Source organism: Amphiura filiformis, chromosome 3 (assembly GCF_039555335.1).
Source record: "Amphiura filiformis chromosome 3, Afil_fr2py, whole genome shotgun sequence".
NCBI lineage: Eukaryota > Metazoa > Echinodermata > Ophiuroidea > Amphilepidida > Amphiuridae > Amphiura > Amphiura filiformis.
The window spans coordinates 24022075-24166253 of NC_092630.1; the positions used below are offsets into that span (position 1 = coordinate 24022075).

Here is a 144179-nt window from a genome sequence, read left to right on the forward strand (position 1 = left end):
AACCAAACTTGAAGTGTGAAGAAAGCATTTTCATGTTACGGCTCCTCCATTTTTGGGTGACCTATTTGTGACATGCGACCTAAGCAAATAGAAAAAGCATTTGTTTTGTGACCTTAGCAAACTGTCAACAAGGTCAACCGTCCCTGGGAGAGGGTGCTGTTTTGAGATTTTTTGCTCTGGACCCAACTTTTTAAGGGGGTACTACACCCCTGCCCAATTTTGTGCCCATTTTTGCATTTTTCTCAAAAAATATAGCACATTGGGGACAAGTAAGATATATATGTATATTATAGGGGCAAGGACTATTTTACTGGAAATTTTGTTTCAGCACAGACAACAGTTGTGGAGTTACAGCCAAAAATGAGGGAAAACCAATATTTGATCAATAAATCAATAACTACTTGCTTTGAGTTGCTGAATTTTCAGTACAGTAATTGTAGTCCTTGCCCGTATAATATACCTTACTTGTCACCAATTCTAACATTCCAAGTAAGCAGGATAAAATGCCTCTATGAATTAAGATGGTTGGGCTGAAATATTTTTAGCTTCTAGAAAACGTTGTCCAATCAGAAACATGCAAGTGAGATTGATACTAAAAGACTGTCCCAACCAATCACAAGATTCCAAGTAAGTTCAGATATTAACTTCTGATCAATCAAGGATTCATATATCACCAAGTAAGTGGGCGGTGTCCTTAATTTAAGGGTTTGAGAGCCAGAAAGCCTTAACTCAAGAAATGCCATTCAGAAAAAAAAAATTAATATTTTTGCGAACTAAACCTATTTACAACTCACAATGTAAGTGTCTGATTTAACTCATATTTGGTCCTATAACTAAACTGGAAGTTGTATCCTATTCATATATAAGTTATAACAAATGTCAATTAAAGAATAGTGGAATTTTTGTACCCACAAACATGGTCCTCAAGAGTCTGCTGGTGGTATTCTGTGTGCTGAGTGCCAAATTGGTCACTTACCGCTCACTGTTCAAAATGTGACATCTACACCAATTACAGTCCCCGAAATGGACTACTTTTTAGCTGACCTCATTTCCGAAACATTTAGTGATAGTTAAAAATGCGATCCCCAACCCGTTGGTTACCTTTGGACGAATTTGTAGAAATCTCCGCGGAGTCTCTGTGTCTGAAATTCCCAGGTGCAAACACGAGGGGTTGATTCCAACCAATCCGATCCACCGATTGTGACCATGTGGTCGGTTCCATGAATATTTAATAAGCAGCTTGATACTGATGTCATATCTAAAGTGACCAGGAGGCAGCAGCTACCATTTTGGTCAACTGAACTCGACTCGACTGCATTCATTCTTTTGGTTGACATAAATCGAACAAAATTTTCAATAACGGGTAATAGTAGAATTTCAATTTTTTATTAGTGAAGTTACTTGTAGTTTTGAGGAATGACAAAGTTGTTTTTGGAAACTTAGATGTTCGTTTCAACTGATGATGTAGGATCGCAAGGTGAGTGAATTCGTGAAGAGATTTCCTTGTTTGAGTGATAGTAGGATACGGGACGTAGGCTAATGACCTGCTCTGAAGTCTCCATGCACGCGGGATTATTCGTACCTGCTTACCAGACAGCAATACGCAAGCGTATTGCTGTATGGAACCAGACATATGCTGGTGGGTACACACTGCTTGGATTGATGGACTTGGCATCACTCTGAATGAGCTTTGCTGCTGTCTTGATGATTCTTATCTTTTTGTCTTCTGAGTTATTAAGTTGCTTCTCTTTGTGGAAGTTGGTAATTAAATGGACATTGCCATGTGCCTTAATGTGATCACGCATACCTGTGCATGTAGGTTGGTAATTTTTTCGCCAAAATGTTGATGCAATTTTGTTTTCATGTAGCGACTAGTGTATGGCGCATGCTCCATGTTTTTCAGGTACCGTACTCTGCCTTTTTCTCAACGAGGTCATAAACTGTTACAGTGACTGTCTTTTACAGGAGAGCATTAAATAGCTCTTCTGGAGCCTTAAGGAGAGCTGTTTAGAGCATTTACAATAGAATGTAAAGAGAGAATGGTCAACAAAGGAGAGCTAAAAATCACTCTCCTAGATCAGATTTAAGGAGAGCAGTAGAGAGTGATTGCTCTCGCTCTCCTCAAAGGCAGTCCCTGCTGTTAAAAGTTCATCATTGTTTTCTTCTAGAAATTTCACTACTTTGAGAAATGCTTCTGTTTTATTACTGGACTCTGGTCTGCCACGTTTGGCCTGCTTGGGAGTAGGCTCACTTGCAAAATTGTGTAGATTTCAGTGGAATATTCTTCTCTGTCCTGAAATTACTACTGCACTATTGATGATACACTGCATCTGCTGCATGTAGATCATTGATAGATGCAAGTCTCTGTAGAACTGTTTCAGACCTTGACTGACATGTCTGAGGTATTCTTGCTTGAAAATCTCTTGTTCTAACGGGGAAAACATCAAATTCTCTTCTTTTTCCCTGTTTATATGAAGAGCTTGTCTCCAAACCATGTTTAAAAGTCCACAACCACATGTTTCTCAATTACTTGTGTGATACAATCACCATTACTTTGACACAACCCATTGCAATATCGCACAGGTAAATCAGAAACATCTGTTTGTGGACTTAACATGGTTTGGAACCAAGCTTTTCATATGTAGCCAGTTCCCAGCAGAGGAAGCAGTGGTGATGAAAGTCAAAGGATGGTTGTGAACGGATGCCCAGTCCTGTTTCAACTTGAGGCTGAGATGCGGCTAGGACACATGCAATATTTAATGGTCTACAATATTCACACTGACAATCTACATGAACTCGATCTCCAGCAACTGTCATTAAGTCACTACCACGTTCTGAGCTTGCTCGGTTCACCCCGTCACTGCCTTTTGCTGTCAAAACAACAGATTGTCTTTCATCCACAAAGGCTTCACTACAAAAACAGCATTTATACATTGTCACAATGTCCTCCTACACGCTTACAACTTCAATAAAACCCTTCAATTGCAGGTCACCATCTGAAAGAGTAGAGAATATGGATAAGGGTCTACAGCCTAAGGATTCTACATTTTACAGGTTCAGACAAATAAATATCATGTATACATCCTTGAAAATCAAATCATCAAAATAGTCATTAGTAAAGATATTTAAAAGTTCATATTTTTGTATTGATTTTGGCAGGTGGCCATCTTGGATTTATGCAAATTAGGCACCTTTTGCCATGCTTGAATATTGTGGAGCTGTTCATGATCCATTTGTAATCATTTTCTAAGACCTGAATCATTGTCATTTAGAAGTGAAGATAAAGGTGACATATTCTGAATTTTGACTGGCAGCCATCTTGGATTTATGCAAATTAGGCAATTTTCCATACTTGGATACTTTATGACTTTCAGTATGGTGTCTAAGAGACCTCAGATTAATATGTTCTTACCATGGCCCACCAATCTGCCTATTATACAGCATCTGGATTCTGGAGGTACAGAGCATGGGCATACCTTGCAAAAACAGTATGCCTTGTGGTGGAGGCATAATGATTAAATATTTAATGTCAAGATGAGTGATTGATAAATTGGGGAAATTTCTCTCAAATAGTTAAACTGTTAAACCTCTATAGTGAAGCATTGAATACGGTACTACATTTAGAAACATCAGCCATTACTAACATAGACATAGACTACATGATGTTTAAAATATATATGTTTTTTAATTATACTGTTTTGCATTGATTTTTGTTTGTTTCAGATTACCTGCAAGACATGCAGATTCTTTGTTCTACCAATCAGTAAACTTACCAATGGAAACTGAGACACCACTTCAAATTGAGGGGCCTATAGGGGACACCCCTACAGCTCCAGCCCAGTTGGTAGAAGTTGTCACAGATCCGAGCTCAAATAGCGCCAGTCCTATCCCCAAGCACGACAATAACAATGTCGCCGATGTTATATCTGCTGCACCAGCATATGAAACTGTGGTAGCAACAGCACAGCAGCCTATTGCGATCTCATCGTTAGTGACGCAAGGGGGCGTTCATTACATCCCGACAGAACAGGTGGCGCAAGCCGTGGATTTGGTGACCAGACACAGAAATATCCCAGTTCACCCCCAGTCGCATGCTATTCCCATCAGTGTGGCCCCGACGGAACATGTACAGGTTTCTGGAACTGAACAGGTGGTGGGTGAGGAAGTGCCAGCGGAACAAGTCCACGCCCAAGTGGTGCCAGCAACTCTTCAGCAGAACCCTGCAGGTGTAGTAACAATGGAGCATGGTGTCCATCCATCTGCTGTTGCTGCTGCGCAAGTGACATTACCTGGACATGCTGCGCAAGTGACATTACCTGGACAAGCGACTGTCCCCGGGCAAGTAACTGTTGCCGGACAAGTCGCAATGCCGGGACAGGTTAGGCGTAGCCATACCACCTGCAGCACATCAACAGATGCATGTGCATCCTCTGCAGCTTCATACTCCTACAATCATCCATGTACCGTCGTCTGAAATCAAACCCAGTGCAACTCCCACGGCAGCTATGGCTCATATCCCCACCAGCTATCCATCGGTGATCACACAACACATAACTCAACCAAGTGCCGTTGCTTCTGTGCCAAGTGTTGTCACCTCCATTCAAAACGTCATGGCAACACCTCAAGATCAACTAGCAGCTAACGCTGCGCTACTAACTCAGCAACTTGCGGCAGCGGGAATGCTATCTATCAAAGCCGAGAGATTCGATCCGACCAAAATGTACGTTAGCGAATATGGAAAAGTAACCGGCGTGTTGAATCCGGCATTGTATGCTAGCCCGGCATTGTACACACAAGTTGTTCCCAGCAGCGGACAATATCCGGTCAAAAGTGAGGTCACTGTTGAAAATACAGCCCCTGCCAAACTATACACAAGTGGGCAACTGGAGAACACAGCGACATCTCAAGCAGCAGCAATGGCGACATCCCAAGCAGCCATGTTTGCCCAACAGGTTGCCAATACGGCTGCCACTGGTGTTGCGACTAAAGTGACCACAACAGAACCTCAAATTCAGACTACAAATGTTGGACTAAGCGCAGCATTGCTCATGCAGCAATTAGCCGCGGGTGTACTTGGCTATCAACTACGAGGTGATTTCAATCAGCAACAGCTAGCACTAGCCGGGTTTACCGGCAGACCAGAACCGGTAGCAACGGCAGCATCTCACCCATCTCCGCTCGGTTTGTATTCCAATCAAGTAAGCACTATTACAGCAAATCCTACCATGCTACCCCAACAAATCGTATCCGAAACAAGCTCAAAGACTGTAGCCACGCCCACAGGTGGCATCTTACCATCTCTTTTTGCAAGACCACCTGGGACCTTTGGGTTGTTATCAGTTGCAAGCACTCCAAGTCAGCCATTACAGAGCACCAGTTTGGTGGCTAATCCGGCTCAAATGCTGTATAATTTTGCTAACAGTGCCACGGTACCTCAATTTAAAACTGTCGACACGGCCATCAGCAGCCAAAGTCAAGCCATACACCCGGCAACGACACAAGCTGTCCTTGCTCAGCCCGCAGATAATTTGGGTCTTTACCGGTGAAAATACAACCTCTTAATCCCATCAATGGAGACGAAGTTGAGGTCCAAACTGAAACAAATCAACACAGTTTACCCAGCGGGAGTTTGCCCACGGTAAGTTTACCCAACGTAAACACGCTAAGTACAGAGGGAGCAAATGTGTCCGAAGAAGACGTCAAATCAAAAGTTGCTTTTTACCAAGCCCTCGATACGACTACCTGTATCGTAGTGCGGCAAATCGCTCAAATCGCGGAACAATCTGAAGGTGCATTTATGTAGTCATTCGGGGAGAAACCGTACAGTTGCAGTTCTTGCGGAGGAGTTTTACACAGAGCAGTTCCCTCAATCGTCACGCAAAAGATCCACAAAAGAAATACAGGTGTAAGTATTGCGATACAAGTTTCACCAAGAAGCGTTATTTGAAGGAACACAAAAGAACTCATAAACTACAGAGAAGGGCGAAACAACATCAAGAACTACAAGAGGTCATTCATGAAGAGCAGATTGAGACGGTTGATCATGAGGAGGAACTTGAAGAACCTCATGAAATAAAGCCAGATCCGTACGTTTCGGCGGAAACAAGGACGCTTGAGAAACCCTTTAAGTGCCCTCAGTGCCACATAACTTTTGCGTTGAGTGTCGATTTGCGCCAACATGTGGGCACTCATATCGGACAAAAACCAGTGCCAGTAGCTTGCCGATATTGTTCCAAAGAATTCCAGCACAGCTGGGACCTTAAGTGTCATGAGAGAACGCACCATAGCGTGGTCGAAGAAGTCGAAGACGAGTCAAAACCAAAAACGGAAGCATGCAGATGGTGCGGACAAGAATTCCAACACAGCTGGGACCTCAAATGTCACGAGGCTTCGCATCATTTAGCGGCCGCAGAAGAGCCAGTGATACGAATTCCGAAAGATCCAGCAGCGCACATGTGTCGGTTTTGCCATAAAACGTTCACGCGTCGCGGGGTTCTAAAGCGGCACGAGAGAATCCACACAGGTGAACGTCCATACGTTTGTCCGCATTGTAAGAAGGGGTTCGCAGTTGGAAATAACCTAAAACAGCACATCAGGACGCACACTGGTGAGAAACCATACACGTGCGACACATGTGGGAGGGCGTTTGCGCAGGGAAGCTCGCTGAAAAGGCATCAGGCTATACATGAAAAGGACGGGTTGGTGGTACCAAAGTCACTGGCCAAGTTTTGATTGTTAGTACAAAAATATTCTAAGATTAATGTTTTGTGATTTTGAGACTCCTGAAATTCTTCAACACTTGTGTACCCTTTGTTTACTTTGTTTGGCTATAATTGGTGAATTATTCAGTTATCGTTACGGCACGAGTCAAAAGTGCTGCGTACATGTAGGTGATGTTTCTAACTGTCTCTGCGCAACCCTATCAATACATGATGTTATGAGTCTTACTTTTTTCACCAATTATAAGCCAAACAGAGTATATAGCTGTGTTTTGTATACAATTGTCAGGATTCACAATACAAATTTTATAATGTGCACTCCAATGGTTGCTTGGTTGAGGCCAAAATGCGCAGTGCATCATGGGAAAAAGTTAACGTACAAAGCTCGCGAAATACAAAACTTGATGTTAAAAAGCAAGTTACAATTATACCAAATCACACATGTTTTCTGTTTATCGATAACACTTTTGTGTCTTTTGTTGATATAATTTTCATATATCTTACCACTTGCGGGTAAATCCAATGGGGACAGGTATGGCCATGTCAACCCTAGAGTCAAAAATGAACTCTCAAGAGCAGCCACTAGTGTGAATCGTATTGCGAATCCTGACAATTCTCAAGTATTTTTGCAACAATTGTTTTGTGGTAAGTGTCTGTATCTTGATTGCAACTTCCTCATGCATCTACAACTGTTAATGTAGAAGGTATCAACATGGTGGTGCTATTTTAAGGTGGATTTATTGATTATTTTGTGGTTTTATGATTGGTTGATCTGTTGGTGAATGATCAATTGATTGAGTGATTGAAGTTGATTGATTGATTGATTGATTGATTGATCAGTTGATCTACATGTGTTATTAGTACCACAATCTCATAACCATTTTGTATTGTGAATTTGTCATAATGGGCTAGTCCATTTATAATCCACACTCCCCCTGTGGAAGATTTTGGAAATATCTCCTACAGAGGGAGTATGAATTTCAAATGGAATGAACACAATAACAGCTCCATTTGAAACTCGCTTTCCGTGTTGAAATAAAGTCTAATATAAGATGTTGCCTACTGTCATTGATAACCATTGTAGAAGGATGAAGGAAGTATGGTAATATAATCAGAACGGTAAACTGCATATCCGTCTTTATACGCTTTTCAATGGGAAATGAACTTTGCTGCTTGGATGATTTTACAAGAGGTTAGCATTTATTCCGTATTGAAAAGCGTGTAAAGACGGATATGCAGTCGACCGACCTCAATATAATGAGATACATTCATTTACATTTAAAAAAAAGTGTCAACATAGTTAAATACAGGTACTGTATCTCAAGTGTCCAAGCAATCACAGAATATCATTTAGTATTTACTATATTACCAAGTGTACGTATTGGTTGCTATATTTTTGAAATATCAATGTGAAGATGCTTTAACCAATACCACCACCATCTGCTGTTGTTACCCCCCTAAGGTTAGTTGTTCTTGTTCATGGGGGACCAGACTTGGGAAGTGGTATAATTATTAACTTCATTATATAACATGTAAGTGGGAAGAATTTTGAAAAGAAGATTTGCAAACTTTTATGGAAGTTGGTTATACATGTGTTAGCTAGAGTATAAAAAATTTAAAATTTGAAGGAAAATTGAACAGTTTTATCATTGTTGGTGGACAATAGGATAGTTACAGTATCAAAAGTAAGGATGGTGGGTGATGTGACATGTTTGTAATAATTTGCAGTTGGCTCATTGTTTATGTTGAGATAATATGTGACACAATCTGGTCCATGGGGGCCATAGGCAGCAAATTTGAAATTGATATAAAGGCAGAAATATGGAGGTACAAAACAATAAAATACATAAGAAAAAAGACATCACAAAACATTTGTAACTTTAGAACGAAGTTTGCTAACTAGACCTTTGGTGTTTTCAGTATATGAATGTTTGTAGAAGGTAATGATTATAGTAATTAAATTTTCAAAAATGACTCCTTTGGCCCCCATGGACCAGATCATGTCACATATATGTAACATGAAATTAAAGTAATGCTTTATTGATAAAGTCTGTAGATACATATATGATGACATATATACTTTGTTATGATTATTCAAAAGTACTTTTTTTAGAGTGTATGGTATACATGTATGTGTTAGTTCCAAGCATTTAAGATGTGAATATCTAGCTAGAATCACTGCCAGCCGTTGTGCCGTAATCGTATGCGATCACCGGGAGAGTTTGGGATCTAGTCAGTCTTTCCAGTGATCATCAAAAGTTGTATAGCTTCAATATTAGTTTTGCTGCATTGTAACCGATTTATCTTTTGACAATACTTGTAATGTGAATTCAATTTGGAAATGTAGGATTTTTTGGAAGAAGTACATTATGGGCGAGGGAAAAAAAAAGATTGTTTGCTTGTCCTTCGTCTCAAGATCATGAAGTTCATGTTCGCCAAGTCCCCTGCATGATTGCAGGTCGTATCTTTTCAATTTGCAATAGACCTCATGTATTTGAGAAAGGAGTAACAGTTTGTACATACAAAAGTGTTATTGACAAGAATTAAAGCGTCAGGTCGTGCCTTTGGTCCTTAGCGAGTAGTAGGTCTGAGTGAGAATGCTTGAATGTTGGTATTCTGGTCACTTTTGAGTAACAAGCAAACAATTTTTTTTTGTTGGCCTAATTGAATTTGTCATCATTGGAATCTTCTGATACATCTGCCATCCTAAAATAAAAGGTTTTGATATATATGGTTTGTGAAATATGAATCACAGGTACATATACTGCATTTAGAACTACAGTTCAACCTCCCTTATCCGAACCTCTTTTATATGGATCTATCAATCGGATATGTGATCATCAAAGGGAAACATGTTTTTAATGCTTTGAGAGCTTGATTTCATGCACTGAAGCATTTAGAAGGCCATAGCTATGTTGCATCTTTCAGTGTTATTACCCCACTTTGAGTAACCTTTTGCCGTCTCAATGTTAGCACTTCAGATATTCAATACAGAATTGTGTATAATTCACTTACCCGGATTTTTCACTTATCCGGATAATGGCCGGATAAGAGAGGTTGGACTGTACTTGGGAAGGCTGCACACTATCAGTATCATTGCATTGGGTTATGCCAGTTGAAATCAATACAAATGTACACCCCCTGTGGAAGACAATCTTAATCTCCCATACAGAGGGTGTAGATTGGGGTTGCCAATAAGGTAACCCCATTTGGAATTCACACTCCCTGTTTAAGGTCATGTCTGCCATAGGGGGAATATATGGATTTCAGCTGGAATAGCCCATTTGTGTACTACCTTTTAACTTGGGAGGCAAGTGCTCTTGAAACAGCCTGTTGCCAAGGTAAACAAATGCAGTGCCTGCATATAAATAACATACATGTACATGTAGCAGATGCTCCGTTTGGATCTGACAGATAGATACATATAGACTGCTCAGTGGCAGAAGTGGGTAACTACAATAGGGCCATTCTTCAGAAAATGAAACTAATTTGAAAAAAATCAAATTGTAGGTATCATTTATTTTGAAACTTTTTTGTGACAAGTACAGTTCAAAGTTTTAAGAACTGTAATTTTCATGAAAAATTAATTGCCGAACACCCTAATTTGCATAAATTAACATAATTGTTAGTTTTGGGTCTAAAAGTAAGGTTTTTGGGCCATTTTAACACTTACTGCAGTTTTAACTTTTTATAATTGTGTTTTTTTAATTTCCTGAAAAATATGCTGTTATGACGCCACTAAAACAAATCAGAACTGTTGAAATTTTTTTCAAACCACAACAATCGTGTAATTAACGAAACAAATTAATTGGTTTTGTATGTCACACACGTGACCAAAAACATGCAATTGTTTTTACCATCAGAAAAGATTTTATTAACTGAACTTCATATTTTATGTCAAAAGGTAGACTGATTATACCCTCCATTCCAGCTTCCTAAATGGAAATTATTATTCTTAGTTTTTATGTAATTCATGGTAATTAACAAGTCACACACGTGACCGGGGTCACGTGTGTGACAAGTTTGGTAACGTGTGTGACGTACAAACTCCGCAATGGAATTCCATTAAGAGCACCCTATGATGTTGAATTTTGGTATCTCTGTATAGCTATGGTCTCCTCTATCCACTGACACCAAAATAAGTACTAACATTCTTGATACCTTGCTGCTATGGTATCATTTTGTGGTTGTGTCGTCACAAATGTGATAAAACCTTGATTGTACGCATAAATGGGCTAAAAATGGACTTTATGGAAGAAAAAAATCCCAACATGTAATTTTTACCTGATTTGTAGTTGCCATAAAAGTAAATCACAAAATGAACCTAAACTCAAAGTTTTAGCTCAATATCACCTGAAATATTCTTAAAAGAGCAAAAACTGACCCATGTTTTACCCCTACCCCTAAGAATATGGATTTCTGTGTCACCATCCGGTTATTTCAGTTTTAATGGAAGGTTTGTATGAAGTGATTGTTGACATGACACCACTGTTTTTCCCTAAACAATACATTTAGTTGGTTATAGGGCATATAATAAATAAATTTGGAAACAAATTTGCTTTTATAAAATACTTTATTTGTTCACCTAAAAGTTTGGTAACGTGTGTGACATTCAGACGAACAAAACCAAATGTCACACACGCTTACCAAACGCTTAGTATCAAACCGTCAATTAACACAGCTAGGCATGAATGTTTCTTGTCAATGTTGGTGTCATTGTAATTGCAAGATATCAATGCTTTACTACATTTAGTATGAATATGTAGGTCCTGTAATATTCACAGAAATTTTAAAATGAATTTTAAAATCCAAAAACTTGCATCCGTCTGATGTCACACACGTGACCGACCCTTTGTTGACCCCTGACACGAAAATAACACAACGTAGGAAAAAAATTAAAATATTTTTGAAAAGTACAGACATTAGTGTAACTATCATGCAAAAGATATGGTGTTATCTGTTTTATTTACAAAGCAGGTACAGGAGCATTAGTGTGAAATACCCCTAGTTATGTCACACACGTGACCGAAGAATGGCCCAATAGCTGAACATTTGGTAGCTATTGCACTTACACACGTCTGGCACTGAGCAGTTGGCATTTGGTATTTTTTTAAATGTTTTTGTATCATTTTGCTCCCAAAGTAAAAATGCAATATCTGCTTGCAGTTCATAATGCAGTTACTGTGTTTTGACTTAGGACAGACAGAGATGTATCCGAGGATTGTGATGGAGAAGTAGGTTTGATGTTGGGCAACCCAAAACACTGACATGTTAGCCCTGCGGGTAACTAGATCCAAAATTACGGAAACTAATTACTAAACTAGTAGGGCACACCTCTAAAAGAAATACCCCACACAGTATTCTAAGCCTTGTCTGGTGAATACTGCAGCTATGCACTTTCTTTTGCAAGGAGCAAGAGCGATTGTTCCTCTACAGCTCCTCTTAAGTTGCATGCAAGAGCTATTTGTAGCTCATCTGAGCTATTATCTGAGCTATTTATAGCTCACCTGAGCAGAGCAGCTATTTATAGCTCATCTGAGCTATTTATAGCTCCTTTTGCTTGATGACACAATGACTCTTGGCCATTGGTCCAAGCAACTCTTCTAAAGCTCTACTTTCAAAGACCATTTTTAGGCTAAAATTTAGCATTTTACAGCTCTTAACCTCCTTTCAAAAGACAGTGACTGTATTGTAACAGTAAGGTTTAAGGTAAATAATTGTGTGGAAAGATCAGTGCAAGTGGATCTAAGTGGACTTACCCGATGGACAAGTGGAATTGTTAATATTCTGAAAGGACTGGCTTGTTGTAGTTAAATTGTAGAGAGCCAACCTGGAAACTATCTTTGTATTGTACAATCTTACAATGTAGAACTGAATTTTGATTAGCAAGACATATTTAGCATCAGTTTGATAGCAATATAATGCACCACTCACTAACTCTGTACAAATGTTAGATGTGGTTCTGGTTTCATTATTGGAGCTCAAGTTTGGAAGAATACGGGAAGCAAATAATCCCTTCTGATATACGTCAACTTGGTACATCTATTTCAGTTTACCATGTGCATTCTCACAGTGTTTGGCTTTAACAAAAGCAATGAGAAAATGTAAGCATTGTTTATGCTAATTATGTATTTTCAAATAGAAAACACAGGTTAAAACATGCAACTGTAACTCACTGGATAAATTTTCATGGATTTTCACAGATACAATGTATATTACATCCAGTCTATACTATAGCAATATCAAAATTGTAATAATAAGTTTTAAAATATACCGGTACTCATAAGTTAATGGATGTCACAAAAAATACCAACAAAGGGTTGAGCAGAATTTGTGAAAAGTGTGCATGGTTCTTGAGTTTGAATGGTTTAGTCCTTACATTCTTGTCACTAAAACTCATCAGAATCACATAAAAAGTATATTATAGGGCTGGTCAGTCCTAACAATTTTGACAGTTATAAATATCTGGATTTTAATTTTATATTTAACATTTAAGGAATTTCTACTTTGAAAGAACATGAGATCCAATGAAATGCAATGAGTAATTGTGACACGATCCATGGAGGCCAAAGGCGGCAAATTTGAAACTGAGAAAATGGCAAAAATATGGAGTAAAATAAGCAATAATAAGAAAATAAACATTGCAAAACTTCATAACTTTAGAACTAAATATGCTAGACATTTGGTGTTTTCAGTATAAATGTTTGTATAAGATAATAAATATGTTCAAAAATGTTGCCTTTGGCCTTAATGGATCATATTGTGTCACAATTTCAAAATTTAGTTCAAATTTAAATCAATGAATTATTACTTTGCCTCCTTTACACTGAAGTGTAATTATTCAGTTACAATCTTATTTCATCACATATGCACTTGATATGAGTGTGTAAGTGAGTAATACACTGGTGTTTATGTATTGGTAGACTTCTGTGAACACATTAATGTTCATCAATCAATTGGGCTATTCCATTTAAAATCCACACTACCCCTGTGGAAGATTTGGAAATATCTTCCACAGGGGGAATATGAATTTCAAATGGAATGAGCACATTAGCAGGTCCATTTGAGATTCATGTTGCATCTTTTTCAGAGGGTGTATGAAATTCAAATGGAGCTGCCTATGTGCTCATTCCATTTGAAATTCATACTCCCCTATGATGGATATTTCCAAAATCTTCCACAGGGGTAGTGTGGATTTTAAATGGAAAAGCCCATTGATACCACGAAAGAATGTACAGAAATGGAGCACATTCAGGATATTTTATAGTTAAAAGTTGCCAGTTCTACACATACAATTGCCTCCGAGCTGTTCCCATTACAGGTGACATTCCCCGTACAATATCTCCATTTTCAGCTCTAATGATTAGATGTGTTAGGGCCTTGTCATTTTCACAATGTGGTCACTACGACAAATTTATTTATGGAAAAATGTTGCATCAAAATTTCCGAGCCCTGTGTTTGTCACAATGCATGCAAAAACCTTAAACTCTACACCTTTTCACAACTAGTCATTTCTTTCTGACTTTCATCAGTTCTTTCATCAGTTTGTTCATGCAGGAAGAATAAAAAACGCTGTTCACTATGGTTGATAAATTCCAGGGTAGGACCTGAAACACATGCTTAGTGCTTGGTTGAGCTAAATCTTATTTTACAGGACATATTACTATTTTTTTTGTGTAAATTTTCTTGAACCATAATTAACTTTTTAAAATTTGATAAAACTTCATCCGGAATTGGATGGTGTTGATTCCAATAATCTATTTTCTACATTAAAATAAAATCCTTTCAATTATATTAATTATTCTGATGTGTCTGCTGTGAAAACCCGTAAATATTTTCGAGCCAGTGATGTACATACATAAAACATGAACTGAAATCAGCTGTTGTACATAGTAAATAATATTAATCAAATATGTATTTCCGGGTGAAATATATTAACCAATATACAGTATTCTACCTCATCTGCATTTATGCCAAGAAAAAAAAATTGTTTGCTTGCCCTCAATTGAATTTTAACAATTGGGTCGGTCGGTCAGATTTTTTTTTTTTAAATTACTAACCAACTCTACTGTTTGTAATTAATTAAGGCACAAAAAATGAAAAATCAGACAATTTTGGTGTCAAAATGAATCAACTAACATTACAAAACAACTAAAATGTTGAACAAAAACTCTAAAATACATTTTTTTTACATCTTAAGAATTAAAAATTTGAAAAGAAAAAAAAAACTTTTTCAGGAATTTCCAAAATTAGGGTCGGTATTCTTTTGTACAGTAAATAGAAAAAAACTACTTTTTTCTGATTTCCAAAATTAGGGTCGGTCGGTTGAGGGCAAGCAAACAACTTTTTTTTTTTTTTTTTGGCCGTATGATAATGCATAATCCATGGCAGTTGAGTCAGGCAATCTTCTTAAGGGATCTGATAGCAACATTTGCACAGTATTTTTTGTGGGATATGAAAGCACATCAAATTGCATTCTGAATACGAGGAATGTCCTGATGATATACAAATTTTATGGCAAATTATGACAAAGCTGAAATTTTTAGAATGCTCTTATTTTGACTTTATTATGTGGTACAGTGATGATTTAATGGGGTACTACACCCCTCGATAAATTTGTGTCTATTTTTGCATTTTTCTCAAAAACTAATAACACAGTGGTAACAAAAGTTATGTATATTATAGGGGCAAGGAATCCCATTACTACACTGTAATTTCAGTGACCCAAGACAAGCAGTTCGCTATTTATGATAATTAAGAAATAAGGTACCGATAGGATGTACCTAATTTCCTATCATATGTGACCGTGAATGAGCCGTAAATGTCCTCAATTGTATTCTGAGTTACAGTGTAAAATGGGCATGAAGGTCATATTCATAGGTATTTCAATTTGGTGCTACGTGTATCTCATTAAATGAGGTACACGTAGCACCAAATTGAGGTACCTATGAATACGACCTTCATGCCCATTTTACACTGTAACTCAGAATACAATTGAGGACATTTACGGCTCATTCGTATGTACGGTCACATATATACTGAACCGCTTGTCTTGAATCGCTGAAATTTCAGTGTAGTAATTGGATTCCTTGCCCCAATAATATACATAACTTTTGTTACCAGTGTATTATTATTTGTTGAGAAAAAAGCAAAAATAGTCAAAATTTACCACAGGAGTGTAGTACCCCCTTAACATGAAATAACAAATGAAGTCCCAAAATGAAAGCCCCAACAAAACATTTATTTTAACACATTTTAAAAGTAAGTTTTCTGAAAATTGTTGGATGTGATAATTGTTTTTACTACCAGCTCTTACTCATTGGTCAAACCTGTAGGTATGTTGTTCTGCGATAGGCTTTTTGATATTCTGTGTGAAACTGTATCGTTGGAAGCTCGTACTGATGTTAGATGAAATAGCAGTCAAAATAATATACTGTAATAAGGCCAAACAAAATTTGTCTCAAAGCTTGCGCGCGCATTTGTAAAATCGCGAGATTTGAAAAAAAAAGAAATGCAGATTTTTTTTTATTAAAAAATTTGTTTTTTAGTTTTTTTCCGGAAAAATTCGGTAAATGACTTTTTTTCTCAAAATACCATAAAAATACCAAGTCGGGAATAATAATAATAATAATAATAATAATAAAAAAATTGCATTTCGCATTTGTTTTCAAACCACTTGTGAGCTTTGAGACAAACCTTTTTTTTTTTTAAGCTACAACCACAATAATACAAGAATTCCGGAAATTGACCCATAAAAATAACTCATTTAACATTTCCAGAATTGGATGAAGATATTTTATGTCATAAAAAGAGCAACATTTTTAAGGGGGAGGGGTGATACCCCATAGCCTATTACCCAGAAAAGCTCCCATAAATGTTCAATGCTGCACTCTGCCGTCTGGCCAAGGGCCAGTTCAATTCAGAGGAAATTTACCAAAACCTCTGTTGCATTTGTCCTTAGCATGTCTGAGCATGGATTTGACATAATGGTTGAAATCTGACCATATGTTGACCAGTGTCTATGTTAGAAATTGAGGTCTGCCCATCATTTCAATCAAAATGCCAATCCAAAAATTTACCTAGTAAACCTTAAGCAGAATTCAACAACCTACTTTGGTAGGCTGTTTTATGTTGCTATGACCCTCGGTTTAGGTATTTCATCTGTTTTGAGTTCAATAAAACTTTTCAACAGCTATACTTAAAATTTTGCCCGTTTTATGAGCAGGTATAAATGCAAAAGAATATGTGAAAAGGTATAATTATTAAGTGTGATGCAGACAGCACCACTGTTATGTCCTGGTGTTGTTGGTTCATTTTATTATTTCTGATTAACAAAGTTCCTTGGAATAGTATAATGTGGTAAAAATAGATACACAAGTATTCACTTAAATGATCCCAATGAAATTGGTTTTTCCTTTAAAAATATTAATTATTTTCTATGTGCATGGTAAGCTCATCAAGTATTGAAAACCAGAAGTACAAATTTGAAAGACTCTGACTAGAGCAAAAGTTGCAAGTGTTTGTTGATAGTTCTTGTAACATTAAAATTGTGTTTTACCATAGACCAATGCAAGGATGTCTTGTTTAAGCTTAAAATGGTTGCCACAGAATACTCTTAACCATAAACACCCTTGTAATCAGGCCTATAACCAGGGGAAGTGGTGTGGGTGCAACAGCCCCCTCCAAATGCTAACCCTAAAAGGGTTTTCTATAACAATGTTGAATCCAGTGGCGTAGCGTGGGTCATCACATTGAGGAGGGGGGCACCAACCATGATGGGGGGCACCGGGTCTGATTGGGGGGCACAAGCTGTTTTTCGGCAATTTTCCTATGGGATTTTTTAGAATTTCGATCGATTGGGGGGACACATGCCCCGTGCCCCTATGATGCTACGCCACTGGTTGAATCTGCCCTTTTGGAAGGAAATATTCACAAAATGTCCAGTTTTTATCCCCCTGCATTCCCCCCCCAAATAAATACTGGCTGCGGGCATACATGTAACCTCTGTAGGCGTATAATCAGAAGCACTTGCAGGTACTAAATCTTTCATTATCCATGTTTATGTTATTATGTCTTTACATATTGAATGTATTTTTTAGTAAAATAATGAATAGGTACATGTAGTTGTTCCAAGTACTTCATACATTAACATTTAATTTCTATTATAAATACTATGTTATTAACCTATTTGCTGTAGGTATATACTTTGTCTTTTTTTTATATCGTGAAAGGGAACACATATTTCTTGTAAAGATAGTTTACTGATTTTTATAATTAGTGTATTAATGGCTTGTAACACAAATATATATGGTCTATAATATAATGTAAATACAGTGTATAAATGTTGACATTGTTTCTTATGGTAAAAAAAACTGGGATAAATATGAATTTATGAAAGCTGCATATTATATAACAATAATGGTAGTAGCCCTGTATTATTATGTACATAAATAAGACATTTGAGTGTTATAAGAATTTTTTTTGTTTTTAGCTGCTCGACCTACCTCTTGTAATATAGTTGACCTTGCTTTACACCAAATTTATTTTGTCATTTTGGTTTTGTAGTTCTTAATTTTTATTCAGATGGTAAAAAGCCTTGTATTAAGGCTATGTTTTAGTTTGTTTAGAGACAATCAGATGGTGGAGTTGTGGTTTGTGGAGGATTCTAATACCTCAAATGATATTTTGTTACATTAAGGGGGTACTACACCCCTGCCCAATTGTTTGCCTATTTTCGCATTTTTCTCAAAATTTATAGCGCATTGGTGACAAATAAGATATGTATGTTATAGGGGCAATGACTACAACTACTGCACTGGAAATTTTATTTCAGCACAGACAACAATTGTGGAGTTACAGTCAAAAATGAGGGAAAACCAATATTTGATCAATAAATCAATAACTACTTGCCTTGAGTTGCTGAATTTTCAATACAGTAGTTGTACTCCCTGCCCCTATAACATACATATCTTACCTGTCACCAATAAGCTATAATTTTTGAGAAAAATGCAAAAATAGGCACAAAATTGGGCAGGGGGTGTAGTACCCTTAAAGAATGGTAAATAGTGTGGTACACCAGAGAAGATACATTGTCCTTCCCAGAATCCTTTGCAACATGATGCATCACCTCAAATGTCACTCTTATTTGTGACCATCCACCACAAAGTGGTAGTAAAGTCAGCTCTAGGTCATTTTCTGTTTATTGCAGATTCTGAAAGAATGCACTTTCAGCTTTAAAATGACACCTCAACCAGCTTCATCGGACATCTGAAAGTGAAGTTATGGTTCATCAAAGATCAAATTCCTAATATGTTTTAATAGAAATCCATATACTGTTTTTGATTTATCTCAAAATGGAAAATGCCGACTTTACGACCAGTTTGTGGTGGATGGGCACATTTGTACAGGTTCCTTTGTTTTAGACTGTCTAAACAAGGGTCGATAGTTAAGATATAAACACATTTTGCAAGATCTGGATGAGCTCTACATGTATTCATTGAGATACTTTTTGTCACTATGGTGCACTTGATAGCAAATCAGTACAGAAAATTGAAATAGGAGAATTGCATTATGGGGAGCGTAAGATCTCTTCTTTGGTGGGACACCATCCAAACACACCTTATTTGTAATGGTGACTGTACGAGGGGTGACTGTCTGAGGAGTGGCTCTCAGATTATGTATTAGAGAAACTAGTATAAGATATATTAGGCTATTCCATTGAAAATCCACACTACCCCTGTTGAAAATTTTGGAAATATCTTCCACAGGGGAGTATGAATATCAAATGGAATTAGCACATTAACCAACTCGTATTTGAAACTCATCCTCCCTCTGTGGAAGATTCAGGTTGAATCTTTCTCAGAGGGTGCATGACATTCAAATGGAGGTGCCTAATGTGTTCATTCTATTTGAAATTCATACTCCCCCTGTGAAAGATATTTCCAAAATCTTCCACAGGGAGAGTGTGGTTTTTAAATGGAATAGCCCAAATTCATCTTGCTGTCTCAAAAGGATTAGTGCCCAACCAAAGGACAGTTTCAATATAATTGAAGACCTGAGCGCAAGAAGACCTTAAGTCCACTTGGCCCCTCAACATGTATACACTAAAGTTACGTATAGTTTCTTAGGGTTTTATAATGTTTTATACATGTATGTTCCAGGGTGAAAACATCATGAAAGGTTGTGAAAGATTTGTTTTGGCCCCTGACCATGTATAAAACATTACCAAACTATACACAACTTTAGTGTATCCATGTTGAGGGGGCCAAGTGGACTTACGGTCTTCTTGCGCTCAGGTCTTCAATTGTATGTTACAGGTGTATGCAAGGGAAGTTGTGACTTGTATGATCGCAAATTATTCCTTCTCTTGTATCTAAGGAAGCAAAATTGGTGAAGGATGAACATTTTTCTTCCATGCCCAACTTGGTGGAACTCCAGTGTTTATATTTAAATGCTATCACTTTAAAAAGTTATAAAATGTACTAGTACTACACATCTTGAGACAGGCGTGTAATAATTCCTGCTCAAGAGACACAATAAATATATGTTTAATGGTCTTTTGAATGCTGGACATATCAAAGTGCTTAGTGATTCAAAGGAAATAAGTAAAGGCCCTATTGGATTTACATGGGATGGTAACCAATGCAGTAGATGACAAACTGTGCTTTGTTTGTTTGTGTTGCAATGCTCACAGCCAGACCAAAACACTGTATTTCCAGATTTTTTTCACCATGCGCCTGGTAGACTTCATGCATGTAATAGGGTGTGCGCTAAGGGTGCTACATGCACAAACCCTTTTGCCAATAAATGCTGGAGGTATAGGCCTACTAGTTTGGTCCCCATGCATTAGAATCCAATATGGCAGATTTACCATAGTGCTACACTTTGGCCACAGTGTATATTCAGTTTGCAGACTTTTTAAGACGAATCTCTGCAACTCATCCTCTGCTGTATGTTAGCCCCCATTTCTTTCAGGGACTGTCTTTTGGAATTTGCAGGAGAACATTAAATAGCTCTTCTGGAGCCTTCAAGGAGAGCTGTTAATGGTCAACTAAAGAGATGAAAATCACTCTCTTATATCAAAACTCAGTCCCTGTACTTTCTGTTTATAATATGTTATTGCAGGGCAGTAATGAGACGCTCAAAATCTTGCTTTAAGTAACATGAAAATGCACAGGTATTTTTTATACATGTTTTGAATCATTCAAGGAAAAAAAAAAGATTTTATGATGGTGTTAGGAAAGGATAGTGGTTGAATTTATTATTGTTGCAAGTTTGTGTACAGATATAATGCTAAATGATTTTACTCCGTGTCATGAATGGTTGTGATTGGTTGTTCTAGTAGAATGTCATTTAATCCCCCACTGGACCAATTTAAAAAAATTATTTGTAAGAGCAATGTGATTTTATGTCCTATTAGATTTTTTATTGGTAAAAAATGTGACATGCATAGGGTTGAAACCACTGGGCTGGGAAAATTTAGGCAATTTCAGCATTTGGAGGATTTTTATTTTTTACAATAGAGAAATACACTAGTACTTAGGGGAATTGCAACATCCTTGTGGGAATTAAGTTTAAATTCTTGGAAAATGAATCGTTTTCTTCCAGGCCTGAAATTAACATATTTCACCTCATCCTTTTCATCCTCCTGAAGTATTCATATGTGACTGAGAATTGTGACCTAACAGCAGCACATGAGGCTGATGTTGGTTATTGCAGTTCTCATTAATGAGACCAAATGTAGCAAGAAGGTCCTATCTGCAATAGCTGCCCTATAGACATATCTTCATTCTATATTGTACATGTAACATCGGGCAGCTATTGCATGTGGGCTCCTCTTACACTAACCCTTGGTTTTAAGGTGCTTGTGCTGAAGTAAGATCTTAAACTACAATACACAGAAATGTGTATTTGTGACCCATCACATTGAAACCACTTAGCAGCTAGCTTCATTGGCAGATAACAATGAAAGAAGATGGAAAAATATAAAGAAAATAAAAAGAATTCTGAGTTTGTTTTGCCTCATAAAACATTTTTACTGTATCTGATTTCAACAAGTAAAGTGTCATTTTCAAGCTAAAAAGCATCAGTTTATCCTAGTGTTTAAATCTCCATTTTCATTTCTGCCTCGAGGTGGTCTGTTTGGGTGTGATGGGTCACATTTTGTTAATTAGGATTACACTGAAGAAAGAGTGAAAATAGTTGCCTTCGGAGGGTTGATCTTAGTGGCTGAGAATAGCTGCTATTTGTTTAAATTTGATTAATGGTGTTCCTGATGTTGTATGTTTTGATTTTAATACAGTGCACAGCAGATCATTTGGTTTCCGTTAAAAATCTACTTGTAAAAGACCCTCATTCTTTATACTTGGGTGAGGAGTTATTAATGAATACACTTTTCAATTCTTATCAATAGATATGCATATGTGCAGCTATATGATCTTGTACAAGCCAAAAAATGGGTGCTGTTGAAGTAGATAAGGTTTCAATACGGGTAGAACGTAAATGCTTAAACTCCAATTTTGAAATGATGCTTAACTTTCCAATATAGACAGCAGTAATATGTGTGTGTTGTGTTTAGCTGTCATTGTGTTACCTTTGAAATGAATTTCACAAAGACTTTGATGCATCAAATCCAATCACTGTTTTTAGAAAAAGTCCAGGAGCGATAACTGAATAGGGTGCAACTCTGCTAGTCTCATTACAAGACTGCTTTACCCTGACCATAAACCAGTTCAGTAATTGTACCAAAGTCCATGGGAAAGCCTTGTTGAAATTGGTCCAGAATACACATAATGTAGAAAATACCATTTGCGTATCAGGCATGGTAGCTACTTCAGCGAGTTACGTCAACCAATACAGGTACTATTTAGCTTATTCATTGAATATGTCCAACTTGTTCCCTTGAGGGAGAGAGACATTTGCGGTATTCAACACACTTGATGAGCTGATACCAAAACATGTATCATATCATTGAAGTAGGGAAGCAAGTGAGCATATCATATGAAATGTCTGTATACATACATGTTAGATACTGTAATACCATGTTTTATTTCTTTGCAACTTTCTCTAGCCCTGTTTTGGATCTAATTTGATTGTGAGCCATTTTAGCAATAACATTTTCAGTGAAGCATGCATTATGGGAGCATGTTTGCAGAATGAATTTGCAACTTTGTCCCATCAGAAATGTTGCCTGGTATGCTACTGTTGAAAGATACAAATTGTATGTATTGTATGTACATGATGTGTGGACCAAACAAGAGAATCCTAAACATCCTCATAAGCAAAGGGCATAGTAAATGTGTACAGTCTTTGAATGGCCTTTTTGAGGATTGAAAAATTGCATTAGTTTATGGAGGTTGGTGAACTTTGCTACATGATTGGCTTGAGCAGTGGAGGATATAATATGGAAGAAGTTTGTTTATTAAATCATTTGAAAATGCATTACCTCTAGGTTTGAGCCAAACTGTTTCCAATAATTTGGTAGTTTAAAAATGTTACGATACATTGTAGTGCCATGATGTCGTACAGATGTTTATAAATAAATAAGGTTGATGGTCATGATGTCATGTGTATATATATCAAGCTTTATACAATAATACCTATGTTGTGTCAAAACTTATTTATGATTTACAGACCTGAAATTTCACAATCAAATATATACAGTGTATAAAGAATAAACTTGTAAAAAAAGCTTGTATATATCTTGTACATTTTCCCAGAACACAGGTAAGGTAAGGGTCTTGACAATAGTTGCAGGCTAGCATTTTAATAAAAAAAAAAAAAGAGAAGAAAAGTTACAGAAGTACTGAGTCTTATTATTCTTGGTGTTAATAATAGTGTATACATCTATTGGTAGTCAACCTTGTATTGTAAAACAAATGTTATATCTCCATTATCAATTCTGATCATCGTATAATAATAAATAAGGAAATCTCTGCATGTGAGGTTTCATAGAAAATGTAACTTTGTTGTGAATGAAAGTATTTTATCCAGTGTAACTTTAAGGATGCATGTTTAGATGAATTTGAATCCAATTACCAAAGGAAAACAGAGCCTTATCTTCATTTTGCCAATTCTGAAATATTGCGTTAAAGAGGAAGCCCCACCAGAGCAGTTCTTCTGGGGTGAACCAAACCTGCCTGGTTATCAAATTAATCAGTGACAAGGTTATTGTTGCACTAAGCCCTCGATTTTGCTGAATGAGACAATTTTCAATTTGTGTTAGAGGTCATCAGACCGTGACTGGAGGTAAAAAATAATGATGTTGCCTGTGGCTGTGTTATATGAGACGATAGATGCTCGACAGTGGCTAACATCCAGGTATTGTGTTTAGCTGCTGTCGTGCATCTGTCGTCTCGTATAATAGTAGACTTGTTAAGAGGTTGAACGCTGCATTTTTTAGTACAAAGGTCCCACTTGGCATGGATGTTCCTTGAGGCAAGAGAAAAAGATTCATCCAAAGAGACACTCTGTCTCTATGCATAAAACCCCCTAATTAGCATAAATTATGCTAATTAGCACCCAAAATATGGTATTTTCTAATTTTTAGCCTATTTCACTTAAAAGCAGGTGAAAACAGTTGAATTTGGATTAATTTAGGATAAGGAATTAATTTTGGGGGTTGTTTTGGGAATATGTGTCCATTCTGACCCCCAAATCCAAGATGGCCGCTGGCCGCCATCTTTAAAATACACGTTTTACAACTTTTGAATCATACTGGCTACCAACTTGTGTGATATATCAATTTATACTAATTTGGGGCTGTAGAGCTCATTTCCGGCATTAATTTGATTAAAGGAGTTAATTTAAAGGTGTATTTATTTGCTATACAGAGTGAGTCAGACAAAAACTGCTCTCAATCATTCCTGATTTTGTACCTTCAAAACATGCGTGGTAAATGACACACTGGTTTATGGTATTACATTAAACAAATTGAACTAGTACCATATCAGTATGACTTTGGGGTCATGGTAGGAGCGTCCGAACCAATAGTTCACGCGCCCCTGGATAACCAACCAATCCTGCCACCATTAATCGCAACTTATCATCTAGAAGCTTTCCATCATGCCCAGAATCGCCAAAGGAAGTCCAAGCAGTCCTTTTCTAATGCCTGCTTTGACAGTTACATCACTGAATGTCGAAGGATTCTCTACCGCCAAGCAAAATATCATCAGCGGATTGTGCAACAATCTCCACTGTGATGTCCTGTGCCTACAGGAAACTCATAAAGGAGCGACGAACTACCGCCCCCGCTACCGCCCAACCATACCAGGTATATGGTCCTTGCCGTTGAGAGACCACGTCGTCAATACGGGAGTGCGATATTTGTGAATGAAGTTATTGTGATTGAAGCCACTATGATGTCTGATGACAACAACATTGAAGTTCTCACTGTTGAGCTCAGTAATGTAACAATAACATCAGTCTATAAGCCACCAGCAGAAGACTTCAAGCTCCCTCTCTTCACTTCTAACACTGACACCAAGCCATGTATCTTCATCGGCGATTTCAACAGCCACAGCACTCAATGTGGTTACAAAGAAACCAACAACGATGGAGCTGCAGTTGAGGAATGGATAGACAAACACCAGCTGAGCCTTATTCATGATTCCAAACTTCCTCCTTCGTTCCATAGTGCCCGTTGGAAGAGAGGATACAACCCTGATGTAGCTATTGTCACTAACAATATCTCTGACATGTGTAAGAAGATTGTATTGGATCCAGTTCCCCAAACACAACACCGGCCAATTGGTATCCACGTTAACACCGTAATCTCACCAAACATAGTGCCTTTTCAGCGACGCTTCAATTACAAGAAAGCAGACTGGAACGGATTCACAAAAGAGCTTGACCAGAAGGTGAAGAGAATTACTCCAACTCCAGACAACTATGACACCTTTGCCCAACTAGTTTCCAAGACTGCTCGTAGACATATACCAAGAGGCTGCAGGGTGGAATACATACCAGGCCTTTCCAAGGAATGTGCAGAAGAATACCAAGAGTATGTAACCATGTTTAAAGCTGACCCTTTCGCCGAGGAAACAACAGGTGCGACAGTTATGGAATCCATCTCCAAAGAGCGTAATAAGATCTGGCATACCCTCATATAGAGTCAGCAGACATGACCCGCAACAGCAAGAAGGCATGGTCCACCATCCGCAAACTTCAAGGTGACCCTACAACAGCCCCACTGCAGCCCAAAGTCACACCCAACCAGGTTGCCCACCAACTGCTCCTGAATGGAAGAAGTGGCAAGAAACATAAGACCAGATTAGACCGCAAGAAATACAGCGGAGTCCCCGGCTTCACCAAGCCCTTTACTATGCAGGAGCTGGAAGCAGGAATCGCCAAACTCCAACCAGGGAAAGCAATTGACCTTGACAACATCGCAACTGAGCAGCTGAAGAACTTTGGCAAAGAAATGGCTCTTACAGCTCTACAACACCGTCGCAGCCACAGACTCCCTAAGATCTGGAAGAAGTCTCACATCATCGGTCTGCTGAAGCCAGGAAATATCCATCCATCCCAAAGAGTTATCGACCAATATCGCTTCTCAGCCATACCTACAAGCTATTCGAACGCCTCCTGCTCAACAGACTGGCACCTGTGGTAGACGAGCAACTCATCCCAGAACAAGCAGGTTTCCGTCCTGGCAAATCAACAACAAGCCAAGTTCTCAACCTTACCTAGCACATTGAGGATAGATTTGAGGATGGATTGGTAACCGGAGTTGTTTTCGTCGACCTCTCAGCAGCTTACGATACCGTCAATCATAGATGTCTCCTCAGCAAAATCCTGGAGCTAACCAAATATATCCACCACCTGACGGAGCTCATCAAATGCATGCTTGACAACAGGATGTTCTTTGTTCAGCTTGGAGACAAGATGAGCCGGTGGCGAAGACCCAGGAACGGACTACCCCAAGGCAGTGTTCTCGCACCTCTCCTGTTCTATATATACACCAATGATCAACCGAGAAGTGAAGACACCCAACGCTTCATATATGCAGACGATCTTGGCATCAGTGCACAACACACCGACTTCACTGTTGTAGAACGGAGACTCTCCAAAGCCCTGGATGAGCTCACGCCATACTATGAGGAAAACTACCTCCGTGCCAACCCATCCAAGACACAGGTGTGTGCTTTCCACCTCCGCAACCGTGAAGCTAAACGTCAACTGAAAGTGACCTGGTCTGGAACCACACTAGAGCACTGTGAAACACCCGTATATCTGGGAGTCACTCTCAACCGTACACTCTCATACAAGAGCCACATTGAGAAGACAAGGAGCAAAGTTTGTTCACGAAACAACATTTTGAACAAGCTCACTGGATCCAGATGGGGAGCCCGACCAGACTCTCAGATCAGCAGCCTTGGCTTTATGCTACTCTAGTGCTGAATATAATATGCCTGCCCAGTGTGGGGAAGATCAACTCATGCCAAGAAGGTGGACCCAGCACTCAACTCATGCTGTCGACTTATCACTGGATGCCTCCAATCAACACACCAACGGAGAGTCTCTACACCTTAGCTGCTATAGCCCCTCCAGATGTACGCTGACAAGTGACCAGCATGCAAGAGCGTGAGCGTCAGACCACTGATATGAACACCCCATGTCCAACCAGACTGCTGCACCCAAACGCCTTAGATCCAGAGGAAGCTTCCTAAGCAAAGTTCATCCTCTTGGGACAGTCTCCAAGGAAGCGGAAAGACTCACCCTGTGGAAAGAGAGATCTCCCAATTCACCAGCTATGGGACTACAACCCAGTGAGCAGCTACCACCTGGAGCTGATTTCACATGGCCTGAGTGGCGGTGTCTCAACAGACTAAGATCAGGGGTCGGAAGGTGCAAGGTCGCTTTACAGAAATGGGGATACCTACCAGAAGGACAAAACACTACCTGTGAGTGTGGAACGGTTCAACAGACTATGGAACACCTGCTGGTCTGTCCAAAGATGGGGCAACATTGCACACATGAGGACCTAGCTGAATTCAACGATTCTGCTCGTCACTGCGTCAGCTATTGGCTCGGGCGCATTTGACCCTGCGCTTGGACACGCTAAGAAGAAGTATGACTGCATAGTCCAATAAAAAGTAACTATTTCAAGTTCAAAGGTCCACTTTTAGGAACTGAACATGACTGCGTGTGTGCAGATTAACCGGCCATTTTGGATTGTCAAAATGGCCGCCATATTGGTATTTAAAAAATGGTAAACATTGGTTTTCATTACAAGTGAATCCTAGACTTCAAAAAAAGCAAAATATAGAAAATCCCCACAATTGCCAACGACCAAAATTTTGCTGACGCACTGAACCAAACTATATATTCAAACATAAGTTTGATGTTCATCCATCTACAATATGTGACCGTCCACGGCGAATGAGCCGTAAATTCCTCCCCCGGTCAATTTTGTTTTATCTCGTGTTTAAAAAATAAACATCATAAACTTAAAAATGGTATATCATTTGACTTCAAACGATGTCCAGAAGCGGGGTTATGGCTTGTTAAACTTTGCTTCTTCAACAAAATTATAGCTTTTTACGTTTTTACATGTGTCTCTTTTTCCACATTGCTGGCAATATATCAAACAGTCATAATTGGCGGTCATTTCAAATCATCCCCAAGTCAACGAGGTTTAAGAAAGTTGTCTCATTGTTAATTGTTGGTTATGCATACCTGTACAAAATACAATGCCTGGTAACCCACCACTTGAAAAGGATTTAGCAAAAGCAAACAAAGACCAGAGCTATTAAAAGTTCTATAGCCGGCCATCTAAGGCAGAAGCTTATAATATAGGATTATTGATTAGTTTTTGACTATCAAAATAAGACGGATGTCGGGCCAACTTAAGTTATCGATGAATACGACCTTCGTACACATTTTACACCGTAACACAGAATACAATTTAGGGAATTTACGGCTCGTTTGTGCTGCCGGGTCACATATTGTCAAAGACTGGTACATTGGAATTTACATTTAAAAACCACTGTGCCCTTTTCAAATGACTTCCTATCTTATAAACAGTGCCAGAAATGAGTTTCCCACCCCATGTTAGTATTAATTGATATGCCACACAAGTCTGTAGCTCGATTGGTTCAAAAGTTGTAAAAACGCATATTTTAAAGATGGCGGCCAGCGGCCATCTTGGATTTAGGGGTCAGAATGGCCACATATTCCCAAAATTATCCCTAAAATTAATTCCTTATCCTAAATCAATCCAAATTCAACTGTTTACACATGTTTTTAAGTGAAATGGGCTAAAAGTTAGAAAATACCATATTTTGGGTGCTAATTAGCATAATTTATGCAAATTAGGGGGTTTTATGCATAGATACAGAGTGTCTCTTTGGATGAATCTTTTCCTTTTGCCCCAAGGAACATTCATGCCAAGTGGGACCTTTGTACTAAAAAATGCAGCGTTTGCCCCATTTTCACCCCTTAACAAGTCTACTATAACACTGGCGACGTCATTATTTTTGGAGTAAAATAACTCGGCTTCACCTCTTTACTACAACAATATCTTTAGTCTCTAAATTCTCTACTGGAGGGTCATACATACATACATACATACATACATACTAGGGCTGCATTCTGAGAAAAATGATTTTTGATATTTTAATGGGCCACCCGCACATAATTTTTGTGCATTTTAGTGACAAAATACTCAATGCAAAATTTTATCACTTTTGAATTCGAAGCAGAATTTATTTTTGCGCATTATGACACATTTGTTATAATGGCCTAATATTGATGTCACTGTACATTTAGATAATAGTAATCCTGGATTTGAAGGTTGTCCTTTTTGATCAACTTCCTCAAGATCTCCGAAATCAACTTCTTTTCAGTTTGAATGGGTTTTTAACAAATTCCAAAGAGTACTTCGAAAGTCTCAGCAGGAATTGCTATTTTATAGACTTTTTTTTTTACAATATAATATGCTTTTCTTTTTTATTTATTTACCCGACTCCAGTTCATGGAGTGAACTACCGTCTCCTTCGTAGTGATCTATGTTTCTGTGTTGTTTGTGCAGAGCTTTTAGTTTTAGCCACTTTGAAAGTGACTTTTGTTACTTTTGTATGGTCGGTATCTCGAAGCATGGCCAGGCAGGCTTCTCAGTGTTTACAATTTCACATCATACATCACCTAAAAAGTTGAAATAAATACAATGGATCCACATTGGTAGGGCTAGCCTACTGGCTTAGGAAGCCAAGCTTTAAGAAATCGGTATATGTCTTGTTTCTGGAGGGAGTCTTTTGGATTCTTCATCATCATGATCATGGACTGCTTTTAGTTAGTCTCATGCTTAATCAGTCTATAATATCAAATTGATTAATTCGAATTAAACAATTCATTGATGTTAGCACTGGGTAGTAGCCATTAGACAGGAAGTCTAGAAAGTTGACCTCGCCGCTGTGGGTGGTCTTCCTGTGCTTTTGACAGCAGTAACCTTGGCCAATTTTTGGACCAAAATTTTGGATTTTTCAGATTTTTTTGTAAGTTTGTGAGAGCATAACAAGACTATCCGTTGATGGATTTTTATTTCCGTCAGTAAATATTTTTTAAATTAAGGGGTTGTTTGGAATGACAGGTGAGTCAGGGGTCAAAAACAAAATTTTTACCTTTTTGACCTCAGCACATGTGTATGTATGATCTGCCATACAAAAATTAAAAAAACAATACCTCAAAGTATCATTTTTAATGTTTTTGTCATAATCACGCTTTTCTACAAATTTCATCTGTTTGTACCGGGGCGTGTCTGTTGCCAGGTAGGCCTACATGACAGCATAGACACACGTTACAACCTTGAATAATAATACAGAATGACGTTATATTCTTCTTAACCTATCTTAGAACTGCCTATTATTTCAATTGTTATACTGTTCTGGTTGGTTTATTGCATATACTGTATAGAAATTATGCAATATGACGTCGAGCATGACAGAGTCATCTTCATTCAAATAAAATTCAGGTACCCGTAAGGTACCACGGAGCAATTCGCACGATAATACAATAAAACAGATGAAAGGTATGAATGGTTGTGGAATCGAATTGCAGACCTGTCCCTCTGTCACCTTAGAACTGCATCTCGTAGGCAATGGTAGGTAATAAACCAACCGGAACGATATAACAATTGAAATAACAGCATGTCTTGGTCTCAATTCAAGATGTGCAATTTGGACACACCTACTCGTTGGCTGATTTATACTTCAACAGTTCCTCAAAGTGATATCAGAAAAGCCACTATCTCATTGTTCATTGGCCCGCAGTATGCTCGCCCCAGGGCACTCAACTTTAGAATTGATGGGTATATGTGCCTACATTTTGTACAAGCGTCGCGAAGTAGGCGAATATCAGTACAAAACGTTGGGGTTTTTTTAATTAAAAAAAGGGTCAATTTTGTACAATCAAAATGAAAAAGGGGTCATTGGGTATAATATTTTGAAAACTGAAGGTGCCTGGTCATCGGGTATAGTCGGCTTCAAAAGAGGGGCATATATTGACAGGCACATACCGTCACCTCTAAAGTTGATGCCCCCGGTGCTCGCATTATATTTTGTTCATGGCTCGGCTTTTAAAACTCCCACACATCACAATAAGGCTATTGAAAAGTGTATAGAATAGCTAATGATAGACTGGTCCCTGCGATTAGTCGCGGACCCGAGCGACAATATAGTAAACACATCGAGTTTATAACACAAGTGACAGTAGTCGTGAATTATGGAGGGTTTCATTGAACTTCTACCAGCAAAATATGGAATAATACGAACACAAGACACCAATCGAGATGATGATACCAGCCATAATGGAAGGCTTGTATTTGACCTTCTTATGAATCCAATTTCGTGGCGAGAAGTTAAAAAGGTAATGTATATTTCAAGAAATTTGGGTTCAAAATTCCGTATCAGCTCGTATCATCAATTCCGTAAATATGGCGTATAGAGGCACAACTTGACAATAAACTGAACTATTTAAACGTAAAGGACGCACTGGATACACATAAATTTGTGTTTCCTTGCTGGCGGAATAGTTGTAAAACTCTTTTTGTCAAAAAGTTGGACAATTTATGAATTATGATTGGCAAAATAGCGAAAGGAAATAGACTTTTCCAACCATGTAAAACTACACTGGGTTGTTGACATGGTCGACATACATTAAGACATACGCATGTTCCTAAAGTAGGAGGTAAGTACTATAATTAATTGTTTAAAGTGCTCAACATACCAGCAAAAAGTCATAGGGTCATCAGAGTACAGGGACTTTGTGAAATACTGGGTACAAAAATAAAGTGCGTGAGCCGATATGCAACATCAAATATAAAAGCCGATTTACATAATTTCCCATGACCTTACAGAAGTGATCGTGCTCAAATATAAAACTATAGAGTTTGGTCCTTGATATGCACCATCAATTGTGTACTTGTGATCAATATTGCTAGGCAAACAATCACAGCAAACATGCCAAAATCCTCCCATTTCTCCTCCATTTACACACATATAAACCCATCCCTTAATTAAGTTGTTCATAACATATTAAAAAGGCAGAGACCCTTGCTGTATAATAAATTAGCTAGGTAAGTTTTGAGTAACAAAATTATCCAAAAAATGCCTATTCTTTTATGTGTGTACGGTCCATCACCTATCACTTGGTAGTCTTGTAACATGTCTAATGGCGCTGCCCATGACCACTCGATGAATTGTTTAATTCGAATTAATCAATTCGATATTATAGACTGTTAATTGCTATTCAATTCTTCTCCTTGAAAAATTTAAATGCGCTTAATTAATCTATTGTGCAATCATTGTATGTACTTTTGTTGCAAGTTTTTATCTGGCAAATAAAATGAAACGAAATGAAATGAAAACAAAACTGGGCAATATTGTCAATATCTTCCAGGGATCTGAAAGCAAGTGTTCCATGATATTACGCGCATCTGATCGGATACGTTCCGTGCACATCATACCAGCGAAAGCCTTCTTCAACGCATCATCTACAGAGACAAAAAAAAAGTAAATTGGTGACGGGAATCCGTGGAGGGGGACTTAACACAAATGACCATATGGATATGTTCCTCCGGAAAGACCCCCTTTTGGATTTCGCAGTTCCGAAAGACCCCTCCCTTAAATTTGATCAAAATAGAGCTCCGAAAGACCCTTGATATTCATAATTTCAGCTCTAAAAGCCCTCTAAATTGCTCATTTCTCACATTCCTGTTTTCCAGACGATTTTCAACCAGAAAGCCAAGAAAGTTTGACTGTTCGCAGCTCCAAAAGACCCATTTTTACTTGTTCGCAGTTCCAAAAGACCCCTTACTGGTACGACGTCAGCTCCCAAAGACCAACCACCTCAAAATTCCGGGGGAGCACACCCACCATCGCCCCGGCGACTGGAATATCATTTTCACAATTTTGTAATTGTCACAAAAAATTACAATGTTGGTAAATTGTTTGCCATAATTTCGTAAACTTCGAAAGTTAGTCCAAATTTCGTGCTTTGTGGCAATTTATTAATTGGCGAAAAGTTACAACATTTTGATACTGAGAAAACAATTTACTTTGTACTATTTTTTGTTTGTAAGAAATTGAGGAAATGTCAACAATTTGGTAATATCAAAACATTACGTAATTCAGGTAGCACAATCTAAATGTCAAAATTTCGTAAAAATACACATTACAGAAATTCGACACAAGCTTTCGAATCGACGAAGCGAAGAAAAAAATAGGGTAACTATAAATAATTATTCTGCAATTAGTTCATTATTAAATTTCTTTATTAATTTTTAAAAACTAGATATAAATATCTAGGACCAGTTTTTTTATTTGTTTGAATTTTGATCAACTTCACCCAAATATTTGAAATTTGGGCAAAAATCAAGGCTTTTTTTATCACGGTTTTTTTTTTGGTTGCAAAATTGTTTTTGGTGAAAATTTCTCAAAGTTGGTCAAAATTCAAATTTTACTCAAGAATGTTTTTGTTACGTTGTCCAAAATAATTTCGGTAAAAAAACGGATTTGGGGTATTTTCTCCAAAACTGAGCATATTTTGCCCAAACTGGGGGGACTTAACACAAATGACCATATGGGTATGTTCCTCCGGAAAGACCCCTTTTGGATTTCGCAGTTCCGAAAGACCCCTCCCTTAAATTTGACCAAAATAGAGCTCAGAAAGACCCTGGATATTGATAATTTCAGCTCTAAAAGCCCTCTAAATAGCTCATTTCTCACATTTCTGTTTTTCAGACGATTTTCAACCAAAGAGCCAAGAAAGTTTGACTGTTCGTAACTCAAAAATGTTTTTGTTACGTTGTCCAAAATAACTTTCGGTAAAAAAAAAACAACTTTGCTCGACATGTAGACTTAAACTTGTATTCAATTTGTTTTGTTTATTGTACAGGGTTTTATGCCGCATGTATAAAATAAAGAACACAAACAGATGTTAACGTAGAATACTGTGTGCTGTTTTCATCCGTTACAGAAAGAAAGAAAGAAAGAGAGAGAGAGAGAGAGAGAGAGAGAGAAAGAGAGAAAGAAAGAAAGAAAGAAAGAAAGAAAGAAAGAAAGAAAGAGAGAGAGAGAGAGAGAGAAAGAAAGAAAGAAAGAAAGAAAGAAAGAAAGAAAGAAAGAAAGAAAGAAAGAAAGAAAGAAAGAAAGAAAGAAAGAAAGAAAGAAAGAAAGAAAGAAAGAAAGAAAGAAAAGAAAGAAAGAAAGAAAGAAAAGAAAGAAAGAAAGAAAGAAAGAAAGAAAGAAAGAAAGAAAGAAAGAAAGAAAGAAAGAAAAAGAAAGAAAGAAAGGCCAAAACAAGAAAGGAAAAAGAAAAGAAAATAGGGGGAAAAAGGAAGAAAATAAAAAAAAGGGACTCGAACCCACAAAAATGACTCATAATACTGGCGATTCATAGTCCAGCGAACTATTCGGCTACGCAATTTCCTGATTTCAATGCGGCTATAATTATAATTATAAGTTGATGCAAAAGGTGATTACAATCGCATCCGCATATTAAAGGAGGATTTCGTGATCCTAGCATCCTCTTTTTATGATATTTTTCAGTAGATATCCACGAAAAAAGCTTGTTTCCAAAATTTCAGTTGATTCCGATTTTGCGTTTGCGAGTTATGCATGATTATGTGTATTACACTGCTCCATAGACAATGTGTTGTAATTTCGTTCTGGTGCACCAGAACGAAATTCAAATTTGGCGATATTTTTGCTAAATGAATTAACCTGCAAGAAATATTTGGTACATAAACATTATGTAGCCAGAGGTATCCAGTGGTGTAAAAATCTCAACTTTTTTGGGGAAAAGTGGGGGGATGAGGCTGTGGATCACGAAATGCCCCTTTAAATGGCTCTTAAAATAAATAAGGTTAATTGTCGGCTCTGGAATTTTGGACGCACCTATGGCGAAAAACCCTCGATTTTTGTACGCTCAAAAGTCCATAAAGGCGTTTTCGTCATATGACACTAAAATTGAGTATCATCAGTATGCGTTGTTGCCATTTTACCAAATATAAGATATTTAGGAACTGTACCTTAATCCTAATAATATTGTCTGAATCCTAATAATGAGAAGAATACATTGATATGGGTTTTGCCAAGAATCGACCAATTTTGTAATTGGAGTCCTCAGTCCTGCATAAGCAGCCAAATTTATGCAAATTAGCATTGCCCCCTATTCCTTTTTTGTCCTTTTTGGATGTTGTTGGGGATGTTTAGAGATACTTACAACTAAAAACCAAAAAAGATTTTACGAGGTATTGTTGGTCGAAGCAGCCATTTTCATTATCTGAATCAATATATTATTGAAAAATAACACTTTGGTGTTTTGCAAAAGTTCATTCTACAAATCATATACTTTGAAAACTTGCTTAATTTATAGTTGTGAACACATGCTTAATTTTTAGTTGTAAATGAGTTATGTACGTTTTACAAACGTGTTGTTGTTTCAGCTCTCTTTACAACATAAATCAAGAACCACAGGACGTACAAACGTATATCTGTGATATTTTGAATTCTTCTACACGCTCGCTATGATTTGAACAATGCAATTATTGCTAAAGCTCACTACCATTCGCAAGATGCTGTGAACTACATTTATTTTGCTGCTTCGACCAACAATACATCGTATACTCTTAATGTTCCAACTTTTTCTAGCTCATACGTAAATTGTCTAGTCAACTTGCCAGACAGTTCAAGGATAGATTGCAGTGAAATGTTTTTCCGCCATGGCGGTCTAACCCTGAATTTACACTTAATTTAGGTGTACTTTGTTTCTTGGTCCAATCTCTACGAAACCACGAGTAGTTTGCAAAACATGTCTGAACCTAAATCTGAAATTTGGAGGTTTATAATTATTATACAAAGGTATTTTTGACCCTTGTTTTCGCAACGGTTATTGTGCCGAATTCCGGGTTGGTACAATTTGTGACCCTTCTCATACCCGACTTTTCATACCCCACTTGACCCGACTTTTTTTCGTTACAATAAATCTGTTTGAATATTTCAATGAATACTAAATAAAGTGTAAATGAAGTCTACCGAATTTACATGGCTAAATCAGTGTGATTAGTGAAAAATCATATTTTCAAAGATATTGTTTATACCGCTCTTCCTCGTTCGCTGCCATAATCTCCAAACCAGTCGTCTGTAAGCTGTCGCATTAAGGTGGTATTTGAGGCATTTTGGAAGTGCTCTATGCATGTTAAAAATAATAGACTAAATGAGTAGGGCAAAGAACACTGATCAATACGCATTACGTTTTAAGCTAATCAGACATATGGTTTTTATAATACACACAATTATATCTTTGCATTGTATTATTTTTTATCAATAATCAATGAACCAATATGACTCGAAAGTGCTCATTAATATTCAATAACATTTTTATTTAATAGAATACTGGTTTCAAACTTGGTCAAAGTGTTCCTAATGACTTCCATTTAATTAATTAGTTAGCTGCTCTACTTTGCATAATTAATTTTTCTATTCAAAAGCTGACAGGGTAGTAGGCCTATTTGCACTTATTGAGAACATTTTGATAAGATTGTTGGTTAAAAGTGATAATATACCTAATTAAAATGAACATATCTAATCAAAATGAAATAGTTACGGGATCAAAAATAGGGATTCTATTCTATTCAGAAAATGAATAGTGTGAAATTAGAGTGAACGCTTCTTTAGTTTCTGTTGACTATTTAGAAGCTGACGGGGCAACTATTAAAGTTTAAGCTACTTAGAATATTTGCACTTGAATGAAAACATCCATTAGTTCATTCTGTTGAATGCCAATAATGAGTCTCCCCCATGTTTCTACCCCGGGTTTCTACTTTTCATGTTACTCTGGTTATTCGTTAACGAAAGTATGTAGGCCTACACCTAAATGATAAAATTCTGTTATTTTGAATGCCAATAATGTACCTCCCCATGCATTGTGCTTCGACCTTTTATGTCGCTCTGGTTATTAAAAGTATTTTAGTTTCCGTCTTAGATGGAATATGTGGCGACCACACTATTAACTCAAAATCAAAATGAAAATAAAATCTTCCGAAAGTAATAAAATATCTATATTATAAATATACTATTAATTAAAAAGTTAGGCCTAAAACGAATTAGACCTAGTCAAACAAATCAAACTCGAATAATTTATTTTTAAATTACATACCTAAAATTCTTCTGAAAGTCACAAACGGTTTTGTCTCAGCCATTTATTAATTTCTAGAATATGCCTCAAATACCACCTTAAGATCTACGCATGACGACATCATAAACTTATTTTAGGCCTATTTAACTATTTTACTGCTAGCAACATTTGGCATTTATTTAACATTAACTTCAACATAAATAAATTAATAAATAAATAACTCTTATCAACTCGCACTTAAATTGCTCAACGTTTTGCAAATGCTGTCTTTTCTCATTTCTCTTGTTTCTGTCGTTTCTGCGTTCTGTCTTTTCCCGGGGCACATCAAAAATTTTGGTGGGTATGCTCCCCCAGAATTTTGAGGTGATGGGTCTTTGGGAGCTGACGGCGTACCGGTAAAAGGGGGTCTTTCGGAGCTGCGAACCGGGCTGTGAACAAGTAAAATGGGGTCTTTTGGAGCTGCGAAAAGTCAAAATCAAGGGTCTTTCTTGGCTTTTTGGTTGAAAATCGCCTGAAAAAACCAGAAATATGAGGAATGAGCAATTTTTGGGCCTTTTAGAGCTGAAATTATCAAAATCAAGGGTCTTTCGGAGCTTTATTTTGGTCAAATATAGGGGGTCTTTCGGAGCTGCGAAAACCCAAAAGGGGGGTCTTTCCGGGGAGCATACCCGTATGGTCATTTGTGTTGAGTGCCCCCGGGGTCTTTTACATCTGCCCCCAAAACGTGTTGTTTACTGCACTGATTAACGTCAGTGCAGTCACCGGAGCAGATTAGTTACGTAATACATTTAAATTGTGCATAACAACAGGGGATTAAGGCCTTCGCAACCGGCAGACTATACTGGGCACCCTAGATGCAGGATTGGATGGGTGGACGGGGGCAGGGTGGACGAAATCCATGGGCCCCGAGGGTTCAGGGGCCCGAGCACAAAAGCGAAAATTAAATAAGGGCTGATAATGGAGAGTAGGGCCGGATTTACCATTGGTCCAGATTGGCCCGGATTCAGGGCCCCCATAATTTGGGGGCCCCAAAATTGCCCAATGCATCTTTTAACCAGCATGTTTTTGGGCAAAAATTGTAACATTTTCCGCGCTTCGCATTCAAATAGCAAAACTCATGTTGATCTGGGGCTAAAATAGTCTGAAATGTTTTCGCGTGCTTTGCGTGCAAATGTCCAAGTAACATCGGAACAAAATATGTTAGTCCCCCTCTATATTATACGTAAACCAAAACTTAGCCACTGACTCGCACGTGAGTTCGGGGCCTCCAAGTTTTGGCCTGGCCCAGGGCCCCCATAAGGTAAATCCCGCCCTGGTTAAAAGGGCCCGTACTGCTCCTTGTCCATGGGCCCCTGATGCTCTTGCTACACCCCTGCCCGGGCCCATCTGGCCCAATGGTAAATCCGGCCCTGCTCTCCATTATCAGCCCGTATTTAATTTTCGCTTTTGTGCTCGGGGCCCATGGACTTCGTCCACCCTGTCCCCCCGCTTGCTACGCCCCTGCTGGCATGTGTTTAGAGTATTGAAGTAATCCTGTATGTAATTTTGGTTCATTTTGATGGACAGGATTTTAAGATATGACCTTGTGAAAAATTATAAGTTTCTTTTTGGGTTATTGTATAGGCCTGTTAGTTTGAAAAGCGAAAACAGTGAACACCAAAAAAAGCCTGTTAAAATAAAAAAATCGTCATGCTTAATTTGAACACCAGGATTTTTTACTGAAAAAATAATACAATTAGGGAGTGTGCAGAAATACTTTGGTGGGGGGGGCTGGTAAAAAGGAGGGGGCCAAAAAGTTTTGGACCTTAAAAGAGGGGGGGACCAAAAAGTTTTAGGTGGTAGGAAAGGGGGGCCAAAAAGTTTTCCACTTTAAAACCCAAAATTTTCGCTTTTAACATATTTAAGTTTTGGTTTTCAGTGCTTTTGTTTGAAAAAATGATGGCACTTAGTGTATTAACATATCTATTAATTAATATAACATTAAAGATGATCAGCAACATCGGGGTTGGTCTAAGAAATAATGGCACTTTTATCATAGAATTTTATCTCTACAAAGTAGGCTACAAACATGATTATGTACCAATCTGATCAAAATACAACTAAATCAAGAAAATATTGCAAATAAATTGGATTTCTTTGCACGCAAACTGCACACTTCAGTTTACTATTTCATATTGCTAAATTATTTTGTACACATAGGCCCATGGGTAGATACCATATGGCAGAGTGTGCACAGGCCCAGTGCCACAGTCTTCAGGGCCAAAACTGACTCCCTGTGTACATTTGCGTGACCAAATTAATCTCATATTTGACCATTTTACTATTTTTAGCTTTTTGCATTAAATTTGTTCCAATTTTAACAATATTTGACCATTCAAGCTTCAATATGGCCAATTTTATTGTGCGGTTCGCGCGCATTTGTACTATCATAATAGCCACGGATCCAAATTATGCTGCTGTGCCTATGAACCTCCAAAGAAATCCTCTATTTCACTTCATACTGCAGTTACTGTCAGTTTTCCTATAATTATACAATACACAGTGCTCTTTCCCATTGACGCGTGACCTCTACAAATAGCCTACGTTAAAAGTATGGGGATATGCCTAGTTAACGTCGCTGTGTGAAAAATAACCGGCCAATATTAAAAGTACTCTTCTAAAGTTCTAGAAAATATAGTTTTGTAACATGTCCTAAATTTTTAGCTAATTTAGATGTTTGGAAATATGCGTACTTTGGTGTTTTAGGAAGGATATGTAAACGACAGATAACACTGAAAAATATGAAGAAATTATTTCCAAACCGTGTTAGTCTGCAAACCACCATGTTTCTCATTTTCAAGAACGCTGGTTAACATAAGCACGTATTGTCTCATTTCGTAAACAAAGACCACACACAATTGTTCTCTAGCGCTCGCTTTATAATCGTTCACCCAACTGAAAGTATAAATCCCAGCTCATTGCTCCATTGTACGTGTAAAGCAGACACATATGTTGTGTGTATTTAACCAGAGAAGATATGATTTAATCAGTTGAGCTGTTTTCAATGAGTGTTATCTTGGTTTAATAGCTTTTAATGGGGTTTAAGTCCTGCAAAGGTCGAGTTGAATTCTACTGTAGACATGACTGCATCATGTACCGTATCCCTGTAAAATCAGTAAAACACCCTGGTTTGGGACAAATCTAAATTAAGTATAAACGGAAATTTTCCTTGTGCTTGTATATTTCATGCAAAATTGTGACATGTGACCCAGATACCACACCACTGGAAATAACACTTATTAATAAGCTTTAAAATAGTATATCATTTGACTCCAAACGATATCCAGAAGCGGGGTTATGGTTTGTTGAACTCTGCTCCTTCAACAAAATGGTACCCTTTTCGGTTCTATATGTGTCTCTTTTTCCACTTTACTGTTAATAAAGTCATAATTGGCGGTCATTTCAAATCATCCCAGAGTCAACGAGGTACAGGAATTTCCTCTCAATTGTTAATTGTTGGTTATACATACCTAGACAAAATACAATGCAATTATGCAAATTATCAATTGCAATTATTGTAACTCACCACTTGAACAGGATTTAGCCAAAGCAAACAAAGACTAGAGCTATTTAATGATTTTATTATGTAGAAGATTATTATCCTCTTCAGCAATAAGATTATTGATTGGTTTAAACGCTATCAAATGAGAAACATGTCGCGCCTAATTGAGACACCTGCACCTATGAATACGACTTGCGGCACATTTTGCACTGTATCTCAGAATACAATTTGCCGAGTTTACGGCTCATTCGTAGTGTCCACTCACATTATTGTTACGAATTGGGTTTGGCATTTTGTACAAGTTTCTCACCCTCTGGTTCAGCACCAATTATTTTCAGGAATACTGCCCTCATGTTAAGTTGGAGGGAGATTTAAATTGGGTTGTCAAGAGAGGGCGACAAAATTTAGTTGGGATTTGACAATCAATTTTTGGAATCAATATTTTGCACCTGTTTTTTTTCCCTTTGTGTGCTTGATGGGAGTTCTTAGACAATTTGATTTTTCTCATCAGTCTGAGTTTTGCCAGCCATGCATGCAGATCTAAAGGTAAAGAGTGGTGCATTATTACTTGAGTGATTTTTGGGTATATGGAGAAATGAATTATTTTTGATATGGGTAAAGCTTTGGCTGTTTAATGTTTGACACAGGTTGTGTTAACAAGACTTGTGGCCTGAATTTTGTTTTTCTTGATGGACAAGATTTTTGGGCACTCCGAGGATAGTTTTGTTGATGAGTTTGTAATTTTTCTTGAGCTGTCGTTGTTCTGGAGATTGGTGATGACGCCACAGCAGTTTCGAGCAATGGTTGTTCTTTGTTGCTGAGAGTAAGGAAATTGTATTCTCAGTTTAAATTTTTTTTTTGAGCCGTCGTTGTTCTTGAGATAGCTGATAATTGGCAGCAGTTTCAAACAAGGGTTGTTCTTTGTAGCTGAGAATGAGAAAATTGTATTCTCGGTTTTAAATTTTGTTTTTCTTGAGCTGTTGTTGTTCGAAGATTGCTGATGTCACTGGCAGCAGTTTCGAACAATAGCTGTTCGTTGTATCTGAGAATGAGAAAATTGTATTCTCAGTTTTCAAATTAGTTTTCATTCATTTCTCTAGAGACTAAAATTACTCAGGGTGTTGAGTTGGCAAATTTGTGGGGGAAATTTAGACTTAAAAACAAATTTTTTGCCTGGAAAAAATAACTGGGCGTGGCAGGTCTAAGCTTACAAAATTTATTTGTCTAGTAAAATCTGGGCGTGTCAAGTCTAATTAAATTTCATGTTTTTGATTTCCATCGGTTAAATCATAGATTATCAAAAATAATCTATGGTTAAATCTTCCCTATGCATTTCAAAATTTGTTTGCGTTTTTTTGGTTTTTATTCATGCACGCTTAACACATTGAAGGTTACAGCCGGGGCGGTTGCCGTGTCCTTTGTGAATGATGCGTTTACGCAGTCTCACAATTTTTTTTTAGGTTAAAGCGCAACTTGCATTTTTTTTAGTTCCCTGTGTATGCAAATTCCTCAAATCTGGCGAGCGGAAATTTCTTTCCGAGGCCGTGGTTTTGCACTATACACGGAACATCATACTAATTTACATTCCCAATGGACTACCACAACATGCCACCTTCAATGTACAGCTGTAATTTTCTCCCAAATATGTTTCACTTACCATTTCTTGTTTTGTCCAAACTTGACCACCACATGGTGAAAAATTGATAGAACCCATTTTCAACATTTATGTTCCTTCAAAAATGATAATTCCATGGCAATATTCCCACCAGCAGCTTCCTAAATCTCCAACTTTCATGAATTGATCAGAGATGTTATCATAGCATGCTCTGACCTCTATGACAATGTGCTTGACCAAGCCTCCCAATTGCCATGTCAACTCCCAACCACACTCATTGGGAGATGCCTTCTTCCCAAATGCAGGATAGGATGTTTTTCCATCTCATTCCTTGCACTGGCTGACCTATTCTTCAATACCATCTAGTGCAGAGAATAAGAACTATGCCTCAATAATGATGATAATATGCACACATGTTCCAGATAATGATGCAATATTGCACACATCATTGCACATGCATGGCATGCTATGTCTTGAAATACCCTCCACTCAAGCATGCAAGCATTAACCAATGAGGAGTTAACATGTTGGCAATTTAGAAAGGGTTGCCATTTCATGCCTTTCTGCACACATTTGGTGCTATGGATTACTGTGCTCTTTTATTGCTTGCACTGCCTTGGGCTGTATTGAGGTGTAATAATTGGAAATCATGATTTGGGGTTATGTTTTGGAGCATATACATTGAACATATACAGCTGAAATTTGATTGTGGATATTTAAACTTTCTTGAACAAAGTGAGTACAAGTTGGGGATCATATTTTTCAGATATGGAATAAGGGTTTTAGTGCATTTTGAAGGTGGTAGGTGTGTGGGAATTCTCATAACTGGTGCAGATATCGTGTTTTGGAATGTAAACAACTTTGACAGCTTGTCCACCTTATATCTTACTTTGGTGTTATGCTGGGTAAGTCATACTGAAGTATGACTTGCCCACACTGGGTATAGTTTTGCACCTAATCTGACTAAGACTTGGGTTGTCAAACCGGGCTGGCTGGTTGGGATTTGGGTCCTGGGAGCGGACTTAAAACCTTCAGTGTTTATTGTTGAGAGCATGTAAATGAAAACTAGAAATGCAATCGGTTTTGAAATTAGGTCGCAATTTATTATTTTGTTTTTATTGTCGCGTTTCGTCAAAAATATATTTAAAAGGACAAGTATTGATTGAAATCTCATGTTTAGGCCTTAGTTAAATTTTTGGGGATGTTAAAATTTAGGTTATATCAAAATTTCAGCCTGGGAGCTGAGTATGGCTTTCATTTATGTCTACCCTACTTGAGATGTTTTCTAAATTTTTGTCTTGCTGGTTTTCGTGGAAATTTTTGTATGCACAGGTCCAGTAAAATTCGTCCTTAGTGGATTTTTTTTGGGACTCTATAAAGGAGTCTATGCTTTTTATGGACCTGTTCATATTTTATGTTTTCCTTGAGAGCTGGCAATTTTCTGGACAGAATAACGAAAAGTACTCAATATTGGGAGTCATGAATGAAAGTCTTGGGTTTTTAGGGTGGTTTAGGTTCCGTGCAAGTTTGGGTCTGCAGTACGTACTTGATCTGGCGATAACCGAGTCGTTTTTTTGTCCGATGTTGCACTTCATTTTATTCTGGGTCCCATTTTGTTTTAATATTGTTAACTTCTCTGCTCGGAGTTAGACCACAGATTAGTTACACAATATGGGTGGTGGCAGCGCTCGGGAGCTGTGGCAGGACTCCAACCGGTATTTAGTTATAGGCGTTAGTGTTTGTGATTTCATTTGGCTGTACGTTTAGTGAATTACGTTTTTTGGGGTAGCGTTTAAGCCCCAGTTTTTAATGATTTCAAATTCTCTTGGGGCTGGAAAACTTTTCGAGGCCTGTAGCGGCAGTAACGCTACGCGATGTTTATTTTATTATTTAATGTTAGGGAAAGACGCCATTTTGGATTTTAGTTGGGGCCCAGGATGAGATTGAGGTGCACTTCATCGGATTTGGAGCGATTTACTTGGCCAGATTTGGTACTGATCTGCAGACACAATTTTGCATGGGACTTAGATATAAACTTTAAATGGGGGTTTTATAAGTTCATTATTTTCTTACTTATACATGAGATTTCAACTAAATATCTTGATCTAAAAATAGTGCAAAAATTTCGCTGTATAAAAAAAAATGTCTTCAGTGCAGTATACAGACATTAATAAATTATCTGTTTTCCATTAAAATAAAATGTGCAATATTTTAAAATGAGATTTTGATGCTTGTAAAATGAAAGGAAAGCGCAGGAATATAAATTAAAAATGATTTTTGCCATTATTTCTTGTTTCATATTGATTTTTATTTGTTGTTGATTAGGCCACAAAATTCCCTCCCCTCTTCAACTTTCGAGGGACTTGTCCATTTTATTTCGTTCATCCCCTTTTTGTCGGCCACGCTACCCACGGCCAGGGAATTGTCGGACTTCGTCGCAAGTCCGACTTTTAATCAATTTTCCCAAACCCCTGGTCTGTGACAATATATACTTTAGTAGGCCCTGTGGTTGTTGAGTTATGTTGTTAAGAGGGCTTGAAATTTACTTGGGTAATTTGAGTATTGGAGAAGTGAGTTGTTTTTGATGTTAAGCTTTTATCTTTTGTTTGATGGTTTTGTTACAGTCATAGACTTTAAGCATCATATTTCGAGGCGCGGAAAGACACCAAATTGGTGTCGTATGACCTTTGACATTCTTTTGTGGCGAGTGACATGGTCTTTCAATACACGCCGAGTGTCCTTGACAGGCGTGACTATGCTTCAGTGGTCATGAAAGAATTCAAAAGATAACCTCTGCCCCAATAATCCCAAGCTATTGTCTGAAACTGCACCTCGGAAAATGTAGGCCTATGGTAAGAACTCAGTCCTCAAATGATAGTCATATAACGACCAAAAGATAAGTGACTGACTATCATTGAGGACTGAGTTCCGCAGTCTAGTTTTGTTGATGAACTTGTCATTTTTGTTACTTGAGACCTCTAGCTTCGAATTTGCACACGATGGTTACGCATTCGATGCTATACGTTGCTATTGATTTTCGGTCGGAAGACTGTCGGACAGCGGTAACATTTTTTTGCACCGGATGTTATTCATTGTGTTTATGTTGAATTTTGGATGAAAGTTATTTCGATGAGTCAACTGTATCTTTTGATTTAAATTGTGACATGATCTGATCCATGGGGGCCAAAGGAGGCATTTTTAAAAATTGAGTTACTGTAATTATTACGTTATACATACAATAGGCTATCATTTACTGAAAACACCAAAGGTCTAGCTTACTTGGTTCTAAAGTTATGAAGTTTTTTGATGTGTATTTTCTTATGTATTTTATTGTTTTTTGCTCCATATTTTGACCTTTATCTCAGTTTCAAATTTGCCGCCTTTGGCCCCCATGGACCAGATCGTGTCACAATTTACCTATTTTGAACAGTCTAAAATGTTTGTTCAAGTGCAATTTTAGCAACATTTTTGATGCGATCGCCCGTCGTGATCGACTGTGTTTACTTCTGAACTTCCATTGCTTTACACAGTGTCATGCTTCAGCGAATCCGACCAGATTTTGAATGCAATGGTCTCTAGCAACGAATGGGAAGCTATCGGTGAGCAAATTCGTGGCTAGTAGACTCGCTCACCAGTCCTATATACGCCGTATCTATGTATTAAGGACTGGCTCACGCCATTTTGTTTGTCTATGGGAAATACACACCTAACGATTTGAGCAGGTCAGATATTTAAAAATTCTTCACAATTTGGTCAACGGTATATAAAAAAGGTACCCACCTTATTGTGCCTGCTAATTTAAGACTCGGTTGAAACAAAACTAAGGATCGATTGCATTTTAGTGTCCAAAAAGGCAAAATTATCAAAGTTCAGGGTTCAGAATTCGAATCGGGAATAAAAATATCCGATCTTTGCGATCAAAAACACAAAAGTACAGCTTTAAACGTACTACTGGCAAAATACATTATCACCATACAATATAGAATGTAACATTTGATGTTAACTTGTCAAAAAAAATATTGACGAAATGTGCTCCCCGAACAGCTGGAAAGTAGGCAAAATAATTCCCATTCAAACGTATGGGAAACTGAAAGTGCATAATTTCGGCTAGGTTAGACTTCTCGAACAACTTTTTGTTGAGCTGTTGTTATGAGATTGCTGACGAAGCCACAGCAGTTTGGAACAATATCTGCCCTTTGTAGCTGAGAATGAGAAAATCATATTTTCAGTTTAATTTGTTTTATATCCATTTCTCCAGTGACGTGAATTACTCTGGTGTTGAGTTGGCAAATTTATCGGGGGATTACAGATTCAGACTTGAAAAAACCCAAATATTTGCCTGGCAAAATTAACTGGGCGTGGCAGGTTTTAATCTTGCAAAATATTTGCCTGGTAAAATCTAGACGTGACAAGTCTAATTAAATTTCATTAAATTATTTTCTATCAGTTAGTTCTTCCCTTGTATTTAAAAATTTGTTTTCACTCATAAATGTCTTTGCGCTTATTATTCATTCCAGGTTTATTCTTTGTTTTTCTGAATTAAACATTTGCGTGACGTCACAGTGACCATAGTCATCCTGATAGGTAAGTCGATCAATAATATAAGGGGGTGTGTGTGTTGGGGTGGGGGTGGGGTGTGTATGGGGGGGGTGGTTGTGCTTGTAAAAGCAGTGGCGTAAATTTTTGTGTGATGGGGGGAGGGGGTGGATACGTTACACATGTTGAACTTGAAACGGAGCGAAGTAGTGTGTTAAAGCCATATGATATCATTTCCATAAGAAATAGAATTTTTTTGGTATAAAATGTTAGTTTTAACTGTCAGATATGTTCTGTCTTAATTTGGGCCCAAACAGACTTGGCAATACAAAGAAAATCGCTATTTAATACCAGCGCATGTGTCGCTAATGCGAGCCACTCATTCGAACGTGAATCATATCGGTTCTTTTGATATGTCACACGATTACCCGCACGCCATGTACGTACGGTGTTATGCACATCGTGTACGCCTTCGACTAATATTTCCATCGTAATAATAAAACGACCGTTCCTGCGTTTTATTCAAAATCTCGGATTTTGACAAAACTACAGCACCGTCAAGTCTTGATTTTTGCATGGTATGTTAGTACATAGCAATCGTGTAAAATATTTGAGGGCGTCCTCCTCAGCAAATGTTATAATATGGCTTTAAGCTGTCATAATTACGTTTCTTGAACGAATTTCGTGATCTGGCACTTTGAAGTTAAATTAAAAAACCAAATATGAACATTTAAGGGGTGGGGTATGAACGTTTGGACAGTATTTATTGTGGGACATTAGAGCACATCAGACATATCGAATTGCATTCTGAATACGAAGAATGTCCTTCTGATATCAAATAATTTTGATTTTTGAAATTCGCAATGTAATACACATTTTATGGTAAATGATTAAAAATTGATATTTTTGATATTTAACAGTACTCTAAGTAAAATTTATAAATCTGATGATTTATACTTAACGTGTATGTAGGTGGGATGAAAAGCCGACGATCAATTGAAAATTTTGATCTTGATTGAAGATATGGATTTTTTTCCCAAAACACCAAAAAAAAAATTTCAATTGATCATCGGCTTTTCCTCCCAGCTACATACACTTTAAGAATATATCATTAGGTTTATAAAATTTACTTCGAAGACTGTTATATATCAAAAATGTGAAAAATATCAAATTTTAATAATTTGTCATAAAATTTGTATTATATCGTGAATTTAAAAAAATGAAAATTATTTGATATCAGAAAGACATTCTTCGTATTCAGAATTCAATTCGACATGTCTGATGTGCTCTCATGTCCCACAAAAAATACTGTCCAAACGCTCATTCCAGATCCCTTAAGGAGACTTTTGGACATTTGCTTGTTTTACTTTTTGACAAATTTGGTATGCAATTCATAGTGTGTATACGAGGTTTCAGAACTCTCTCTCTCTCTCTCTTTATAAGGAAGGTACGGGCTCCCAAAGATGAAATTTATTTCAAGGGCAGTTTTTAGGTCCAAATTTAGACACCTCTACTCCAACTTCAAATGGTTGCCACAGAAAATCAGCAGAGGATGATTTAAGGAAGCCCCATCATGCACTCTAAAAGTGTTATCACTAGAGTTTCAACTGCCACTTTACTTTTCAAATCCCATTGAACTCTGTGCAAAAGATGTTGTTTTAGAATTGCCCGTGTGTCATTATTACTTGGTCGATTTCAGATCTAAAGTGATGTATACATGAAGGATAATTCACACCTTCTGTAGATAACATAAAATGTGAAATCGACCAACTTTATGAAGGTGTTTTTATTGTAAATATATCTGTCCAAATTCAAATTTAACCATGCACGTGTGTATGCAGTGGGCGGGCAGTGGTGTCATGTTCACTCACACAGCTGTGCTAACCGCAAGACTTGCTGGGAAGTGCTTAAATCATCCTCTGGAAAATCAGTAAGAGCTACAGACCTCAAACTTACAGGTTTTTAATATTTCTACCGATACAACATTTATGAGTAAAATATAAAGTAAATCTGAGGGGGTCGGGTGGACAGTGCCGCCGACAAGGGTGGGTGGGGGGGGGGGTGTAAGGGGTGCGTTACCGTACCACTAATGTAGCAAGAGAAACTCCCAAACCAATAGCGCCCTGTACTGCGTCTTTTATAGCGCACTCTGGTTCATGGAAATTATTCAATAAATATGTTAATAAGGGGATCGTCCAATCTCGAAAAGGACTAATAACCCTGTAACTAAACTACCTGGTTTTGTTTTGTTTTATATTAACAGTTAGCTACAGATCATCATGGACAAGAGCTGTTTTATTGTTATCATTCTGGTGATATCACCGTTGCTAACCATGGCCCGGCCTACACGTATAACAGAGGGAGAAGAGGTTACTTTGTTTTTGCGTGAACTCCTCCGCCGAGCTGACGTGGGATACGGTCTCAAAGAACGAGCAGATCTCAAAGATTTATCTCAAGATCGTGATCAACTAGTCGATAAAAAGGGTTGCGCCACGATATTCGATGATTGGGATTGTTTATTTGGGTGATGCGGATATGCATATATGCAGTGTTTAAAAGCCGTTTTAAACATGTAAGCCTAAAGCACAGAAAAAATGTTCAAATTTCAAGTCATGTCATTTTATTTAAAGTTCGAAAAATATATGTATTTTTCATTTTTCACCCCTTGTACCAATGTCGGTTGCCCTGCCCATACGTTTTAGGATTCTGGCTATATTATTTATGCCGCGACCCCGCATTCGGAGCCCAAATCGCTCATTTTCTGATGCATTTTTATATCTATAATTATATTCTTCATATTGGTGCCCTGTCTGTGGGCAACATAACTGAAAATGCAACCTATTGCATAATTAGCCGCATCACCTGAAAGTTACCCAATTGTCTATTTTGAAATCCATGCTCCCGCCGTAGAAGACTTGAACTTGTTGTAAACAACTCGGCTTCGCTTCGTTTGTTTTACTAAAGATAATGTCGCCCGTGCTAAGATGCATAGATATGCACGACAGCGGCTAAAACAATACCTTTATTCCCAGAGCTTTATTCTCTAACTACTGCATAAGCCTTGTATTAAATTTGCAAGTTGATTCAGTAATTACATGCATAAGATCATTAAGATGATATTTAAAGGCTTATTCAGTGATCCCAGCAAAAGTGTGTACATAAATTAAAACCTGTTTATAAATTGCCTGAAAGTGAAGTATAAGTCATTAAAATTGTCATTATGTATTTTGGAATTGCGTAATTGGTAAAAGCACGATGAAAACAGACAAAATTGAAGCCCCATTCAAATACATGAAGCTAATTTCTCCACTCAAGCAAGAGTAAATTAGCTTAAATTTCAGATTCATGTCAAAAATCTTTAATAGACAGCTTTTGGCTTAACCACTAGGCTATTATTAACACAGCTACACTGCAAATAACTATTACTCAACAGTTGAGTAAAAAGGAACAGGGCAACAAATATGAGTGAATTGAACTCAATGTTGATTACACTGTAGGCCCTACACTGCAAAAACAAGTGTTTATATTTGTGTTTATTAGAGCAACACTTAATAAACACGTAATTCATGTTAATGGTCTAACACTAATGTTTGTAATATAACACCAAGTGTTAATTTATGAACATTAGTGTTAGACCATTAACATGAATTATGTGTTTATTAAGTGTTGCTCTAATAAACACAATATGGTGTTTAAATATAAACACTTGTTTTTGCAGTGTACTCGTATGTGTAATCAATATTAAAAGGGCATTTCGTGATCCACAGCCTCATCCCCCCACTTTTCTCAAAAAAAAGTTGAGATTTTTATATCACTACAGCTCAAATTACCGTACTTTTCCTGACCAGACAGTCCATGCCAAAATTGTTACTACACCTTTACATTTCATCGAATCTCTTTTTGATGTCTGTCATTTTGAACATCACACTTGAAAGATGTATGCTATGTAGAAACTTTATTTTGCAATTTCATAATTTGCATATTATTAGCATATTTGCAAGAAAAATATGAAAATCAATAAATACCTATATTTTTCACAATTTCAATATTTTATTAAAAATTAAGCATGTAGGCCGTTTGTTATGACTTGATGAATGAAGCTGTTAAACAGATTTTGATATTTTTTCCTTTTTTGCCCCAAAATGTGTAAAAATCAAAATTTTTTGGATGGATGACCTATATTTTCTTTGAATATTTATAAAATTTCTTAATTTAGGTATAATACAGTGCAGAAAAGATGTCAAAAAATCTGTTAAACAGATTTCCAATAAATTGTTCCATTTTCCATTTTGGGTTAAATACTCAATTTCCATGCGCGGGATATTTGAAACATAAAATGAAAACATGTCCATTGCACTTTTTCCTCGAGATGTACTATAATATCAAGGTTACGGATATATTATAATCCATTCTTATCTTCACTGATCCATCAGATACCTATTTTTATGAATGATCAATGAAAAGGTTTAGAACTGGGCTACTAATGGTCTGTCAACCAGTGGCGTAACTAGGGTTGGTAGCGCCGCCCGGGGCAAGAAACAAAATGGGCGCCCCAAACCCCCCCCCCCCCCGAGAATTTTTCATTCTTGAAAGAATTGCGCGCGGAGCGTGCGAAATTTTGGACAAATAAGGCCTACCACTAATTAATTTTGGTTACTAGAAGTTGAATATTGGTCTTAAAATGTTTTTTCAATTGATTGTGTGTTGAAATGCGCGCGAAGCGCGCGAAAATTTTGACTTTCATCACTTGGAGGGGCGCAGAATCGATGCTGGCCCTGGCTGAATTGGTCAATTTGGCGCCCCCCTAACGGTAGCGCCCGGGGCATGTTGCCCCCCCCTCCACAAGTCATGCATAACTCGCAAACGCAAATCGGAATCAACTGAAATTTTGGGAATAAGCTTTTTTCGTGGATATCTACTGGAAAATGTCATAAAAAGAGGATGCTAGGATCACGATATCCTCTTTTTAAGTTCCATTTGACTCATTTTGCTGCCCCGTTCCATGTTTAATAAACAGCGAGTATTTTTTTCAATTTTTGTTTATTTAGAGTGTAAGATACTAACAAAGGTACCAAAACATGATTTTTGTGCTATCCTCCAGAAAGCAAAGATCTGAATAGGCCTTTTAAACAAGATTTGTATCCGTATTATTACTAGGATATCTGAAACATTTTCTTTTGTTATTGAACTTTTCGGTAAATCCCATACGCCTTTGCACTCGTCACGTCAATGCGCATATCGTTACTGCCCACTTTATAGTCTTGAAATACGCAGTAACGATGTTCGCTTTCGATGTACATCGCCTTGACATCAAGATGATGACAACTCAGGTCTACCTACGGGATTTCAGGATTTACCGAAAAGGTCAATTGCGTCACTTCTTGGGTACCGTACTAGTTAGTTAAGGGCGAGGTCATTATTTACGCCAGGGGTGGAGGAATTTACGGGGAACGCTTTTTTCGAATGAGGAATGCGAATTTTTTTCCTACAAATAAGAGAAAAATAAATATTTTATTTTTGCAAGTCCTGAAAGGGTTGGGGCGATTTTTTTAATATTTAAAATTTCCCCATTCCCCCTGGCGTAAATAAAGACCGCTCAAGAAATATCTTGACATAAGATTCTGAAAAGACAGTTTTCGAAGTAATAAAATTATGTGTTGTGGGCAATCTGTCGGCATAACATTTTGTAGTGTCCTGATTTTGTGAGTTTAGTGTGTGTCTGGGAAGGGGACATTCGATGATGCATATGGATGTGTGGACACTAGTTCGAAGCTTAAGACCTTTTGTCGAGATTTTACACTAAAAACGGGTTCATTGCGTGAGAATCGTGTCGTGAGACTGGGAACATTCGCCATAAAAGTGTGGGGGTATTGGGTCCAAAAAATGGATCTTTCGGTGAGACTGGGACATATTTTGGGAACATTGGCAAAATATAACGGTTTAATTCTTAATTCTTATACGGAATTTTCAAAAAGTTATACAAAACTGAATCATTCGATTTGGCGCAGAAATAAATAAAACATGCTCTACAGACGGACGGACTTTTCAAGTAGGGTCGGTCGGGCTATTTTTATGACCCCAAAGAATTGCATCTGTAAATATTCTACAATTTGGGGGAAAATACAAAAAAAAAATTGTTCCCGAAATTTGTTAGGCCTTTGTCATGAAATGTGTTTTATATCGCCAATTTCAAAAAATCAAAATTACTTGATATCAGAAGGACATTCCTCGTATTTAGAATGCAATTCGATATGTCTGATGTGCACAAATACTCTGCGAACGTTGCTCTCCGATCCCGTAAAAAACAAAAGATAAAAATCTCTCATTGAATACTTATAATAAGTCTAGCAAATACACCGATTTTGCAATTTAGGCTAATCTGCAGACAAATAAAAACTGAAAAAAAACCAAGTCCAGCTAATTAATATGCAAAACTTGATTTACAATAGAAAACCGTACATGGTATCCAGGTGTGGTGTTTTACACACCTATGTATACAAAGTTATTTCACTTGATAACAAAATTTACGAAAAGTATTAAGTAATTTTAATTAAGTAATTTTAAGCTAATTGCAGCTAATTATGTATTCATGCTAGGCATGTGTAATTTTTGCAGTTCAATATTTTATGAATGTTCTATTCATACATGATGCATCATTTAATTAGTCAAATATGAACATGTTATGATGTTGAATAAAGGAACTGCAGTTAATTAAATACAAACAAAATACAATTTTTGACATTTTGATGGTGTCTGGAATAGAATTTTCAATTTCTTCTGTAATCATGGTATATGGTTCAAAGCCAAATCCGAAAAGTAAAAAAAAATCATTTGCACCGACTTTAAATTACCATTTAGAAATCTGGATTAACATGGATATGGGAGGACAAATGGTGAACGGAACAGCCGTATACAACAATAGTGTGACCATTGACAAGCACAATGACATCAAAGCTATCGTGGTTATGAATACTACTCCCTTCCAAATTTCTGTAATTTTGTTTTGTTAATTATTTAAACAATACTTCTAACTGGTCAAATTGCGCTCGTCGCTCAACAAGGAAGTATAAATGCAGCTTATTATGTAAGTGGAGCTAACAGTTGCTAATGTTGAAATTACAGAGCCCTACGTACTTCGCTGCAAGATATATTTCAATTGCTTAGTTTCAGTCTGTACTAAATATCTATTTACCTGGGGATGACGATGTGGGGCGTATGAGACCCCTGAATGTAGTCATTTCAACTACGTTAGGGGTAATTTTCTAATCATGACCCCCGGATATAGTCATTTTTTGACACTAATAGGGTTATTTTTCAACTGACTCTGTTAGGGGTAAAATCATTTTTTGACCCTAAATGTAGTCATTTTTAACTACAATTGGGTCAAATCATTTGACTTCATGTACCGGGTCAAAAATGACTTCAATGGGTTTGGTGCATAGTTGACCCTGCATATGGGGTCAAAAATAACTACTTTAGGGTCATTTTTGACTACCTATTTTTAAGTGTGTAAGTACATTTGAAAATCGCAAGCTCTACTGTGTCACCAAAATCGGCAGCTACCAAAAGTGTATACTTAGAGAATAAAGGTATTGTTTTTAGCCGCTGGAGTGCATCTATCGTCTCATATAACACAGGCGACATCATTATTTTACGCCAAAAATAATGATGTCGCCCGTGTTATATGAGACGATAGATGCACGACAGCGGCTAAAAACAATACCTTTATTCTCATTCTTAAACACTTCAATTAAAATAAAATTATCATAAGTATTAGACATTTTAATCAAATTAAATCCTACATTTTGCAAGGAATTACCTAGGGCTTAAAATCGATCAGTCCCGTTGCTATGCGCCTCCGATTAGTTCAAATAGCGAGTACACGTATCGCGTCGATGCACACGCGCTGACCCGTGTGATATCGTGTCATATCACACGGGTGAGAAGTACTAAGAACCAATGAGATTGCAGGAACGTTCTCAAGTGTTTAAGAATGTTCAACAAAAAGTGACGAATATGATTATGAGAAGTTTGATATCTCGTTTGCTACATTGCAAGGATTTCTGAGTCTCGAAGAACTTTGTCACAAAGTCCAAAATATCTCGGCGTAGAAAGCAACAATTAGTACCATTAGCATCGAAATGAAGACAATCACCGTGAACAAAAACCTGGCCAGACTTGTTCAGTTTAATGCTGCTGATGGCTAGATTTCTTCGTTGTCCACTTAAGGGATGGGGTATGAACGTTTGGACAGTATTTATTGTGGGACATTAGAGCACATCAGACATATCGAATTGCATTCTGAATACGAAGAATGTTCGTCTGATATCAAATAATTTGGATTTTTTGAAATTCGCAATGTAATACACATTTTTATGGCAAATGATTAAAAATTGATATTTTTGATATTTAACAGTACTCGAAGTAAACTTTATAAATCTGATGATTTATACTTAGTGTATGTAGGTGGGATAAAAAGCCGACTATCAATTGAAAATTTTGACCTTTCGTATTGAAGATATGGATTTTTTTTCCAAAACACCAAACAAAATCAGGTCTTTTTGGGAAAAAATCCATATCTTCAATATGAAAGGTCAAAATTTTCAATTGATCGTCGGCTTTTCCTCCCAGCTACATACACTTTAAGAACATATCATTAGATTTATCAAATTTACTTCGAGGACTGTTATATATCAAAAATGTGAAAAATATCAAATTTTAACAATTTGTCATAAAATTTGTATTATATCGTGAATTTCAAAAAATGCAAATTATTTGATATCAGAAAGACATTCTTCGTATTCAGAATGCAATTCGATATGTCTGATGTGCTCTCATATGTCCCACAAAAAATACTGTCGAAACGCTCAAAACGCTCATTCCAGATCCCTTAACCATTGTGCATATTCTGGCTATTCCAACTCTTGATTTGTATATATTTGTGTACAATATTAGATTTTCACATCTGATATTTTCAGTCGCCATATTCCCTCTGTTTGTTAGCTTCCCAAGATATTTTTACTCGGGCTTTTGCGATCAATAAACTCGTAGATCCTAAAATCAGAATTGTTCAGTAAATTGTTCCAAAATATGTTGCATTTAATGACATACTTATACTTTATTTTACTGTCACTAATTATATAAACTTTTTTATGACTTTTTTTTTTATTAGTAGAGGGCGCTATCGGATGAATTGAGTTAGGATCTGGTTTTGCTACATTAATGGAACCAATGTTTTTTGGCATCCTTACACCTCAAATGATACAACTAGAATTGGTTCCATTTTTTCTATGCCCCTGTGCTTCCCACGAGGGGTCGAAGGTCATAATAGGGCCAAAATTCAAATTGTAATATACTTCAAATTGTTCCTCTCATTGTTAGGAATAAAAAAAAGTCGAATTGTCATTCTGCACTAGAATGGTTAGTTCAGGAGTTATAAACAGGGGCGTAGCCAGCTTTTTTGGTCAGTTGCATCATACAATACATAGAGACAAAAGGCTTCATTGGGATTTAATTGGTATTTTACACTATTTTCGCCCATTATCAGGATGGAAAGGGCTTAATCTTTGCAATATGCGCGTGTAGCGCGGAAAAATTTTGTATTTTCGGGCTGAATTTCGGTAGAAAAGGGCTCCTTGCCCCTTTTCTTTTCCTTTGCCCTCCTGATTTTCCCTTTTATTTTTTGTCAAAGGGGCACTTTTTTCTTTCATTTTTTTGTCAGGGGGGCACTCTGTCCCCCCCCCCTGGCTACGCTACTGGTTATAAAGTAAACTAGGTCAAATGTCAAGTACATGTTCGAGATTTCCTATATTAAGGGGAGTAATTTGAGACCAGTTTCAATAAAATCGGACCATTTTAAAATTTTGACCTCTGTGTATGAAATTTTTGACATTTGATTTGACCTATTCGACCTTATAACTCCTGAACTAAGCACCGTAGAAATATATGACAATTGACTTTATTATTCCCTGTGATAGGAGGAACAATTTGGGATACCTTACAATATGATAGGACTATTTTTAAGTGTTGGCCCCCACTGTGACCTTCGACCCCTCATGGGAACCACAGGAGGCATAGAAAAAATGAAAACAATCAAATTTTTATCATTTCAGGTTTAAGGATGTCAATGGTTCCACTATAATGCAGGAAAATAACAGAAAGGCCATTTTAATGAACACAGCGTGACAACTGTCTGCGTACACTGTGTGATGAACGCCCGCGCGTGTGTAACGCGAACATAAATCCAACCATCCCAACTCACTCATGATTGGTTAGTATTTTCATTATTGTATCCAAGGTCGTGCGTTCGCGTTGCATTTTGAAATACGCGACATACGATCATGGTAGCTTCGCGTACAAATGTTGGTAGCTGTGGTCATTCAAATGAAATTGATATTATAGTTAAGGGGGTACTACACCCCTGGCCATTTTGTTTGGACAGTTTTGCATTTTTCTCAAAAATTATAGCACATTGGTGACAAGTAAGATATGTATATTATAGGGCAAGGACTACAACGTCTGCACTGAAAATTCAGTAACTCAAGGCAAGTAGTTATTGATTTATTGATCAAATATTGGTTTTCCCTCATTTTTGACTGTAACTCCACAATTAAAAATAAAGATGATTGATGTCCACATAGCATCCACATAGCAATTGTTGTATGTGCTGAAATAAAATGTCCAGTGCAGTAGTTGTAGTCCTTGCCCCTATAATATACATACATGTATCTTACTTGTCACCAAAGCGCTATAATTTTTGAGAAAAATGCAAAAATAGGCACAAAATTGGGCAGGGGTGTAGTACCCCCTCTAACTGCATCATAAATAATTGGCTAATTTTTTTCACACTCTGTATAGACATACAACTCTTTCAATTTACGTTCTGTATATAGACCAGAGAGACATAAAGTTCAAGTTGTTTTTGCTGACACCATGGACCATATCATGACTACAACAAAAGGTGACATGGTTAGTTATGAAATGTGCACAATTCATTATTGTTTGAACGTTATGGGTCAATTAACATGGGCTTTATCACTAACTGTTCATATCCAACATGCTTCCACTTTACTGAACTTACTGTACATGTTGTTGTAAGTTGTATCTTGTGATCATACTAAGTACTTGGTTGAAATTGATTTTCAAAAGAAAGTAATACGCCCGAAGTACAATGGGGACAACACCAGTCGTTGAAAAGATACATGATGACATGGATGAGGACGGAACTTTCCAATATCCTTGGACGCTTATAAAGACTACAATTACCGAACAAAATAAAGCAAAAGTTCAACATAATGTATATGAAGTGGGCGCAAATAGAAATTGAGCTCAAAAAAAGCGAGCGGTTGTTCCGTCGGTGGAGTAAGTTGGATGATTGTGTAAGAGGCTGTTACCGAATTTTCGTAGCTTTATGTTTGGTAGCTTCTGCGGTTATAGGCATAGTCGCTGGAGCAACAGCAATGCCGACGCTTTCCTATGTTGCAGCTGGCTTTGCCGCATTTGGTGCATTGCAAGAAACCCTGATGGATATGCTCATTACGGATTTCACCACCAGGAAGCGGAAGAAGTATCATGATCAATGTCGAATAAGACGAAAATTTCTGGATCAGATGTTCGTAACATACCTAGAGGCTACGGATAGACAGTCAGATGAAGGTAAGCGGATAAGTACGGATGAACTTAAGCAATACCTTAACCTGTCATATATGATGGATGAAGAGCTGATGAAATCTTCAATAGAATATAAGGGTATCCTCTCACAATTTCAAGTTCAGACACCATCCAACCCATTCGATACCAAAGGTAATACCGAAACTAAAGGTGTGAATACTGAGACCAAAGGTGCGAAATGGAAACATACCTCCGGCAATGATAATGGCTCCCACGACTCCGAGGGTAAGGACAAACAACCAGGAGAGGACAAACCACTTTTAACCGAAGTTGAAATACATACCTAAACTTCAGACTATTTAGTTCACACCTGTATTACCTTCTCACAACCGGGCTCAATTAAATTATAGCATCCTGTCTTCCAAAGTACGAGTTAAATTAACTATACAAAGTTACGTTTGCAAAAACGCAGCTATTCGACACGTGACATTGACTAACAAGAACATTATGTTCGTGAACACCATGACTCTCTGTGATACGGGTCATTAGTTACAAGCTTATGCTTCCAGAATTCGAATCTCTCATGGACTAGGCACTGAAGTACATCTCTGCTCTGAACTATCAAGGAAGCCATCTCGCTCTTATGTTGAGACCGCGGATGTCAGTTAACAAAAGTTAGATACGGCCAAATATCTATCTCATGATGCAACTCGAACAATGTAACTTTTAACCTGTTTCCATCACACAAACTTTGGGTGGGTCAAGTCGAAAGTTATCTAAAGCATATTTTGCGATTAACTGAATAATTAACATTACATGTTTTCTTTGAGTCTGTATTTTTATTGTTGCGTAAGATAATGCAATTATATTGCATCGGGTACTTGTGTTTGCGGCAGATTTGGAATGCGCTCCATGATTATTGTAAGTGAAAGCTCTCAATTGAGGATGTTCAACAATCTCTTTAAAGGGTACTACACCCCTCGATAAATTTGTGTCTATTTTGCATTTTTCTCAAAACTAATAACACAGTGGTAACAAAAGTTATGTATATTATTGGGGCAAGGAATCCAATTACTACACTGGAATTTCTGTGACCCAGAACAAGCGGTTTGTTATTTATGATCAGAAATAAGGTACCGCTAGGATGTACCTCGTTTCATATCATATATATTGAACCGCTTGTCTTGAGTCACATTTCAAATTTCAGTGTAGTAATTGGATTCCTTGCTCCAATAATATACATAACTTTTGTTACCAGTGTGCAATTATTTTTTGAGAAAATGCAAAACTAGTCACAAATTTACCATTTGGGTGTAGTACCCCCTTAAAGGTTTCTTCAAAACTAATTAAATTTCAATGTTTTCATTAGTAAATGAAACATGTTTAAAATATTTGGGTGCATTACACTATATCGTACAATTAAAATTAGTCATTTTTAAGCTTTTCAATACATTTCTGTACATGTTGCTGATTTTGTTTGCATCAAAATCCGTCAATCAAAACAAGAGATCTAGGCTTTCAACTTACAAAAACGAAAAATGGCTACCACTTTGGATTGCAAAGTGGTTGCCATGCGCAGAAGAAGATTCCTGTAGATCGAGTAGACTCAATTACGCATTGACTGAATTGCGCATGGGCTGAATAACGGCAACTGCGCTCTGCTCACTAGTCTACAAACCGAATCCACATATCAACTAAACCATGTAAATGTCTAAGACACTAAGGCAGGAGTGGGCAATCTGTTTTCACTTCAGCAAGACGAAAGTATTCTTTATAGTCCGGCAGCAGAACCACATTTGACGATCTTACCAGTTAGAGTACATTGATGATTATTGCAATTTCGGTGTTTGTCCAATTATGACTAATGTAAATACTGGGCTGCATTTTACTGGAACGCCCCATGGTGTAACTAATGACTTTTATGGTGGTTTATTTTTCATAGTTCTTTCATCTTGTAACTAATATGACCAATGTAATTGTACTAAATAAGATGGAAATTCCAAAATATAAATACGTGTATACTAGTTCCAGTAAAAAATCGCGAATTTGACGCTTAATTATTCATGATGTGCCTAAACTACCAGAAAAATACAGCACTAGTTGTTTTGAATTTAAAAAAAATATTATTCTGTTTTGCCAAATGAAACGTAGCTAAATATTATTCATTTAGTTAGTTTTAACTGACGGTGAAAGTCAAATTTTAATAGTTGGTTAAATTTGGGAAATAAGGGTACAATTGCTGAATAAGGTGCAACTACAACCTTGCCTTCTGAACTGATATTGACACTGACGTATTCAGTCCATTTGAAGTACATCGTGCGCTAGTCATTATATAAATTTAGGACCGCTAGTCATAATAACAAAAAAGGACCGACAGTCATGATAAAATAAAGAACCGCTAGTCATAATAAAAAAAAGGACCGCTAACCATAATACAGCTGTGGGTACAGTCATTATTTAGTCAAATTTTTGAAATGTCATTTCGGGTCATCTTGGGTCACCCAGGGGTCATCTGAGGTAAAATAACTAAAAACTGTTGTATGATCACAAAACTTGTTGGGTATAGTTAACATGTAGAGTCAAATTCTTTGAAGGTTATTTTGGAGTTATCCGGGGTCACCCTTGGGTCATCTGATGTCAAATTACTAAAAACTGTCGTATGGGCATTTAGAGCCAAATGTTTGGATGGTCATTTCGGGGTTATCCGGGGTCACCCAGGGTTTATCTGATGTCAAAGTAATGAAACTTGGTGGGTACAGTCAACATTTAGAGTGAAATTTTTGGAAGGTAATTTTGTTTTTTAATGAAATCGGCCAAAAAATTCTCTGCACAAGGTCGTTACTATACAGGTGAATGGACATGAAACGAGTGTATTGCACGAGTATAAGGTATCATAAATATTCCTTTTTATTTTAAACCAATCCTCTTACATCCCATGCAAACGATTTTACACCTCTCCCACTGGAATAAATATGCTTTACATTTCCAAATCTTTCTTTGCTTTCTATGCTAATATTACATTATTTTTTTAAAGAAAAAAGTATCCAAACTTTTAAATTGCAGCATATAAACTTTTACATTGCAGCACATTACATCAAAGCTCCATTGGGCGCCCCATTCCTTTCTTTTTAAAGGAATTTTTATTTCTATTATGACTAGCGGTCCATTTTTAATATTATAATTATTGACCCTTATGACTAGCGGTCCTTTTTCTATATTATGATTAGTGAACCTAATGACTGACGACCCTTATGACTAGCGACCCTTATGACTCATGAACCTTATGTTTATGCGGGTGTTCACCACACACCCTCCCCCACACACACAAATAAGAATGTATTTTAGTTTAGCCAAGAATAAAGCAATAAAATGCAATGTGTCAGGACTTAATATACTACTAAGTCAGGTTATTAACATGAAGGTAACAGGAGGTCGCAGATGAGGCCACCTTTTTCAAAATGGCCACCAAACCAGTGAAAAGCATATTGTATGCCTAAACGAATTAATCTGCAATAAATTTTTTTGTACATAAACATTATGTATCCAAAGGTTTCCAGTTGTATTGAAATCTTTTGAAAAAAGTAAGGGAATGAGGCTGTGGATCACGAAATGGCCTTTTAAGAGACTAATTTAACAATATGCTTTTCATTGATTTTGGCGGCCATTTTGAAAAAAAAAGTGCCCTCACCTGTGACCTGTTACCTTCATATTAATAACCTGACATAGTAGTACATTATTGCTATTAATAAAATTCCAAAATCTGGTTACATATGCCCCTAAAGTGACTAATTTAACCACACATATATATATATATTTCATTGATTTTGGCGGCCATTTTGAAAAAAATGCCCTCAGCTGTGACCTCCTGTTACCATCATATTAATAACCTGACATACTTGTACATTATTGCTATCAATAAAAATCCAAAATCTGGTTAAATATGACCCTAAAGTGACTAATTTAACTATATATATATATGTTTTTCATTGATTTTGGCGACCATTTTGAAAAATGTGCCCTCAGCTGTGACCTCCTGTTACCTTCATATTAATAACCTGACTTCGCGGAAAAGTTCTTAGATTACGGGCCTTTAGTGTCAAAACCACTTTATGTACAAAGTCAATGGCGTTTCTTGATGTTAAAAAATGGCAAAAATTAAAAATATTAGGAGTCACAAGAAGAGACAGAATCCGAAACACTAGCATACGGGAGCGGCTGCATTACCACAAAGAACTGACTGCAACGATCATGACCAAAAAACTCAAATATTTTGGTCATGTAAAAAGAATGAACAACTGCCGTTACCCAAAAATCCTGCTCGAAGGTCACATAGAAGGCAACAGACCCAGAGGAAGACCTGAGAAAAAGTGGCTCGAGGACATCAAGCACTTCTGTACAGAGACAGGAATACCATCAATAGCAGCGGCAGGACACCTGGCCACCAACAGACAGCTGTGGAGACTCAAACTAGTTGGGAAGCCATGCTTGATGTCCTCGAGCCACTTTTTCTCAGGTCTTCCTCTGGGTCTGTTGCCCGGGGTCTGTTGCCTTCTATGTGACCTTCGAGCAGGATTTTTGGGTAACGGCAGTTGTTCATTCTTTTTACATGACCAAAATATTTGAGTTAAGTCAAGTAAGTCAAAAAACTACACATCCTGTATCATTTTAAACCAAATCTGTGCATGACACCGTAGCCGATAAATGTACGTTTCAAAAGACCCAAACCCGGGTCCACAAAATTATATTATAATGATTAATATCTTTCATGCGTCACCTTTAATGCTTAATGTATGTATTCATGTACTTCATGTATGTACATCTCATTAGACTATACTCCTTAGTAGTCAACGTATGCCGGATACGAGCATATAAGTATGTAGGACCCACTATTGGGTGCTCTGATTCACGTACAGACATATTCAAATTCAACCACAAATCTTATGATCAGTAATATTTAGTATATTTTTCATTTGGAAATTAATGTGAGCTTAAGGTAAGTGAAATTGAGCTTGAAATTTCTTATACTATATACTGTGTGCAGACACAAACATATTCTAAAGGTGGTTCTGTGGCGCAGATGATATCGTGATGTACCCGGGTCATGTAAATGCTACATTACCATGCGCTATTACTGTTCCATAGTGAGCTAGTCCATTATTTTGCTTAAAGGTGCGTTATCAGATAATTTGATACCCTCTTTTCTATTTTGTACCAGTAAACGAAATTGTTACCAAATAACTGATATTTTATTCCATCGGCTTGGTTATCGGAAGCAAAAAAGTGTACATATTAATTTAGGAGCTTTTAGGGTAGGGACGAAAAACACGTTTTTCCCGGGAGATTTTGACCAGGGTAGCTACTATTGGGCTGAAATAATAAATTAGAGCATGTTTCACCCAGGCAACTGATTGTCACAAAATCCATATTTGTAATTTGTTTGTTTACACTCAGCGGCGTAGGCCAGGCCGCTCCTACCCGGGGGGGGTCTTCATTCAGTTTTATCCATCGATTTAGTCATGTATGTGATGCGATTAAGCAAAATCAGTCGGAACTCGGAGATATTGATTTTGAGATATAGCCAAACAAAGGAAATAAGTTTGTTTCCTCCTGGTTAGGAAACTCTTTCATTGCTCAGATTTTTGGAACTGGTTGTTCAATTTCAATGGGGTTTTCTGCAAAATCCAGCTTTGTAAATGCTTTTTACTATCCTGAAAGAAACTGAAATTTTATTATTGCCGAGTTCCGACTGAGTTTGCTTGATCGCATCACATATATATCTGAAGCAGATAGGCCTACTCCTATTCTACCTAGTAGCCAGGTATTGTTTCATTCATTACGCTAAAAAACTGTATTTACATTGGGCATACGGTATATACGATGGTCATTCAAAAAGTTTTTAGATTTTGGTACCTTTGTCATTGTCAAAGATGTGCTAACTTAGCCTGCTAGTGGTTCAGTCGAAAACCGTGTATTTACGACACAATACGGTATTTACATGAAACTGTAATTTATATACTGACAGTATAAATTAGCTACATGTATTTGAATGGGGCTTCAACTTCATACTGCTGTTTTCTTCATTTTTTGCCAAATTTTTCATTAAAAAAAATACCAAATGACAATAATGAATGACTTATCATTCACTTTTGAGCAATTTATAAACAATATTAATTTTTCGCTGGGATCACTGAATGGGACTTAAAATGTAATTGCTTAATGTTTAATCACTTTAATTTTAGCGATAAAAAACCAAAAAAATAGGTTTCTGACGATACGGTTCTTTCAAGGACACCGTGTATGTGATATTTTGTGATACTAATTTGTTATTCTTGCAGAAAAATGATATATAGAATGAATAATAACTGTCAGGAAGGCCAAAAGCATCATCATTACATGTGTATTTGTTTGATGGGAATTCATTACTATCAAATCTATTTTTGGTGGGACATACGAGTATACCTTGTTACAGTTTCGTGCTGATACGCAGCATTTATACTGGAAACCGTGCTTCTTCTTCTTCGTTCCTGAAGTTACTGCCATGGGTTCACCGGGTCCAACGGTTAGTCCCATTCCAGCGAACTTGTACATGTAATGGGCTTGAACAACAAGCAATACAAACGATGTTTTAGTTGACATTACAGGGAACATCAAGTTTACCAATGAGACAGAAGAAGGAGGTCAAATTCCTTTCTTAGACACTCTCATTACTCACAAAGAAGATGGCGCGATCACGTTACTTGTGTACCGGAAAAAACTCATACGGAGCAGTACTTACACTTCACATCTCACCATCCATTAGAACATAAAAATCAGTGTTGTGAATACGTTCATGGACAGGAAAGAATAAATAGTCACAGAGCCAGCGGACAAGACAATCGAAGAAGGTTAAATAAAACATGCGCTGAAGTAATACGGATACTCTGATTGGGCTTTCAACAAGAAACGCAAAGATAAGACCGATCAGCAGAAAAAAAAGCGATACCAACGTGGTTCCATTTGTTGAAGGGGATGACACTAAAATCCCGGGACTAAAATTCACGGTTTTTGTATTAGCAACGCAAACCTATGACGACTTTTATTGGCTTGCTCTTAACAATTAACAAGTGACATACTGTAGTTACTGTCCGTTTTCCTATACACAATAATACACAGTGCTCTTTCCCATTGACGCGTGACCTTTACAAATAGCCCTACGTTAACAGTATGGGGATATGACTAGTTAACGTCGCTGTGTGAAAAATAACCGGCCAATATTAAAAGTACTCTTCTAAAGTTCTAGAAAATATAGTTTTTAACATGTCCTAAATTTTAGCTAATTTAGATGTTTGGAAATATTCGTACTTTGGTGTTTTAGTTAATGTTATAGGTAATAGTACATTGCCTAGTTAACGTCGCTGTGTGAAAAATAACCGGCCAATATTAAAAGTACTCTTCTAAAATTCTAGACAATATAGTTTTGTAACATGTCCTAAATTTTAGCAAATTTAGATGTTTGGAAATACTCGTACTTTGGTGTTTTAGGAAGGATATGTAAACGACAGATAACACCAAAAATATGAAGAAATTATTTCTAAACCGTGTTAAGTCAAAAATCATTATGTTGCTCATTTTCAAGAATGCTGGTTTACAAAAAGCACGACATTGTCTGATTTCGTGAACAAAGCCACACATAACATTGTTTCCTTTCGTTTCCTTTATAATCGGTTACCCAACTGAAGCTATGAATACCAGCTTTATTGTGATATCGCACATGAAAACAGTCACTTGTGCACAACCAGAGAAGATCCGATTTAATCAGTTGAGCTGTTTCAATGAGTGTTATCTTGGTTTAATAGCTTTTAATGGGGTTAAGTCCTGCAAAGGTCGAGATGAATTCTACTGTAGACATGACTGCATCATGAGGAAATTAGGTGTCGATCGGTTATGAATAATTCACGTCAACTCTTACTCGGCCCATATGATTGAGGTCACCACATAAAGATATCGTAAGTTTAGTGAATCGAACCTGCTGAAGAGAGTAAGAACGCCCTCTAGTACGGACAGACCGACCGGAAGTGGATCAACTACTATGATCCCATCAGGCTGCAGTGATTTGTTTTTCCAAGAAAGTCTTCTAATTTGATAAGGGAATGTCTTTTTGCTACAGTAATGTCGAAATTAGGACTTACTGTCAAACATACGAAGGAAATGCATGACAGGTACATAAGATATGAATACAAGTGAGTATTTGAAGTCACAAAAACATGTGATACCTCACATGACCTTGCATTATGGCGCCGTATTTGTCTGTGTGTTTGTATTCATATCCTCCTCATTGTCCTGTGAAAGAATATCAATCTTCGCTAATCAGATATAATGGTATTGGGCTATTCCAGATGTATTCCGCACCCCCCTATGGAAGACACTTCCGGAATTCGGGGCTAAATTGACAGCCGGAACTCACATGTCAGGAAAAACCCACGGAAGACACTGCCGGAATTGTGGTAATATGTCTAATATGGCCAGCCGGAATTCACGTAAATGTAAATGTCTTCCATAGGGTTCCAGCTGGAATTAGAACATTTTTTGTTTCCAGCCAGAATTCAAGTAAATGTCGTTCATAGGTTAATCGAGATGGTGATCGTAAGTGAAGATTCTGCTGGAATTGGAGCATTTTTGACCATTTTCCAGCCGGAATATTAAGAAATGTGAATGTCTTCCATAGGCACATCGTGGCCTTTCACAATCCCCACTCTTGTTTTTTCGTTTATTTTAGCAGCCGGAATTTCACCTAATCTCAATGTCTCCATACCCTCCAGCCGGAATCTTTGCTAAAAATGACTGCTGGAATTCTAGACACATCTCAATTCCAGCTGGAATTGTATTTTTTTTAAATGTCTTCCATAGGGGGGGTGCGGAATACATCTGGAATTTTTGCCTCCCGGGATATTAAACTATTGATTTTAAAGTAAGTAAAGAAAATCACATAATAGTGACTACGGCGCGGTGTTAGAGCACTGAAGCACAAATTAACCAAAAAAGTCTGACAGAGGTCACACTGAGGTTGCAGTGACGTGTCTGGGATTGAAAAGCACGTGGACCAGCCTGCAATATTTTAAGATTGGTTAATTGTTATTGTATACTCGATTGTTTGTCTTGGTCTTGGTCTTTCAAATGCTGATAAATCGTGGTTTACTCAACAGCTATACGTTAGAATTCAATACTAATCTATCATCCAGTGATGCAGTAGAATTTTACACTGCTTGATTTAGCTAGATTTCATCATAGCTTTGCACTATAAACCACTTGACATCAATGTTTATCAACAAAGGCGAGGGATTGGTCTTTCGATATGCTCGAACTTGTACTATATGAAATGTGGTGGGAGATTTAAAATACACATGCCCTGAACAAACTACGCGTACGATGCGCACGCACACTGCAGGGCAAAGAACAATGGAAAGTGCCATAATGCGTGCGCATACTGCCGGACAATGACGTCACATGTCAAGTGGTCTATAGATGCTAAAAGTTCAAGTAATAACTTGAAGTTTACACTTGAATAAATTAAACGCGGGTTGCATTTATTTGATAACGAAATGGTATACCATCTATAGAGTTCGAGTCAATCTCTGTCTGCGGATATTATTAGCGCCCACTAGCAAGGTCAGGACATCATTTTAGTAACAATACGCTATTTAAATAAAAATTGGACACATGCTAATGAGCAATTGTCACATCCTGATTTCTTTGATACATGACACAAAGTTAGGAGGATTTTTAACAAGCACGATATTTTAGTTCACTCCGAGTTCACCCCAACATGCTCAAGGATAAACGGGACATATCAAAAACCTCAGACTGTGTCTATGAAATCCCATGCAAGAAATGTAACAAGACCTATGAAATCCCATGCAAGAAATGTAACAAGACCTACATTGGCGAAACTTCACACTTGTTTAGCACAAGTCTCAAAGAGCATCAGGGAGCTGGCAAAGTGGAGAAGGCAGCACGTGGGGTTCATAGCCGGTCAGAGAGAAAACAATAGCTTACAGAAAAAATAAATCTGTTCAAAACAACCATGTCATATGTCGGGAGAACGCTAATATTATATCAAGGGAGACCAATAGGAACAAAAGACAGATTAGAGAGGCAATTTGGATCAGCCGACGATAGCAAAATACTAGTACCATGAACACAGATGAAGATAACTTTTCCTTAATCATGTTAATGAACATTTTCGACCAGCTTCTGGCGCCGCCAACGGCAACAACTTCAGGAAAGAAGAAGCAAGGTTGCCAGTCTGATGAAGTGTTGCGTAGCAGCATGAAACTGTAACAAGGTATGTCACCAAAAATTGATTTGATAGTATGAATTCCCATCAAACAGTTATTATATTGACAATCCAGATGAATATTGGAAAAGATCAATATGTGTTCCGAATTTAAATTTAAAATGTCAGATTGTAGTTAAAAGAAAAGGGTTGTGCATTATCATTATAACAATAAGTTACAATAATATGAATGTACAATTTTAAGGTGCAGAGGACCAGAGAGAAAACAATGGCTAATTCTGTAACAGCTACTGATTCAAATCAAGCGCCATTGCTGAGTTCAGCACCACCAGTAATGATGGTACCAATGCAGGCTAACAAACCACGCAACGTTCGGCCCGTACCGGGAATTAAAGGCCTTTCTATTGCTACCATAGTTTTGGCTTCACTAACATTTCTTCTCGGTGTTACTGCTGCGGCAGTTAAAGCACGGATGGCTTTTCTTGGCAACCCCATATGGTCGTCACTTTTGGTAAGTATTTGCTTAAATAAAACATTATACGTAAAATTAGATCGTAAACTTTGTCAAGTGGGTGTGGTATGATCATATGTATTGTTTTGTGCGGTTTGGTATGTACAGGCAGGAGGCCGCCGGCCGGGATACTCGTTATCGGAATTAAAAGGGCATTTCGTGATCTACAGCCTCCTCCACTTTTTTTTTTTTTAAAGTTGAGATTTTTACACCACTGGAAACCTCTGGCTACATGATGTTTATGTAAAAAAAAATTCTTGCAGATTAATGCGTTTAGCAAAAATATCGTCAAATTTGAATTACGGTCTGGTGTACCAAAACGTATTACAGTCTAGTACAGTACTACTGAAAAAATGCCATAAAAACAGGATGCTAGGATCACGAAATACTCTTGTAAACAGCTGACGTTCAACGATGACACGAACGTACAGTTTTCAAGAATGTGCAGTTTAAACGATTTAGTGTTGGGAACCAGAGAAGATAAGAACTTCTCTGGCGGAACAAATGCAACGACTTTGTTTACATAATACGTTATGGCTAGCGTTAGGATTCTCGCGTTTGATGCACAATTAACCTTTTCAAGTATGGGAACACAAAAGGAGGGCAGTATGTGATCTGCATAAAACCCGGCAAATTCAAGGCGACTTTTCACAACTCGTGTAGCACCATCCTAATGTGTCTACCATTATCACCATACCTAGGTTCACTCCTAAAGTCACTCTTAAAAATCGTGATCATTTTTGCATCGGCTAAAAAACGTATAGTTTTAAGAGTGTTGTAGTGCAACGTGCTCAGGACTGTATTAAAAGCCCCTCAGCTTATCTGGGAACGTGTATAGGGTATAAATTAGTTTCCGCTCTCTCTAGCTACGGTACATAATTATATATAGAATTGAGTAAATCAAACACTCTCGGGAAACAGGCGTTACCATTGTTGCCAAATGTTTAGAACAAAAAGAACCACTTTCACGACAAGGTAGATGTATTGGTGTTTAACTGTCCGTGCATTCATTTGTTTTATAGTTTATGCTACCCTGTGGTATTTTAGGAGTTCTCGTGCACAAGAGAAGGAATAGCTTTTGCATGGTGAGTTAATTTTATACATGAATTTTATATACGAAAAAGAAAACGAGGGTAAAGTCTTATTCAGATTTCATTTGACAGCTTAACCATCGCGACGTCAAGCGTGTGCATTGGACCTTGTGCAAATAATACGCGCTGGACGGCTAGCAGTACGCTTAATTTGTAAAAGGGAATCTGAATAAGACTTTATCGGAAGGTGCGACCTGCAGGCCGGAAGATACGTCAATGGCTACTGGGGAAGAGAGAGATGCTGGTCAGAGTACACCTGTTGGTGATGACAGATCAGGATTAAAGCCTGCTACAGGAAGGAAAGGAACAGCACCCCTTTAAGGAAGCCAATAAATATTGCTACATGGAATGTACGCAGTATGTCAGGAGGAAAGATTGAAGTTGTGGAGAAGGAGATGGTTGCAAACAATATTAAGATCCTAGGAGTAACAGAGTTGTGGTGGCTTGGACAAGGGAGGTTCACTACAGATAATGGAAGTATGTTCATCTATTCTGGAAATGATACTGGAAGGAATCGAGGAGGTGTGGGTTTCATAATAGAAAGAACCACAGCCAAGTGTGTTTTGGGATATAATCCAATAAATGAGAGAGTGATGACTGTAAGACTGCAAGGACATCCTTTAAATATTTCCATCTTACAAGTTTATGCACCAACATCAGATGCATCAGAGAGCGAGATGACAGACTTCTATGAGATGGTACAAGGAGTTATGGATACCATACCTAGAAGAGACTTACTCATCGTACTGGGGGATTGGCAAAATAAAGGAGAAAACTTGGTGTATAGGCCAATATAGACTTGGGATCAGGAATGAACGTGGAGACAGACTGGAGGAATTTTGTGAAGCTAATCACCTAGTCATTGGGAACACGTTATTTTCAGCATCATCCACGGAGACTGTGGACTTGGATGAGCCCAGGAGATAGAACAAGAAACCAGATCGATTACATCATGGTCAGGAAGAGGTGGAGAACATCACTCCAAATGTCAGGACACGACCAGGCGCTGACTGTGGTAGTGACCATCAGCTACTTGTAGCCAAAGTGAAACTAAAACTGAAAGCTAAGAGAGACAATGCACCACCTACCAGGTATGATGTTGACAACATTCCCACTCAATATTCAGTAGATGTGAAGAACAAGTTTGACGAGTTACTGAAAGTTAATGAAGAGGAGCAGACCCCAAATGAATTGTGGGAAGACATGAAAGAAGCAGTATAGAACACAGCAAAGAAGTACATCCCCAGAAAGAAGAAACGGAAACAGCCGTGGATCTCTCAGCAGACCTTAAACCTAGCTGATGACAGGAAGAGAGCAAAGGCAGATGGAGGAAAGGAAGAATGGGCACACTTAAAGGCCCATTCAGTGATTTGCTCATCCGGACGATCGTAAAAATCATCAAAATTCAGATTTTGGTACCTTTGTAATTGGCATAGATGTGCTAACATAGCCTGCTAGTGGTTCGGTCGAAAGCCGTGTATTTTAGAAAAATAAAGCATTTGCATGATTCTGGACTTTTGATACTGACAGTACAAAAAGTCCGACTCGAGATCGAAAGAAGCTCACTCTCCACGTACCAACACGCGTTGCGTATTGTTTCTACTACTTATTACATCAGTAGCTACTATTTTAAACAAAATACACAATTTTAACTGTTTTTCATATTTGAATTGACCGTTAGTTTGCCTCGGTGACCTTTAATTGCTTATTTTGTTTTCTACTACAAAAATTAAGCGTCTGTTTTAAATCAATTTAGACTCTACTTCCCCCGTGTTAGAAACACTGGACTAGGAAGTTTTTCCAGTCGATTGGTGGCGCACTGTACGAAAATCTCGATTTTCTCGAGTCGATCTGAGTTGAAGTAGAAAACCTTTCTAAAACTTCTGTTTTATGACTAATTTGTCGATGTATTCAGGGGAAAAGTGGTTTAATGAAATTCTGTAGACTTATTCTTTATTTCTAAGCAACTCTGACAAATTTCCATTTTTTTTTATGTTCCTGTGAAATCACTGAAAGGGCCTTTAAACAAAGAGGTCTCCAAAAGTGTTAAGGAGGTCAAAAGAAAGGAAAGGAAGTGTGTGGAAATGGAAAGATTTAAGGGTGACTCAAAAATAGCTTACGGTATTGCCAAAGAACTTACTAAGAAGTGGACCCCCAGGATGGATGTTATAAATGATGAGAAAGGTAAAACTCTTACCGAAAGTGAAGACATCAAAAGGCGATGGGTTCAGTATAGTTCCCAGCTGTTTGAGGCACAAGATGACAAGGTGTATGTACACTGTACATTGTACAGTGTGAAACGAGTGAGGAAGAACTGAGATCCGAAGTTGAGCTTGCCATGGAACAAATGAAAAATGGCAAGTCATCTGGCATTGATAATGTAGCTTCTGAGTTGTGGAAGGCAACTGGGAAAGAAGGGATAGACCTAATGTGGCGTCTATGTGGTATCATCTGGAAAAAGAAGAAATGGCCGAGAGACTAGTGCAGGGCAGTATTTATTCCACTGCCACAGAAGGGAAATTTGAAAAGAGTGCGCCAATCACCGGACCATCAGCCTGATTTGTCATGCAAGTAAAGTGCTTCTGAAGATCATCAAGAGAATGAAGAACAAAATGGAGCAAGAAATACCTGATGAGCAGGCAGGATTTCGTGAAGGAAGGGGACTAGGGACCAAATTGTCAATATCAGGAATGCAGAGAGCATAGACTTCCTCTTTACCTGTGCTTCATAGATTACAGTAAAGCTTTTGACTGTGTTAGCCACCCTCAGATGTGGGAAACTATGAAAAAGATGGGTTTTCACAAGTCATCAGCTGCTTATATGAAGACCAAGAATCGGCAGTAAGAACAAGTAGTGGGGACACAGACTGGTTCAAGATTGGAAGAGGCTTACGACAGGGCTGTGTGCTACCACCAAACCTATTTAACATCTACTCTGAAGACATAATGAGAACAGCTTTGGAGGGGTTTGAAGGTGGAGTGAAGTTTGGCGGTACAAGAATTACTAACCTGAGGTACGCCGACGATACCACTCTTATTTGTAGTAGCAGGGTAGAGCTGATTGATCTATTTTAAGGCGCATCAAAGAGGCCAGCGAAGAAAAACACCTTCTCCTGAACACAAAGAAGACAAAAATAATGGTTGTAGACAGAGAACGGAAAAGTGATGAGTTTGTGATAGATGGACAGCAGATTGAGGAGGTGAAGCAATTTGAATATCTAGGTTCAATGATTAACAACAGTGGTGACAGCCCAACTGAAATTAAGAGAAGACTGGCTATTGCAAGGATAACTGTGCAGGGCATGTCAAGCATATGGAAAAGCAGACGCCTATCCATTGACCTCAAGGTACGCCTACTTCGTGCAACTGTGTTTTCCATTGCCACTTACGGATGCGAGTCTTGGGCTATGACCAAGAATGATAGGAAAAGAGTAGATGCTTTTGAGATGTGGTGTTACAGGAGGCTTCTACAAGTGACATGGAAAGACAGGAGAACAAATTCCTAGATCCTCGACAAGATTGGTATACTTCTAACCATCAGAAGCGCCATAATGGAGAGAAAGCTGAAGTACTTTGGCCATATTGTCAGGACACATGGAGGTGTAGAAAAACAGATTTTGCAAGGGGCTATGGAAGGCAGACGAGGAAGAGGAATTCTACCAACATCTTGGACTAATGACATGAAGCTGGTTTCTAACCAAGGAATGCAAGGTGCAACGCACTTGGCATCAGATCGAGTGAGATGGCGTACTCTTGTGAAGACCACAGCAGCGCTACACAGCGCCACTTGACACAGAGAGAGAGAGAGAGAGAGGAGTTTGTTTTGTGTTTTCAGTTTCACCATGTTCAATCAAACTTATTGATGTGGATGTAAGGTGCCAAAAGTACCCACAAGAAAGGGATTTATATCGTCTTCTTGGACATGCTGAGCTCTGGGAGTCTACAGTTTGACAAGTGGAAAAGATTGGATACCATCTTTGAGAAACTTGCACCAAAAATGGTCAAAAGCTGCTTCATTTTCAAAAAAATCATGAAAAAGCCTGATTTTCGCCCAAATTTCAAATATTTTTGGTAAAGTTTGTAGATCTTTTTATCTAGTGTTGAAGAATTAATAATTGTTTTTTTAAATGTTGGGCCAAATATGAGAATTTTGGGCCAAATTTGACCTCACAGATGAATTCATCAAGTCTTTGCTATCCAGGGTGGTCTTGCGGAGGGTTTGGGGTTATCCCCCAAAAAAAATCATAAAAAGACAATAACATTTAGTTGGTAACTCAACGCCCAAAAAGAAAATGTCAACCCCGTACCCACCCCAGCTACTCGAGCCCCTCGAGCCCACAATGGCGAGTAGTTGTACATGTAGTATGCTTTCTTCCCTGTGGCGCCATAATGTATTATTAATTATATTAAAAGGGTATTTCGTGATCAACAGCATCATCCTCCCTCACTTACTTTTCTCCAACAAATTTGAGATTTTTATACCACTGGAAACCTCTGGCTACATAATGATTATGTACAACAAATTTCCTGCAGATTAATTCGTTTAGCAAAAATATTGTGAAATTTGAATTTCGTTCTGGTACACCAGAACGAAATTACAACACATTGTCTATGGAGCAGTGTAATACACATAATTATGCATAACTCGCAAACGCAAAAACGGAATCAACTGAAATTTTTGGAATAAGAGTTATTCGTGGATATCTACTGAAAAATGACATAAAAAGAGGGTGCTGGGATCACGAAATACTCCTTTAATGTTTTCTTACCGGTGTCTTTCCAGAATATTTCATTTTTGGTAATGGTGATCCTGTCAGCAGTCTCCTCCTTTCAACTGTTTGTCCTCATCATATGCGCAGCCTTTGAAGATCCACATTATCATTGTCAGCCTTTACCTGATTACGAGTGGTCGTACTATTATCATGATGGCTACTGTACTCCGCAGGTAAGCGTAACAATAATGGCACATGGAAAGGTTTCTATACAAAAACGATTCTCTTATAAACCATCTACGCACAGTTTCCACCTCGATACACCTGAGCACACATTTTCGTCCAAGAGCTCTCAAGCAAGTAGTAAATTGTATCCACACAGTCTTTGATTACACTGCACGGTTGAGTGCATAATATCGTAAGAGTTGTGGAGCTTCTAGCTGGAAAATGGGCCTCTGTGGTTGGTTTTTGTCGAAACCTCAAGTGTTCCCTTCGTCTAATCAGAATTTTTTTGTATCAAACGAAAGCTAGCACTTCCCCTTAAAAACACTTTTAGTCATTAGGTCAACAGATAACGCAATTCAATATTATAGCAAGAAGAATGTGGTAAATCAGTTGAGAACTACATATCCAAGCACATTTTTTGACCAAAATGTAGGTTTTAAAAGTCAAAACCTCAAGTGTTCCTTACAATATTTTTCAAATTTTATGTCATTAAATGAAAAAGCACACTTCTATTGTCCATATACTAGCGTCATTAGAATGAGCAATGGCCAATTCTCTTTAAACTGCAAATCTTGTGCAAAAAGTTACTATTTTCGCCTGTTTTATCATACGGTTGTAAATTCAATGAACTATGACTTTGCTAAAGAGCGCTTACAAATTGATATGTAAAGATCATAATCTAATATTTAAACTCAGCCATCTTTTCACTCCCAACCCAGCATTCAAAGTGGTGGGATGTCATTTTATTTCATTATAAATACTCCAGAAGGAAGGCATACCTTATGGCAGCATGATGCGTATTATGGGAACCTTCGTCATGTTCACGTATTAAAAATAGTGGTGTTCATTATATCTTAGGACCTATTTAGAGGACCTTTACCCATATTTTGCTTTAAAAAAAAATTTATTGGTGTACAGGCAAGGTCGGAAATAAGGAGAAAAATTCGGTGTACACCCCCCTAAAATTCCCACAAAACATAGGATATTAAGCTGAAATAAAAGAAAAACATGCCAAATCAGCCGAATATCAGCCAGTTCTGGCCTCTGACGCCCCCACTCGAATTGACAATTAGATCCGCTAGAGTTGCCCAACATGGCAATATTTTTCTAATTTCCGGAGGCAGAAAATGATTGAACAGCCCTTATGGATGGTAAAATAAATTGTTGGTAAAAATGTTTGGTCCAAAAGCATTTATGTTTGGATTTTAGCCATTTGCATATTCCCCTTTGTTTTTCAATTTACATCTTTCCAGTGGACAAGGTTATTGGTTGACATAACCATAATTCTCTGCGCACTTACTGTTGGGGTTCTGAACGTCATTTCATTTTCTATGACCATATATGGGACATTCAATTGCTGCTACACTTGTTGCCAGGATTCAACTTCAACGGTAAGCTGTTTCCATATCGTAGTTTTTTTCTACCCCAAGTACACGGGCCAAGTTACAGCAGTGGCCGCAATTCAGCAAGTGTTTCTAAAAGGCTGCTAGATTTAAAAAAATTAATGCTAATTTATTGCACTTGCTAAGGAAGCCTGATTACCTTTTTAAAATAGCCGAGTGGGACGGTTTTCAATGAAATATTTTTTGTGTAAAAATCGAAGCATCATATGTATAAAAGAATATTTGAATATTAACTGTACATCATATATAACGATTCGTGATACCCAATCGTGCTACGGTTTATTTCAATTTTATAAACGCCATAATATTTTCTGAATTTAGTAAAAATTAACACTGAATTGATGGTGAAAAGTTTATGTAAAATCTACATAGATCCCACTAAAAGATTACGGTTTTGTCTTTATGTGAATCTAATCTTTTAATATCTGAAAGAAACGTTGGGGACCTATGTGGACTTTTCCTATAAATTTCAAAAATCCAGACAAGAAAAATGGCAGGCTGACCAGGCTCCCTACCTTGTCCTGGCACGTGCACGAAATCAAAATCGATTATATGTATTGTGTATGTATCATAGGCCACTCGTAATGTCTGTATGCACTTGAGAATTCAACAATATCAAGATTATAGTGGTAGCTCTATTATTAGGCATGTCCACTAAAAATTGAAGTACTTTTAAATTGATTCAGACCTAACTTATTGGCTGGGAATTGATGAAAGAAACATTTTTGCGTTTAAATAATCTTAATCGGACGTTTCATTCCAGAGATATGGCCTTTCGAGTGTCACGGTTTTATATAGGGCTGCTAGAACATTTTAAAAAGTTAAAGTCCAAAAGGAATACTAACAGAAAGTGCAACTTTAAGGTACTTTTTTCTTAATGTATTTATTAACTAGCTTATCTGGAACATTATATTTGCTTATAACAACATGAAAATAAGATCATCCTGACAATTTAATCGATTTTGTTGACATACAACAAAAAATATAAGACCTCAAAACCCATGGTTTGTTTGGTGAAACCTCAAGCATGATCATAGATGGCCGCCATGGAAAATATCTCCATAGAGGAGATGAACAATAAGTGCATTATTTCAAATGAAAAGCGGTAGTCTTAAACATTGTTCAATCTTTTAAGGCCAGCACATTTTATCTTCAAAAATTATTATATTTCATCATGGCATAAGTTTGGTAACATTAATCACTACCAATTTTGAGAAATTTGCTCCAACTCAAAGGTTATCTTTACTACATTGAGCAATACACTGTGTGTGCATGGACGCCATGATAGCTCATGATGGATAGCATATGAAATGGACATGGTAGTGAGAAGTGCACTGGGAGGTGCATGATTTGAGATGGGCCGCGGTAGGCTTAAACATTCTTAAATTTCTTAACATCCTACACATTTTGTCTTCAAAAATAGTTAAATTTTATGAGTATGTAAGTTTCCTTGTCTGATTCACTCCAAATTCGGAGATAATTGCGTTTGAACACCTGATGCACGGAATGGTGTCACTTCAACCTGTTGTAGTTCTCATCTCATTAAATTTTTCATTAAAAAAGTTGATCTCTTCATGAAGGAAGGTCCTCTCTATTTACTGACCAAACAGGAAAAAGTTTGGTTAATGTTTTCTGGTGGAATCAGGAATTTCTTGAAACACCCTGATATAGGCCTACATTTGGATCAAAACAAGTATGTACGCCATTTAACAGGCCTGAGATTTCTTGTATCGATCAGTTTCTCCATAGACAATACGTGTGTGAGTGCACGCACACAGTAAATGAAAAATCGTTCTAGTGTAAACTGTATTGACAGTGGGCATCCCTACTATTATAATACACATTAATGTTTTTATGGTGAATTCCGAAAATATGGTACGTTTTCTGTCTTTATAAAATACCAGATATGTTGAAGTTATGTACATAGAGTATTTCAAAATTGCTGCTTAACTTGAAAATCGGTGGCTGAGTGGTCTAGCGCATCGGAACCATACACTAACGTTTAGTTCAATAATAGCCATGCTAGTGGCAGGCGGTGCGGTTTCGAGGCCCACCTCTGCCAAGTGTGATTTTTTTTGACAATTTTATTTTAGGGAAATGTATGGCGTAGGGAGGAGTGGGCCAAGTATAGCTGTATTATGCAAATATTGAAATAATATAGTGCATGGCGCTATTGGGTGATTTTTGAGTAGATACCTTTCCTACATTAGCGGAACCATGTTTTAGCATCCTTACATTTAAAAGGGTAAAACTAGAATTCAGAATACCACCCCCCCCCCCCTCGGGGGTCGAATATCAATCGTCTTAACATGCTGACAATTTTGCCCATCATTGGGCAAATTTAAACCAATAGTTGACTAGTTGAGTTAACTGTTTTGCTCAATAATTTCCAGGGAATCGTTGTTTATTTTTACGCAGGCTGCCTATAATACCAATACGTGGATTCCGTTTTGTGATGGGAACCTTCAACAGAGTAAGTAAAGTATTGGGATATTCACAGATAGAATTATACAATGCATAACGGATGGTCGATTATTTTCTTTATGTAAAGACAGGATCAAAATGATGTTAACTTAAACTAGAATTACGCGATTCGTACTAAGATATGGCCCCACACAAAGGTGTGAAAATAACAATATGCAAGTATAGTACAGCACACTATGCCACCATGTATTTTCACAATACAGTGTATTTTAAAAGGCGGCGCGATCATTGTGCGTGATTATAGAGGGCCATGGGATTCACTCTATCATTCGAAACAATTTTGACGTCGTCATTGGTTTACAACGTAAACACAAATCTAAGACAAGTAATTCCAAAAGTGTATTTATAATATCAATGTTATAATTATCATATGGACTATTTGCACGTGTGAAACAAAGGACAATTGGTGTAATGGTTAGTACGCTCGCCGCGTAAGAACCGGGCGCTCCGAGTTCAGTTCCTAGCCTAGGCAAATTTTTTTCCAAAATTGTTTATTTTCATGTGAATCTAACAATCTAACACCGTAAATTAACACCAGAAGCTCCAACAATCAACACCAGCTCGGTGTTACTATGCAACACCCGTACTAGTATCACTTCTATACCAAAGAGTGTGGACCTCAGTGTTAAATATGTTCCATCTACACCCAGTTATACTAGCTCAATAAGAAAGTCACTGGTTCACTGAAAAAAAATTCCGGTTTTACAAATTACAATTTGATTGATACTAAACCTGATTAGCTTCTTCATATTGTGATGTGCCCTGAGTAATTTAATTTAATTATTTAACTTTGTTTACAAGCTGAAATTATTTCATGAAAATGGGAAACACCCTTGTACTTGCAAGAGTTGGTGTAGAAAGTCATTTGTGGGATTCACCCAAATTATTGTAAACAAAGTCAGATCTATGTTTGGAACATGGAAATCCCCAGTCCAGTGTATTGCACCATAGAAAAAACCCAAGGAAGTGATGTAATGTGAAAGGTTAATGTGTATAATTAATCTTGGGAAAATCCCTTGGATTGTGAAAAAGAGATCATTTTGGAAAGTCCCCCCAGGCCGTAAATGTGACAGAATGGTCTATTAATAGATTGGGAGTATAAAATGTGAGAGCTGGAGTTTGCTAATTACAAAATGTCATGGGAGATTGTAAACTCCACATGTGTGTGTTGGTCTTTGTGCTTTGAAAAAAGAAGTACATTTTAACCAGTTTACATAGCCAATAATTGAGCTATTTTTAATACAGTAACGTAATCCTCATCAAAGGATTAAAAGTTCTTCTGTCGAATTGCTGGAGTTTGCTGGGTTTATGAAAACCACACATCTGTCAAATACAGCGGAGCAGTATTTAAGAAGCCTGTTCCCTGGAGAAAGAGCTATTGGTGAAAGAAACACCCTTTTTGGGGAAAGCAGCGCAAGGAGTTAAATATTTGGAGAAAGCACCGCAAGGAGATATATATTTGGAGAAAGCAGCGCAAGAAGATAAGTGATTGGAGAAAGCGAGTTATGTACGTCATCCACCAGTGGAGCTCCTGCGCCCCTCCGCAGAACTTCCGGTAGTGGATGTTCTGCGCTCGGGGCGCAGAGAATCCACTGTAGGAGTTGCTGCGCTCGGAAGCAAAATAATATATTTTCTTATTATAATACTGGTGGATCATTTCTGCGCTCGAGCGCAGAGAATCCACTGTCGGAGTTGATGCGCCCGGGCGCAGTCCCTTATATGTAACGGTGGATCATTGCTGCGCTCGGGCGCAGAACATCCACTGTCGGAGTTGCTGCGCTCGGAAGCAAAATAATATTTTTCTTATTATAATAACGGTGGATCATTTCTGCGCTCGGGCGCAGAACATCCACTGTCGGAGTTGATGCGCAAAGAACATCCACTGTTGGAGTAACTGCGCTCGGAAGTAAAATAATATATTTTCGTATTATAATACTGGTGGATCATTTCTGCGCTCGGGGGGCGCAGAACATCCACTGTCGGAGTTGATGCGCTCGGAAGCAAAATAATATATTTTCTTATTAGGCCTATATTAATAAATATACATGCGTATAATAACTAGTAGGCCTATTAGGCCTATTATAATAGGCATGCGTATAATAACTATAAATCCAACTCCGACAGTGGATTCTCTGCGCTCGAACGCAGAAATGATCCACCGTTATTTTAATAAGAAAATCCATTCTTTTGCTTCCGAGCGCAGTTACTCCGTCAGTGGATGTTCTGCGCCCGAGCGCAGCAATGATCCACCGTTACATATAAGGGACTGCGCCCGGGCGCATCAACTCCGACAGTGGATGTTCTGCGCCCGAGCGCAGAAATGATCCACCATTATTATAATAAGAAAATCCATTATTTTGCTTCCGAGCGCAGTTACTCCGTCAGTGGATGTTCTGCGCCCGAGCGCAGCAATGATCCACCGTTACATATAGACCTTTTTCCCTCTATCCCACAATGCACTATTCCAGGGGGGTATGACGTAGTTCATCAACCTCATAGATCGTGTGCATCCGATGGTCTTTGCCAGGCCGTTGCAATTATTTTGTCTTAATATGGGCATACTGATTCCATATATGCGGATTATCGTAAAGGCCATCGATGTTACTAATTATGCAATTATTGAATACACGAGTGATGCAGTTACGGAGCGATGCAGAACATCTGTGTAAGAGATTTTGTTTTCGTTTTATTTTCAAGTCCGAAAAAAAAAGTGAAACGGACGCCGGTAAAATATCACTGCGTGTCCCGTCATCAGTTTTTCACCATTAGGTCTATAAAATGTATACAAAGTTAGGTTTCAATAGCAGGAAACTTTTTGGGTGAATACACCATGTCCATAAGGCATAAAATGTTGTTTTTGCCCCGAAAGGTATTAATGATCACGGCGCCATTATCGTGATTATCGGGGATTCCTTTTTGTGATGAAGGCACCAGCCGAAATGTCCGTATTCCAGAATGTAATGAACATAACTATGTACTCCCCCGGGGAGATGATGTATTTTGCGACACTCATACCCCCCTGGAATAGTGCATGATGGGAAAGAGGGAAAAAGGTCTATAAGGGACTGCGCCCGGGCGCATCAACTCCGACAGTGATGTTCCACCAGTATTATAATAAGAAAATCTATTATTTTGCTTCCGAACGCAGCAACTCCGACAGTGGATGTTCTGCGACCGAGCGCAGAAATGATCCACCGTTATTATAATAAGAAAATCCATTATTTTGCTTTCGAGCGCAGTTACTCCGTCAGTGGATGTTCTGCGCCCGAGCGCAGCAATGATCCACCGTTACATATAAGGGACTGCGCCCGGGCGCAGCAACTCCGACAGTGGATTCTCTGCGCCCCCGAGCGCAGAACATCCACTACCGGAAGTTCTGCGGAGGGGCGCAGGAGCTCCACTGGTGGATGACGTACATACATGAGAAAGCATCATCATTTTCGTGTGAGGATTTCATACGCAGGGATATTAATTTTTATAAACGCAAGTGTACAATGGACTTCGCTGATTTTCGCAGGACAAGTGAATAAGGATATATACATCAGTCGTCCAGAACATTGCAAGAAACTCTGTATATGCAATTGTTGTTATATGTACCAATCATATTTAACTTTCAATTAATGACTTAGATTTTGTATTTGTGTTGTGCATTCGTGTGAGTTCGGGTAAAAGGTGATTTTGGCCTTGAGTCAAGTACGACTCGTAACAATATTCATATTCTATTTAATCAATTTTCAGCAATGATGGCGACACCAATTCAACAGCACCCGAATCCATACCAATATACTCGTATGATAGTTACCCCTGCAGTTGGACAACCTCAACCTTCAAACCAAAATCCACAGCCTGTCTATATTATGCAACCTACAACCAACATCAGCCCACCCCAACCACAACGCTATGCTGTGTCTAATTATCAGCCAGCTCAGCCACCACCAGACCCTTCTTCAGCGATCACCAACCAGGAAGTTTCACCTATGAATCCCCCTGCATCTGCAACTGCTCCACCTGCAGCAACTAAAAATGAAGAGAATTTGGAAAAGTTTTGACATTTCATGTTGCCTATTGTAATTGAATAAGTGAATGTCCATTCACAATTTGTGACGTAATATTGCTGATGATATCATTTGAGAGTCTAAATGTTATGTAGGAAACGGGGAAGAAAAGGTTCATTGACACATTATGCAGTCATGTCTACAGCAGAATTCACCACGACCTTTGCAGGACTTAAACCCCATTAAACCAAGATAAACCTCATTGAAAACAGCTCAACTATGTTAAATCAGGGATGTGTCTCATATCCATGGTTAAATCCACAAACACATGTTTCTGATTTACCTGTGTTATATTGCAATGGGCTGTGGTGAAATAGGTATCATGATTTCAGTTGGATGCACCATTACAAAGCAAACGCACAGTAACAATACTGTTCGCAGCCTTTGTTTCCCAAATGAGAACAATAGTCTGCATATTGTTAACCAGGCTTGTTGATGGTACAACTCATGTCAAACTTGTCAGAGTAATTGTGATTGTATCACACAAGTAAATGAGAAACATGTGGTTTTAGACTCAACACGGTTTGGAAATAAGTTTTTCATTTTTTAGCTCCCTATCGAGCAGTCAGAATTCCATATTTGGGAGGGCTCGACAACAAAAATCGCATTTTAATCATATTTAGATGACCATAGAGGGAAAGAATTGAACTTTATTTACAGCTTCTATGGCGAAAATTGCTCAAACCGATCACCCGACGGTGCCCCTTCGAAGTTGGAGCTATCACAAGTCAGCTGTTGAGCACAATTTGCCATTGAAATTACACGTCCGACTGCTATGAAATTTTGGAATTCTCTCTTCGGAAAAATAGCTCGACAACAGCTTTCCCGTGACATTTTTACTTCAAATTGTAGTATGTTAAGGATGAATATTATAATTCACATGTGAGCCTCTATAGCTAATATTGGGTGAAGGGTTTTCCCACCAGCTCACTAACTAGTTTATTGCCTATACCTACAGTACAGTGAGTGAGCTAGAGGTCAATCATCAATTGAAACGCTGTGTGTGCACTGAATAGGAAAAACGGACAGTAACTGCATATTAAATGCGCTGTAGTAGAACTGTATTTTGTCATGTTCTCACACAATACCCCGCCCACAATATACGTGATTTTAGTTCCATAAAAATCTGTCTCTCGCCCAATGATTCAATATTTTAAAAAAAAATTTACCCTCACCGAATGCTATAAATCATTGTATCAGTCTCATCCAATTACCATCATGCGGTGGTGGATGCGATATCGCCATTTTTGACGTCGCCATTGGATTAACACGTTATCATGAAATCTTCACAAACAATTCTAAATTTGTTATGTGGTGTCGAAGCAAAATTATTTTACTCTAAAACCGTTGGGGTACGACAATGTACCCCAGTGTAAGTATGTTATTTTTCCATTTATAAATGCTAACCGTGTATTTTGAACGGGGCTATCAGCCTTGTATTTTTGCCAGCCTCGAACGTCACGTGTCGCGTGTCCTATCCCGCCTGATTACCATTATATTCTTGGCGTAGCGCCCCGGGGCGCTCACTCTATTTAATTCCACCGAAACGACTTACAGACCGTTGAACAAATCACGCGATAAATGAGCTGAAGTACGACTGGGTATACCCAGGGTATATCCAAAAATGCAGTGTAGTCTCATCCCCTGTATTTGCCACAATCAGAAACAAATAAAAATTCCTTTAAAAAAGGAATGGGGCGCCCAATGTGAGCTGGACGGGATATGATGATCAAATACGAGAGAAATGCTTCATGGAATGAAGCTTTCGTGTCAATTTGCGATTATGTGGGTGGGAGTTCTGTTTTGGGGGCCTATTGTAGTGAGGATATTGCTTTGGATATTGAATATTGTTGAATTTTGTTATGCAGGGCTTAGGGTATATGATGGATAGTATAGAAGATACAAATAAGTAAGCTTCCCCCAGTCATCTATACACTCATTCTTGTCACACGACGAATTTCGACAAAGTCATGTAAACGTAATTTCGTTTTTCACCCGACCTCCGTCCACAAACAATCCTGAAATGTTGAAAAGCTGGGGTCAGCGCACTCATGCCAGTTTATCCTAAGGTATACTTTGTGTCTTTTGTAGCCAACCCTGTGGCTAAGAGAGGCTAGGAAATACTTAAAACTAATACAAAAAAATCATACCCTCCTTTCATATCAAACAATTCCAAGAAATTGACAGGCCTGTTAAATCAAGGGTAAGATCGATCGTTATTCTTCATGAGACGGGCACAGCCCAGTTTTATGTTATTAATTCTGCTAAAAATAGTAATTAATAAATAACAAAATTACGTCATAATTATGACTTTAAATCAGCCATAGAACTCTATTTTAAACGGACAAAATAGCCATTGGGGTTTCTTTTACTTTACCTTGCTAGGAACCCTTCCCAGCAGTTAGGCATATATTTCATATTACAATAAATATTATTTCATTCAGCATTATGGGTAAACACTAACAAAATGATGTAGGCCTAAATCGTACATTATTGCTTTAAACTGCCCAACAACAGTGAACCACGAGTTAAAAGACGCCTAATTGGGCTACCATATCGCGGGGTTGGCAACTCGGGTTGCATATACACTTCTGAAATTGAAATTCGTTAATTAATGTTTTTTATCAGAGATAGTCACCACAAAGATACTGAGCTGTGTTCTAATATTTGGTCACAATCAGTTAGCAGTCAAGCGCATAAACCAATTAGTGATTTCATGATTGGTCAGTGGTTGTTTTGTTTGGTTGAAGGATTAGGTGTGCAAAGGTCACTATGGACCACAATGGCCTCATTCCAGTGGCATATTATTAATAACCTCAATTAAACAATCATAGTGCAAAATTTGACCTTAAATTGCAGAGTATGAGTTTTTGTACTCACATTTTCAAAGGTCATTCAATGAATGTACAAATGTATTGGGGTTAAAGAACTGTGCCCTGATAGATGAGCATGTTGTAGATTCTTCACACTGTAAACAACTAGTTCATGTGCAAACATGTTCAAAACATACATAATTAGAATGGTCAAATGTCACCGTCTATCGTGTTCTAAGAGGCGGTAAACTGCAGTTTAAACCATACCTGACCATACAAAGGTCACGATGTATTTGGTGTTTTTATAAGTCCATTAATTTTGTATTTTAAACAAAGAATATACGCACAACATTTTATCCCGTGCACATCAGAAAACAATAAAATAAAATCCAAGCATATTGTGGTTTTATTTCTAAGCTGGGCATAATTTTAAGCAAAACAGTTACGAAGTAAATCTAGCAAGACTGAAATTAGAAGCTTTTTGCAAAGTCAAGCCAAATAATGGGGGACGCCGCCGTAGCGGGCGCCCCAAAAAGACATGAACTGACTGATAACGTAGATACTAAAAATAATTATTTTTAGTATCTATGCTGATAACACTAGAGAAGTTTTGGATGAGAAAACGGACATTTCGATGAGAAACGGCCAAAATGGTGAGAATTTAAATGTTCTCATTCTTTTGGATGAGAAAATAATAATGTTTATTTTGAGCTCAGCGGGGATTAGCAATTCTCACCAGTTTTAATAAGACAATAATGATTGACACACACACCAGGAAGTTTCTCATCCAAAAGAATGAGAAAATTTAAATTCTCACCATTTTCGCCGTTTCTCATCAAAATGTCCGTTTTCTCATCCAAAACTTCCTCTAGTGTAAGAAGACATAATCTCTGTGACAAAATTTTACGACACCGTTAGTGAATGTTATTATGCTTATCATGCATATAACTTAAGTATGCTGTTGAGTGGTCTGTGCATGTTATTGTTTCCTCAAGCAAACGCCTGTTCTCGAGTTAAGATATTTCTCCATTATTGACCATCTTGACTGGAAATCACTTAAAGGGCATTACATGATCCACAACATCCTCCTCCCACTTTTCTAAAAAAAAAATTGAAATTTTTATATCACTGGAAACCTCTGGCTACATAATGTTTATGTATATACAAAAAAATTCTTGCAGATTAATTCGTTTAGATATCGTGAAATTTGAATTTCGTTCTGGTATACCAGAACAAAATTACAACACATTGTCTATGGAGCAGTGTAATTCACATAATCATGATAATCATGCATAACTCGCACACGCAAAATCGGAATCAACTGAAATTTTGGGAATAAGCTTTTTTCGTGGATATCTACTGAAAAATATCATTAAAAGAGGATGCTAGGATTACGAACCAAATTACCTTTACCATGTCATGTGTATTAAAATGATTTCTGTAACGATGGATTGTAGGACAGTCTGAAGCCGAAAGTGTTTTGGAACTACATAAAAAATCTTCGCAAGGATGACAACGGTGTGGCAGATTTGAAACACGACGGCAACTTAGTCAGTGATAGCATAAAGAAGGCAGAGATCCTGAACCAACAATTTGCCAGTGTATTTACCGTGGAAAAAGCAGGTGATCTTCCTGATCTTGGGGATAGCCCGTATGAAAGCAACAGTCGGCTAACAATATCCAATGAAGGTGTTTTGAAACAGTTACGTGAACTTGATGGCTCCAAGGCTCAAGGACCAGATGAAATACCACCTTTCTGGTGTTCCACCGGGAACAGTGCTGGGTCCCATCACATTTTTATTTTACATCAATGATTTGTCCTCTAACATCACTTCACAAGTACGTTTGTTTGCGGACGACTGTTTGTTGTATACACAGCTACAGATGTGGATAAGATCTCGCCCTCTCTTCAAAAAGATCTAAAGCAGCTTGAAAAATGGCAGGATGACTGGTTAATGTCATTTAACCGAACCAAGTGTGTCACCATGACGATTGGGACCAGACATCCTCCGAAGCATACTTACAATTTCTGTGGACAACAACTTCAGTCTGTTGACTCGCACCCGTATCTTGGAGTTTGTTTTAACAGCACTCTCACCTGGAATGATCACTTACAAGAAATCTCTAAAAAGCTCAGCCTGTTTTGGGTCTAGTCCGGCGTAACCTGTGGGTATGCAACGAGAAGGATTTGACAGTAGGCTACTGGCATAATGTGATCTTCAGTCAAGAGGCCTGGTTCCTTCTCTACAGACAAGATGACCGATTCAAGGTCCGAAGACAGGTTGGTCAAGCCCTGCTTGAGAATTGTATCCTTCCTAGAGTCCAGGGAGATGGTGGTGGAATCACAGTATGGGGAGCATTCCACAGTAGGTCTAAATCACACCTCTACATGCTAGAAGGACACATGAACCAGGAACAATACCTGTATGTTCTTGATACAGTTATGCTTCCGTTTGCAAGAGGAGACTTCGGGAACGATTTCGTGATCCTAGAAGGCAACAGCACGGGGCACAGAGCCCTACGCGTGAGGGAATTCCTTGAAAATGAGAATGTAGAACTCCTGGACTGGTCGGATTTGAGCCCGGATATGAATCCTATAGAGAACTTATGGGCAGAGGTATCCTGCAGGATAGGTAACATGGACAACCAACCAATCACCCTGCAGGAACTTAGACACGCCCTCATTGCTTGCTGGCGAGATATTCCATAAGGGATCTTGACAAACCTGGTTGAGGGAATGTCACGTCGCGTAAATGACCTTGAGCTGGCCAGGGTGGACATATACATCAAATATTTTGCGATGTGTTTACTTAAGCAAGAGACCTAGCTGAACATGTCACAGTGAGACATGATGCAGTCATGTCTATAGTAGAATTCATCTCGACCTTTGCAGGACTTAAACCCCATTAAAAGCTATTAAACCAAGATAACACTCATTGAAGCAGCTCAACTGATTAAATCAGATCTTCTCTGGTTGTGCACAAGTGTCTGTTCTCAATGTGCGACATCGCAATAAAGCTGGTATTACAGCTTCAGTTGGGTAACCGATTATAAAGGAAACGAAAGGACACAATGGTATGTGTACCTTTGTTCACGAAATGAGACAAAGACCTGCTTTTTGTTAACCAGCATTCTTCAAAATGAGCAACATAATGATTGTTGACTTAACACGGTTTGGAAATAATTTCTTCATATTTTTGGTGTTATCTGTCGTTTACATATCCTTCCTAAAACACAAAAGTACGACCCTCTCCAAACACCTAAATTAGCTAAAAATTTAGGACATGTTACAAAACTATATTTTCTAGAATTTCATAGAATAGTTTAAATGTAGCTTGTACCGTTTTTTGTGGCATCCTTCAGAACGGAGCGGTCCGTTACCAATATAGCTCAATATTTTCGGTCAAATCTCCATTCAATTAACACGGGGAGTTGGCTAGCTATGAGCTAGCTATGCTTTGCCCTCACTCATATTCTACGAAAGTGCGACCCCTTCTGAACATCTAACCTAGCTGTAATTTTAGGTCATGTTAGAGAAATATATTTGCTAGAAGTTTGGAGAATAGTTTAAATATTGGCTGGTTATTTTTCACAGTGATGTTAACTAGGCAATGCCCATATACCCAGTGCCGCCGAGAGCCATTACGGGCCCGGGGGCAATGTCAACGCACAGGCCCCTTTGATCAGTGATGACGGTGCAGGACTTCGGGTGTGTGTGTGTGTGGGGGGGGTAACACTGCCATAAATTTCTTTGTAACATGGGGGAGGGAGGTTGGTGTAAAATCCTTGAACATATGTTGCAGCGGAGCGAAAGTAGCATGTTTAGCTGCCAATAATCAAATATGAAATTGAAGGAGTATGCTTGCACATCATGCACATACACTGTGCATTTCTTTACCTCCGTATAAAATCAATAATTCATGCTGGGAGCCAAGTAACATTGTCTGCTCAGTGCATATTGGTATTTTATTTTACTTGAGAGCATAATAGAAATACAAGACGAATAAGGCGCCATGATGATGGAAGGTCAGGTCGGGTATCAAAGGTTATTATAACTTAAATACTACTTGTATTTCACACCTTGCCTCTGTCACATATTTCCTTCATATTATATGAGGGCGCACTATAACGTATAAACACGTATAATTTAATCGTGTGTATTGACTCAAAATAATCATCAAATATCACCATTTGGTTTTGCCATCAACATTTCATTTTCATCATCACCTACTATTTGTATCCTGTGGATCATACTTGGACCATATTTGACTGGTTTTGTTACTTTCAACGATATTTAAGTGACTTTTTGTGTCCGGAATGGGTCCACCAACACCAACAATGGAACTGAGAGGTAGGAGCGGGAAAGTTAAACCCGTGAAAGATGATGATGTGAGTACTGATATTCAACCTCAAACAGAGCCTGACTTCGAAACCTTTGTCAGAAGCTCCCTAAGAACTATAATTGATGGTCAGAATTCCTTACGTGAGTCAATTACTAGCCTCCAAAAACGTCAAGACAAACTGGAAGCTATGGTTAAAGAAAACGAACAGAATTTTGATGAATCGATTGAATTTCAATCATCCCGTACATCGGACATAGAAAAACAGGTCTCAGCTTTAAAACAACAAAACTCTAAGCTGATACACCAAATAGACCAACACAAAAGTGATGTGAAGAAATTGCGTGAATCAAGTGATAATCTAGAAAGGCATTCACGGCGTCATAATTTGTTGTTATGCAACTATGGTCCTGAGAAGAAAGATGAGGTCCCTGCAGAGATCGTAAACAGAGTTCTGAAAAAAGATCTTGGGCTGAACATTTCGGTAGAGGTTGCCCATCGGACGGGTAGACAGAGTCAAGACAAGAATCGTCATAGGCCAATCATTTTTAAAGTACTTTCGCTAATCGATAAAGATTCCATTATCACAGCAAAGAAGGAACTTAAAAAGGCCCCGTATTACATCAATACATCAAGACCGACGAAATCGAGTCAGACAGAAAGGAACGGTTCAGACTGAAATCAGTTGCGGAGACCGCGTATAAAGCTGGCAAGAAAACAGTTTTCAAACGCGGTAAACTGTTCATAGATAACAAACTGTACAAAGAATCAAGTGACAACGCTGAGAATACGGGTTCTCAAGAGAACACGGGTTCTCATCACGATCATTCGGACTAGGACAGAGTTGGCTGTCATCATTCATTACGAATTGGATGCTGGAACATTGGGGGTTGGTACTTAGAAAACTGTGAATTGCGTAAAAATATTATTGCTAAGTGTGATTTTGATATTATGTGTCTTGTAGAAACTCATATGAAAGAAAATGATGTTATAAATGTTCCCAACTATATGTGGTTTGGTCATAATAGATCCGTTCTCCATTGTAAAGCAAGAAAAGGTTCAGGTGGCGTTGGTATCCTTGTACATAAACGTATTCTTAAATCTTTCACAATCAAAACTGTGAAAAAAACGCATGATGGTATATTGTGGTTGAAATTTACTAACAAAAGTGCCAAGGAAAGTTTTATGTTTGCTGTTGTTATCTACCACCCGAAAATTCAAGTCGCGGTGGTCACGCTGAAGAGTTTTTGATGCATTAATTTCTGATATTTACAAATTTCAAGATACTGGTTCGTTGCAAATATGTGGTGATTTTAATGCCAGAATTGGTGACAGTGTAGATTATATTGAAGGTGTTGATGAAGTTAAAACTCGTAAAGTCATTGATTTTAGTACGAACTCACAAGGTAAACCATTCATTGACTTTTGTATAAGTGCTAATATGTGTTGTCTAAACGGTAGAAATGATGATGTAATAGATAATTTTACTTGTGTTTCAACAAAAGGTAAATCAGTTGTTGATTACTGTCTCGTTCCATATGATGGCTACGTGAACTTTGCTCAGTTTGAAGTGTCACTTGTTCAAGATCTTATTGAAAAGTATAGTGTACCTGTGTGTAGTACCATACCTGATCATTCAATGTTATCATGGGTGTTCAAAACTAATGTTTTCTCTTGTTATGAAAAATCTGTGAATAAGTCAAATGTCGACTTGAAAAGTCTGGCTAAATTGTATGATATGCGTGAAATACCGTCCACTTTTCTTATGGATGAGTCTAGTGTGTCAAAAGCAAATGAATTGATTGCTGAAATAAATACCAACCAAGGCAATCAGAGTGAGGTTGACAGTGTATATGACAAGTTTGAAACTTACATTAAGTCTGCAGTTGAAAAGAACTTTAAGAAAAAGAACAATAAGCGTGGTAAACACAATAAGGGTATGAGACATACTCCTAAACCATGGTGGAACGAATCACTTCAATTGATTTGGGATGAGGTGTGTTGTAAACAAAAATCTTGGCTAAGATGTAAAATACCTAACATGCGTAATACCTTATTTGTGCAATATAAATCAGCTCATAGACAATTTGATAAAGCTGTGAAGAAAGCTAAACGACAATTTCAATACAGTAAGATCAAAGATATTGATGATATGTTGAATGGTGACCAATCTATGTTTTGGAAAGAGATCGGTAAAATTGGTGTTAACAGTTGTAAACAAAGTAGTAGTATACCAATGGAGGTAATAACAGATACTGGTGAAACTACAGATAATACTGACCATGTTTTAAACAAATGGTGTAATGAATTTGAATCGCTTTTCAAAGCTGATGCAAATAATTTTGATGACGAGTTTTTGTCACATATAAAGACAAAATTGAAAGATCTTGAAGCTAGTTCGTCTGAGAAAGATTATACTGCAGTTAATCTCAATAAACCTCTTGAGCTTGATGAAGTTATTGGTGCAATTAATAGAGCTAAATTGAATAAAGCTGCTGGTGTTGATGGTATTGTAACAGAATTACTTAAGAACAAAACTATGACAGTTGTTCTCCATGCTCTCTTTAGCCGTTGTTTTACATGTGGTATTTGTCCATCCAAATGGAGATTTGGTTTAATAAACCCAATACCTAAATCTGGTAATAATGATCCTAGAGATCCGATGAGTTACAGAGGTATAACGCTGATTTCAGTGATATGTAAAATATATTGTGATGTGATCCGTAAAAGGCTCACAGATTGGCTTGAAGAAAATAACATTATCAATGAAGAGCAGAATGGATTTAGAAAGAATCGTAGTTGTCTTGATCATTTATACACATTTTCATCTATTGTACAGAATAGAAATCTTTGCAAAAAAGACACATTTGCTTGTTTTATCGATGCCAAGAAGGCATTTGACCGTGTCAATCGTGATTGTTTATGGTATAAACTTAGAAGTATAGGTATTAATGGTAACTTTTATAACTGTATTAAAAGTCTTTATGAAGATGTGAAATGTTCTGTAAGGGTTAATAACTTTATGACAAATTGGTTTGATGTTGAAATCGGTGTGAAACAAGGTTGTTTACTTTCTCCCGTGCTCTTTAACATTTATTTGAATAGTATTGTGAATGAAATAAAAGAATTAAACTGTGGTGTTCCTGTGCTTGACACAAAAATTGATCTGCTAATGTATGCAGATGATATTGTACTTGTTGCTGAAAGTGAAAGTTTACTTCAAAGAATGTTAGACTGTGTATCAAACTGGACTAAAAGATGGCGTATAAGTTTAAATGACACAAAGACTCAGGTAGTTCATTTTCGCACTAAAAGCCGTGAAAAATCTAATGTACAATTTACATGCTGCGATACTAACATCTCTACAGTAAGTGGTTATAAATATTTAGGCATTTGGTTTGACGAATATCTTGATTTTCATGTGTCTACCCGAAATCTAGCTGCTTCTGCATCCAGAGCTCTGGGAATGGTCATCAGTAAAGTCAAAGCCCTGGGTGGTATCAATTTCAATTCTTTCACCAAGCTTTTTGACTCTTTCGTTGGTCCAATTTTAGACTACGGCAGTGGGGTCTGGGGTATTGATGAGTTTTCCTCGATTAATTCTGTGTTCTACCGCGCTTGCCGATTTTCCTTGGTGTTGGGAAATATGTTCCAAATGACGCCATGCTTGGTGACTTGGGATGGGTTTCCCCTTTTGAGCGTCAAATGCAGTCAGTGGCTAGATTGTGGAGTCGTCTTTCAAAACTAGACAGCAATCGTTACCCAAGTAAAGTTTTTCAATGGTCCCAACATTTAGCAGGTAAAGGTATTAAGAACTGGTGTTACAAAGTAAGATCGTTATGTTCTAAGTTGAATTGTGATCTAATTCTGAGTATTTCTGAACAGATCGGTACTCGAAACTTAGTTAATCATATATCCGATGCTGCTAAATTGTTTGTAGAAAATCGTTGGAAAGAGGCAATCTTTAATGACCGAAGAAAGAACCCAAATGCTCGCAATAAACTTCGTACGTATCGCACCTTTAAAGCCACTTATGGCACTGCTGAGTATGTAAACACCATTATGAAGAAGTGTAATAGACGGGCTTTAGCCCTCTTCAGGTGTGGATGCGCTCCAATTGCCATTGAAACGGGTCGTTATAATAACACTCAAGTACAGAACCGAATTTGTAATATTTGTAATATGAATTGTATTGAAGATGAGTTCCATTGTTTTATAATTTGTTCAACGTATAATGATATCAGATCCAATTTCTTTAATGACATGGTTAAATTTAACCCAAGTTTCTCAAATCTTTCAGATTACAATAAATTCATTTTTGTAATGTCAGATGGCAACCATTGTTGCAGGGTAGCAAAATTTGCAAATGAAATTCTCACACTTCGTCAATCTATTGTGTACACTAAGGGATAAATAAAGTGTACTTATTATTTAGCTGTCTCCTCATGTACACGTCAACATCATGCTTGCTTCTGCCATGTTGCGCATTTGCGGCTTCTTGCATTTATTTTGTTCTTTTGATCTAGGCCTAAAAGCATGATGGGCGTTTGATGAGGTTTCAGCTAACATTGCCTTATGTTTATTTTTTAACAACGTATATGCATGTTATTGTTTTTAAAAAACCTTGACTATATTTACATGTATTATTATGTGCTATTTATATGTATTATTTATGTGCTATATTTTTATATTGTATATTATTGTTTTGTCACTCATAAGCCAGAATTGGCTGGTCTCTATGTGAGAGTGTGACGTTAATAAAGATTTAAACTAAACTAAACTATTATTGACAGCAAGTCCTAATTTTGACTTTGCTATTGCAAAATGTCATTTCATATCAAATTAGTAGACTTTCTTTGATAAAACATATCACTGGTGCCATTTCATTAAACTGGATCGTTTTCGCCTGGTTTGTGCCCAGATGTATTGGGGGCGCGCTATACTCTCATTGAACAGGCAAAGTTCGCAAAACTAACAACGTTGTTATTTGCCAAACTCAATTAACATGATCCAAGGGGTCGAACATGAATTATTCATAACGAGCTATAACGGATCGATAACTGGCCTCAATTTCTAGCTAGTAAACCAGCTGAATTTTTCATAGATTTTGCGTGGCTAATAGAACAACCGTGAATTTAGTGTCACCCCCTTGGGTACGTGTCACCATGCTATCAAATACACTTGATGGCTATCCAACACCACGATGACGAGTCATAGTGTTCCTCTCTGAGCGCGAAGCGGACATGGGATGTTGCCTTTCCAGGCATCTTGTCTAGTGTCATTAGAGAGCTTGCGAAATAGCGTTACTATAACTTTAACTTTAACGTCTAGAGGATTATAGAGGATTATGTATTCAAGACCACCTTGGTTTTGAAAACATAATCCTCTATAATCCTCTAGACGTTAAAGTTAAAGTTAAAGTAACGCCATTTCGCAAGCTCTCTATTGATGAACGTTCCTCCTCCTCCTTTAGTGGGGATGAGGAGGAGAGGAACACATTCAGAGTGGCGTTATTTAACTAATCAAAAGATAGTAAAGACCCAAGCAATACCAAGGGTATTTTTATTTTGCATACTTTTGTCGTCAAACTTGGAGTGTTTGTAATAAATGTTCTAATGTATTATATAATCTAGCCGCCCTAATTTGCATAATTAATTAGCATTTATGCAAATAAGCTCATTAATTATGCAAACTAGAGGGCTGCTAGACAATATAATACATTAGAACATAATTATTAGAAACACTTTGACCAAGTTTCAAGGAAAAATAAAAGCACCCTAAAAATGTGTAGATTAAATAAATGCGTAGATTTTTCGCTCATTAACTACATTGATTATTGATAAAAACAAAGTACAAAGAAAATTTAAATTGATGTGTTGTGAAAACTGTATGTCCGATTTGCTCAAGTTGAAACAAAAGGCATATTGATCACTGCACTTTGCCCATATCAATCAATCTGTTTAAAACATGTCCAGAGCATTTCCTAATTTTTAGAAATATTTTCATAAAATTCCTAGAAAAACCTACACAGTCTATTTATGTTGCCTTTCTCAATAGTATATCAATTGATCCTTTTTTTAAATGGAATAACGTCATTGGATGATGACTCTCATCAAATTGTATAATACTGAGATGAATGAATGCCCTTCGCGTCGCTGTTCATTAGGCTCTCCACATTCCTTCATTATTCTTATGTGATATCCTCCGGATGAGTCTTTCTGATCTATCTGTTGTTTCTTGTGTCGTCTATCGCAAGAATCTTTTGGATTGTTCCAGTTTATGAGTATGTGAGATGACATGCTGACACGTTTAGTGACAGCCAAGAATTTTGGAGTACTATGGTCTGATGGTACAGCTACTATTACTTTAGCTCCCAAACTGTGAACCAAGTAGTGCACTTCCTGTGCCGGGTTCCTGTGAAGCATGAGAATTTCCACACATGAAGTATAAGGTCCAATGTTGATTTTAAGACGTGGAGTCATTTTGGATTGACCCCTGGTGACCAGCAGGCCTCCAGATCATTAATTATCATTCGATGGTCAAATTGGTGTGATAAACAAATAACAATAAATATTATGATGAGCACTAGTCTTTGGAACTTCTCTAAATTCTAAATATTATACTCAGTTGAAATAACATGAAACAAAAGTACAAAACCATAGATGCTAGAATGCCAGTCCAATTAGATTTAAAACACCACGGATTATATATTTTCAAGGAAATAGTGTACAATTTTCTGTCCAGGGACATCCAAGACCGTACTTTTAAGGATCATTTCTAGAGTACGTGTCACCATGCTATCAAATACATTTGATGGCTATCCAACACCACGATGATGAGCCGTAGTGTTCCTCTCTGAGCGCGAAGCGGACATGGGATGTTGCCTTTCCAGGCATCTTGTCTCGTGTCACTGATGAACGTTCCTCCTCCTCCTTTAATGGGGATGAGGAGGAGAGGAACACATTCAGAGTGGCGTTTTTTAATTAATCAAAAGAAAGAAAAGACCCATACAAGCATAATCAAGGGTATTTTTTATTTTACATACGTTGATTTTTAAATGCAGCAACATAATAATTGGATTGTCTTAGTTTATGAGTGTGAGATGAATTTATTAATGCAAGTTCAAATGTCACTCCTTTTATAGTATTTCTGGGGAAACGTGAGAAAATAATAATACAATACGGTACCAGAAACATTAAAAATCAGACTTCTCGAGTACTATGGTCTGATGGTACAGATACTATTAGCTCCCAAACTGTGAACCAAGTAGTGCACTTCCTGTGCCGGGTTCCTGTGAAGCATGATAATTTCCATACATGAAGTATAAGGTCCAATGTTGATTTTAAGACGTGGAGTCATTTTGAATTGACCCCTGGTGACCAGCAGGCCTCCAGATCATTAATTATCATTCGATGGTCAAATTGGTGTGATAAACAAATAACAATAAATATTATGATGAGCACTAGTCTTTGGAACTTCTCTAAATTCTAAATATTATACTTAGTTGAAATAACATGAAACAAAAGTACAAAACCATAGATGCTAGAATGCCAGTCCAATTACATTTAAAACACCACGGATTATATATTTTCAAGGAAATACAGTACAATTTTCTGTCCAGGGACATCCAAGACCGTACTTTTAAGGATCATTTCTAGAGTACGTGTCACCATGCTATCAAATACACTTGATGGCTATCCAACACCACGATGATGAGCCGTAGTGTTCCTCTCTGAGCGCGAAGCGGACATGGGATGTTGGCTTTCCAGGCATCTTGTCTCGTGTCATTGATGAACGTTCCTCCTCCTCCTTTAAGGTTAGCCGAGAGTTTTTCATGCGCTTGATTTCAGAGGGGCGTAAGTTCATAATAGAAACAGCCATGCAGAAAATGAACAAGCGTACCGGGACGTAGGCCTAATAGAATATCGATCCACTGTCAAGACATGAAAAGGCTATGAAACTTGGCTTAGCTCGTGCCCGGAGCTCGGATGCCGGAGGGGGGGGGGGCATGGTGGCACAAGCCGTTTTCGGCAATTTTCACAAGGATTTTATAAATTTTAAAATTGATTGGGGGCACTTCGTCAAGCTACGCCCTGGAAAATGTGTTGATTTTGAATTTATAGCCTTGATATCTTTGATGAAATCAATGCTGCTATTCCCCTGATTACAAATACAATGTAAGGGTAGGCATTAGGCAACAACAACAATATCAAAAAGCAATTATTTGTAAATCGAATTTGGGATGAAAATCAACAAGACAGACTTATAGCAGGCCTACAAATTTCTGAATTATATAAAGTGAAAAACAATCAATGCACTCAGCGAATCAATCAAATAAAAGATTAAAACTAAAAAGAAAGGAGCAAGAAAGAATAAAGAAATAGTGAAAAAGAGAAAGAAAGAGAGAGAAAGAAAATGAACGAAAAGAAAGAAAGAAAGAAAGAAAGAAATGAAAAAAAAAGAAATGAAAAAAGAAAGGGAGAAAGAAAAGAGGAAAGAAAGGAAGTAAAAATGAGAAAAGAGAAAAAAAGAAAATTCAGCCACACGGAGACTCGAACCCACAAAAATAGTTCATACTAGATTCCCAGTCCAACGCTCTATCCACTCGGCCATAGATCAGCTTACGCAATTGACTGTTCTCAAAGCGGATGATAACTATAATTGGATGCAATAATCTACATGATTACAATCGCGTCCGCATTATGGCTCTTAGAATAAACACGCATGTCGGCGCTGAAATTTTGGACGAACTGATGGAGGAAAACCTCGTTTTTTGCAAAACTAGCTTCAATTTGGAGTGAAAATCAAATGGAATAGCAATTGGCAGAATGTTGAGAAATAATGTAGGTATTCAGATGTCTAAATTAACGTCTCGTAATCAAGATATCGATAATTTCACAAACCAGCTTTTTCTCAAGCAAATTCTCCAAAATTTTCCCCCAAAACGGGCTTTTAAAATTTAATCGGTACTGTATTTGGTTCTTCCCCATGGCAACATTATTTCTTTGATCGATTTGTAATACAATACGAAAAAGAAGAAAACAATCGCTCGGTGTGGATTTATACGGAGCGCACATTTGAAAAAAAACCTCATGGAACGTGTTTTTGATCTTGTGCACTTGGTGGGTAAAAATGCTTTAAACGAAGGATTTTCAAATTTATTCTAATAATTTGTATATAACACACACAAAAATGTTAAGCTACATCAATGCACCAACATTTCACTCGCTGCGATATTTGATTACTGAGAAAACTCTGTTTTAGAGAACAACTTTATACGTCTTTTATACGTTTTTTATACGTCTCTTTGTGTAACCTTAATTATTTTAAACTGTTGTGATTTGGTAGTTCACAGCATCTTACGAATGGTAGTGAGCTTTGGCATAAACTGCATTGCTCAATTCATAGCGAGCGTGTAGAAGAATTAAAATATCACAGATATACTTTTATAGGTGCTGCGGTTATTGAGTTACGTTGTGAAGAGGGCTGAAACAACAACACTTTTGTAAAACGTACATAACTCAGTAACAACAATAAATTAAGCAAGTTTACAAAGTATACGATTTGTAGAATGAACTTTTGCAAAACATCAATGTGTTAATTTTCAATAATATATTGATCTAGATAATGAAAATCGATTTTTAGGTTGCTTCGACAATACCTCGTCTACCCTTAATGGGGATGAGGAGGAGAGGAACACATTCAGAGTGGCGTTTTTAATTAATCAAAAGAAAGAAAAGACCCATACAAGCAATATCAAGGGTATTTTTATTTTACATACGTTGATTTTAATTGCAGCAACATAATAATTGGATTGTCTTAGTTTATGAGTGTGAGATGAATTTATTAATGCAAGTTCAAATGTCACTCCTTTTATAGTATTTCTGGGGAAACGTGAGAAAATAATAATACAATACGGTACCAGAAACATTAAAAATCAGACTGCTGCCAATGTGACCATAGCGCCCTCCACATTCCTTTTTTGAACACACAGCTTCTAATGGTTTTGATGGTGACACTATGACAGGTGTTTTAGGACTTCAGCAGCAGCTTATTGCAAAAGCTATTCCCTCAGCTTGCCTGTTTATTGATTGAAACGAACGCTCTCAGCCATGATACGACAACACTGTTAACGTTTGACATGTTTAAGGGCTGGGGTATGAACGTTTGGACAGTATTTATTTTGGGACATTAGAGCACATCAGACATATCGAATTGCATTCTGAATATGAAGAATGTCATTCTGATATCAAATAATTTTGATTTTTGAAATTCGCAATTTAATACACATTTTATGGCAAATCATTAAAATTGATATTTTTGATATTTAACAGTACTTGAAGTAAACTTTATAAATCTGATGATTTATACTTAAAGTGTATGTAGGTGGGATGAAAAGCCGACGATCAATTGAAAATTTTGACCTTTCGTATTGAAGATATGGATTTTTTTCCCAAAACACCAAAAAAAATTAGGTCTTTTGGGAAAAAATCCATATCTTCAATATGAAAGGTCAAAATTTTCAATTAACTGTCGACTTTTCCTCCCTGCTACATACACTTTAAGAATATATCATTAGATTTATATAATTTACTTCGAGGACTGTTATATATCAAAATTAGAAAAATATCAAATTTTTATAATTTGTCATAAAATTTGTATTATACTGTGATTTTAAAAAATGAAAATTATTTGATATCAGAAAGACATGCTTCGTATTCAGAATGCAATTCGATAGGTCTGAGGTGCTCTCATGTCCCACAAAAAATACTGTCGAAACGCAATAAACGCTCATTTTGGATCCCTTAAGTCAAAAAACTATCCTTTTTTCACCAGATTCCTGCCGGAAATTTAAAGATTTCTTTCGCTTCAAAGCCACAATTTGTGTGTCCTGGATATTTGGAAATATGTATAGCCATAATCGGCACTCGCACGTTCCAGTGAATTAATGAAATTTGAGTGCCCCGGGTTCACAGTCAGTATTACTGCTGGGTTCTTATGAAACTCAGAATTAAGCTTTTTTTAATTTTAAAGTTAACACATTAAAATGACCAACGTCAGTCACGTTCGACGGAATGGCTCGCATTGGCGACATGGGCTGGTTTAATTAATTAGCATTTATGCAAAAAAGCTCATTAATTATGCTATTATGCAAATTAGAGGGCTGCTAGACAATATAATACATTAGAACATAATTATTAGAAACACTGACCAAGTGTCAAGGCAAAATATACAAAATAAAAGCACCCTAAACATTTATGCGTAGATTTCTTTTTTTCAAAATATTAGCAAAACTTACATATTAATGAGCCTTTTAGTCATTTTCGCTCATTAACTACATTGATTATTGATAAAAACAATAAAGTACAAAGAAAATTTAAATTGACGTGTTGTGAAAACTGTTGTCCGATTTGCTCAAGTTGAAACAAAAGGCATATTGATCACTGCACTTTGCCCATATCAATCAATCTGTTTAAAACATGTCCAGAGCATTTCCTAATTTTCAGAAATATTTTCATAAAATTCCTAGAAAAACCTACACAGTCTATTTATGTTGCCTTTCTCAATAGCATATCAATTGATCCTTTTTTTAAAATGGAATAATGTTATTGGATGATGACTCTCATCAAATTGTATAATACTGAGATGAATGGATGCCCTTCGCGTCGCTGTTCATTAGGCTCTCCGCTTTCCTTCATTATTCTTATGTGATATCCTCCGGATGAGTCTTTCTGATCTATCTGTTGTTTCTTGTGTCGTCTATCGCAAGAATCTTTTGGATTGTTCCAGTTTATGAGTATGTGAGATGACATATGCTGACACGTTTAGTGACAGCCAAGAATTCTCGAGTACTATGGTCTGATGGTACAGATACTATTAGCTCCCAAACTGTGAACCAAGTAGTGCACTTCCTGTGCCGGGTTCCTGTGAAGCATGAGAATTTCCATACATGAAGTATAAGGTCCAATGTTGATTTTAAGACGTGGAGTCATTTTGGATTGACCTCGGGTGACCAGCAGGCCTCCAGATCATTCATTTTCATTCGATGGTCAAATTGGTGTGATAAACAAATAACAATAATTATTATGATGAGCACTAGTCTTTGGAACTTCTCTAAATTCTAAATATTATACTCAGTTGAAATAACATGAAACAAAAGTACAAAACCATAGATGCTAGAACGCCAGTCCAATTAGATTTAAAACACCACGGATTATATATTTTCAAGGAAATACGGTACAATTTTCTGTCCAGGGACATCCAAGACCGTACTTTTAAGGATCATTTCTAGAGTACGTGTCACCATGCTATCAAATACACTTGATGGCTATCCAACACCACGTTGATGAGCTGTAGTGTTCCTCTCTGAGCGCGAAGCGGACATGGGATGTTGCCTTTCCAGGCATCTTGTCTCTCGTGTCATTGATGAACGTTCCTCCTCCTCCTTTAATGGGGATGAGGAGGAGAGGAACACATTCAGAGTGGCGTTTTTTAATTAATCAAAAGAAAGAAAAGACCCATACAAGCAATATCAAGGGTATTTTTTATTTTACATACGTTGATTTTTAATTGCAGCAACATAATAATTGGATTGTCTTAGTTTATGAGTGTGAGATGAATTTATTAATGCAAGTTCAAATGTCACTCCTTTTATAGTATTTCTGGGGAAACGTGAGAAAATAATAATACAATACGGTACCAGAAACATTAAAAATCAGACTGCTGCCAATGTGACCATAGCGCCCTCCACATTCCTTTTTTGAACACACAGCTTCTAATGGTTTTGATGGTGACACTATGACAGGTGTTTTAGGACTTCAGCAGCAGCTTATTGCAAAAGCTATTCCCTCAGCTTGCCTGTTTATTGATTGAAACGAACGCTCTCAGCCATGATACGACAACACTGTTAACGTTTGACATGTTTAAGTCAAAAAACTATCCTTTTTTCACCAGATTCCTGCCGGAAATTTAAAGATTTCTTTCGCTCCAAAGCCACAGTTTGTGTGTCCTGGATATTTGGAAATATGTATAGCCATAATCGGCACTCGCACGTTCCAGTGAATTAATGAAATTTGAGTGCCCCGGGTTCTGACAGTCAGTATTACTGCTGGGTTCTTATGAAACTCAGAATTCAGCTTTTTTAATTTTAAAGTTAACACATTAAAATGACCAACGTCAGTCACGTTCGACGGAATGGCTCGCATTGGCGACATGGGCTGGTTTAATTAATTAGCATTTATGCAAAAAAGCTCATTAATTATGCTATTATGCAAATTAGAGGGCTGCTAGACAATATAATACATTAGAACATAATTATTAGAAACACTGACCAAGTGTCAAGGCAAAATATACAAAATAAAAGCACCCTAAACATTTATGCGTAGATTTCTTTTTTGCAAAATATTAGCAAAACTTACATATTAATGAGCCTTTTTAGTCATTTTCGCTCATTAACTACATTGATTATTGATAAAAACAATAAAGTACAAAGAAAATTTAAATTGACGTGTTGTGAAAATGTTGTCCGATTTGCTCAAGTTGAAACGAAAGGCATTGATCACTGCACTTTGCCCATATCAATCAATCTGTTTAAAACATGTCCAGAGCATTTCCTAATTTTCAGAAATATTTTCATAAAATTCCTAGAAAAACCTACACAGTCTATTTATGTTGCCTTTCTCAATAGCATATCAATTGATCCTTTTTTTTAAATGGAATAACGTCATTGGATGATGACTCTCATCAAATTGTATAATACTGAGATGAATGAGTGCCCTTCGCGTCGCTGTTCATTAGGCTCTCCGCTTTCCTTCATTATTCTTATGTGATATCCTCCGGATGAGTCTTTCTGATCTATCTGTTGTTTCTTGTGTCGTCTATCGCAAGAATCTTTTGGATTGTTCCAGTTTATGAGTATGTGAGATGACATATGCTGACACGTTTAGTGACAGCCAAGAATTCTCGAGTACTATGGTCTGATGGTACAGATACTATTAGCTCCCAAACTGTGAACCAAGTAGTGCACTTCCTGTGCCGGGTTCCTGTGAAGCATGAGAATTTCCATACATGAAGTATAAGGTCCAATGTTGATTTTAAGACGTGGAGTCATTTTGGATTGACCCCTGGTGACCAGCAGGCCTCCAGATCATTAATTATCATTCGATGGTCAAATTGGTGTGATAAACAAATAACAATAATTATTATGATGAGCACTAGTCTTTGGAACTTCTCTAAATTCTAAATATTATACTCAGTTGAAATAACATGAAACAAAAGTACAAAACCATAGATGCTAGAACGCCAGTCCAATTAGATTTAAAACACCACGGATTATATATTTTCAAGGAAATACAGTACAATTTTCTGTCCAGGGACATCCAAGACCGTACTTTTAAGGATCATTTCTAGAGTACGTGTCACCATGCTATCAAATACACTTGATGGCTATCCAACACCATGATGATGAGCTGTAGTGTTCCTCTCTGAGCGCGAAGCGGACATGGGATGTTGCCTTTCCAGGCATCTTGTCTCGTGTCATTGATGAACGTTCCTCCTCCTCCTTTAATGGGGATGAGGAGGAGAGGAACACATTCAGAGTGGCGTTTTTAATTAATCAAAAGAAAGAAAAGACCCATACAAGCAATATCAAGGGTATTTTTATTTTACATACGTTGATTTTTAATTGCAGCAACATAATAATTGGATTGTCTTAGTTTATGAGTGTGAGATGAATTTATTAATGCAAGTTCAAATGTCACTCCTTTTATAGTATTTCTGGGGAAACGTGAGAAAATAATAATACAATACGGTACCAGAAACATTAAAAATCAGACTGCTGCCAATGTGACCATAGCGCCCTCCACATTCCTTTTTTGAACACACAGCTTCTAATGGTTTTGATGGTGACACTATGATAGGTGTTTTAGGACTTCAGCAGCAGCTTATTGCAAAAGCTATTCCCTCAGCTTGCCTGTTTATTGATTGAAACGAACGCTCTCAGCCATGATACGACAACACTGTTAACGTTTGACATGTTTAAGTCAATAAACTATCCTTTTTTCACCAGATTCCTGCCGGAAATTTAAAGATTTCTTTCGCTCCAAAGCCACAGTTTGTGTGTCCTGGATATTTGGAAATATGTATAGCCATAATCGGCACTCGCACGTTCCAGTGAATTAATGAAATTTGAGTGCCCCGGGTTCACAGTCAGTATTACTGCTGGGTTCTTATGAAACTCAGAATTCAGCTTTTTTTAATTTTAAAGTTAACACATTAAAATGACCAACGTCAGTCACGTTCGACGGAATGGCTCGCATTGGCGACATGGGCTGGTTTAATTAATTAGCATTTATGCAAAAAAGCTCATTAATTATGCTATTATGCAAATTAGAGGGCTGCTAGACAATATAATACATTAGAACATAATTATTAGAAACACTGACCAAGTGTCAAGGCAAAATATACAAAATAAAAGCACCCTAAACATTTATGCGTAGATTTCTTTTTTGCAAAATATTAGCAAAACTTACATATTAATGAGCCTTTTTAGTCATTTTCGCTCATTAACTACATTGATTATTGATAAAAACAATAAAGTACAAAGAAAATTTAAATTGACGTGTTGTGAAAACTGTTGTCCGATTTGCTCAAGTTGAAACGAAAGGCATTGATCACTGCACTTTGCCCATATCAATCAATCTGTTTAAAACATGTCCAGAGCATTTCCTAATTTTCAGAAATATTTTCATAAAATTCCTAGAAAAACCTACACAGTCTATTTATGTTGCCTTTCTCAATAGCATATCAATTGATCCTTTTTTTTAAATGGAATAACGTCATTGGATGATGACTCTCATCAAATTGTATAATACTGAGATGAATGGATGCCCTTCGCGTCGCTGTTCATTAGGCTCTCCGCTTTCCTTCATTATTCTTATGTGATATCCTCCGGATGAGTCTTTCTGATCTATCTGTTGTTTCTTGTGTCGTCTATCGCAAGAATCTTTTGGATTGTTCCAGTTTATGAGTATGTGAGATGACATATGCTGACACGTTTAGTGACAGCCAAGAATTCTCGAGTACTATGGTCTGATGGTACAGATACTATTAGCTCCCAAACTGTGAACCAAGTAGTGCACTTCCTGTGCCGGGTTCCTGTGAAGCATGAGAATTTCCATACATGAAGTATAAGGTCCAATGTTGATTTTAAGACGTGGAGCCATTTTGGATTGACCCCTGGTGACCAGCAGGCCTCCAGATCATTAATTATCATTCGATGGTCAAATTGGTGTGATAAACAAATAACAATAATTATTATGATGAGCACTAGTCTTTGGAACTTCTCTAAATTCTAAATATTATTCTCAGTTGAAATAACATGAAACAAAAGTACAAAACCATAGATGCTAGAATGCCAGTCCAATTAGATTAAAAACACCACGGATTATATATTTTCAAGGAAATACAGTACAATTTTCTGTCCAGGGACATCCAAGACCGTACTTTTAAGGATCATTTCTAGAGTACGTGTCACCATGCTATCATATACACTTGATGGCTATCCAACACCACGATGATGAGCCGTAGTGTTCCTCTCTGAGCGCGAAGCGGACGTGGGATGTTGCCTTTCCAGGCATCTTGTCTCGTGTCATTGATGAACGTTCCTCCTCCTCCTTTAATGGGGATGAGGAGGAGAGGAACACATTCAGAGTGGCGTTTTTTAATTAATCAAAAGAAAGAAAAGAAAGAAAAGACATATATATACAAGCAATATCAAGGGTATTTTTTATTTTACGTACGTTGATTTTTAATTGCAGCAACATAATAATTGGATTGTCTTAGTTTATGAGTGTGAGATGAATTTATTAATGCAAGTTCAAATGTCACTCCTTTTATAGTATTTCTGGGGAAACGTGAGAAAATAATAATACAATACGGTACCAGAAACATTAAAAATCAGACTGCTGCCAATGTGACCATAGCGCCCTCCACATTCCTTTTTTGAACACACAGCTTCTAATGGTTTTGATGGTGACACTATGACAGGTGTTTTAGGACTTCAGCAGCAGCTTATTTCAAAAGCTATTCCCTCAGCTTGCCTGTTTATTGATTGAAACGAACGCTCTCAGCCATGATACGACAACACTGTTAACGTTTGACATGTTTAAGTCAATAAACTATCCTTTTTCACCAGATTCCTGCCGGAAATTTAAAGATTTCTTTCGCTCCAAAGCCACAGTTTGTGTGTCCTGGATATTTGGAAATATGTATAGCCATAATCGGCACTCGCACGTTCCAGTGAATTAATGAAATTTGAGTGCCCCGGGTTCACAGTCAGTATTACTGCTGGGTTCTTATGAAACTCAGAATTCAGCTTTTTTTATTTTAAAGTTAACACATTAAAATGACCAACGTCAGTCACGTTCGACGGAATGGCTCGCATTGGCGACATGGGCTGGTTTAATTAATTAGCATTTATGCAAAAAAGCTCATTAATTATGCTATTATGCAAATTAGAGGGCTGCTAGACAATATAATACATTAGAACATAATTATTAGAAACACTGACCAAGTGTCAAGGCAAAATCTACCAAAAAAACGTTGACAACGTAAAGAAAGCAGCAAGTTTAAAAAGCCCCCACCTCGGCTCACTTTTTGAAACTTGGTCCCATTTTGAATATCAACAGCAAATCGGTGTTTTTTAGCATCATTGCCATTAACATGCCTACTTGTTATTCGTTTAATTCAATCATTGATCATGAACTTAATAATTATTATAAAACAAAACATATATAGGATATTGGCCAAGAACAACATAATAACCTTTCTGATCGTTCCAGAATGCTAACAACTTTTAAGTAATATATCGCATCGGCACATTAAAGATTCATAACACTTCTGGAAATGTTTTAAGTTGATAATTATGACAAAGTTTAAATCAGTATACAAATGGGACCAAGTTTCAAAAAGTGAGCCGAGGTGGGGGCTTTTTAAACTTGCTGCTTTCTTTACGTTGTCAACGTTTTTTTGGTAGATTTCGTTTCTTTTTATGAATGAAGCCGAGTAGCTCCAAGCTTGAAAAGTCATCCGGTTACGAAGTACTCCATAAGACGAATAAAGCGAAAAATAGAAGTTTGAATAATATTATCCTTGATTTATGACAATAAAAAATACGAGTGTATGTAGCTATAACTAAAATGTACGTGGTTCTTTGTAGCACTGGGGCAATCTAGTTGGATATCCAAATTTCGCCGTTTGTGGTTCTTTGTAGCCCTGCAGGCAATCTAGTTGGATATCTCTATTGAGCGGCGGTTGTTGGCGGTCTTTCGCGGTTCGTGGTATTCCTTTATTCTTCAAGCCCTGTCCTCTATCGGGGCTAATTTATTGTTTAAGCTTGTTGGAAATCCATATTTCGCGGTGTGTGGTTCTTTGTAGCCCTGCGGGGCAATATAGTTGGATATCTCTATTGAGGTGGTTGTTGGAGGTCTTTCGCGGTTCGTGGTTATAAAATTTTCCTTATCCTTCAAGCCTTGCCCTCTATTGAGGGCTAATTTATAGTTAAAACTTGTTGGACATCCATATTTCGCGGTGTGTGGTTCTTTATAGCCCTGCAAGTAATCTAGTTGGATATTTCTATTGAGCGGCAGTTGTTGGCAGTTTTTCGCGGTTTGTGGTTTTAATTTGTAGGATATCCATATTTCAAGATTTGTGGTTCCTGAGTCCTGCGGGGCAATCAAGCTAGATATCCAAATTTCGCGGTTTGTGGTTCTTTGTAGCCCTGCGGGGCAATCTAGTTGGATATCCCTGTTGAGCGGCGGTTGTCGGTGGTCTTTTGAGATTTTCCCTTTAATTTCGGGCCGCCCTCACCTCTACATCCCGAGGATGCTTTTCAATAATTTAAATTATACGGTGTCAACAATTACTATTACTTGGTATGATAACTTATCTTACCATGTTGACTTATATTGTTTGTTAAGGCAACTTTCGCGGTTCGTGGTTATAATTTCCCTAATCCTTCAAGCTTTGCCCTCTATCGAGGGCTAATTTATAGTTAAAACTTGTTGGACATCCATATTTCGCGGTTTATGGTTCTTTATAGCCCTGCGGGCAATCTAGTTGGATATCCAAATTTCGCGGTTTGTGGTTCTTTGTAGCCCTGCGGGTAATATAGTTGAATATTTCTATTAAGCGCCAGTTGTTGGCGGTTTTTCGCGGTTTGTGGTTTTAATTTGCAGGATATCCATATTTCAAGATTTGTGGTTCCTGAGTCCTGCGGGGCAATCTAGCTGGATATCAAAATTCCGCGGTTTGTGGTTCTTTGTAGCCCTGCGGGGCAATCTAGTTGGATATCCCTATTTAGCGGCGGTTGTCGGCGGTCTTTTGAGATTTAATTTTACCTTTAATTTCGGGCCGCCCCCTCCTCTACATCCCGAGGATGCTTTTCAATAATTTAAATCATACGGTGTCAAAAATTACTATTCCTTGGTATGATAATTTATCTTACCATGTTGACTTATATTGTCAAGATATTGGCGAGATATTTTATATCGTCATGTTGACATAATGCTGATAATAAGTCGACATGGCAAGATAATTATCTTGTCAAGTTGTGTCACATAGACGCTTCCGTACTATATATGCTTGATAAATGTTATTTGGATTTTTTTTTTCCTGCTGGCCTTCCATACTAGCGGAACAATTTTCCACACCTACAGAGTGTTTGTAATCAACCTACCGGGACGGTATGACAATTGTCATGTTCTACGATAGCTGAAGATGACAGAGAGTCAGGTCTCTTAATCGATTCAACAACCATTCATACATATCACAATCATCATTGTCCTATTATCATGCGAATTTGCCCGTGGTAGGACAAAATATATTTAAATGAGAATAACAATGAGTAACGTCGTATTGCATACGGTACCCTATAATACCTGATCTGGTTTCTTGTGTTATTCAGATTTCTTTTGATGGTGTTGTATCACATTATGCTGTGTTTTTAAATAGGCCCTTAACACAAAAAACAATTTCCATGAGAATCAAACAACTTGCTTTAATAAAAAAATAATATCACAATAGCACTGGATGTTTAAAATTATGTTATCCTTGATTAATGACAATAAATTGTTTAATAAAACATTTAAAAAAAAATCAGTTGGTCACCGGGTTTCGAACTCGGGATAGCGTATCTGGAGTCAAGCGCACTAACCATTAGGCCACGGACCTCTGCTGTAAAATTCCGTGTCGAAATACAGCATTTATTATATAAATGGATGCGTCGTCCGATAAGAACAAAAGAATTGTGAAAAACTTGATTTTTTGGCGAATGGGGCTCAGAATTTGTATGTAGGGTATCCAGGAAACTGCTAGGGTATATTTGGAAGTGAATCTGAAAAAGTAGTGTGAAGGTGATAACCAGGTAGACCTGTAGCAGTGTCCAAAATTCTGGATCAGTATGATTTGCAACTAATTTTCGCTATGAAATACCGCGTGAAATGGAAGCAAAAATATTTGTTTATTACGAACAATGATTGACTGTAGGATTGGTGGCCCTTTTGGAATTAATGAGTTGTCACGATATTACACCTGGGACTGTAAATAACATTTAGCATGGTTTTAGATACATTTTGTACCCAGCGAAAAATAACATCGAACAATAGAAGTCAAGTGTTTTAATGTTACGTGTAAATATAGTCTCGCGGGAGCATCTGTTATTAGTCTTCTTTATCAGTCTTTTTTTTTAAAACTTGCTGGTCACGGCTACCGCGTGACTCTAATATACAAAATAAAAACACCCTAAACATTTATGCGTAGATTTCTTTTTTGCAAAATATTAGCAAAACTTACATATTAATGAGCCTTTTTAGTCATTTTCGCTCATTAACTACATTGATTATTGATAAAAACAATAAAGTACAAAGAAAATTTAAATTGATGTGTTGTGAAAACTGTTGTCCGATTTGCTCAAGTTGAAACGAAAGGCATTGATCACTGCACTTTGCCCATATCAATCAATCTGTTTAAAACATGTCCAGAGCATTTCCTAATTTTCAGAAATATTTTCATAAAATTCCTAGAAAAACCTACACAGTCTATTTATGTTGCCTTTCTCAATAGCATATCAATTGATCCTTTTTTTTAAAATGGAATAACGTCATTGGATGATGACTCTCATCAAATTGTATAATACTGAGATGAATGGATGCCCTTCGCGTCGCTGTTCATTAGGCTCTCCGCTTTCCTTCATTATTCTTATGTGATATCCTCCGGATGAGTCTTTCTGATCTATCTGTTGTTTCTTGTGTCGTCTATCGCAAGAATCTTTTGGATTGTTCCAGTTTATGAGTATGTGAGATGACATATGCTGACACGTTTAGTGACAGCCAAGAATTCTCGAGTACTATGGTCTGATGGTACAGATACAGGGTGTATCAAAATGATTGGTACCGGGCTATGTGACATTTTAAGAAATATATCAAAAATATAAAATTGCTACTTAACATAGTTTTTGTACGATAAATAGAAAGAGGCATGTTTTAACTTATTGATCTGATAATCTGAAGTTGATAGGTTGATGCATCTGGGAGTTATTGTCATTTAATCGAAGATCGGCGTAATCATGGTTTTACTTACACAACACAAAATGAATAGGTTCACTGCTTGAACCATTTATTGCATACATGCTCTTCAATATCTCACCTCAGTCTACATAACATAAAATTGCTTTACATATGCTTTAAAAAAGATAGTTCCTGAAGTCCCTGCCTTACGACTCTGGCAGTGTGAGGTGAAGCTCTATCTTTAATGAACTTAATACCTGGGATAGATCCATTCTGTAACTGCCCATATCAAATTTTGAAACATTGCGAGTTATAGCATGTTTGCATGGGATATGCCTTGCTCTTGGAAACTGTCTTCCAAATTTTCTATGCACTTCTCCATAGCTTCGTGTCAGCATATATCATGAATTATGCACACTTAAGTGTGGAATACTGTGGAGCCATTCCAATAACTTTTACCAGGTCTAAACTAACCTACACTGTCTACAGTCTATAGCCATTCTGCCACACCATCTACTTTGAAATCGCAATACTACAATTTAAATTACCGCCCTGGAAGGTGTTGATACACAAACTTCTTTCACCCACCTAAATTATTCAAGTCCATAATATTACTCTCAACCAATAAATATTGATTAGAACCTTTATATATATTATGAATGAAGAAATAGTCAAGGAAAATATTAAAAATTTCCATGATTTTCAACATATCTTTCTCACAAGGTATTTGCAGTAAAAATAGAGCTTTGAAAATGATGTGCTACTGATCTAGCGTTACGTTGAAAAGTATAAAAACACCTACTTTCCTTAAAAATCATGTAACTTCTGAACAGAATGTGCTATCTTTATGATCTAAAATTCTTTGAAAAGATAAAACTACTATAATTACAAATATTTAAACAATCAATCCCAAACTGGCATAAAAAATAGTAAAAAAAATCTGCAAAAAATTAGAAGTCGTCGGTACCAATCATTTTGATACACCCTGTACTATTAGCTCCCAAACTGTGAACCAAGTAGTGCACTTCCTGTGCCGGGTTCCTGTGAAGCATGAGAATTTCCATACATGAAGTATAAGCAGAGAGTTGATATTCTTGAGAGGGCACTCTATTCACGTGGTTTCCTTTCCAACGCTAAAAGATCACGAATTTTGGTGGTTTGCAAATGAAAAGTGTCCGCACTATCGATTGATTACGTAACTGTTATGAATAATTTATTAGGTTTTTCAATGCAATCGCCTCGACCCATTAATACATATTATCTGTATTATCAAAGTACTTGGAATAGCAATCCGGTGAGTTCACTGAACTACGCCCTAATACTGATGGAGTTTTAATGGCGTTTAATGGCGCTAATCCTCTCCATACACAGATGAACAAATATAATAGATGAAGGTCAACACGTATGACCTCCTATGTGACATGTTATATGTGATGTACAAAAACCTGAATATCATAAAGATCAGTATTCGTTTGTGCATATGAACTGCACATTTACGTTGCTAGATATTACTCATTATATATAAGGACAAATATTGGTATTATGACAATACGGTATATACATTGTATATAAAACGACTAATAGATCCTACTATCATGGCGTCAGGTCAATGTTCATCATACCCGTATGTTTCTTAAAATTCATTGATATTTGAGACAAATTGCTGTGCCAATTTTATTGGTGCACAAGTAGATCCGGTTTTTTTTAATTTTCATTTCCTTTTAATGAAAGAATTAAGGTTTTCCACTGCACGGGGGCCACAAGGGTGATACTAATTTTAATGCTATATTTTCAAAACGAATACGTGCTCCCGGTTGGCTCTATAACGATTTCACAGAAAAGGTATTTCTAGTGCAATGCAGCGTCGGACTCTAGCTGAGAGCGTAGCCTAAGTCATTCCGGACTCCAAAAAGGGCTCTCCATACACAAATGAACAAACACAAAGGAGGATAGTCTCCTCCGTGACCAGCTTGATTTCGATGGAGCGGAACCAAATTGGCTGCGGAGGAGACGGGTCATTTTTCCATGCAAATTTTTCAGTGTCAGCCGCCTGGTATAAGGTCCAATGTTGATTTTAAGACGTGGAGTCATTTTGGATTGACCCCTGGTGACCAGCAGGCCTCCAGATCATTAATTTTCATTCGATGGTCAAATTGGTGTGATAAACAAATAACAATAATTATTATGATGAGCACTAGTCTTTGGAACTTCTCTAAATTCTAAATATTATTCTCAGTTGAAATAACATGAAACAAAAGTACAAAACCATAGATGCTAGAATGCTAGTCCAATTAGATTAAAAACACCACGGATTATATATTTTCAAGGAAATACAGTATAATTTTCTGTCCAGGGACATCCAAGACCGTACTTTTAAGGATCATTTCTAAAGTACGTGTCACCATGCTATCAAATACACTTGATGGCTATCCAACACCACGATGATGAGCCGTAGTGTTCCTCTCTGAGCGCGAAGCGGACATGGGATGTTGCCTTTCCAGGCATCTTGTCTCGTGTCATTGATGAACGTTCCTCCTCCTCCTTTAATGGGGATGAGGAGGAGAGAACACATTCAGAGTGGCGTTTTTAATTAATCAAAAGAAAGAAAAGACCTATACAAGCAATATCAAGGGTATTTTTTATTTTACATACGTTGATTTTTAATTGCAGCAACATAATAATTGGATTGTCTTAGTTTATGAGTGTGAGATGAATTTATTAATGCAAGTTCAAATGTCACGCCTTTTATAGTATTTCTGGGGAAACGTGAGAAAATAATAATACAATACGGTACCAGAAACATTAAAAATCAGACTGCTGCCAATGTGACCATAGCGCCCTCCACATTCCTTTTTTGAACACACAGCTTCTAATGGTTTTGATGGTGACACCATGACAGGTGTTTTAGGACTTCAGCAGCAGTTTATTGCAAAAGCTATTCCCTCAGCTTGCCTGTTTATTGATTGAAACGAACGCTCTCAGCCATGATACGACAACACTGTTAACGTTTGACATGTTTAAGTCAATAAACTATCCTTTTTTCACCAGATTCCTGCCGGAAATTTCAAGATTTCTTTCGCTCCAAAGCCACAGTTTGTGTGTCCTGGATATTTGGAAATATGTATAGCCATAATCGGCACTCGCACCTTCCAGTGAATTAATGAAATTTGAGTGCCCCGGGTTCACAGTCAGTATTACTGCTGGGTTCTTATGAAACTCAGAATTCAGCTTTTTTTATTTTAAAGTTAACACATTAAAATGACCAACGTCAGTCACGTTCGACGGAATGGCTCGCATTGGCGACATGGGCTGGTTTAATTAATTAGCATTTATGCAAAAAAGCTCATTAATTATGCTATTATGAAAATTAGAGGGCTGCTAGACAATATAATACATTAGAACATAATTATTAGAAACACTGACCAAGTGTCAAGGCAAAATATACAAAATAAAAGCACCCTAAATATTTATGCGTAGATTTCTTTTTTGCAAAATATTAGCAAAACTTACATATTAATGAGCCTTTTTAGTCATTTTCGCTCATTAACTACATTGATTATTGATAAAAACAATAAAGTACAAAAAAAATTTAAATTGATGTGTTGTGAAAATGTTGTCCGATTTGCTCAAGTTGAAACGAAAGGCATATTGATCACTGCACTTTGCCCATATCAATCAATCTGTTTAAAACATGTCCAGAGCATTTCCTAATTTTCAGAAATATCTTCATAAAATTCCTAGAAAAACCTTCACAGTCTATTTATGTTGCCTTTCTCAATAGCATATCAATTGATCCTTTTTTTAAAATGGAATAACGTCATTGGATGATGACTCTCATCAAATTGTATAGTACTGAGATGAATGGATGCCCTTCGCGTCGCTGTTCATTAGGCTCTCCGCTTTCCTTCATTATTCTTATGTGATATCCTCCGGATGAGTCTTTCTGATCTATCTGTTGTTTCTTGTGTCGTCTATCGCAAGAATCTTTTGGATTGTTCCAGTTTATGAGTATGTGAGATGACATATGCTGACACGTTTAGTGACAGCCAAGAATTCTCGAGTACTATGGTCTGATGGTACAGATACTATTAGCTCCCAAACTGTGAACCAAGTAGTGCACTTCCTGTGCCGGGTTCCTGTGAAGCATGAGAATTTCCATACATGAAGTATAAGGTCCAATGTTGATTTTAAGACGTGGAGTCATTTTGGATTGACCCCTGGTGACCAGCAGGCCTCCAGATCATTAATTATCATTCGATGGTCAAATTGGTGTGATAAACAAATAACAGTAATTATTATGATGAGCACTAGTCTTTGGAACTTCTCTAAATTCTAAATATTATTCTCAGTTGAAATAACATGAAACAAAAGTACAAAACCATAGATGCTAGAATGCCAGTCCAATTAGATTTAAAACACCACGGATTATATATTTTCAAGGAAATACAGTACAATTTTCTGTCCAGGGACATCCAAGACCGTACTTTTAAGGATCATTTCTAGAGTACGTGTCACCATGCTATCAAATACACTTGATGGCTATCCAACACCACGATGATGAGCCGTAGTGTTCCTCTCTGAGCGCGAAGCGGACATGGGATGTTGCCTTTCCAGGCATCTTGTCTCGTGTCATTGATGAACGTTCCTCCTCCTCCTTTAATGGGGATGAGGAGGAGAGGAACACATTCAGAGTGGCGTTTTTTAATTAATCAAAAGAAAGAAAAGACCTATACAAGCAATATCAAGGGTATTTTTTATTTTACATACGTTGATTTTTAATTGCAGCAACATAATAATTGGATTGTCTTAGTTTATGAGTGTGAGATGAATTTATTAATGCAAGTTCAAATGTCACTCCTTTTATAGTATTTCTGGGGAGACGTGAGAAAATAATAATACAATACGGTACCAGAAACATTAAAAATCAGACTGCTGCCAATGTGACCATAGCGCCCTCCACATTCCTTTTTTGAACACACAGCTTCTAATGGTTTTGATGGTAACACTATGACAGGTGTTTTAGGACTTCAGCAGCAGCTTATTGCAAAAGCTATTCCCTCAGCTTGCCTGTTTATTGATTGAAACGAACGCTCTCAGCCATGATACGACAACACTGTTAACGTTTGACATGTTTTAGTCAATAAACTATCCCTTTTTCACCAGATTCCTGCCGGAAATTTAAAGATTTCTTTTGCTCCAAAGCCACAGCTCGTGTGCCCTGGATATTTTGAAAATATATAGGGTATGCGCAAAGTTTTACGCTTCACAAGCCCATGGTCTTAAGTTTTCAAGACAATTTTTTCTTATTGGTTTGTCAAGTTCCTCAGGCACTAAGTATTATAATTTGCAGCCCATATTGCCAAAATCGGCACCCGCACGTTCCAGTGAATTAATGAAATTTGAGTGCACCGGGTTCACAGTCAGTATTACTCATGGGTTCTTATGAAACTCAGAATTCAGCTGTTTCTGTTTTTAAAAAAAAAGTTAACACATTAAAATTACCAACGTCAGTCACGTTCGACGGAATGGCTCGCATTGGCGACATGGGCTGGTTTCTTTGTATTCAGGCTAAAATTAAACGGGGACATAATTATGTGACAGCGAAAACTAACAATTTGTGGAAAAGAAATACAATTTCTTTTGAAAATGTTACAATATGGCTTTAATTTTGAATTCCAATTACAGAAATATCGATAATGTGAATTTACCTAATTTGGCATGAAATCTGAAATTTCTAATTTTCTCTACAAATTCGAGCGGCGGATCTTTGCTGCTGTTGTGGGAGAGGGGAGGGAGGGTCAATATGTTTACCAATTCTTCTGACGAAATCAACTCGGAAGTTTTTGTTAGATACCAGAGGAATCTCTGGTGAAGCTTAAGACGATCTATGCATGTACAGATATTAATGATATGTTCTCCAGACAAATATCCCTACTTATCCATACTTACACGGTACTACATGACCGGACCTAGATATAGATCGTGACTCGTACAGTGAAAATACCTTGAAGGTAAATACTTGAGAATAAGTAAGCACCGGGAATATGAATGATCGTGGTATACTGATGTGTGAATAAGCATGATGTAAAACTGGTCAAATATTATAAATATCTCGACTTTTTGTATTTTCAGATATTTAACCTAAATGGTGTAAAACATTTGTTGATGCTGTTATAAATTTAATCTATCATATGACTTTTGATTTTTGTTACAGTTCTGTACTACGTTTACGGCATTGTCTTACAAGTCACATTAAGTATATTTTTGCCAGCTTGGCCAATAGTACAACAAAACAGTGCAATTAAAAACATAAAATAGGCCTAATGATTTTTGTAAAACGATCATTTTCAATCTTTTGAATTCAATTTCAATGTCCAGAGACTAGGCGATGCTCTATACGCATTTACTTGTTGGTGAACATGAAAGCTCGTTTGCCCGGTCTTCAATGGAACCATTCCTGGTTCGTTCGACTCTGCGTCATGGTTGCCGAAACGAAAGGTAAGCGTAAATTAATTTCATCAGGAGAAACTTTTACCATACTTCATCTTCCACTAAGGAGAAGCTCTACTCGCGCTCGTCCGCACACATCTAGATTACGTCTCTGTGGCTTGAGATCCGCATACCACCAATAATATCAAACGTCTCGAGTCTGTTACAGAAGAGAGCAGCTAGATTCGTAGAAGAGCGTCGGAGAGACTACACGATCTTCTGTTTGTAAAAGAGTCTAAGTAACTTTTATTTGAAGTCACTTAAGTGGACAAGTTTTGGATTGCAAATGGCGGGGGGCTGCTATAAGATCGACGGAGGAATTTTATCTTAATCTAGGTCGTCAGGATTAAGGTACATTTTGCCATCACTCTTTAAACAATACTCCTTGTTGTCCCTTTAAGAGAACTTTGCCGAACTCTTACTTTATGCAGAACTCTTATGTTTGTATGTTTAACAGCAATCAATGAATTAATTAAGTAATTAACATCTATAAAATACACTTCAGATGCTTCAGATATTCATGGTTTATTTATATTGCAAATGGTAAAGAGTTTACATAAATTCTCTTCATTTCTTTTCCAACAAATCTCTTTATTATTTTCCTTCAGGGTATTCTAGCCCAAGGTAGCTATATAGAATTAGAATCAGAATTTTCTTGATAATCACCCAAACAAAGTATGTATAAGTCAAAAGACAGATACAAAGACATTAAATGTTGATGCAAATATAAGATGCAACATGTATAGATAATATAAATTAGATACGGGAAATTGGATACGAAAAATTAATTGTCAGACTTTAACATGTTTAAAGAACGTTTTTTAAAAGCAGAATGACTATAACTAGCAACAGCACTGATGACATGCGTATAAGATCCTTTCACAGATGACAATTTCCAAAGAGTAAGTGGAATACCGTAAAACCCCGTCTACAAGCATATATAATAATAATAATAATAATAATAATAATGTGAATTTCTAATGCGCACATCTCCACCAAATCAATGGCGCTCAAGGCGCGATACAAAGATTAACTTAAACTACAAAATAAAAATTAATTTTCATTACAACTTAATCTACACATGAACAACAATCAATAGGTGAACAAAATATGGTGATGCACATCAGTAAAATGCTTCTTTCATTAAGTGAGTTTTTAAAGAACTTTTAAACTGTGTTAAAGATGTACTTAGTTTAATGTGGGTTGGCAGAGTATTCCAGAGACGTGGTGAAGCAATTGAATAAGCCCTATCCCCCCATGAATGTTTTGAACGGGGTTCGCAGAGAAGCGATTTGTCACTAGAACGGAGCATACGAGGAGGGTTATATGGTTGGAGGAGACATTTGATATATTCTGGTGCAAGATCATTTAGTGATTTAAAAACAATGAGCAACAGTTTGTAAACAATTCTGTAACCAACCGGCAGCCAATGTAACTCTCTTAAAACTGGAGTGATGTGAGATCTCTTTCTAGTTAAAGTGACCAAGCGCGCAGCAGTGTTCTGAATACGCTGTAGACGTGCAATCTGATCTTGAGGAAGGCCAAACAAGAGGGAGTTGCCCATATCAAGCCGGGAGGTTACAAAACTGTGAACAATTTGTTCAGTAGCATGAGGACTTAAGTACTTTCTTATTCTACCAATGTTTCTGATATGGAATGATGATGATATATAGAGTGCTTCTGATGCATGAATTAATTAAGTAATTAACATCTATAAAAATACACTTCAGATGCTTCAGATATTCATGGTTTATTTATATTGCAAATGGTAAAGAGTTTACATAAATTCTCTTCATTTCTTTTCCAACAAATCTCTTTTATTATTTTCCTTCAGGGTATTCTAGCCCAAGGTAGCTATATAGAATTAGAATCAGAATTTTATTGATAATCACCCAAACAAAGTATGTATAAGTCAAAAGACAGATACAAAGACATTAAATGTTGATGCAAATATAAGATGCAACATGTATAGATAATAAAAATTAGATACGGGAAATTGGATACGAAAAATTAATTGTCAGACTTTAACATGTTTAAAGAACGTTTTTAAAAGCAGAATGACTATAACTAGCAACAGCACTGATGACATGCGTATAAGATCCTTTCACAGATGACAATTTCCAAAGAGTAAGTGGAATACCGTAAATCCCCGTCTACAAGCATATAGAGTGCTTCTGATGAAAGCTACATTAATCAAGGCGCCATTATGGAGTTTGAGCAATTACGGATCCAAGCATGTACAAACAAGTATTATTTTAAGACCAATCTTTTGTATTGGTATATTTACGCTTGCATCGAATTAATATAGCTTTCATAAAAACACTATACATGCTTGTAGACGGGGTTTTACGGTAGTTTCTTCAAGAAACAGGTGTTGTTCTACACCATTCCCCCTACTCACAGATTTCTTGCGCTGGGTACCATTTATTGGGCTGTGAATGTGGTTCAGGAAGCTGTTCCATGTCAGTGCATTTTGCTGTTGCGTCAGTTGGACAACTGCTTGGAGTTTAGAGTAGAGTATTGAAGTAATCCTGTACTGTGTAATTTTGGTTCATTTTGATGCCCAAGATTTTAAGATACGCTCGTATGACCTTGTGAAAAATTATAAGTTTCTTTTTTTTGGCTTAGTGTATAAGAATAAAGGTCAGGAAAAAGTTTTGAGGACCAACCCGACAGTGTTGTAGTCAAGACCTCTAGGTCCGAGACCGAGATCGAGACCGAAACCAGCAAAACCAGGTCTTGAGATGGTCTCGAGACCGAGACCTACAACAATGCTACCCGATCGATCCTCGTCAAACAGAAAAAGGTCAGTCAGAATATAGCACCACAGACATTTCCAACATGAAAGTACTCACATTTAGCTATGTTGGATGTTTCTCAGGTACGCGTAGAAATTCTGAAATTGAAAAAAAGTACCGGCGACCGACCGAAAAACACGGTCATTTTGATAGTTATGTTCAAAAGAGAACATTATATTACACAATTTCGTGAACCAAAACACTAACAGTTGAAATCAAAACATTTGATGTGGCCATTTCAGTTGGGGTACCGTCATGTCACCATCATCCCAGATGACGTATCACTAAATAGTCTTATTCATCCCATGTATAAGTATTTTCAGTGTGTTTATTTGAGATAGCATGTCAAAGCTTAATAAAAATGAAAAATGGGATTAGTATTCTCGTGTTTCTGTCGCAGGCCTCTTAACATCTGATCAGATCACAGATAAGTCATATTTCACAATATTCTATTGAGGCACAGATTTTGGTTGCCTTTTATTTCAGGAGTATATGATTGACGATTTGCCGAAGCCTGTAATTCTAGAAATCAGTGCTTGTCTTCGGTGCACGAGGGCGGAGAACTGAGCCGTAAGCATGGTAAGCTACACAAAAACTATAAAATGTTGGGTAGAAAATGTAATAATACTATATAGAAAATTAACACTTTTAAGTGTTAAGGTGTTAAAACACCTATGGACCCCAAAATTGGGATTTCTACGTTTGCGTAGGCCGGGTTTTGTTTGGTGTAAATTGACATTTGTTTCAATAGAAAACAATGTAAAGATCGCATGACGTCCTTTATAAAATGATTAGGTTGGGTCCACAGGGACTCCATTGCCCCCCCCCCCCAATAAGAACCTGGTCGCTAGGTCAAATTTGGATTAACTAATTTTAGATAGATTATTGTATGTTAAATCCAATAAATATTTACTCAATGACTTGAGCTTTCGCCATCCAGGCTGATGGCTTTATCACAAGTGATCTGGATCATGTACGTGACTCAGAGAGAAAGAGCCGTTATCGCGGTTGATTGCTTTGGTCCCCTTCTTGCAGATCTGAATTGCTTCTCTGATTCTTCTTGATGCGGCGTTAGAGTCTTTGTCTAATATGCTGGCCCTTCCCAATTGATGACATGATTTTCTTGAGCGTCGTGATCGCCGACTTATGTTGTTCGGATGTTGATGCTTTTCTATTTGCTCTGGTGAACTTTGTGTCTTTAACCGTTCCGGAGTCTTTTTGATGTTCTTTTGAACGTACGCTGAATTGCCTTCCTGTTTCCCCAACATACGACTATCACAACGTTTGCAGGGGATGTCGTATCGCGTCGCTGGTTTCTCAGATGCCATTCTTGTCTTTGGGATGCACAAGTATGCTTTTGAGGGTGTAAGTTGGTCGCATGGTTCTTGAGATTTTATGTTAAAAATCCTCTGGGGTTGTTCAGACAGCCCCTCGACATAGGGGATAACGACCATGCCTTTTGAAAGAGTTTCGTCGGTTTTCTTAGACTTTCTTGGTTCTTTGGTTTTCCCTTCCATCTGATGTTTGACTCCGTCGAACGTCCACTTAGGGTAAACACATTGTTTCTTTCACCTTTCCTTTTGTCTACTTCTTCCATCACCATGTTGCCCTTTCTGTCCATGAGCGTTCTAATTACACCGAGCTTCTGGTGGAGAGGGTGTTGGGACTTTCAGATACTTGTTCAGATAATTCTTCCTCGTGAGTAAACGTAATGCTGCCCGTGGGGTCGATGGTGTTGGGGTGTTCTGCAGGCCTAAGTGTAGTATCTTTCTGCATGATCTCTAAAACACGGTCAACATATCTCCTCCAATACTCTGGCTTACAATCTAGTAGTGCTGTCATGATGGCTTCTTCCTCTAACCACTCCATGAAAAGATTAGCCACGATTGCGCTGACCGGACTTCCCATGGCTGCACCGAAGATCTGGCGATATATTTGTCCATGAAAGCTGAAAGATGACGGCTCTTTCTCTCTGAGTCACGTATATGATCCACTGCTAAAACAAACTATGATCCTGAGGAGTGAGATTGCATCCAAACACCGCGGGAAATGCAGTGGACCAGATCACTTCTGATCAAGCTATCAGCCTGAATGGCGAAAGCTCAAGTCAGTGAGTAAATATTTATTGGATTTGACATACAATATCTAGAAAAGAAAACGAGCAAGGTACGCCAACTTGATGTGGGGAAACATGTAAAATACAGACTAGACAATATGCAGGGGGGGGGGCAAAACCAGCAAATGTAGGCATAGGAAGTAGGCAAAGTTCGATAGCCAAAAATTACCAGTTCCAAGGCTCACAAAAGTGCTAAACCTGCCAAAACAACAAGGATCAATGATGTAAATCACTGTGCACACTCGGTAAACCAAACAACCAATGTAGGTACCAAAACAGGCTAAGTTCGATGGCCAAACATTGCCAATTTCAGAGCCCACAGAAGTGTCAGCAAAACAGTACAAAATAACCTGGTGCAGATAAACAAAACCAAACAGACAAAAAACAACCGACGTTTCGAGCAACAGACAACAAAATAAAAAAGCAAACAACAAAAACTACATGCTGTAGTTTAAAAACAAATTCAAGTCAAAAACTGAAGGCAAGTTCAAATAGAACTCAGTAGCAAACAAGATAAGCTCAGAGCAAAATAAGCATGTCTTACTTCAATGAAGCACAGTTTACTACAGTGAGAAACTGGAAAGCATTATGTAAATAAGCAAGACCACAGGACAATAGGGTATTGTCCTAATTGACAGGAAGTAGATGTCAAGAGGGGTCGTAGTCAATAGAAGAGGAAGAGAATGAATAGAGGGAGATAAGTGGGCCAATGTCACTCAAATTTAAAAGAGAAGAGTCATGCATATTACAAAATAATTATTTTAAATACAAATGTTAAAAAAGAGAAAAAAATCAAGCAAAAATAGCTGAATAAAACACAAGTCAAGGAGAGTCACAAATATTAAAGTGTAGTATGCATACAGAAATACGGGGTGGGGAGTAGAAAAACAGATAAAGTAACAATGCAAATGGTCCACGCATGATCAAAATTAACTACAGTGCATATGGATAGGCCTGCAGTCAAGTGGTAAAGCCAAAAAATCACTAAAACCAAAGCACAGTAAAATACTGTTACAAATTAGCATGAAATATGCTAAAATAGGTTGTGATACTAAAGGTCTACTAAAAGATGGAAAAGCATAGGCAAACAAGGACGCGTACAATGAGAAAGCCAAATGTGAATTGACACATCAAGCATGTACAATACATGTAGATCCAGTAGTAAAAGAAACAGTAATTAGAAAAGATATGCATGGTGCAATAAATATTATAGGCCTGCATAATACATGTGTTAAGAAAAGTGAAAAGCCAAAAATTGCTTAATCAAAACACAAGTTGAGGAAGGTCGCATATAATAAAATGGCAGTATGCATGCAGAAAAAAGGGGGGGGGGGGGGGGTAGGTTTGGAAGTAGAAAAACAGATAAAGTAAATGCATATGAGCTCATATGGACCATGCATGATAAAACTAATTCTAAGTGCATGTATAGACCTTTAGATGAAAGTGGAAAGCCAATGAATCACTAAAACCAAATAACAGTGAAATACCGTAACAACTTGACATGAAATATGCCAAAATAGGTAGTGATAAAAGGTCTATACAAGCAAGCAAGGAGGCCTACAGTGGCGTGAAAGCCGCATGTGAGTTGACCCATCAAACATGTACATGTATGTCAAGTACATGTAGTGAATGCAAGTAAGATCCATAGGCCTAATAAGGATACACTGGCACGTTAATCTTTAACATTTAAGCCAAGTGGTTGGGTTGTCTTAAGTTTAGAGATCCAGTTTTTCTCAAGTTTCTTTCGCATGAACGTGTCAGTCTTTGGGGGTTTGTCAATACCCATGACAGATATGTGACTAGCAGAATGTCCTGGGAGGTTGAAATGTTTGGCTACTGGTGTATTTCTGTTAAGACGAGCGTCAGTACAATGCTCACCCAGTCTGGTTGACAGGCTACGACCAGTCTCTCCCACATACTGAACTTGGCAATTAGCACAAGTGATGAGATAGATCACATTCTCACCGCTCTGACAACTGATGTGTTTGTGGATGACATGACTTTCACCCGTGGAAGAACTAGTGAAAGACGATCCTGCCTTAGTATGTTTAACTGGTGGGCCCGGGTGGACCCGCGTGGGCCCCCGTTCTAGGCTCTAGCCTAGAACGTCAGACTCTGATAATCCAGAACGCATTCCTCTGGTCATCACTTACCACCCATCGCTTCCTAAACTTTCTCAGATACTTCACAAACACTTGCGTATCTTGCATTCTTCTGATAGATGTAACAAGGCTATTCCCAAACTACCCATGGTCGCCTATCGCAGAAGTACTAACATCAAGGACATGATTGTACGTTCATCCCTGCCTCCAGACCAACCTCCTCCTAGAGGCTCTATTGCATGTGGATCTTGTAAGTCATGTGAACATGACACCCACCAGTTAAACATACTAAGGAAGGATCGTCTTTGACTAGTTCTTCCACGGGTGAAAGTCATGTCATCCACAAACACATCAGTGGTAAAAACAAGCGACAACATACCAAATTGGTCCTTCGGAAATGTGCGACGATGATATCGGAACATACCGATACACTATTTCAGCATCGTAAGAACTACGGAAGGACAAAATGGAAAATCTAGAATTTATCGAGATTTTAGGCCACGCAGAAAATTTGGTAACATAGCTGATAAAAAACGCATGTGACAAAACTAATATTGGTCTTTCGTAAGAACTTGATGTTGAAATCGGAATATACCGGTATTTTATTTTAGCATTGTTAAGTACTACGGAACCCGGTACGCAGAATATGTAATGTAGAATTGTATTGGGAATTTGGGCCCCGTAGAGCATTTAGTTACGTAGCCGGTTAAAACAATTAAGCTAAAACTCATCGTGTAGCGTTACATTATGTAACACGACACAGACCAAATTGGTCCTTCGGAAGAGTGGGACGATAATATCGGAACATACCGATACACTATTTTAGCATCGTAAAGAACTACGGAAGGACAAAATGCATGAAATTCTGTAACGTAGCTGGTAAAAACAAGAGAAAAGTCATAGCGTATTGTTACGCATCTCACACGAACCAAATTGATGCTTCGTAAGGTTTTGACAACAAAATCGCAACTCACAATGATTTCAGCCTGGGGGGCACTTCAATTTGAAATGGATATAGGTGTAGGGGCATTCGGTGAGAGCAACATGTAAAAAATATGGGGTCATTGGGTGAGAGCATGATTTTTGGCATTCGGTGAGAGCAAAATGTAAAAAATATGGGGTCATTGGGTGAGAACATGACCTTTTTTTTTAAATGGAATCTTTGGGTGAGAACCAAAACAGCGCCACAAAAACCTCGAAAATCGAATTTCTAGTTCTAAATGGCTTCAAATTTCTTTATTTTTTCAAAATAAGTAACAAAATTCAGTGATAAATGAAAGTTGCTGTTCAAATTGGACTTATAAGGGTCTTTGGGTGACAGATCAAATGGAAAAATAGGGGGTCTTCGGGTGACAGAGCGCGGAGCGAGCATGTGTTCGTAAAAAAATATGGGGTCTTTGGGTGACAGCGATGCTGAAAGGGGGTCTTAACAGCCCTACATACGCGTCATCTCCAAAGTTGGAGTGCCCCCCCCCCCGGGGATTTCAGTTGGCGCACACACACACTACATGTAATTACATGTATACTTTTGGGTGATTATTAACTGTATTTATGTTCCAATATTCTGACTAAAATACGCTATACCGTACGGTATGATTCGCATTTTGTGCAGTGAAGTAGTGATGGTGTACGGACATAAGTTGTCTATTATCATTATTAAGCATCTAACTTAGATTCTAAGGAGTGTGAACGGTAAATCTTGGATAGCATTTTTATCTAAAGCTTCTGGTTTACTTGAAAAAATTAATAGAAGGTAATTGGGAGTGTTTTTGTGGGTCTATTCTAGTGATCAAAATAGGTTATTTTCACTTTCGAAAGGACATTTCGTCGCCATTTTTAGGGATCGATTACGTTCGGTAACTATGTAGGGTTGGGCGGTATGAGAATTTTGAGTCAACATCAGTACCGCTATACTTTTGTGTGCTAATTGGTATCGGTAGATTTAAATTATAACTCTTTGTATCGCCCTACACCACTTAAACGAAATAAGACTCCTTAAGTCAAAACTGAGGGCGCTCTAGATAAAAGTGGACATCACGCATAGGCGGCGAACGGCCGTTGTATATAGTAGAGCAACTGGACTATACACATCCCTCTGTTGACTGCCATTGGAGGAGTTGTCACTAGTTATCTTTGAATCATCCAGGTGATATCATTTGACTCAAACAGTGACGGACTTAAAATGATTGATAGCTTAAACTTTCAAGGAACTCATAGACAATGTGTTAAAGCCTCAAGAGCGTCAACCGATCTCATCGAACCGTCCATTTTCATTAATGTTAGCCACTAACGCAATGTGTGGTGTGGTATTATTTTAACAGGGCGATATGATGGTGATTTTATTTTTTTAATTCTTGGACACAAGTTTAATTGATACAAGAAATGAGGTGATAATCGATGCCTGAATTATTAAAACCTTCATTAGACTGTATATTAAATCACAATTTAAGTAAGTTTTGAGTGTCCTCCTTCGGGCATTTGTAGTAAGATATGGACGTGGAAGTATCGATTATTGTTATAAGTGATTTTTTTAATCATTAGGGGATCGAGTTCCCGTTGCCAACTATATGCCATGCTACCTATTCTTTATGTCATTCTTTTCTGTTGATAAGATTCTTGCTACCAGAGGTTATAAGGAAGCGATGAAGTAACCACGGGCATATCATTTGCCTGATCATCAATAACAACATAAACAAAAACAAAAACAGCATTTTCATTATCAACAACAACGAGAACAATCACTCACTCATGCTTAGTAACAGTAATGTTACTAATGTTACTAAGCATGCTAAGGTAGAAATGATTAATAGCTCAAAGAAAGCCAAAGAACTCATTAGACAAGGTGTTATAGCCTTAAGAGCGTCAACCGATCTCGTCGAGTTGTCCATTTTTCATAAATGTTTGCCACTTTGACTTAAGGGCAATGTGTATTTCAACAACGGCGATATGATGGTGTTTGTATTTTAATTCTCGGACACAAGTTTAACTGCTACAAAAAATGAGGCGATGTTCTATCCTTCAATATTAAAATCTTCATTAGACTATGTTATTAAATCTCAATTTAAGTAAGTTTTGAGTTTCCTATTTCGGAAATGAGGTGATGATCGATGCTTGAATTATTAAACCTTCCATTAGACTGTATATTAAATCTCAATTTAAGTAATGTTTGAGTATCCTCCTTCGGATATTTGTAGTAAAATATAGACATGGAAGCATCGATTGTTGTTATCAGTAATTGTTTTACAAGCATATACATGATATAGGGGATCGAGTTCCCGTCGCCAACTATACACGGGTCGGCCTGTATATAATGAAAGTTGACCCCATATATTGAATATTTTGATGGAATTTCGTTATAATCACATAACGATTGTACCTTTGACATTCAAACCACATTATGTATAAATGATACCATATTACATAACAACATTGGCATACAAATCAGACTACGGACACTGTCAAATCATACAATTTTGTTTTTATACCTCCATTTCCGCGACACCGAATTCTGATTTCAATGATATTAAAACAAAATTTTCTCAAAAGATAAACACATAGGTACAATCATCTGATCATGAAAAATATGAAAGGGCTACTATATGCAGAGGCTGCGAATTAAGGGGGCCGGGGGTAGAACTTTTTTGAGTTCTTGCTTAATTACTTGCTTTTTTTTGCTTGCTTAGGTCGACTCTTGTAGTCGGACTCCCATAATGGCTCTCCAAACTGTTCTATCCAGCATACAATTTTTGATGTCTGGTCCTGTTAATCCCCTATCATCTGCCAACATCTTAATGTAATCCTTCTTGAGTGGGCCTCTTGCTCGCTTTCTGTGTTTGGGCTGCCACATAAGAACAATTATTGAAGTTGCTTTCTCTCCGCTCCTCGCACAGTGCCCCGCAAACGTTAACCTTCTCAGAGATTGGCAACAGTTTCCCATACAGTTCTTTATTGGTGGTGTGTGTTTGTCATGAGATATCTAGTGCCTTCCGCATAGACGGGCATAACAGCAATCCATAGCTCTTCTCATCTTGCATGTTATTGTCCACGTCCACGTTTCAGCACCGTATGTTAGTACAGATTCTACAGTGGTGGTAAATAACTTGATCTTTAGGTCTCAGGTTACTTTTCCAGATCTGGTCTATGCTGTTGCAGGCTTTCCAAGCAAGTGCCTTTCTGATGTTAAAGTCCTTCTCACTACTGGCAGTCCATACACCTAGATATTTGAAGTCATCTCATGTACTATTTCCAATTCACTTCCATCCAGTGTTTTTATTGTAGACGGAGTGTCCTTGTACAGCACTGCCTTGGCATTTATTCCTAGTCCTACTTTCTGTGCAGCAGCTTCAACAAGATGTAACAGTTCTTCTGCGTCTTTGAGGTTGTCGGCTAGAAGAGCAATATCGCCTGCAAAATCCAGGTCTGTGATTGTGCGTGGGCCTATTCGCCTACTTTGCCTGGACTCAAGAGTGAAGCCAAGTCGCTCTTTATTGCCTTCCATGACCTTCCTTAGAACATAATCAGGGACAACGATAAAGAGGATTGGTGCCAGAGTGTCTTCTTGCAGAACTCCAGCTTGGATCTCAAATTCCTTGGTGACACCATCAAGTGATGTGACATGAGCTAAAGTATGTTGGTACATGCATCCTATGGCAGCCACTAGCCTCGCAGGGATTCATAATGCTCTCATTATGTCAAGCATTTCCCACGGTGGATGGGCAATTGCCTTGAATCGATGACTGTACTGCAGCATTCAGATCGTTGTTCTTGACTTCCTCAATTACCCTTCTTAGAGCAAGTACAAGCTGTATCAAAATGATTGGTACCCATCAATTTTCATTAATAATGGATGAGTCTGACACATTAAAATTCAACATACAAGATCCAAATAATTTGTAGATTAATAATGTATAGCAAGTCATAAACTATACATTCTGAACATTTCATGCATTTCCAAAGGCAGGCTATTCAATAAACATCAAAATTGATGAGTATCATTCATTTTGATACAGCCTGTATCTGTGACACCGTAGATCTCCCAGGTCGAAAACCATTCTGATTGAATCTCAGGAACGGGTGTAGGTAAGGGCGAATCCTGTTGAGCAGCAGCCTGTTGAATGTTTTTGCTAGTTCTTCCATACTCTTAAATCTCCACTTTTGGAGATTGGTATGAGGTTGAGAAGTGACCACTGGCGGGTTTCTTTCCATTCATCAATGCCACATTACAGAAGTTGAGGACTATGTCATCAAGGTTGTAAAGTTTTAGGACTTCAGGTGGAATCCCATCTTCGCCGGTGCTTTTTCCTTCTGAAATGTCACTTTGGCAGTGTTATATTCATCCTGATCAAAAGCATCCGTTTGCATGTTAAACTCTTGGTATACTTGATCTGTGGCTTCATACTTATCGGTTACATCTGGTGGGTCTCCAAGTAGTTGCTGGAAGTATTGAAACAAAGCAGTCAGTCTTCCCTTTTATTTGAATGACCTTCGTAGATTATATCAAAGAATGGACAATGGTTTAATCACCGTGGTATTGCACTTGTGGTTATTAATGATGATATTCCGCGTTCCTTGGTAAAGAGGGTTGATACTATACCTCTAAGCAATCGTTTTCTATTATACAAAATGATAAATCTGACTATTCATAACACCATGCCTCAGATGCAAGGAGTATTATCAAAGGGGAAATTGAGGGAACTACTCACTATCTAATAAGGAAAGATTTTATTTTCAATATCAATGGTTGGTTTGCCTTGAAAGGTGACACAACTAGACTGTGTAATTAGTGTCTGACATTTATCTCTGTTTTGCAGATTTATGAGACTACTATACTGTCTGGATCTTTTAATTGGATCTATAATGTTGCTTGCTAGATAGCTTGTCGTTGCGACAGTTGAATTTAATAATATAAAGGAAAGGAATGAGCATACACAAATACGGGGCAGAGGTGTTGGTAGGTTGAACGATTGGTTTTTACTTGTTTGTAGGTGTGGTGGGTGTGCGCGATCCGCGGGCACCAACTCTGTCTTAGTGAAAGTGATACCTGTTAAGTCACTTAAGGTATCTTGGGTTTAAGTTCTTATTATCATTGCTGTTTAATACTTTTGTTGTGATTATCGTGTATGTAGGGGTGAGTGTGGGTTATGTGTATGCTTATAGGTAATTTATTGCAAACAGGGATACAGACTTGATGAAGCCTCACATTCCAAACCGGAAACCGTACCCATGCAGTGTTATAAATGGGTCACAGTGAAATGGGCGGCAATAACCCCAAAATTTATTTAAAAGTATACGTTCCTTACTCGTGACAAGAAAAATCCCCGGGTGAAATGTTAACCCCATGAGAACTACCTGCTGATTGACCAAAAAGAAGTTTTCACTATCAATTGGACCAATCAGCAACATTATTAGAATAATTTCACCACGCAAAAAATTGGGGTGAATTATTTGCAAAGCATCCATTCTGATTGTTGATTACAATGAAGATATCACGTAATTGACCAATCAGAGGCAATGTTAGATCCAGGGGTGCAAATTGTGATTTCTTCCTCAGGAGCAAGGTTTTTAGGCTCAAGATTTCCTCAATCATACCATGCATAAAATAGCTTTATTCTGCACTTCAAAAGATGAGAATGTTAACATACCGTGAATTTTAGAGCGACTGTATGTTAGGTCTTTGAGCTTCCAAAAAAGGCTTTACGATGACAATGTGTGCGCGTAGCGTGCAAACATTTGGTATTTTACACTAGTTTGGGGTCAATTTTGGTCGGACAGAGGCTCCTTTCCCCTTTTATTTTCATTTACCCCCTTTCCTCTTTCATTTTTTGTAGAGGAGCACAACTTGTTTAGTGCTTTATATGGTTCTTCTTTTTAAATTTCCTCAATATTTTCCAGTTTGTCCTCTTCTCAGTGGCATTAGTCTTGATACTAAGTACACTGAATTCTTTCATGACTTTTGTTCCCAGAAAATCCTCATTGCTGCCTCTCTATAAATTTCCTCAGGTATGATTGTCGCCTCTTTTTTGCTCTTATTTCTTGAACAATAATGTGAATTCTTCCAAATTTTGCACAACCAGTGTTTCCTCTATTCCATTCAGTAGCTTCACTTCCTCACAGCCATCCCCTATTATCTTGTACCTCACTCTTCTTCTTTTCTTTCCTCTTTTCCCTCTTCCTCTTCTTATTTGCTTTTCTTCTCTCTCCCTCGTTTTTCCTCTGTGTCTTTTTGCTTCCCATGGCATTCTTTCCTCAATGTGGGCTCTCATTTCCTAGGAGCGGTGCTCCCCGCTCCCACAATTTGCATCCCTGGTTAGATCGGCAGGTACGTAGTAAAATTTGAAAACATCTTCGGTTAGAAGGGGGAAAATGCCTGTTGTATCAAGTCCTGGACAGAATCCCCAGTTGACGCTATTATATAATAATGAAACGCTGTATAATAATGAAAACAAAGCAAAAAGTCGTAAATAGATACCTGTTTGGTAGCATAGAGGTGATTATAGACTCGGATTTATCCTCATATTACGTGTGTGAAGACGATTTACACCTCGTTAAGTATGTTGTTTATGCTCCAGTGGGATGCCACTGCACTGGATGTGGTTTGGGTAACGTTAACATTGGTTATTGATCTATCACCAAGATGCTGTAAGTGTTACAACATTTGAGTCTTTAAAATAGCTCTATGTATGTTACTTATAGGACAGTGAAGATGCAATACATGAAACCATTGTGCACTTTCCTGATGCCGGTTCTCCGTGAACAGAAACTCGATCTTAGTCAACCATACTGCAGTTACTGTCCGTTTTCCTATACACAATACACAGTGCTCTTTCCCATTGACGCGTGACCTCTACAAATAGCCTACGTTAAAAGTATGGGGATATGCCTAGTTAACGTCGCTGTGTGAAAAATAACCGGCCAATATTAAAAGTACTCTTCTAAAGTTCTAGAAAATATAGTTTTGTAACATGTCCTAAATTTTTAGCTGATTTAGATGTTTGGAAATATGCGTACTTTGGTGTTTTAGTTAATGTTATAGGTAATAGTACATTGCCTAGTTAACGTCGCTGTGTGAAAAATAACCGGTCAATATTAAAAGTACTCTTCTAAAATTCTAGACAATATAGTTTTGTAACATGTCCTAAATTTTTAGCTAATTTAGATGTTTGGAAATATGCGTACTTTGGTGTTTTAGGAAGGATATGTAAACGACAGATAACACCAAAAAATATGAAGAAATTATTTCCAAACCGTGTTAAGTCTGCAAACCACCATGTTTCTCATTTTCAAGAACGCTGGTTAACAATAAGCACGTATTGTCTCATTTCGTAAACAAAGACCACACAGAATTATTCTCTAGCGCTCGCTTTATAATCGTTCACCCAACTGAAAGTATAATCCCAGCTTATTGTTCCATTGTACGTGTAAAGCAGACACATATGTTGTGTGTATTTAACCAGAGAAGATATGATTTAATCAGTTGAGCTGTTTTCAATGAGTGTTATCTTGGTTTAATAGCTTTTAATGGGGTTTAAGTCCTGTAAAGGTCGAGTTGAATTCTACTGTAGACATGACTGCATCATACCGTGTTATATAGTATGCCGAAATTGGGTACTGTAGGTGATTGACAAAGGGTCGCACTTTTCTGATAAATAAGTGACAGTGAACATGAAATATCAGCGCCCATAAACCCAAGTTAGTAGCTAGTTAGTGGAGGCCGTCACGGACTGATTATTGATTATTGAAGTGCCTTATTAATAGATACGCACGATTTAGGGCAAGAAAAACAAACCGGGACACTTTTGGAGACATCATCATCATCATCATCATCATCATCATCATCATCATCATCATCATCATCATCATCATCATCATCGACATCATCATCATCATCACTTTCTACATTTTTCTAAACAACATAGGGCCTACCGTTTTAATAAGATTTTTTCTTGAAATGCATGTAACTATAATTATTGTTTAGAGCGTGATGAAATAAAACATCACGATTTTCATCACAAAACAAATATAATGCATAAGAAATCGTTTGTTTTAGAGCGTGATGATGAAATAAAACATCACGATTTTCATCCCGAAACAAAGTAATACATAAGAAATCAATTTTTCGTGAGTGATGAAATAAAACATCAAAATTGTCATCACGAAACAAAGTAATACATGAGAAATCGTTTGTTTTAAAGCGTGATGAAATAAAACATCACGATTTTCATCACAAAACAAAGTAATAGACCTACAAAAGAAATACATTTTTCGAGAGTGATTAAATAAAACATCACGATTTTCATCACGGAACAAAGTAATACGTAAGACATCGTTTGTTTGATTGCAATCAACCGCGACAGTTCGTCTCACACACATAACAATGCACTGCGATCAAATAGGTTGATGACAACATTTGATTGAATGGACTGCACTGCGCCATGATTACGTGCACCGGTTCAAATCCTTTGTTTGGAGCCAATCAATAATTTCACGTACAGCCTCTATGCAAATTAGAGTTTACACACGCTGCAGCTGGGGTAATCGACCGAAGCTGGTTGCCGTTAGTGATCGAATGCATGAGCTTATTTGCTTTACTGAATCGATTTACTGGATTAATTTCCTGTTAACTGGGTTTAATGCCACAAAGGTCGAATCGCCTTTGCCATGGACCATGACTGCATCATGGTCTTAACGGCCCTACATGCACCTCACCTCCAAAGTTGGAGTGCACCCGACCGAGACAAAAATTAAAACAATAATTAATTGCCTTCTGCATCTTCCTTTTTAGCATGACAAATATCAAGTTTTTGGGCCAAATAGGGTAAAATTGCAAACCTGTGCTCCCTTACTAGCACTAACCCATAAAATAACAAAACACATCTTCATTTGGGGCTTAAATAGTCTGAAATTGAAATTCTTTACACGCTTTGCGAGCGCAAATGAAATTCCAGTAAAACCGGAACAAAATATGTTCGTCCACCACTACCCACCCCCACCCCCGAATTTGAATGCTTTCACCGCCACTATACTTCAATCAAATTTTGCTTTTTCTGAGCATCCTGAGAAGTAAACAAAATAAAAACAAAAAAGGGTCAAATTGTATTGGCAAGCGGTACGTTATTTATGATAAGAAAAGAGGTACCTCATTTCTTAACATAAAATGAACCACTTCTCTTGAATCACTGAAATTTCAGTGAAAAATTAAGTAATTGGATTCCTTGCCCCTATAATATACATAGATTTTGTTACCAGTGTGTAGTGATTTTTTTGAGAAAAATTAAAAATTAGTCACAAAATTTATCAGGGGTGTAGTACCATGCACCTTAAAACTTCTGAACTAAAGGCACATACAGTGATTTGCTCATCAGGATGATCGTAAAAATCATCAAAATTCAGATTTTTGTACCTTTGTTATTGTCATAGATATAGCCTGATAGTGGTTCAGCCAAAAGCCGTGTATGGCAAAAAAAAGTTTTGAATTTGAATTAAAATTAGTATATGTGATATTGATATTGTTGGAAACATGATAGAGGTCATTTCAAGGTCATCAGAATTGATGTTGAATTCAGCAAAAGTTGGTTTAAGTTTGTGTTCTACTACTATTCCAAAAGACAGCACTATCCATACTTTAATTCCCGAGAAAATATAAGATATAAAACAATACTTAATTTCAGTCTCATTTTCAGTTACTGACTGTAGACCATTGAATTTATGCTAATGCTGTTACGTAATCAAGTGTGTGATCTCGTTTTTGCACGTGTTGTTTGAAAGACAAAGGTACAGTGTTTATGTCATCATAGAGAAATGCCATGAAAATAATGGGATCACAAGTCAACTTTCATTAGATACTGCCCACCCTTCGTACACATAAATTGATAGTGTTTTTGTCGAATGCACCCCTGGGTGCAATTGCAATCATTGAATCAATGCTTCAATGTTTCAAAGTCCTGTTTGTACAAAATAATGGTTTAATATCGCGAAATATGGTTTAATTCATCTGAAAATCAAAAGTCAGCTCCGTACCCTCCATCTTGGTCTTATAGTCTGCGTCAAATGCTTCGTTTTGGGAGACAGTGAAGTAGTTTTTCCAATCGCCGACGGTTCCTAAAAGACATTTATAAAGAAAAATTCAAAATGTGTGGATGTAGATGGGGGGAGGGAGGAGTACCTTTAGTGTGGGATTAAGTAGGTGTGTATTTCCATGTACGTTACTAGGGGAGGTTATTGGACAAAGTCACACTTTAAAATATGGTACTACTTTATTAAAAACGAAATATGACAAACGTTTGCAAACCCCTGTATCTGAAAGGTTTTGGTTAAGGTTGCCGAATTCGGCAGACTTGCAGAGATAATACGTAACTGGTATATAATGGTGTAACTTACATTAATTGGTAATGAATTTGTTCTTTCAATGTCCAAAACGTTAATTTCCCATGTTTTATTGTATTATTGTAAGTATACTAATTATACTGCTTTAATTTGAGGGCTGGAGTCCCGTAAAGCCGGGGGAGACTAATAATTATCAAGCAGAACATTTGAGTCATATTTGAAGAAAAAAAAAATAGTCCATAAATTGCCGGAGTGCACTCTTAGCTCCATGAAACACCATCCCTCTAACTGAAAATAGTTTTAGTAAACTTGTGACATATATAATAGTCCCTTCTTACAATTCAAAATGTAAAATTACCATTTAAGACACTAAAAGGACAAATTCATTACAAATTAATGTAAGTTATACCAGTAAATATAACAGTTCAGAAATATATCTGTGTTAAACATAGTGCCAGTCTGCCGAATTCGGCAACCTTAACCAAAAACTTTCAGAGAGTATGCACAATGTGCAGGGGGTTAGATTGATTTTCTTTTCTTGTTTTGAATGGTCATCTCCATATTTTAAGAAGGGATAAAAAAAAAACTATTTTGGGTTTACACCCCACCTCGAACGTTACCTTTCCTTATGAAAGAAGCATTAGGTTCAATTGTTTTTTCGCCCTCACTATCACCAGCAAAGAATTCCAAATAATCTGGGTTTGCAGATCGATTTTGCTTCATGCTTTCGAAGGAGCAATGGCGAACTGTTAACTCAACAGCCTCTTCAGACATCTTGCAGTCGAGAAAGTTAGCAATCTGTTTGACAGCTTTTCGTAAATCCTGAAACAAAAATATCATTTTATCTAACAATATCAACAAGGAAAGATGATTTCTTCGTATTTTTCGTACTACATTGTTTTGTTGTTGTTATTTAATTTCCTTGGTAATTATTTTCAAGTTGCGAAGCGTTGAGTAAAAGCACCTTATTGTATTTACTTATCTTTTCATAATAATTATAGCTACAATATCCAAATCTATATATACCTGTGTAGCAATACCGTAAAACCTCGTCTACAAGCATATAGAGTGCTTTTGATGAAACCTAAATCATCCAGACGCCATCCATCGACACAATTATAATATTATGGAGTTTGAGCAAATTAATTACAGATACAAGCATATACAAACAAGTACTATTGTAAGACAAATCTGTTGTATTGGCATATTTACAGCTGTCTCATTTTAATTTAGCTTTCATCAAAAACACACTATATACTTACGGCATGTATACAATAGTTCTTAACAGTCCATGTGAGTTCTTACTCATACCTGTTTCATGTCTTCATATTTCAAGAACAGAACATTTGGCTCGTTTCGTTTTTGCCACCAAGATAAAGTATGCTCATACCATGAACCACAATGAACTGAAATTTGAAGGAAAGATATTAAGCACTGTAATTCGATATTTTCAAAAGTTGTAAGAGAGCAAAGTGAAATTTGCAATCTATTGTTTTAACCTGATGAAACTATAGACGGCAATAGAATTATTAAGGTAACGTTATTTTCACCCCAGTCACGGCTGTTTGATGGCATGTAAAACTGAGTCATTTTTAAAGAAAAGTTGAACAATGATGGCGCTATTTATACCATCTTTACAAGGGGTAGACACTTGTAAAATGGTATTAGAACATCAACAAACAGACTAACAAATGACAAGGGAATTTTTCCAAAACTTTTTATCTTGAAATGTAAGGTACAACTCATATAATTTGGCTAATTAAAATTAAAGATATATGTAAATAGCGCCCTAAGTTTCCACACAAATGTACAGTTTACAGAATTAAAATTACAAAAAAGCAGAAAAAGATGAACAATTTGATATAGAAACGAAAATCTATGTTAAAAACTGCTACAAAATATATGTGAATACACATTTTATTAGTGTGATAGCTGTTGGTATTATTCAGATCTAGAGTTGAACATTATAATAATGATTTGTTAGAAAAATAATAAATGATCACAGCCGTGGTATATCGTAAAAATGAGAGACATTGTTATAATAGAACAAACAGTCAATATCTGAATCTTTTAGCTCCGATTTAAGACATCGCATGTTGAAATCGGTCTAGTAATAAAGACATGGTCATTGAAAATCTCAATGAAAATCTCAATTCTAAAGTTGCAGAATGCTTTATTGGATGTATGCCTCAGATTAATTCTCAACCGATTTCTACAAATAAGGTCTTAAAGGAGGATTTCGTGATCCTAGCATCCTCTTTTTATGACATTTTCCAGTAGATATCCACGAAAAAAGCTTATTCCCAAAATTTCAGTTGATTCCGATTTTGCGTTTGCGAGTTATGCATGAATATGTGTATTGCACTGCTCCATATGCCACTGTTGTAATTTTTGTTCTGGCCAGACGGTTCCAGTGGTATAAAAGATTTTTTTGGGAAAAGTAGGGGGATGAGGCTGTGGATCACGAAATGCCCTTTTAATACAGAGCTAATGGTACAGCTGTTGGCTGCATATTTTAATTTTAACATATTTGCCTTTGTTTAGGATAAACAGGGGGTGACTCTTTGTCGGGCAGTATGCAATGCAAGATGACGTGTGACCCCACACAGTGTCATCGCACCGATATCTTCATGGCATAAATCACCATGATGGTAGATCAAATCCACTTGTTCTTCAATAGCCACGCATTTTGTTCCGACCTGTTTAATAGTTTTGAGACGCAAAATGGGCCAAGTTCTGCACATATAAAATCTGATTTTTTGTCAGTTTTTGATTTCAAAACGCACGGTCGTTTGTCAATACGCTCGCTAACGACTATATTTTCTTTCAACACATATATGCACGATTTGATATTCAGACGATAAATCTTTGGATGCCAGGGTTGAAAATGATGAATATCTCCCGTAATTTTTGCTTTCTAAAGAAGCCGATTTTAAGGCTTGCACTTGAATATATGTGTTGAAAGAACATGATAGGCGTTAGCGAGCATATTGACAAACAACCGTCCGTTTAAATAAAAAAACTGACAAAAATTCATATTTGATCTGTGCAGAACAGAAGAAAAATGACAGCTGCCCTCACTCGTAAACAATCGGGTAACGAAACATATTACGTTACAAGCGCAATGTGGACCACTGGTGGAGGCAGTCTAACGCAGATGACGTACCAGGCTCACTGAGATCTACAGAGGTCAGTCACCGGGCTATTGTCATATTTCACTAAAAGGAGACCCGGGACCTAATGTTTATTCCTGCACAAATCTAGGTACATTCCCCCATGTACTTTCTCTGTTCTATGAATGTTTATACACGTGCCTTCAGTACAGTTTTAAAGGCCCGCATTTTTGCTTGATTAGTGTCCGCAGTCTATTTATTTTATGCTAAAGCTGTTAGCACAGTCTTTATGTGATCATATAAAGAAATTCCAACAAAATACTCAGTGTCAAAGGTCAACTTTCATTACATACTGACTGACCGACCCTCGTATCATTTGGTGCAATGTTCATTTAACAGAAACTGTCGCACAGTGTCATCGCCCCGATATCTTGATGGCAGAAATCGCCATGGTAGGTTGAACCCACAGCCACGCATGGCCATTTTGTTCAGACCTTTGAGATGCATAATGAGCCGAGGGTGCATAATGAACTAAGGCTACCGACAATAGCCTGGTAATTGACCTCTCTGTGTGTGAGTGAGCATGTATACGCCATTATGAGGTCAATGGTCATAATGCTTTTAGACTGCTTGCACGAGTGAGTGCAGCTAGCCTACGCTGCACTATAGTTCGGCACATATAAAATCAGAATATTTGTGTCAGTTTTTGAGTTCAAGACGCAATGGTTCTTTCTCAAGACACAAGCTAACGACTATCATATCCGTTGAACACATATATTCAAGTGCAAGGGACAAAATCTGGCTTCTTTAGACTAAATCAATTACGGGAGATATTCATCATTTTCTACCCCGGTATCCAAAGATTTATCGTCTGAATATCAAATCGTGCATAGCACATACACGTGTATCGATCCTGGGTATTGATTTTAGTTTCCCTGCTAGATTACTGTCGCCTGATCTCCTTCGTATAATTCGAGATCTATATACTCTATCACTCACCCTCTCCTTTCATACAATCTGAGAGAAACCTGCTAAAATCAGAATAGTACGGCAAAATATTGAAGTGATGATGCATATGAAAGAATGATACAGCAACGTCCTTTGGGTTCCTTGCTACGTAGATAACCTTCGGCTTCTTTGTAAACAGTTGATGTGGAAGGTGGTCCATGGTAAGATGGGTCTTAATGGTGCGAGGAGATGGTACTTTATGTAGGAACTTGTAGACCGATGGAACTTGATCGCACTATAAAAGAGCACATGCAAACATATTAATTTTATTAAATTTAACAAAGAAATATGATTTTTTTTAAACTTTACAGCAATAGAGATCTTCCCATGATGGTCGAAACTTCCATCATATCTGATCTGGTTATCGATTGGTATTAAAATATCTCACAAAAAGAAAGAAGTACGCACGTATACGGCCAAAAAAATTTGTCTCATGTCCCCGCGCGCATTGTATTTCGGATGGTTAAAACGTTCAAAAATTAAATTAAATTTAACAATTTTTATTTCTTTTCAAACAATGAAGACAAATTGCCATTGGCAAAATATAATGGGTCAAAATCGATGAATTTCAAGGGGTAACCCCCTGAACACTTGATTTATTGATAAAATAGAAAATTAAAACCGCATACCGCATTAGATTTCAAACTCCCATGGGACATGAGACAAATCTAATTTTTACACACATACACAATTACTTTCAAAAATACTTGACAAATCTAACACAGGGTGTTGTGATATTGATAATTGATCAGAAATTTGTGTTTAACTTGTGATGTACCCTGTATAATCCTATGTCATGAAATAGGGAAGTTACCTTTCTAATCATGCAATAGTTTGTTATTATGACATCACGGGGAAAACCCAGATGATGACTGCAATAACAACATCATTAATCAAGACTATATTTATGTCAAGAGGAAAATCCCCTGATATCAGAATGTTGCAATAATGCACAATGGTCAGTGGTAATGTCTATTATTAGAACATTTGGAAAATCCCAGATGGTTTGCTATAAAATATCTGGCTGGTAGTAATTCTAGGCAGACCTGTATCGATATGATTGTAATGTGAATGGATGTAGCTATAGCTCTCAAAAAGAGAGCATTTAATGTTAACCAGTTATTCTGGATACTCAGAGAGTATTACAAAGTGTGGCCATGGAGGATTCCTACAGTGCTACAAGTTCAGCCTTTGAGCGATGAAGATTATGTAGACGGATCTCGCCAAGTGGGGATACAGTTGTTTGCACACACGGCAATTGTTTTGTCCTCAACGACATGCTGAAATTATGGTTATTATTTTGGAGCTACGAAAATGGACCAAAGTAAGACATAGGGTTTACTGCGGATTGTGTCGGACTTTATTGAAAAGGTTACAATTATTATCATCTGGATACGGATCTGACAGGCTGCAATAGCCTTTATCATCGAGACAGTTTATAGTGTTGATCTGGGCTAGCTAGCTAATATGCTTACAGTCCAATTCCTTCAAAGAGAGGAACTTGCTAACCAGAAATATTTTACGTAGTCAATGCACTACTGCCTGCCAGAGTTGTCGGAGAAGATCTAGAATACGTCAAAGAACGTACTTCTTCCAAGAAAGGAATATATATTCTTCTGCCGATTTGCTGAAGTCTGGTTAATGGAGCAACACAACTGTCAAAATAAGTGGGGACAAGACAACTGCATCGCAGTCCTGCTTCCTGAAGATATTGTGTGAAAGGTGGAAATAGCACCATAGCAGCGCAAGGAGTTAAGTTTGGAGAAAGCAGCGCAAGGAGTTAAGTTTGGAGAAAGCAGCGCAAGGAGAAAGCAACGCCATTTTTGTGTGAGGATTTCATACGCAAGGATATTTATAAACGCAAGTGTTCACTGGACTTCGCTGATTATCGCAGGACAAGTGAATAAGGATATATTACATCAGTCGTCCAGAACATTGCAAGAACTTTATGATCACCAAGAAGAAGAATGCTGGCTAAGTACTAAATAGTTAAAGAGTGATTATATTTGATTATTGTGTATGTGCATTTGTTGTCATATATTGTACCAATCATAACTTGCTTTCAATTAAAGACTTAGATTTTGTTAGCTTAATCAAACAGTGTATTTGTGTTGTGCATTCGTGTGAGTTCGGGTAAAAGGTGATTTTGGCCTTGAGTCAAGTACGACTCGTAACAAACTTTACATCATTATGCATCTGTTTATTTACTAACCTGTGAGTAATGTGACGCCCAATTCATTTCCAGAAAAGGAAACCTAAAGAACAGATGGGTCTTAATGAGCTCCTCTTCGTTAGCACCACTCATCACCATAGAGATGATTTCCTGAGTCCAAGTTGTCCCTGCAACGTACGTGTTTTCATGTCAAATAAAAAATAATTAATATGTTGATAAATGTAGTTTTAAGCCATATTGTAACATTTCCATATAAAAAAGATCAGTATTTCTTTTCCATGAAATGCTAGCTTTTACTGCCAGATATGTCCCCTTTTAATTTGAGCCGAACAACTGAGGTAAAGCAAAGAAAATGGGAATTTACTATCAGCGCCGATGCCGCCAATGCAGGCTGCCGCCAATGCGTGTCACTCCGTCGGTTTTTAGCTATTAATGTACGGCACTGTCCTTTGATGTGTACATAACCGTCCCGCACGCTGTGTTTTGAACATAGCGTACGTGTTCGACTCATCGTAATATTTAAACGACGGTTCAATTTTGAAACAATTAAAAAAGGACACCAGACTTTTGACCAGAAAAACTACATGAAATCGCCAGAATTTGGATAGAAGAGAGTGAGTCATAGTGCTTGAACATTTATAATTTCTATAAAATTATTTATGCGATGTTTTCATGATTATTGCTGTTCATTAGGAAATGAATTTAGAGAAAACCTTCTGTTAACAAAATACTATTCTGAGCCACCAGCCTGGGTGGTTCACGCTCCAGTAATTTCATATGATTGAGCTCAGTAATACATCAGAGAATTTCTTCCAATTCATGAAAACAAGTAGATAATCAGCTTATCGGATTAAAAGCTTAGAGGGAAGGTCTTGCTGCTCAGGGAGTGTTTGTAATTATCAGAAGGTTTTCTCCAAATTCATTCTCTAATG

At 37.4% G+C, this 144179-nt stretch overlaps 4 protein-coding genes, 2 long non-coding RNA genes and 7 other non-coding genes across 15 annotated transcripts in view; 11 read left to right on the top strand and 2 right to left on the bottom strand.

The window, feature by feature from the left end:
* Positions 1 to 5887, top strand: part of LOC140148255 (uncharacterized) — an 8374-nt gene extending 2487 nt beyond the window's left edge. Inside the window, exon 2 of the mRNA XM_072170148.1 lies at positions 3724 to 5887. Within this exon, the coding sequence (XP_072026249.1) occupies positions 4416 to 5546 (1131 nt within the window). The 5' untranslated portion in view covers positions 3724 to 4415 and the 3' untranslated portion in view covers positions 5547 to 5887. The remainder of the gene's footprint in view (positions 1 to 3723) is intronic.
* A 12886-nt stretch (positions 5888 to 18773) lies between these two features.
* LOC140148256 (uncharacterized) lies at positions 18774 to 19765 on the top strand. The gene is made up of 2 exons (XR_011858460.1): positions 18774 to 18906; positions 18938 to 19765. It is a non-coding gene; the product is annotated as an uncharacterized lncRNA (long non-coding RNA).
* Positions 19766 to 41291: 21526 nt separating this feature from the next.
* Positions 41292 to 50537, top strand: LOC140148259 (uncharacterized). Its single transcript, XR_011858462.1, has 3 exons — positions 41292 to 41442; positions 47029 to 47095; positions 49311 to 50537. It is a non-coding gene; the product is annotated as an uncharacterized lncRNA (long non-coding RNA).
* A 13089-nt stretch (positions 50538 to 63626) lies between these two features.
* Positions 63627 to 87072, top strand: LOC140148260 (uncharacterized). 3 transcript variants are annotated; one of them, XM_072170153.1, is made up of 7 exons: positions 63627 to 63650; positions 69175 to 69441; positions 70464 to 70526; positions 75315 to 75476; positions 76722 to 76859; positions 79290 to 79344; positions 83094 to 87072. In XM_072170153.1, the coding sequence occupies exons 2-7, from the start codon at positions 69199 to 69201 to the stop codon at positions 83402 to 83404; spliced, it is 972 nt and encodes a 323-aa protein (XP_072026254.1). In that variant the 5' UTR covers positions 63627 to 63650; positions 69175 to 69198; the 3' UTR covers positions 83405 to 87072. The 3 variants fall into 3 exon arrangements, with proteins under 3 accessions (XP_072026254.1, XP_072026255.1, XP_072026253.1); XM_072170152.1 differs by lacking the exon at positions 63627 to 63650 and adding an exon at positions 68860 to 68978; XM_072170154.1 differs by lacking the exons at positions 63627 to 63650; positions 70464 to 70526 and adding an exon at positions 68859 to 68978.
* A 10243-nt stretch (positions 87073 to 97315) lies between these two features.
* Positions 97316 to 97537, top strand: LOC140149435 (small nucleolar RNA U3). The gene has a single exon (XR_011858669.1). It is a non-coding gene; the product is annotated as a small nucleolar RNA U3 (small nucleolar RNA).
* A 655-nt stretch (positions 97538 to 98192) lies between these two features.
* Positions 98193 to 98404, top strand: LOC140149441 (small nucleolar RNA U3). Its single transcript, XR_011858675.1, has one exon. It is a non-coding gene; the product is annotated as a small nucleolar RNA U3 (small nucleolar RNA).
* Positions 98405 to 102826: 4422 nt separating this feature from the next.
* LOC140149438 (small nucleolar RNA U3) lies at positions 102827 to 103050 on the top strand. The gene has a single exon (XR_011858672.1). It is a non-coding gene; the product is annotated as a small nucleolar RNA U3 (small nucleolar RNA).
* Positions 103051 to 104943: 1893 nt separating this feature from the next.
* LOC140149436 (small nucleolar RNA U3) lies at positions 104944 to 105165 on the top strand. The gene has a single exon (XR_011858670.1). It is a non-coding gene; the product is annotated as a small nucleolar RNA U3 (small nucleolar RNA).
* Positions 105166 to 107056: 1891 nt separating this feature from the next.
* LOC140149437 (small nucleolar RNA U3) lies at positions 107057 to 107278 on the top strand. The gene has a single exon (XR_011858671.1). It is a non-coding gene; the product is annotated as a small nucleolar RNA U3 (small nucleolar RNA).
* A 7209-nt stretch (positions 107279 to 114487) lies between these two features.
* LOC140149439 (small nucleolar RNA U3) lies at positions 114488 to 114708 on the top strand. The gene has a single exon (XR_011858673.1). It is a non-coding gene; the product is annotated as a small nucleolar RNA U3 (small nucleolar RNA).
* A 1892-nt stretch (positions 114709 to 116600) lies between these two features.
* Positions 116601 to 116822, top strand: LOC140149434 (small nucleolar RNA U3). Its single transcript, XR_011858668.1, has one exon. It is a non-coding gene; the product is annotated as a small nucleolar RNA U3 (small nucleolar RNA).
* Positions 116823 to 129844: 13022 nt separating this feature from the next.
* Positions 129845 to 130270, bottom strand: LOC140147129 (uncharacterized). The gene has a single exon (XM_072168908.1). It carries the CDS (start codon positions 130268 to 130270, stop codon positions 129845 to 129847), a length of 426 nt encoding a protein of 141 aa, XP_072025009.1.
* A 6342-nt stretch (positions 130271 to 136612) lies between these two features.
* The window catches only part of LOC140147131 (sulfotransferase 1A2-like), a 7812-nt gene continuing 245 nt past the window's right edge, over positions 136613 to 144179 (bottom strand). The window contains exons 2-7 of the mRNA XM_072168909.1: positions 143287 to 143414; positions 141066 to 141309; positions 140236 to 140240; positions 138265 to 138387; positions 137574 to 137775; positions 136613 to 136728 (exon numbers count right to left, since the gene is read on the bottom strand). Coding sequence (XP_072025010.1) covers positions 136613 to 136728; positions 137574 to 137775; positions 138265 to 138387; positions 140236 to 140240; positions 141066 to 141309; positions 143287 to 143414 — 818 coding nt within the window. The remainder of the gene's footprint in view (positions 136729 to 137573; positions 137776 to 138264; positions 138388 to 140235; positions 140241 to 141065; positions 141310 to 143286; positions 143415 to 144179) is intronic.

Excerpts from the sequence above, each read along its gene's own strand:
- LOC140148260 (XM_072170153.1), top strand. The coding sequence starts at position 69,199 with ATGGCTAATTCTGTAACAGCTACTGATTCAAATCAAGCGCCATTGCTG. Across the intron at positions 69,442-70,463 it reads CCATATGGTCGTCACTTTTG|TTTATGCTACCCTGTGGTAT; the intron begins GTAAGTATTTGC and ends TTTGTTTTATAG. Across the intron at positions 75,477-76,721 it reads ATGGCTACTGTACTCCGCAG|TGGACAAGGTTATTGGTTGA; the intron begins GTAAGCGTAACA and ends ACATCTTTCCAG.
- LOC140147129 (XM_072168908.1), bottom strand. The coding sequence starts at position 130,270 with ATGTACCAACATACTTTAGCTCATGTCACATCACTTGATGGTGTCACC.